Source organism: Vanellus vanellus (assembly GCF_965231255.1).
Source record: "Vanellus vanellus genome assembly, chromosome: 6".
NCBI lineage: Eukaryota > Metazoa > Chordata > Aves > Charadriiformes > Charadriidae > Vanellus > Vanellus vanellus.
The window spans coordinates 54650250-54794428 of NC_138911.1; the positions used below are offsets into that span (position 1 = coordinate 54650250).

The 144179-nt window shown below is 45.6% G+C and overlaps 3 protein-coding genes across 3 annotated transcripts; 1 reads left to right on the forward strand and 2 right to left on the reverse strand.

Annotated features, from left to right (window-relative positions):
- Positions 1-43895: 43895 nt before the first annotated feature.
- Positions 43896-75815, reverse strand: LOC309673133 (protein SIX6OS1; the record flags this gene model as incomplete). The annotated part of the gene is made up of 17 exons (XM_082484848.1): positions 43896-44098; positions 45319-45376; positions 46855-46990; positions 47522-47679; positions 51352-51419; positions 52536-52600; positions 52692-52777; positions 54831-54910; positions 55372-55511; positions 59938-60032; positions 61173-61293; positions 61813-61855; positions 62329-62516; positions 66737-66826; positions 72206-72332; positions 75388-75444; positions 75767-75815. 17 exons carry the CDS (start codon positions 75813-75815, stop codon positions 43896-43898), a joined length of 1764 nt encoding a protein of 587 aa, XP_082340974.1.
- A 12631-nt stretch (positions 75816-88446) lies between these two features.
- SIX6 (SIX homeobox 6) lies at positions 88447-90333 on the forward strand (the record flags this gene model as incomplete). Its single annotated transcript, XM_082484933.1, has 2 exons — positions 88447-89018; positions 90165-90333. The coding sequence occupies 2 exons, from the start codon at positions 88447-88449 to the stop codon at positions 90331-90333; spliced, it is 741 nt and encodes a 246-aa protein (XP_082341059.1).
- Positions 90334-129511: 39178 nt separating this feature from the next.
- On the reverse strand, positions 129512-132587 carry SIX1 (SIX homeobox 1). The gene is given in 3 exon segments (XM_082484992.1): positions 129512-130839; positions 131817-131868; positions 131871-132587. Coding segments are annotated over 3 exon segments (846 nt in total). The 5' UTR covers positions 132376-132587; the 3' UTR covers positions 129512-130550.
- Between the last annotated feature and the right edge of the window lie 11592 nt (positions 132588-144179).

Below are 144179 nucleotides of genomic sequence, written 5' to 3' on the forward strand. Positions count from 1 at the left end.
TGTCTTTTCGCAGTTAGGCAATATTGCATAATTAGGAGCTTTCGGCAAGAAACTGGCTCAGAGATCACTGTCACCCCTGAATCTGAGGCCCAAATTAATTTCCATCCCAAGTCCTTTGCTCTTGGTCACTTAAACAACTCTGGGAGAAGCCGGACTCAAATCAATTGCTATTGATGCTCTTCACCTCTTCAACTTGGCCTTATCCCAGCAGCAAAATCCCTGGCCCAGGACTGTCCTATACCCGGTTCAGTTCCAGGCTGTATTGTGGAATTCCTCTCTCTCACCTTTCGGAGCAGGGCAATGACAGCATGCAATTGGAAAGTATTTCTTGGGCCACTGAGCTAAACTTTCCACCACGGGGAACCAAGTCCTGTAATCCTGTTGATAGACAAAGGCATACACAAGAAGTGAAATGGCTATTAATCTTGCTGGATTATCTCCTAGCGTATAAATGGACAGACATATAAATGGATGACTAATTCAGAGTAGTGAGTAATCACAAGATAGCGATATTTCCATAGTTTGGGAAAGTCCAGACTATGTGTGCTGTTTGGTGTCAGCTGAGATGAAAAATGGTGGGTTTAGTAGGTCAGCTAAGATACACCCTCACAGAAACATGGCTTTTGATAAAGCAAGCAAACACATGCAGTGCTGCCTCACAGAAATATTCCATAAACCCCATGCATTATACTTTTAAAAGAGAGACCTTATGTACAATTATGTGATAAAGTTTAACAGGATCTGTAAGCTCTGCCAGTGTCCTGAACCATGAAAGCTGCAGATATTTATAAATGTCAGCAAGATCTCCAGTGAAACCGTAACGTTGGTATTTACTTCAGGACTTCATTACTATTTATTAATGTATAAGATCATAGATTTGAAAGTATAAATAGATGGAGGAATTTTCTGTGGACATCAAAAGCATGATTTAGAGTATATGCGTCTGGGAGGCAAGTGGCATATCTGATGCGTAGGAAACATTAAACAAAGGCTTTTTCTTGGAAATCTTTTTATACGCTCTAGTTCAGTTTATATTTCCGCCATCACAAGCCGGGCCCAAGCACAGGCAAGGAGGAATTACATAACTTTTGTTTATATTTCCGTTATTTTAGTTGATGTATTTAGAACAGCTTGATAAATTAATCATGACTCGTGGTCCAATTCACAAAAGTTTGTCGGCCAGTTTGCATTCTGGCGTCGGCAGAACTTAAAACATGATGCACTTAAACTTGGGACACTCGGCGAACTGTGTCTCCATTGAACCTAACCTGTGCCGAGCGCTTCCTGCCCTCGAACACCCGCTCACAGAGTGCTACGAATCAGAAAGTCAGTCTCTGCAGCGCGGTTCCTGTGGCAAGAAAGGAATTATGTTAGGTTTATGCAAGATGAAAGATGTGCCTTGTCAGGGGAGCTACTGGTTGACTTCCTTCTCCCTCCTCCCCCATACATGCTAAAAAAAACCCCAGCGTGACCATCATGTCATTGAGAGAATTACACTTCAGGTCTAGTCACGCATGAATACATTTGTTTGTATTCTTGCTGGTTTTTCTTACCGATGAGATAACTTCTGCATATTTCCTTAAATCAAATGAAAAATTCTAGTAGGGTTGATTTTAGATCCCAAATGATCCTTGCCTCTTTTTCCTCTGCTCATTACCCACGTTTCTAAGGAGATGCTGTCTTCGTTTCCCGGAATTTCTAACTTACACACTAGTTTATATCAGTTCTTCGGATCATCTGTCCCCAGAAGTAAATAAGGTTCAGCTTCAAAAAGTGCAAAAGAACTTGTCATTTTCTCTCCAGGTTTCCAGCCGCTTTAGCTCCTTCATATTATCTCCCTGACCTCACTGTCAATTCTCATGTATTCTCCACAGCCCTACGAGCGGTAGCAGCTCGTGACATTGCAGCGCTGTGTCACAGCTCTCCCTGACTTCAAGGCTGCCCCCCACCCCCATGCCAGATGCTGCTGGCCATCCTATTCCACGACGCACATTGCAGAAGGCTCCTTGCACAGCAGAAAAACTATGAGCAGCTGGGGACTGCCACACCAGAGGTTCTTATGTGGTCCTGCCCACCTCTTGGCTGCACGGGGCATGCCAAGCTGTTAGCCTTCCCCTTCAGCTTAGAATCGTAGAATCGTTTAGGTTGGAAAAGACCTTTAAGATCGTACAGTCCAACCATTAACCTAACACTGCCAAGTCCACCGCTAAACCTTGTCCCTAAGCACCACATCTATAGGTCTTTTAAATACTTCCAGGGATGGTGACTCCACCACTTCCCCGGGCAGCCTGTTCCAATGCTTGACACGTGTTGTGGTATCCTGTGATGGATGGCATCACCTTGTGATTATCTTCACCCCTCAAAAGGGGCAGAAAACTTGCACACAGCACTCCTCTTAGTTTGCCATGGTCAGTAGGTTTCAGCACCACGTTCTTCAGTGTAATCTTCTTAAGCCGAGTTCCCAATTTACAGGCATCAGAGACAACCCTCAGCCAGCAAATTCTTCTGGAACAACCAAGTCCACACCTCCATTGCAGTATTTTAGGAAATCTCTGGACCTATAGGGAAGATGCTAAATATGTATGCAGAAACACTCTACCATCAGTGGCACTCTTGAGCTCCTGATGCGTTAAACAGAGAGTACCAGGCAAAACAAAGTCAAATAACAAAGGAGCAGATGCCACCATCATAGGCAGACTAGTGTCTGAAGAGCAAGGAGATGGTACAAGACATGCTTTAAGAACAACACACAGGACACACAGCTCTGAGCCCCAGAGCTCAGCAGGGTCCCTAGGTAAAATGGGGAGAAAGATTTAGCTGCAATATGTCCATCCAAGACAAATATCAAATAAACAAAACCATAATCACTGGTTCAGCTATTTCAGAAAGTTGTGAACTGTATAGATTCAATTAAACTGTTCATAAAAAGACATTTTGCCATTCACAAAATTAAACATTTCCGTTTCTGTGAGAATTCTTCATTTTAAGTCTCCTTAATTTTAAAGAAAATTATGACAAGAAATTTTGAAGAAAACAAAGGTTTGCATTTCGAGTTAAACATAAGATTTAATTAAAGCTACAAATATAATTCGTAGCTTAAAGAAACCTTAACTCCTTTTACAACTGCCATCTGCGATCTCAGTGAACAGAGGGGACGGGAAAAGGATCAAGCCCTTATGTTCTAATTCTTCCCTTGGCCAAGACCAGCGGCTCAGGGGCCTGAGCAGCAGTAGCCCCATCAGCTTCCCACAGGGCAGTTGCTCACAACACCCAGCCCATCCAGGTAGCACCTGGCCCACGAGTGACTCCATACAGATGATGAAGCCAACAATGTCTGAGAAGGTGAAGGTGGCAGAGGAAGATATTCTGGGGGAGGGTGTGCAGCAGCAGAAGGAAGAATGGATGCTCTAATCCGGATGTAGAAGGAGAGGCTGGGTTGCAAAAGGTGGCTGAAAAACAAAGTGCTGCAGAGGTCAAGGGAGTAGTAGACTAGAATCATTTAATGGTATCCATTATCATCGCATCCATCATCCATTTTTATTACAGCGTATGCTTGACTTGGTTAGGAGGAACTCGTGTGCTCAAGCAGGGCCCGGGCTGAGGCACAATGCCACGCATACAACATGGGTTATGGTGCTCTGCAGCTATTAATAGGTAAGTTTATTAATGTTTGGGGTATTTTTTTCTCATTATGAATGGGTAATAAAGCATGTTTATTTCTTTAATGACTACAAAAACAAGTGTTAGCTATTTTCCGAGACCGGTAGTGCTTCTACAAGTGACAGGCGACTTTGTGCTGACCTTGGGCTTGGGACAAACGTTTCATTTCAAAAGATGCATCCAAGAGGTAAACAATGGGAACGCTGCCACAAAGCTTGTTCATAGCTGTCAGGTTTCCACCAAGGGATGAAGTTTCTATGTATCCTTTTTAAAAATTAAATAAATGGAAAAATATTGTAATCTGGGCGTGTTGGCTTGTCTCAAATTGTATTGAGTGCAAATATCTTAAATATAGAGTTGTAAATAGGGCCACAGCACACAGCAAAGAGACTGTGGAGTGTTTAACATGCTACTTTATTCAAATCAGCAAGCCCCATTACAGTACATTACCGTAATGTCTTCTGTCAGAGCCTTCCTTCTTTGCTTCGTTAGACCGCTGCGTCTCTCAGACACACAGCTGCTGTTTGCATGAGGTATTAGGAACTCTCTCTCAGTGAAAGGTACTATCGGCATCAATTATTTCCATTTCAGCTGTGCCGGGGTGATAGTCAGCGACTGCACACTGTTGTTCAATCTCTGATGCGCGCTGCAATCCAGACAGTAAAAGCTGAAATACCTGTAAATTATCTCTTCTAGTGGTTGTTCCCGCAGGCTTGAAACATAAAATATCATTTTGTCTGTAGGTGTTGCATTTAACCACAAGGAGAGGAAACGCATCACTTGCTGAAGACGCCTTTGTGTCAGATTATAATCGTGATCTTTGACATATGGTGAGAGCCAGGAAGCAAACTGAAGAAAGATCAAGCGTAACCTTCACCTGTGCTGAGTATATCTACGTTGCCAACCAAATGTAGACAGATTTTTCTAAGCAATTAATGATTTTGGGCATTTTTATTTGGCCCTTTTTTTTTTTTTTCAAGAGAACAACTGGAAGCATCTTTAAAAGGTCTGAATTTTGACAGGGTGTCTCAGCAGTTCACGAAAAGCCATGTCCCTGTGTTGTCTTACAAGCTGGAAGCCCGGAAAGCTCTAGTCAGTCAGAAAATCTTGGTCCGCAGCTTAGGTTCTGTCTTTCACACAGGAAACACGTGGTCTTGGATTGAACTTAGAGACAGAGGAGATGGCAACGTGCGATGAAAGGCACAACATTTGCTTCTACTTCTTTGCTAGTGAGTACTTTGTCTGGGAAAGTCTTGGGTCTGAGTCTTCCAAGCGCTGCACTGGTGGCAGAGGGGGACTCAACTCACGCTAATAACGTGACCTCCCTTTGCCCCCACCTTCAAAACCCTCTTTAGAAACTGCTTCACTTGTGGGACCTTTTAAGGCTGACTTTCATAGGGAGCGTGTCTCTACAAGGCCACGTACTACGTGATGTTATCCCATAGCTCACGTGTCTCTGAGCTCGAGTGTGAGCGTTACAGGGCAAGGACTGTGTCTGCAAAATATCACTGCAATTTGCACCAAATAATAGTACAAACAACCTCTAATAAAATGGCTTTAAAAGGCATGATATGGAATTAGAATCCCTGTCTAGAGACCGTCTGAAGCCCGTATACAGGACTTAAGAGCACAAGTAACAATTTTTTTAGGATATCTTAAATGAGCCTGCAATAGAAACAATTTTAAATGCCTTTGAATAGATTGTTTTATAGCAACTTTTATCAGAAGGGTACTGCAACAAATAAAAATCTCTCCCCACATACAAACCTAAGGCAAATATAATCCTAAATTTTCCCCAACTTTGAAAGAGTTACATGATTGTAGTTGCATAGATAATAGTTTCACAAAATAATAGTTTCTAAAAATAAAATAATGATACTTGTATTTTAAGTGGTTTCAACATCAGCTTTCACTGCCAAGATGGTATCACTAAAAGAGGCAGAAAATCATAATTTATAAATAAAATCAATGAAAACTAACACCAAATTTACATCCATTTCACATAATCCCAGGAATTCTCAGCAATTAAGATGCTGCGTCTTCCCAAGCGCGTGTGCTCTTCTACTGTAGCCACATACTGGAATATCTCAGGTACAGGAAAACTCACTCAGAGTTTCCCGTCAGTGGAAATCAGTCATTTTGCACAGCTCTGCGTAACAGGTGTGAAGAGAGATTGATTTATTCTAGGCGACTTTGAAATTCAAGTGAAATTGCAAATGCTGTAGTCATCCCTGCTCTTTCTAATATATACTTCCTACATAGCTGGTATATATGGTACTCTATTAATTAAACTCTAGTGACTTAAAAAGCCATCTTTTTCAGTAGCTGAGATTAGAGTAGGCTGGCTTTATAGCATAAGATGTTTTTATTTATCTTTTTATAATTAAGTCTGTGACCTTTGAAGCTGAAACCTATTTTGGAGTATAATTGTATGTAATGTTGCTACTAATGCAAAGACGAGCAGAGCAGACAGGTTCCTATTAACAGCGTCTCGTCCGCAACATCCAGGTGAAGCTGGGGCGGCATAATCTAAAGGGATTTCTAAAGGGACTGTTGCAAGCTTCAAAACTCACCACAAGAGGGCTCCAGTTCCTTTTGTCAGGAAAAAAACATCCACAGCTGATGAAAAGAGCACAGCAAGGCTGAGAGGAGCAGTTCCCTCATGGTAGAGTGTTGGAGCATGGTGACAAAGAGCAGCACGTAGCTGCTGGCAGAAGATGTCTTGTCTGTGCCTGGCTCGTTGTTCCCCAGGGGTTGGAAACAGAAAAGCCTGGAATAATCGCAGCGTGAGCGTATCTGTAAAAATGAATGAAAACGTGTGGTGTATGAAAGCCTGAGGTTTTGTGCTCAAACGCTGACAGATAAGGGAAAGGTCGAGAGAAGTTCACCCTGACCGCTCCAGCTTTTGCAATCACAGAATCACACAGAATCACAGAATTTTCAGAGTTGGAAGGGACCTCTAGAGATCATCTAGTCCAACTCCCCTCCTAAAGCAGGATTGCCCAGAGCACATTACTCAGGACTGCAGCCTGACTCAGTCTTCATCTCTTCCTCAAACACCAGCTCCGAACCAGGCAGGCCAGTGGCGCGGGACGCCATCGGCCCTGCTCCGTGCGCATGTGGGCAGGAGAGCGGGTGGCTTTGAGGCACCCTGGCACCAGGCTCTCAGCTCAGGGAGACACAGCATCCCACCTGATCTGAGGGGAGGTTGCCTCAACAAGTTGTGCTGCCACAGTGTTTTCCTCAAGCCATCCTGCAGCTGCGTGTCCACCACCTCCTGTGTTTCGCAAGCCCTTCCGTCATAGGTTGGGCTCCACAAGGTGAAGATCTGTCAAAGAAGAACTTAAGTCAGAAGCATCCTAAATGTGAATAGCAAGGTTGCTATGATATAGGCTTGACTTTCCACGAGCAAACAGCATAAAATTAGCTTTACCGCCTTCCCTAGTTCTTGGTGGGGAGAAGCAGCAGCGTGGCCTCAGGGCTGGAGCCCTGGCTAGGGAACTCTGGTGCTTTTTCTTCTGTTCTTGGTTGTATGATGACCTCCTAAATGACCAGGGGACTGATCATTTCTGCCTGTGAAAAGGAGATAGAGGTGCTGTCATTGTAAAGTGCTTTGAGATCTGCTGGTGAGAAGACTGCTATATGAGAGCAGTGTTTTACTGTTGTTGGCACACGCGGAAATTGCTGCTGGAGCATCTTCTGGGAAGAGCTGACCATGCTGGAGCATGCTCTGCCCTAGGAGACTCTCTGGGGCTGTGTTCTTTTTCTCAGGCTGCTTTGGGAAGACTGCTCCAGAGAAAAACAGTTGTGCAAACACACTGCCGTCTTCGTATGCACAGAAAGTAGCTCCTCTCCGGGGTCCTTGCACGTGCTATTAGTGATAAAACAGGAAAGAACTGCATATAAGTGGACTTCAGAGGAAGCAAGTAGGAAAGCCGTTGTCAGTCTTCACTGAAAATAGCCCACAACAGAAGGAAGGAAACGGATGTCAGTTATTTCTGCCACTCATCTTTCATTTCCCCTTGGAAAATTTTATTCCAGAATCATTACAAGGCAAATCTGCTTTCTGGGGAAGACGTTTAGAGCATGCCACTCCTTTTCTGTGCTATGAAACATTTGTACTAAATGTTTTGATTAATACTAGTAACTAAATTATTTCCCTTGTGATGGGTTTCTAGCCTGTGTGTCCAGGGCAAGGGGCATCCCTTGGAAGTACTGCATTCCAGAGAGGCAACTCAATGCACCCAGGAGGGATGGAGAGGGTGGGAAAAAGCACTTTACTCTGCTGTCACTGGCAGCTGGCACGTTTCAGTAAAAGGTTTGATTGGGCTGAAAGTTGTAGCGATCTGGAAAGAAACCATGCAGCACTGTACATATGGACCATGAGAGTATGATCAGTCTGGATGTCAGTAATGAGGCTAATAACAATAATGATAGCAATAATAATAATGCCTAATAGAATTAGGTATTAATTATTGACTTGGAGCACTGCATGAAATATGGCCATGATAATACTCAAAAGGACTCATAGCTGGACCTTGCCAAAGCTCCCGGTGCACTCGTAGCAACACTGATTTTAAATACTTTCTGAATGTTCTCAACCCTGGACTGACAGCATGAGGAGGAAATCCCCACTTCCACTTGTACTTGAGTGAGCTCTCTATGTTATCTTAGTTATCACCCAGCTCTGTAAAGCGGTTTGCCTCCTTTGAGGTCTCTGTTCTGCACACCCTCAGCACCGGAACTTGTCCCTGGAAGGTAGATGCTCTGCCACCTTCTGCTGTCTCCACTGCAGGAATCATCTTACTGCATTTAATGGAGCTTTTCAAACTTCTTCCTGCTGCTCTGGCCCTTCAGTACCCCAGCAAACACGGACAAGGGGTGGAGAGGGCCCTTGCTGAAGTAAGGGTATCTCGCCCGAGATGCATCCCCCCCTTATATGTTTCAACGTAGGAATGAGTGTTGGCACAAGGCAGTGTATATTCTCAGGATTTTAACGTCCTTTTTACAAGGCGGTAACTCTCGTGTCTCTGATGGGAGGGATTATGTGCACTTAGCAAGTTGCTGGTATTATGACATGGACATGTGCACACGAAGCTCGCATGGCTGAGTGTGTTATGTCACAGGCCATATCCTCAACTGTGTAAGCAACTGCAGACCCGTTAGCACTTCATTCCTTAAGAGCTTAATCTTGCAATCCTTCCGACTGCTAGTAGCCCTTACTCGTGTGAGTAAGCAGATCTTCCACTTCAGCCCTTGTAGCCCGTAAGCTTCTCCCTGTTCCTAGAAAATCCTTAGTGTCGGGCAGCTTTCCAGCCTTAGTGCTGTCGCTGTCGTGTTCTTTGCAACCATAATATTTATTCACTAAAAGCTACCTCATTCGCTCTGACCTGGCGTTTGAATGAAGATGGTGGCAAAGAGCCTGCTGGCTTCAGTTCTGCAGGCTCAGAGGCCTCATCTAAGGAGCTGCGTCCTGTAAAGCGCTGAGCACTGTCATCGGGTCCAGGCAAAGGCTAAAGCGTGGGCCAAAAGGTTAATCGCACTAACTGACTCCACTGCCACTCTCTGAAAATCGCTCCCATGCCCAATTCCTGCAGAGAGCTCAGCGTTGTCCAGGGTTTAGCTCCGGACAAAAATTTAGCTCTGGTAGCCAAAAATTTGCAGGGTTTCACGGCACAAGTTATTAACCTTTCCAATGTAGTGGTTCTGTGCAGCCCCAGTTCTTTAAGCATCACCTCTGCATAAACCGCGTGCTCTGACCCTCCGAAAAAGCAGATTCTTAATGAAATTCAGCTTTAGAAAATGCAGGTGTTGCAACACCTGTTTTTACTCGGACAACACGTTAATGCAATTAACTTCCAAAAGCCATACTGTATGGGGAGAAATGCACATGAGAGCTCGAGGCATCGCTGTAAGCAACATCTATCTCTTTTCTTTCTGGTGTCAGAATTAGGAGACAAAAAGTCTCATGGGTGGTCCACAGTGAAGGGAGAAATCTTTTCCTTTTCTTTTCCCTCCTTCACAAACAAGCAGTAAAGAATACATTGCTTTCAGCCGGCAGAATGTCCCTATCGCTTTTAATTGCACCTTTCAGCAAATTTACTAACTGCTCCTTTGCCATTTATTAGCCAGGGGCGGGAGTGTGAAAGGTGGTTATCTGAAGTGTGCTCTGGGAGGCTGAACTCGCTGTGAGGTTGGCGATATCCACCCTTGGGCCTTTTTTGATTGCTTTCATGCCCAGTCTAAGAGGTATATTTTTGACTTGCATTAAAAATAAAGCCGGAAAGCTATATGAGATTTCATTTTCTTGGTTCTTAAAGAAAGCAGCTGCCCACATTTGGTCAGATTTGAAGTGAATTGCATGTTTTGTGTATTACATGTTCCCAGCTTGCATGGCTATTTATGTTTAATTAATGCCTTCCCATCCGCATGCCATATCTCCAGGCAGATATCAGCGATGTTCTCCATATCACACCAGTTTAATTTCCAGTGCGTCTCTTTCAGTCTCTCTAGCTGCCCCCTAGAGCTGGATGCAGCTCCCCATTTAAGCACGCTGCCTTATAACCTGGTGACCGTGGGAAAAGACTTTTTTGCGTTCTGATACTTCAGAGTGTTCCTATGAACAGTGAATGTCTGTGTCCAAGCCCAGGCAGACTTTCGTTCTACGTGAGGAGAGGAGCAGCTGGCCCAGTGGTCGACCAGTGAAGCTGTATGGTTGGCACAGATGTGGTTTGTGAACGGAGATGGAGTTTCAGGAAGCTGGCTCACTCCTTGGCTTTGCTACAGGCTCCCTTTGGGGCTTTGCCCATGGCACATAGCTGCCCCCAGTGTCTCTGAGCACCAGGTACTCTGGGCTTTCTCTGGGACATTTTGCCTAATGACTTCTTGTAGAATTAGGTGGGGGCAGATGGGAGAGGTTCCTGCTTCCGCTTCTTGACCTACTTCAATGTTCATCCCAACACAGCAGCCAGAGAGAGGAATCAGCTCCATGGCATGATTCAGTAGCAGAAGCAGATCCAGAGCCCCATGCCTCGTCCTGGGTTGGGGACAGTGTAACAATGGGATAGCCACCATGCTTGCGTTGCTCATCACCTTCGGAGGAAGAAACCTCTGCATACTCAGAGATGGCACAGGTGTAACCTTTGACCCTGTAAATTCATCCCCATGGAAGTAGAACGTGTTCATCTAGGTAGCTCAGGTCTGAAGTCTTTCTACACATGAAGCAAGTTGCCATTAACTTTGTAATAATTTTGAAGGGGAATTTGCTGTTTGCCAGAGTATTGGATTAGCAACATCCTCAGGACTGGCACTCCCAGTTTGAATATGACTCGGCCCACACATAAAAAGAGTTATTTAAGAAAGCAGAAAAAGACTGACAGATTAAACTGACTGCTTTTACAGCCAGATCAGATGGTTGTTATTGTTGAAGATGTTTTCAGATGTGTATCTCTTCCTGGTAAAGTGAAGCATGTACGAGTGTGTCTTCAGCATAGCTGACCAGAGGTCTAAGATAGGTGCAGTGCTGAGCAATGGCTTCAGGGGACTGCACAGCCCCTACCAATATTATAGCACTAGGACTGAGCGTGTGCATCTCTCATAGGCATCAGTCCGTGACGCAGGGCAGACGAAGTCAAGGGGTACTCTGGCAATCTGCCCTCCTTTTGGAGCATCAATACCCTTACCCGAGAGAGAATGGAGACAGCTGCTTAAAAAACACTTCCCTGTCTTCTTTTCGCCTTCCACCAATGTTACAAAATACAATGTCCCCGACCAGATTTTTGTATATGACACAATTCATTTTAAAAAAAAAATGGTAAATTTATACTATTTATAAGCATAAGGTTGTATTTTATACATAGCTACTACTTAGTATTTTGGTGCCATTATTTTCGATTTCATCTGCCCCAAATGTGTGTTCAAATGTTCCGTTTCCTCCTGAGGATTGTAATTTTTGCACTGTGGGTAAAGAAGTCTCAAAAGAATAAGGTTTTTCAGGCAAAATATCCAGGGCACAATATCTGCTTTCATAAAGCTCTGGACACGCTGTTTGCCATTTCCTAATCTTATTCCTGTTTTTTTAATGCTGCTGGAGACTAACTTCTGGTGGCAAAGTCCTTGTACAGAAAAAAGTGAATATTTTGACCAATAGCCTGAAATCACACATTCTTTCATTGAAAACAGTTAATTAGGAATTGAGCTCCGAAGTTAATTTCACCAAGGTCATTCACTGTTCTATTGGGTCCAGTGACCCTGTCTTAAGTAATCACGGCATTAACATACAAGGTTATAGCTTTCTTTTCAGTTGATGACATAATCTCTTTAATTGGTGTCAGGAGGCCTGCTTATGAAAGAACCGTGGAAAACACCTATAGACTATAATTTTACTTTCCCCATTCACTGAGCAAATGAAACAAGCCTTAAGAATGTACTAGAGGCTCATTACATCTCCTAGCCTGTCAACACAAAGCCCCTCCATTTCAGCCAAAGCATTAGGAATGATCAATTCTGTTTACTTCTAACTTCAGCCTGTGAACTATTAACCTTTTCAGCAAAACTGGTGAATAGTAAATGTCAGATAATCCTCTCTGAGAAAGTTAAGAGGGTAGATAATGCATTTTAATTGATTAAAACTTGCACGGACAAAAGTTTAAAATATCAACAGGAGAATCCCTCGCGATTCCTGTTTTCGGTGGGACGTGATCCAACTATTCCGCGTTGACCCCAGTGTCCACTTTAATTTTATCTTTTCTGAGATAAAACTTTTCTAAAAACTACACCTGAAAATTAAATATCCCGCTTAACAGAAATTCTGCGTTTAGGAGACAAGGTCCCTTCTGCAGCTGGTGTGCACTGGCTCAGCAGGAGCAGAGCTACCAGAGTTAAGCTGGGGTAGGATTTACGCAGGTTGTTATTGGAGGTAAATTGAAAACAAGTATCGCTCTGACCATATTTACAAAGCTCCAGAAATGGGTATAAATACTTAAACGTGTTCTCTTCGTTCTATAGTACTAGGAGTTACTGCTTAGCCTAAATATTTGGCTTCTTTCCCCCCCCCCCCAGCAGTCTGGACCCTTGCACACTCTATGATTGATCCAACTCCTGCACAGGGGATTTTCTTTGTAACTCATGAGATCTGCCAGCACTCTGAGTGACAGAGTCTTAAATTCTGCAGTAAACAACACTACACTCTTTCTGGAGATAGCAAGATGTATTTCACTAGCACGACAATTATTCATGTCTTTGCTTTTTTTTTTTTCCCATCGCATTCCTCTAAACCTTCTCCTATTTCAGGTTTTAAGCATCTCTTTGAGGGGCTCACATAACCCACTTTTTCTGCTGTTGTGCATTGCCTTCTGATCATTCCCAGCTTCATGAAGCTATCCCTTAAGTTCTTATTTAGCAGATGATATTATCTTCACAATTTTTGTACAATTTTGATTTTCTGGTTGGAAATAAATGTTGGTTTTGTTTAAAAGTGGGAAGAAAAAATTTGAAAATTATTTTTTCCAAAGGAACAACCCATTTTAAGGTAGAAACTTGTAAAACTCTACTTTTTCTCAGTTGCGGTTGCACAACACATTCATGGTAGCCCTTCCCAATCCTTTATTTTTATCAGGCTGTGTTATATTCACATTGGAGTAAATACTGCTTACATCAACCCTCCTTATCTTCAGAGCCATGGCTATTAAAATAAAGGAAACAAAGAATTCAACTTGTTATTTGATACACAAAACAATGCAAAAGACTGGCAAAAGCATTGATATGGAAGAGAAATTGTTAAACATGTTTCAATAAGCCAGAGAGTAAACTCAGCATTAGCCATCTCATTAGCGAAGCATTATTCCACTATTATCCTTATTCTGTGGGATGATCCCTAAGGAAAGCAACCAATTTCCCCTGGCTCAGCTGTGCCGAGCACAAAAAAAAAAATCAAGACTTGGGTGTGAGTTATCAACTGAGGTGTGTCCATTGGCAATTTTTTCTCCCAAATCGCTACGGCTCAGAGCAGCCCCATATAGCAAGCGGGGCTTTGCAGATGAAGTCAACAGGGGAACGGATAGTCATTTGGGTGGAGCAAAGTCAAGGACCAGGCAAGCTGTGGCCAAATCTCTCCCCTTTTGAAGGCAACAGTGGTGGCAACATGGCCGGCAAGTGCCTGGTGGTGCTCAGCCTCATGAAGGGAAGGAGGCATTTGGGCAGGAATGGGTATCTGGGGGTTATAGGTACAAGTGGGTAATGTGTTCGATCACTGCTGGAAATACCCACTGGGTAAACAACAGCCCTTGCCTTTCATCCCTTCCCTCCCCAGGAGAGCAGCGGGTGGAAACAGCGGGGCTGGAACAAAATTCAAGTGGATGTGTTTGGGATGGGATGAAGTATTGTACCCGTCAGCCTTGCCCTGGCCCTTTACAGCCTCCAAGCGATGCCATTCTGTGAGCATCAGATTATAAATTATACTGTCACTTTTCCCATCTTCTCTTAGTTGCGACACCAAGGTGTTTTTTCAGTCTTTTGTGTAGCTTTTGGGGGAAGAAATCTCACTGCTGCATTTCCTTGTGCACAGGCACATGACATTTTTTATACTGTGGTGCATGAAGAGAAGGTGGTTCTGACATCCAGGGAGGAGAGAGCTGTTGTACCTGCACCACCACTGCTTTACACAGTGAAGTGATGGGTCTTCTGCCAGTGCAGCTGGGAGCCTATTTTGTTATCCGAGGAAGCTGGGTTTTCGTTACGTTCCCTACCTGTGCTGTGCTCTGGAACCCACTGGGATCAGTTCCCTCTCCTCTGCAGTCTCAGTTTGGGATGTAACGATGCGGTCTGCACAGATGTGCTGATCGGTCTTATTCCACAAGGCACTCCAGATAATTTCTGGGGTTACCACTGGTTTAGCTGGAGTTGCACAGTTGCAGAGTCAACTGGTTGATCTCAGTGGAAAACCTTGTCATGCGTTATTGCCGTTATCTGCGCTAAGGGAGCTCCCAGGATGCCGATCCTTCCCTGAATTAGGTGCTCTACAAACAGTACAAACAAACCATTTCCAGCCCAAAGAGCTGAGCATCTCAATTGGGCTCTAACCCCTCTTCAGAGGGCTTGTTTTCTTCTGCTGCGTTCGCTGTCGGTATCCATGCGAGCTGGCTAAGGCTGCGGTTTCTCTCCCATTACCTTCTCTCCTTCTAGTAGCTTCTGGACTCAAGACAAGACCCACCAGTAAGCCTTAGGAAGACACCCAGCTCTCTGGTCCAGCACTCTCAGGTGTCCTGGTGGTGGCAGCAGTGACACTGCTCTGTGAGGAGCACTCACCCAAACTTCTGTCATGGACCTTAGTAGAGTTCACTGCGCCAAGACTTATTCTTTGTATTTAGAAAATCATTATCCCAAAGCACAATCGTGACATTAATGCAGAGGTAGGGAAGTGTGTATCTGTGGGTGCACAGGTCATACGCGGGTTTGCTTGTAACTTATTGCATGGGTTCAGGAAAAAAATTACCCTTCTTCTCAGAGAGTCGTACTTCTTAGTTAGCCAAAACAACTATAAAATATATTCTGCCCTCCACACCCCAGCTTCCCTTCAGAAGGAAGACAGCTTCCCTCCAACACAGAAACACACCGCAATTTTCTTATTTGTCTTGTCTTTTTTCAAACTTGTTTAAGTCTTTAGGAGCTGGTCTTGCCCATTTAGCCACAAAATGCATGTGCGTGCATGCGTGCGTGTGTGTGTGCTTCCAGTGAAAAGAAGGGAAAAAACCCACAGGTTTGAGTTTGTACAATGTTTGCCCCTTTTCCCAGCAGGGATGGGTTTTGAGAGCCAGGAGACAAAAAGCATGGCCTCAACAAGCTCAATTTAAAAAAGAACATCATTTTCATTATGTAGTCAATCTCAATTACAAGCAAATGTTTTCTCTGTTGAGACTTTTCTCTTTTCAGAGCATTATGCAAGCCTCTTTTGTGGGTTGAGAGAAAGGATCAGTGGTCAATAGGGAGCAGAGTGTTGTGTACAGTGGATTTTTGTATCCTTTAGTCTACTACATAATGCGTTTTGTCAGGAGAACAGCCCAACATCCTGAGCAGATTTGCTGAATTAAAGAGCACAGCAGGGATAGGAAACTTGTTGCTAGGTGACTGACAACTGCTGCATGTCAGTATCTCTGCGCCGGAGGTTACTCTTCCCTTTTCTTCCACCACTCGGTCTTGCCTTTTAATCTGCATCTATAATTAACTCTCTTAATACCGTGCAGCCATTTCTTTCCCTTTTGCTTCAGATGGCTGTCGTGCCGTTATTTAATCTCGAACGGAGAGGAAAAACTATTTAATTTTTGTGCTTCGCTTGGCGGGGAGAAGTTGGGAGTTTTGTGCAGCGCAATGGCTCATGTCCGCGCCGGGATGAGATGGCTCTTAAAAGGCATTTCAGAAGATATATGCTCTTTGTTCATCTTAATGCTCAGTGAAACATTTCTGTGTTTACCGTTCTTTCTAAAGCCTGTTTGTTTCAGTTCAACTTAATTGAAACGCGATTGCTTTTAACTGTTTAGGTTTGGTGACCTTCCAAGCTCTTTCCCTTGTGTATTCTGCAAAATAGATTTTCTTTGTATGAGGCTCTTTCTTCAATGACTGGAAATCCAGGGCTGCATCTGGCCTAGATTTGTAGTGGCAGAAGTCAATTAAACAACAGTGTTTACCCTGCTTATTTTTACTCTTATTTTTCATGCGCAGATTAACCATCAGTCACATTTGCGAAGCTCTGTGTTGTTCCAAGGATGGATCTGCATTCAGGAATTACATCGCTACTTTACACCCATCAGTCGCTCTGGAAATGTCATTTTAATTTTAGTTTGTATTCCTACAACTGATCCAAAATACATGGTATTTACTGAATGTCCTAATTGCAGGAATGTGATTATTTGCTTGGATTTTTATTAGAAAATGACCAAAAAAATGACTTGTCAACCTGTATTCTGGGAGCTCTTTAAAACAGAGGGGTTTTTCTGCATTATATGTGCATGTGTTTTGGGGAAGCTGAATACAGAAGTCCAAAGGTAATAAACCAACAATGAAATCTCTTATTTTTTTCTTGCAGGTTTGTAGTAAAGCTGCAATCATGGAAAGCATGTACACTAGACACTCTTTATACTGAAAATTAGGCAGCAATTTAAGAAGAATAGCAAAGTAGATGTGAGAAGCGCTGCTGGTGAAAATAGGTGGCAGTCATTGCTTCTAGGGGACTGTCCCCTGTTTGCCCGGTAGAGTGCTGAACTTGGGTTATTTAAAGGAAAAAAAAAAAAATCCCAAAGAGTGTTGAGTAGCTGTTTCTAAGCAGGAACTCTTTCGCCGCCAGTGCAGAAGGCTTTACTGGCACCAGGAGCCGTACATTATACCACTTTCTATCAGCTTCTGTGAAACAGGTCCACTGAGGGCAGATTCGGTCACTGGGAGCCGGTAGCATAACGAGCGCGATCTTATTAATGTCTGCGATCTCCAACTTCAAGTTTGTAGCCCGGGAATGTGAGTGGAGGGACTTTCACCCATAACCACGGTGGTGTTTCTCCTGCCCGTTAGCCAAGGGCAAAATCCTGCCTGGGGAAACCCAGCCTCAGGCGGGAAGAGAAGGAGGTAAAATTTGCAAACTCAAGTGTTTAGAGGAGCAGCACAGGCAGTAACAGGGAAGGCCAGGAGAGGGCAAGCGATGGGTAGACACGGGCATGGGGACTGTTGGCATCCAAGCCTTGAAATACACGGGGTAAGAGAAAACCAGCAGGAGCAGACCAGGAAGGACAGAGCATAGATGATGAACCTGTTCAACTGCGGCTTTCCAGCCCAAACAAGGTACAAATCTAGTCGTGTTCTTTTTAGCTTCTTGGGAGCCAGAAAAAGGAGCTTTTAAAGACCTTATCACGTAAGGCAGAAGTCTGGAATTGAACTGCAGCAATTTCATCCTTTTTTGTGCACAAGGCAGCCAGCACCGCTGTTGAATAAAGCAGTTTCGCGTCACGCTCGTCTGACTGCTCTGAGACCAGAGTTTGCTCTTCAGCCTTTGTAGAAGGTTCAAGTGTGCTGGGACAGGAGTGCCAATGTGGGGCGGGCGGGGGTGGGCTGCGTGGTCTAAAGGGTCGGCTGTCACATACAGTGCGCTGCGGTAACATGGCTCTGTTAGAGCGATGTTCCGCGTGTCCTAATTTCTTCACAGCGCTATGTCACCTGCATTTGTGCTGACACATTTTGCAGTGAATTTTGGCCAAGTAGAGCAGACATTGATCATTTTGTGCGATGTAGTGGATAAAGTTCTGCTCTCTTTACTCAGGTAAATAGTCTCTTTGAAGCCACCTGGAAAAGGTGAGTTGGGTTCATGCTAATACTTGGGGGATTGGCTATGAATTCAAATAACTGCCTTAGCTAGTCTGAGTTGTAATCTTCATAATCATTGATTGATACTGAAAACTTGATGATTAAATTATATGCTATTAGTGACAAGTTCAAGTTCAAGGCAGTCCCCCAGCCTCAGGCTCAGACTGAACCAAGAAGCAGGTTCTTGTCTTTCTCTCCCTGACTCGCAAGGGTGATGGACACACAAGTGTTATGGCAAACTAGATGAAAGTGGGATCTTCCTGCTAAGTAACTAAAAGGCTGTAATTTTCCTGAGTGCAAGCTCTAACCCCAGAGAAAGCAACTGCGGCATCACACAGACCATTCATTCATGTTTGCTTTCACCAACTCCTGCAGAACTGCATTACTGCAGGAAAACAGGCTCTCCAGCAAGAAAAGATAGTACAGACCACCTCCATTCTCATCTGACACCTTTCTTCCCCTACATCCTTGGCTTTCAAGCTCCCTCTTAGCTTTTTCCATTTTTAATATACTCCTTGTTGCAGATGCAGCTGTTGCCAGAATCTGCCACTCCAAAGGAGCCCCTTGCAGGTGGTGATCCCCAGACGGGAATGGCAGAAGAGAAAGGATGATGAAAGGAGATGGTGGGAGAGAAGGAGGCAGAATGGACAGGAGGAGACGATGACAGACAGAGGTAGCTCTAAGCAAACGCCTTGGTCCCTCCTCCAACACTGACCAGTTTCTGGGCACAAGGTCTACCCCATATGGGGCTGTTTTCCCCACATAAAACTATGATAAAATCTATGACCCTCTTGGCTGTACCTGTGTTGTCCTTGCAGGACAAATGAATTGCACGGGGCAGGAAGATCATGAGAGAAATGGGAGACGTCTCTCAAGGCCAAGTCTAGCACCTGGACAAGATTCCAGGCTTCTTCAGGAGAGAAGTTCTTGCCATGCTGTGCCATGCCTGTGAAGTGCAAGGACATGAAGAAGGGCAGTAAGACAGACTATGCCATTAACAACTCTGAGGTGACACCTGCATGCCTGCTGTCCTCCCCGGGGAAGATGAGATTCAGTCCCTTCCTCCAGTGAAGGGAACCAATTCCCGATTCCCATCCCATCTTTTCCGACCTTGCCATGCGATGGATCTTCTACTTGGCTGTATCCTCATTTGTGCAGCACAGGGGACAGATCACTTATTCTTGCTATGTGCTTTTTTTCTCACATGGAAAAAATTGTGAAATACCAAGACACCTCAACAAAAAGTCTGAGATAAAAGGCTGGGTACCGTGTGAGGAATACAACTGAGCATCAGTCATCACACCTGCTTTGCAGAAAACATGCAGGCACCAGCTAGGGCTTCAAAGAGACTCCCAGGGACTCATTTGCTAGGTAACACACAGGAAATACGACATATAAAAGAGCGTGTTACCCACCCACTGCTGAAAAGACAGAAATCCCAAGGGTAGAGGGAAAAGTGTGGAGTCACTGGGCTTGAATAAGCAGCCCCTCAGCATGGGACAGCCCTGCTCAGGGCTGTCCAGCCAGTTGCTCTTCCTCAGTGCAGGTTTTGTTTCACAGTTAAGAGAATAAACCTACAGTTAGACATGTAAATTGGAGAATACAGTATGTGTATCATATCCCAAACTCTCCTTCACCCACTAAAGGGAGAAGCAGCTCTGCATCTCAGGGATTCTTTCCTAACTTGTCTTGATCTCCCTTATTAATAAATTTATGGGCTCTGAGATGACTCGGCCAGACTGTCTAAATTCTTGTCTAAATTTAGCAGTCAATTTGGTTTATTGCTTCAGGGCTGCACTGAAGAAGAATCAACAAAAAAGCATCTTTTTTTTTTTATCACTGAAGTTGAAAGTGCATTTGTGTGAAAATGGATCTGAGCTTGGAAATAACAGCAATTAATTATTTATTAAGCACACATTGGGGACGGGCTTTAAAAAAAAAAAATCACATTGCTCGTCTTTTCCTCAGAGTCGCTCGTTTCTCCTCTCTCTGCTTGTTGTCTGTGTTTTGCACTGAGTCTGCCAACACTATTCCCTGTACCCAAATGATGCTACAGGAGACCATGGGGAGGAATCGGATGTCTCAGAGCTGACACAAGGGAAAGAGGCACTCTCGGTGATGGACTGATGCTGTAGCTTCTTTGGGGCAGGTTTCTGCCATTTCAGAAGCCTATAAAGCATCTCCCATATTTTAATCTGCTCTGCTGAGAAATAAAATTAAATCCCTTCGGTGAAATCAATAGGACCAAGTAAAACTTATCTGGAGCCATCTGCTGCCTAGTTAGAGCACAAAGAGAGACAGTTTCCTAAATTACTCTTTCAAAGGAAAATGAGTAGCAGGTTTTATAACAGAATTTCATCTTGTGGAAAACCAATCAGAAATGCTTTTGTATCCGGACTTAGGATGCATCTCTCATAATCTCTTACCGAGGCTGCAGTTCTGACAACTGTGAAAGAGTCTGCAGTTTTATTTTGTTGAAGAAAAAAACCCAGTGGGAATTAGGTTAAGATCTCTCTTTGCCGCAGTTATCGGTCATTTGAAGAGTTGTTGGTTCAGTGTCTTATTTTAACTCGTTTTTAAGGCTCGAGTGTGTTGGAGTGATGAAAACCCTCGCTGCGTCTTTACTACAGTCTCCGGTCCCTCTTCTTTTCCACCCACTTACAACCAGACTGTCGTGGTTTGGCCTCAGCCAGTCTCAAAGAATCACGCAGCTGCTCGCTCGACTCCCACAGGGGGAGTCAGCACCCAGTTTTACTCCCTCCTAGACCCCTTCTCCCACACTGCCCTGACTGTGGCACATGGGTGCTGGGGGCAGAGCAGGGTGCTGGGTCACACAGAGCAGGAGCATTGATGGGGGGGAGCCACAGAGTGAGCACCAGACACACACACACACACACACACACACACACACACAAGTTTGTCCAGTGCTTAAGTCGGGGCAGCATCCTCTGACTTCAACTTTGCACCCAAGCGACTGCGCCGAGACACAAGCGCACGCAGAAATAGGTTGACAAAGAGCAGCTCAAGCTGCTTTGACCAGTTATCTAGGGCTTTCTTAGTATTTAATGAAGGAAAGGGGCAAAGATATTTGAATTCTTCTAAATGGTCCCCAAAGCTCTGCTGTTTTGGCTGGTGAGATGTTGGTGAAGGATCTGTCGCGCCCAGGTTTTTCTTACACTTTATTTCAAAACACATAAGAATGACAAAAGTGTAGAAAATCATCAAAACTGGAATTTTCATTCTCCTTTTTCTGTTCAAAAATGAAATTCTTTAGAAATGTAACCAAACTTGTGTTTGTTTATGGAGCAGGGACCTCTGATGCCATTAAATTAATTGTGACATTTTAATGTAATTAGACAACAACATTAGTGTCAGATAAGATTCATTAATGGACCTTGATCTTTGGTGGTTGTTCAAAATTGATTTTTGCACTGGAAATCCATGTTGGATGAAAAAAAAAAAAAACCACATTTCACAAATACACCTTTCTGCTAAAATGCTCAGCTAATTGACATAAGTACATTAATGAGAGCAACACACTAATAGGATTATATCAATATTCCCCCTGCATCAGTTAGAGACCCAGCAGCAATGGTCATTAATTATTGCCTTACAGTAATCCTTGGCAGCTTTTGCCAGAGTTGGATTGTCCTTCTTTGAGAAGATCTTTCTGCTTTGTTATTTTTCCCAGATTTGGGGCTTTGCTTTTGTTTATACCGATGTAATCCCATTGGTCAAAACTTCAAGCCTAGGTGCCTAAAATTAGTCTCCTAAATCTACCCTTTAGTATCTCTCCAAAATAGAGTCGGATTTTCTCTTCTCAGAACAACCACAATTCAAAGGCAACACAAGAAACATATTTAAAATACAGGATGCTTTTGAGGTCAGAGCATAACTATGCATTTGGAGGGGATTTGCAAGAGCGGGAAAGGTAATGGTTCAATTCTCAATAAAAGTCAGATTTTCTCCATTTTTTTTCTTCTATTTTTCCATGTCCAAGCTGAAAATTTTTGCCTAAGATTTCAACAGAATTAGTCCTAATTTATACTAACACCATTATATCCTTTGCTTTGACTGTATTACACTAAAATAAAATGTTAAAACTACAGAGTTCTATATACAGGCCAAATGCGACAAAATAATTCTGGTATTTTGGAACTGACTGGGTTTTGTAATGCTAAAACCAACAGTGATATCTGATCTTAAACAATATGGTTTTAGTAATCCTTGTTTATCTTTTACACCAGTTTTTGTTTATCATCTCATTCTATTTGATTTTTACCCCAAATAGTGTAAAATAAACCAGCTCAGTGTCTGTTAGCACACTGGGCTGCACACAATTCTGCATTTTAGCTACATTTCATCCATTGGGTTTTTCTGAACAGAGATTATCTATAGCTGTATAAAACAGCAGAGATACAAACAATCCCACTGCTGTGTACAAGAAACTGCAGGTTTATTACCAATACCACTCGTCTGCTCAGGGAAAGGCAGTCTATAAACAGAGAAGTTTCCTCTATTTATAAACTAGCACGTTGCAGTCAGATTTAATCCACAGCAGCTGGAAGCCTTAGGGAAAAAACAATTCCATTAATTGCAGGTAGCTTTGGACCAGGCTCTGTTTGGAGTGAAACGGTTCCACTTGCAGATACAGCTCCACCAGCAATTTTCCTTTCAGAGTCTGAATCTGACTCACGACAAAACCATTTACTGCTGAAGTCGAGGAGCGCACGCAGAAGTACGGCTCTCAGCAATGATCTAAGATGAGAGGGTTGTTTCTCAGTAAATATTTTGAAAGCAAATATTTCAAAATACCATCTTATTACGAGCTCAGGAGACTGGTGTCACTGAAAGTAAATCACTGCCACAACTCGGTCGTGATGGCGCCTGGCCAAACGCTCACGTCCGGACACTGGCTAACAGCTAAATCCCGCCTGTGCTTCCCTCAGTGGGGGACTCACCTGCCTCTCTCTTCTGTTCCTTCCTGGCGAAACTGTAAGGAAACCGACTGTCAAACGCCATTGAAAACAGCCGGTGAGCTCAGAGGTTGGGAGAAACACAGTGTGATTCCCTCAAAAACAAATCCAACAAAAAGGTGGAATGTTTTCCTTAACAAAATGACAGTGAGGGGCTGGACATGCCTAACCACCAGCTTCACTGCTGAGTCTATTAGACAGTACCTTTTTTTACATAAACAACCCAGGGTTTTATTGTGCTGAGCCTTGAACATGGCTTTTGTAAAAGATGCTGATAACGGTACAAATTCACACCAGAAGCATGCAAATCCACTAAAAAGAAAAACAGATTGATAGAGAGGAGCGAAAGCAGACTTTGTTACATTCCCAGTTTGCAAAAGACTCGGTATGCAACAGACTGCCTGGGTAGGCAGGTACACAGACAGAACGCCAGTGAAGCCCAAGGGCTTAGGGACAGAAGGATATACTGTTAAGCAGATAGTCATTTAGTTTCCCTCTATTTTGGGTGATACTAGTGAGAGCATCACCTGCAAAACATACATAATGGCCGGTGTGATTTTTCATTGTCTTATAACTTACACAGTATCTTGCACACGTGCAAGTGAGCATAAGAAGCAGCTGTCTGGCTTTATAACCACTTTAAACTCCCCGAGCAGAAGAAATTGCTGCTCTTCACTACCTCCAGAGCGCATCCTCACCACTGAGAGAAGCCCTCAGCTAGCACAAATACCTCTGCTCAGGTAGCTTTACTAGTTTGTCTGATCAGAGGAAGCCAATGAGTGAGTGCTAAACACTTCCCCACTGGTGCTCTGCAGAGTGGGGTACTTCAGAGACCCATGGAGGGCAATTAAAAGTCAGCCTTTAAAAGGCATGATAGAGTGGTGCTTACTCCCACTGGAAAAATATGTTTATCAATCAAAACAAGCCAAAAATCTTTTTTGTTGAGAAAGCATAGTTTAGGAGTGTTTATTGTCTGACCTTATGAGCCGCATCCCCAAACCCTCTTGTGGACAGGACTCACCAGGCACACCCCCTGTCCCATGGAGGTCTGCGGGCAGGTGGGGCACACAAGATGGTGAGGGCTTCGGGGCCCGGGCAGGGGACCAGCAGCTGTCCCAGGCTGATCTGAGACCCCGGCTACCTCTCTCCTTCCCTCAACCCCAGCACCTCTCACACACCGTACCCCTGCTGCAGGAGCCACAGCTAGAGCCAGCAGCCCCCTCCTGAGGATATTGCGAAGGCACTCAAATCTACGCACTAGTCCTCACGGCACAGGTGGGACCCCACAGCAACTCACCCTTCCCATCCCATGGAACTCACAAAACTCTTCACAGCAGCCACCAAGATAGACGGGCTGGGGAAACATGGGCAAATGCACCAGCGCTGAAGCTACATATTCACTGAGGCTAAAGCAGAGGAGGAGCGACAGTGCCTGTTGTCATGTGGTAAGTGGATGAAGCCACCAGGAGTTGTATTTATTTAAGGTCATGGAAGAAGAGGTTCTTCAAAAAGTATTGAAAGTAGGTGATGGGGATGACTTTGTGAAGCACCTCAGGAAGGCTGTAAATAGTGGCAGGAGGGGAAAATGCCAAGAAATTCGCAGAGAAGCAGATGCGCAGGATGCTGAGGTTGGTACGCAGGGCATGGAGGATGCGCGGGGGGTAGCACGTGAAGTGGGGAAGAGCTGGAATTATGCAGGGCAGAAAGGCAAGGACAAGGAGCTTCAACAAGATGCAGTAGAGAAAGGGGGAGTTAGTGAGTGATTGAAAAAGGCTGGGCTGATCTTGGCAAAGACAGAAAGGGATTTCAACAGCTGTGTTCTGCCTGGGTGGCAGGGAGGACGGAGAAAAGGAAGTTTTATTTAATAACTAATAAGCAAATAATTAGCCTGTATTTTTAGCAGTGCGGTTTGAAAGGCAGAATTTAGCCCTCTACTTTGCTTTCTCCCCTCACATAGACTTTGTTTGACTCCTGCCATTGCTGGAAAGAGCACTGGCATTTTATTCAGCGCTGCTTTCATTTGAATTGAATTTTTCTTCCTCAGCCACATGCATGGTAAATGTTTTCATTTCATCCTGGCTCAGAAATGCTCAGGACCCACTCTGATCTCTCTTACTCTGGCTCTGTGTCGCTGCAAATCCATCGGTAATGTTGCAGTTGCTGTAAATTTTCTACAGATGTAAATGCAAGATGCGTCAAGCCTTTTATTTGGATCAGGAGGGCTGACTGCCTCTTAATAGAAGCATAATGAAACCATCAAGAGTTTTCATTCAATTAGACTTTTTTTCCCTCTGGCAAATGATTATAACACATTTATAGCGTAATGGGCAATTACTTTATACTCCTTGTCTGTTGACATCTTATTAAGTCTACATTTTCTGTCCCTAACAAAGAGATCAGATATAATTGTTAGGAACTACGAGGAATACATAAGAACTACCAGAATACATTTAAGCAGAATGAATATGTATCTGTTAGTGAGATGCATGATATGCGGTGGCAGATTGCTCCACTCCTTTCTGCTCTGGGGAAATCTCAATTACATATTCTTTTATTTCTTCATACATTAACTTTTCCTCTGGTGTCAAGAATGATCTTTGTGCTGAGTGGGTGTGGATTATACAATGAATTCCGTGCTTGTGAATACGAGACAGACACGTGATGAAGGCTGCAGAAGAAAGTTTTGCCCCTGGAAGCTTTGAATATATGTGTATCACTGGTTTTTTTTAAACATGTAGCTGGGAGGCAGGGAAGGTAGGGCAGGGGCAAGAACTGATGGAGTCAGCTCTGTTGTGAAGCACAGCGGGTAGTTCTAACGATGCTGACGTTTTCTTTAGCTCAATAACATTTCTGATCACCTTGGGATGTCCTGGTGTCAGGCAACAGGCAGATGCATTCAGCATGAATGGGTACTGATAGGAGCTGTGCGTACATATCCCTGAGAGCAGAGTACAGCCTTTGGATTGGGCTACTTAGCAAAACTCTTACACGAGGATTTTAACAGTAGAAATCTGGTAGATCATTGCTTTTGATCAGCATTCTGCAGAATCCACTCTGATCACGCACAAGCTGCCACTGATCTGGGACTCACCTGCCTCAGCAACAGTCTGGAGATTCCTTTTGAGTAACACTGCTCACCCTGCCACAGTGCTCAAAAGTCTTAGGGACACTGTTAGGTGCGGGGCCATGAAGCATCTCACAGCTGCACTATCCTTGGTTGCTGTCACCATTGCTGAATTGCTCTGCTGGGAGATGTATTATACCAGTGAGACATGAGGCCACTGGTTGTGGCAAACCATGTGAACTTACATGGAACATGTACGAGCCTTTGCAAACTGTGTATCTTCATCTAAATGCTTCTCTTCCAGTCCTCATTCGTGTTCCAGCTCATTGCATTAGAGCTCCTGATAACTGCAGCGTGGTTCTTTCTTTACTGACAGATTAAAGGGCAACAAACAGTACGTACAAAGACCTTTTTCACCTGCTTGGTTTTATGCTCTTTCATTATCCTCTGTGATTACAAACCCGTGACTGACAGGATAAGCAATGCCACATCCTGACACAGTTGCCTGGGATTCCTGAGCACACGCCAGTAATTCCTACCTGGCTGCTGCAGTGGGATCAGTTTACAGCTCAGGAATCATCTTACAAAGAGCAGCTTTAAGAAACAGTGACAGAGTAGTCACCCAGAAAGAGATGTTACTCAGATGCTCTATCCACAGTGTCGGGGGAGCTTGCTCTGTGACAATTTCCATGGCAGCAGAGTCCACGCCAGGACAGTGGGACATCTGTAGGAGGCAATGAGATCAGCAAGTCAGACAAAAACTTCATCTGCTGGTCCGAAAGCCACAAACAGAGAGTTTTAAGCTCAGCACCCAAGTCCTCATTCTTCTTGATCTGCCTCGCACACCTCCCTGGAGCTTGAGGTAGGCAAGAGTGCAACTGCGAGGAGCAGGGGCACATTTCTACGTAAGATCTTCAACATTTTATTTTACTACCCTCATTCAAATACCAAAGCACTTCTCTGGTTTGAATGCTCTTTGAGGCTAATTCTGACCATTTACAAGACTCCAAGAGTGAGTTTTTTCTTTTTTACCCTTAAAGCCAAATTTGGGGGTTTGGGTTGCTTTTCTCCAGCCTCTTCTGAAACACCCACATACGGATGGATTTTCATGTAAGTTAAGTTGATGCTTCTGCTGATCCCGAGAAACCTCTCAAGTAATGGGTCATTTATCAGAAAGTCAGGGTTAAACTGATGACAGACTTGGAGTCCAGAAGGAATTTGTGCCATAAATCAGACGGACATGTGACATTGGTTTAGGGCTACAATTTCTTGCTTTTACCCATAGCGTGGGGTAAAATCTCCCCAGTGTCACCCAAGTTCTGCCTGATACACAATGAAGGTGTTAAGTTAATACACTGGAGGTGTTAAATTTGCTGTCAATGTCAGAGAGGCATGTGGGGACTGGGGCATGTGCTGTGGGCCTGATGTCTATCACCAAACTGCCTGTGATGCCACAGGCGGACTTTGGTGAAATGGAGGTCCCCTTCCAAGCCTTTGTCCCCATGTATCTATGCATTCCTCTGTAGAATAAGAATGCAAACATCTGTGCTTCTGCCTACTGTTTGCTCTTGTCTCTTCCTCGCATAGATTCAAGCATTACTTTTTTCCACGCTCTACCTAAATTATCCATTTTCCACAGATTTCTAAGGCAATTATGTGGGTTTTCTTAAATCAAATACTTATATGCATTTTGTTTTGAGAGTAAATATGAATTTCATTATACTTTGATTATTGTTTAATAACACTGAGGACATGACGTTTGGAGGCAGCCTGAATTTTGATTCAAAATGTCAGGTCTTTTTCTGAATAGCTCCTTCAACTGGAGACCTTCCCCATCAGCTCTTTCATAAAGAGAAAGGAGACAAATGGGAAGATAAGCTAACTAGGAAAGAAAGAGATATTCCTTCCCTTGACCTAGAAGCCTGGCAGGATTCTTTTTCAATGCAGTGTATTATGTAGTGGTTTTCACTATTATGCATATATTTAGCAACTGCCGCTCACCAATCTGCAAAGGGAATAGGGTGGTGAAAGATGGAATTCAAGGGAGGAAAGAAACACAGGAGATGTTTTGTCTCTGCTTTTATATTGCACAGATTGCACTGGAATATACACAAGAATATATCTCCATTGTAACACAGGACTCTGTAGCTTTTAATACCTTTGGTATCTCTCCATTAATATACCTCCTGGTGACATTTCTGAACCAAAACCCCACTTCAAACTGCTGTCAAGACCAATCAAAAAGCAGCTCTAATTACAAACAAAGATAAAAAGATGTACCACAGTGCAATGAGGAAGGCAGGGGCCTATCGGAGAACATACACCAAAATGGTCCTCATCCTCCAGCTAGAGGATACATATTGAGAAAGACTTTACCCAGAAGCTGGATTTTGAGCATCTTTTAGGCAGGTTATTTTTGCTGGGTTCCTACTTTGCATGCAGTACATATACCAGCTTACAAATAACTTTCACCAATAAATTCTGGCATCTTGAGTGCTTGGTACCTGCTACTGTTTAGATTCTCTATTTTAAAGACCTGCTGGGAGGAAGCACCTATAAATGTTGATGTGTTGTTACATACTCTTGAGCGTTTTTTGTTTCCTTGCCATTATCCCCTGGCAGATTAACCAGCTTGCAGATAAATCACTCCTGCATACATGCACTGTGCAAGCAATATAGATGGAGAGGGTCTAGTGCAGAGTCACAAAAATGCCGCTGTACTCTTTCTGAGTTTGCTCAACTATCTTCACGCCATCCAGTTCAGAACTGATGGTGTATTACAATGTGACCCACGTGAAGTAAGCTAACAGCAAGCAGACCTGGCCACACTCCTTAGCACAAGGACTGTGCTTGTACAGCTCCTACTTCATCCTGCTGGAGGTTCCTAGATGTGTCCACAACGTACATTATAATGAGTAACACTTCATACTGGGATTTGCACAACAGCAAAGAAGATCTGGTTACTCATCCATTAGTTTTAAAATATTACAGACAGACCATGAAGACAGAACTTGGTCCTAACAGAGTAAAAGTCCTGCTTCTGTCATCATGTCCCTGGGCCTGCATAAGGACAAGAGATGACAAGGGAGCTTTGATTCCAAAAGGCAAAATAAAACCCTGGATCTCAGCACAATGATAAGCAACAGGAGGAAATGCACATCTGACACGCATAGTAAAGCCACATTAGATAGGGTATGAAGGTAATTGGAGGATCTTAAGCTTGTAACTGATGCAGGCCTATGAAATAGTCCATCTGAATAAAGACACAAGCCAAGACAAAATAAAGCTAAGGGAAGAGATAATTTTCAGTATACGATGTATTTAATTAAAACACTTAAGTGTAGCATCTCACAGCATGTCTTACTTCCTTTATGTGTCAGGTATTTGATGTTATTTTTAAAATTTATTGCAATGTTTTTGTTTCAGCTCCCACCTGGTCACAGGCAATTTGTTGTGAATATTGAGTATTTGGCATTAGAGAATTATTCACTCGATTAAACTAAAGGTACAGTGCATGTTTAAGCATTAGTCATCATCCTTCACCATCAGTCCTGACCTATCAGAGTCCCTCTGCAATTGCACCACGAATTCCTATGCAAGAGAATCTGAAATGCAGTTTCTGGACACAGAGAAACTGGTACAGAGGACATATGCATGGCCTGAGACCAAACACGGGAGTCAGCCCTCAACCAAACAAACTCCGAAAAAGGCCAAAGTAGAGCCATGTGAAATGCCAGCATTTCTGGTGTCTCTTCACCGTATTCAGCACTGCACATATCACAGCAGGTGAACATTTCTGTGAAAGCATCCATGAACAGAGTAAACCAATTGCTTACCAGGTGCCTGCTATGGACTCACTCTCCATTCTTGCAACATTCAACCACAGACTGGAGAATAAAAGCCTCCAGGTGAGCTTACCTCACACACGTCCTGTGTCCAATGGCTCGTACTGACATTGTTTCTTCAGGGACATTTTTTGTTTATATTACAATGAAAGCCCAACTCATTTACAAGGTATTTAGTTTCTTTTAAAGGCTTTCAGAAGCAAGATGTGTGGCTCAAGTTAATTCTGTCCTTGGCTCTGTAGTAATCCCAGTAATGAGAACCATTTCCTTGGTTATCTGCCAGCCACTGCAAGCGCTATTTTTGAGTGGACGCTCAGAAATGACTGAGAAGTCCATAACACCTGGGTGTCACTTGGTAGATACAGCAATCGGAGCCCAAATTACTGACAACCAACCTTCCAACAAAAAAAAAAAAAAATAATCCAAATTTCTTTTTCTTCAAAGTGATTATTGATTGGCTTAAGGCAAAGCTGGTGACTAACCATATGGGGATGTCTGTTATACGATTGGATTAGTGTTTGCATCTAACCACACTCTATCTTTAGGATCAATAGAAGATGATAAAGAATGATTAGCCTTGCAGCTTCATTGTATGTTGTAATTCTTCAGCCATACATTAAAAAAAAAATAAAAAAAAGAAACTAATCAGGAGATTTAGAAAAATGACTATTATCTCTAAAAATGCCACTCCATTGTTTCCTAAACTGAGGGCATATTTAACAGTAATAAGCAACACAGAAATATTAAATGTAGATTCTTATTTAGTTCAACTTGTTATTCCAGGAGATGCCTCTACTGCCTAGAAAACACAAAATCTTAAACACTTTGGCTGTAACTTTGCCTATAAAAATTGCCAGAGGATTAGATCTTAGTAATTTCTTTCTTAGAGGATGGAGATGCATGGATTTCACTCAAAACCACAAAAATCATGAAGACATTATAAAGTTTTCTCTATATCTTTTCAAAAATACACTACCTTCCCTTTATTCTGCTTTTAGAATATAACACAGGGCTTTTCTGCTTTGAGATGAATGTGGAAAAATAGATTTTAGTACAAAAGAACACCCTACCTTCTAATATTAGAGACGGCTTGGGTTACTAATCCCTGTTTCTAGGAGCAGATGCTGATTGTCCTATTAATCAAAGCAAATCATTAGGCATTAATTACACTTACTAACAGAATAATTGCTTGGTTTACCTAAACTGTGGTAGGAATGTTTTTTTCTTTCTGAGTAGGATAAGCTTATTTAAATAATGTCACGCGCACACTCACAAAACACAATGAAAGTAGATCAAAATCTGGTTTGTTTTGTGCATGTGTAAGGTGAGCTGATCTTGGAAACAATGTCAATGGGCTGATGTATGCAGTCTAAGAAAAGATCTCAGAGATGTGCTGGCAGAAGGGAAGATTTTTGTGATATAGGAGAAAATAGCACTAAATAAGGACACAGAGGTACGATCTAACAGCACATCACTATCATCTTTAACGTATTCTATATGTAAGAGTTTCTTCGTTATTTGTTAGGGAGAGAGGGGACCCTTTCTGTCAGTTTGGTGCTAGAAAGAAAGGCTGATCTGACCAGGATCATGCCCACGGTACCCACAGCAGTTCCAAATCGCTTTCACCAGGTTTCCACCCGAAGTTCTTGGAGCTAAAAATCTCAGCACAGCTTTGCTGTATTTATTAGCAACAGTTTGTCCTATAAATGTTTGTCATGTTTCAGGTATGGAAAAATGTATGTTTTCAGAACTGTAACAAGACAGTTGCTAGGCATAGCAACCCAATACTGGCAATAAGAAGCACTGGTTGTCATAAATAAGTTAAAAATGTCCTACACCAACAGGGTGTCCGCAGCCACGAATAGCTGCTCCTCTGCCACCTCTGCAGCAAATACTCAGCCATGGTCAGAGAACATTGTTTCTCTACTGGAGAGCAAATGGGAGCAGCGTCCAGAGCACACAGCTCAGAGCAAGCTTCATGCTGGCCTAAGCATGCATATATTTCTGATAAATCTTGATTCTGGTAAGAAACCTAAATATTTCTCACAATGTTTTGGAAAAAAAGCTGATCGGCAATATATGAAGAGAGTTAACATCAACTGGAATATTTTGTTTTCTGTCAACACTGAAAGGTTTACCAGATCTGGCCAGAGTCACAGAACTTAGTTTTCACATTGTCATGGCACTATAAAGAAAACTAGTTTTTAGGTACTTGAAATACAAATGTTTCAACTGACCCCAGACACACATAAAACATTTTCCTTGTAGAAAACTGCTCTCCTGCAACAAAGAAGAAAGGTGGTATTTCACAATATCAGAACCTGTCATAAAACCTTCTATCTCCTGCACAACTTTAATCACAGACTTTGGTGGCAGCAGTGGAGTCAGTGCCCTGTGTGCTCCCCTCTAGTGATACGCCTCCAGACTTTTTCACCTTAGAGTCATTTTAAACAATCCTTGTAGACAGCACTGCAGCATGGCAGATATTAATCATGGGGAGAGAAGATGTTTTCAGATGTCACCTTGAAAAGAAATATGCAGAGGCATTTACAAAATCTCTCCCTGACACTAGACACGGGGATCAATTTTGCAAATTGCAAGTTCAGCCTCTACGAAGGGGTGGGAGAAGCTGCCAATGTATGAAAAGAGGGAATGGAAAGAAACAAAGTCAAAGAGATAGGCTGGATGCATCAGTGGAGAAGGGGGGTGGTGGCGTACGGTTCTGTTTTCACTGAGAATTCTGGGATGAGTTGTGCTTATGTATTTCTAGGATTACTAAGATCATAATTCAGCTTTATCAGAATCATGACTGCACATTAAGAGACTAAAACCTTTGCGTAAGAGGCACTCAGCTCACTCCCAGTAAGATATTAATCACGCCCTGTTCAATTTGCAGTCTAAACAACCAAAAGATGTACCAGCATAACTGATGCTAAGTCAAATTAACTAAGTTACCTTTTTCCCCACACACACTTGTTCAGTCTAATAAAAGACACCATCTCTTCTTACAGACCTTGTAACACATAAAATTAATGATAGCAACAAAGCCATTAGCAACATGCTAATTTTTCCCATTGAGAAGAGAGATACAGGAAGACTAGTGACTGGCCCAGTGACAGATCCAGCCCTCCAGAGGATAACTCTGTCAACAAACTCATTTCTTGAAATCAGCCACTACCTCTAGCTGTCACACAGAGAAGGAAGTGAGCTCTGAGTTCAGGTGATTGGCTCCCTCCATCATAAATACCCCACCCCAGTGACGCAGGCATCCTCCATCCATGATGCTCCGAGTGTCCTTGCATTCCTGGCTGTATATACAGAAGCTGGCCAGGCATGAATCCTGTTCTAGCAGCGTGCAGGCAGCTCAGATGCAGAAATCAATTTTAGCAGAGCCTGTCAGGCTGGAGCAGCGCCTAGATTAAGCGCAGCCCACTTCACAAATGAAAAGCAACCGCTTTGGCATGTTCAGGTCAACACTCCAGAACAATGAGGCACGTTGTAAGCAAACACCAAATGAAAAGATACTTTATGTTGTGGTCAAACCAGGCCAGTGTGGCAGAATTGGGTGCCAGGGTTGGCACTTTCCACAACCGGAGAGTTACGTAAGTAGAAGCACACAGGCTTAGACATTTCTGCATTGGGATTGCCAAATTTCTTTGCTACTGTCCATCTCAGCAATAGTTTTACTAGCTATGCCTCTACTTCAGTATCTCCTCACATCACTACCCATCTAAGTTGACGTAATCAGCCACTGAGGTCCTAATAATAAGCTATAAAAGTGGTATGAAAGCAGAGGTCCCTGCCTAGCGGTAGCTGGCCACATCTTCAGAGTAGTGCCCAGCACTTGTTGGACCCAACACACAGCAAGGAGACACTGAGGGAGTACAGCATTTGGGTCAAAGAAAAGTGACTCAGCTAGAATTAATACGACCCATTTTAGGATGCATTTTCCCACTCAGTGTTCCTTTTCACGCTTCGTGATCCTGTTCTTTTTCCGATATCCTCCTTCTCGCTTATTTCCATTTTACTGCTCGTCCTGCTCTGCTTCAACCTCTGTTTGAACGCCCTCCCTTTCACTCAGTTTGTGAACGCCTGTCATTCTGCTCCAGATCTTACGACACATGCAGTAACTAGCATCCCATCTGGCCAAATGATACTCTAAGCATCTTGAGAGTTCACCAGCAGCGAGAATGGGGGTGGCATAAATAAGTTTAGTGAATCACATCTACGTCCCAAAAATTTATTTTCTCTCACAAGCAATGGAAAAAATAAAATTGGAGGCCTGCCTGTCTGCAGGTCCACCCTGGCTTCAGTCCCACTGTTGTGGGAGAGCAGGTGATGGCAGCATATGACCCTGTGTTTTTCAGAGTATACGGTGCACATCTGTGACACTCTGTATATAATGTAATACAAACAGAATTGCCAGGGATTAAGGTTTTGTTTCTGCTCCTCCTAATAAACGTCAAAATCCCCATTGACTTTGCTGAAATAAAATCAGGCCTTAAATGACCCACCACTGACATTTGCAAGAATCTTCCCAAACGCAAGACGCCTTTGATACGATACGCAGCGCCATATGGATGGCCTTCTTTTTGCCTCCCACAACAGCTGCCAGAAGCTGTAATGCTGACTGTAGTAATGACAATAAAAATAACCCCAACAGAGACGGTATTTACTATAGGAAAAATAAAGCCAGCTTCCCAGGCCATTTACCTGACATAATGCCGTGGACTGCAGTATCTTTATGCTGACTGACACTGGCCTGCACATGCATTACTGCTGTATTGCTGTGAAATAATAAAATATGATAAGTGCTGGGCTATGTACACCTGTGTCACAGATCTACCTTACTCTGCCTGAATCTGCTCTGAAAGCACTGGAGCATGCAGACATTGATTAATCTTACCTATAGTCTTACATACAATCTGGGGGTAAGAAGGAATAAATGTGTTATATCTCTGGCACTAATTATCAAGTCTGTCCTTTTTTCCATTATTTTTTCCTTCTTGCTATTTGCCTCTCCCTCATCAGATTTGCTCTTTCATCATCTTTCTAGATTGACATGCACTTGAAAGGACATTCAACACTTTGAAAGCTGCTGTTTTTCAGATTTTATAAATTTCTCCCAGCTTAAGTTCTTGATGACAAGTCTGCTCAGAGCATGGCTTGTCAGGAACATTGATCTAGTGGAAATGGCCCACATTGAATTTGCTGCATGATGCTTTCCTGAGACATCCTAACAAAACCTGGCCAATGAGAGGAATTCTGTTTTATTTCCAACTATCACAGTTTCCAAATGCCTAGTATTTATTTAAGGCTTTTCCCCTTCCACAGGAGGGGAGGGGAATTGTTTATTCTTTATTATTTTACTTAATATTTTCTTTTTAATGAGTCCTACTGAGAGTTTAATGAGTCCTGGTACTGAGAGGTGCAAAGCAACCTTAATCCCATTGGCTTCACTGGAAACCAAACACACTAAGCACTTGTGGGAAGCACTCAGCATTTCATGATCCATCCCATCATTGTCTGTCTGGTCTTTTTAAACTGTAAAACGTTTAAGGCTTGGATTCTCTCCCATTGTATATAACGCAATGAGGCCCTAAATGAAGCTGTACCCTGTGGGCACTCCTGTAATATAAATGACAATTGCTACATACTTCTCCCAGCTATAACTACAGTAATTCAGACACATGCTTGCTTCCACTGATGAAGGGAGAACAGGAAGGATTTCTCCTAAATCAATTTTTTGAGTCGTAACAGCAGTGGTGCTTTGCCAACTAGGAATATTTACACAAATTTTATCCAGTTCTCACATACAGTGAATAAGTTGACCTATTTTTTATTTAGGAGTAGCTGATTGCATAGAACTAATTTTTGGTCCAATATTACCCAGTTCCTGGGTAATAAATATTTAGAGATACATGCTCAGCACAATATTTTAATCTTCCCTGCTTTATTAAAGGAAAAAAAAAAAAAAACACACCACACTTTTCTGAAGTTGTTCTGTGCAACTCAACAAGTTCCAAAAATTTTACCAAGTCTGAATATAAGTACATGACAAATAATCCCATGGAATCAACCTTATAAAAGTGGAGAGATGCATTTGCTGCTCCTAACTTCATTTTGTAATTTGCAAAGACAATATATAAGCACTGACCATCAACTGTCAGTCTTGATATGATGATAATAACAGATAACTTAACTATTTCTGAAGCTCTGGAAGAAATCACTAACCCAGCAGCACTCCCTTGTCAAAAACATCACCATAACTGACAATGTAAGCCACAAAAGACAGAAAACAGAAATTCAAATCATTATTTTACTTTATGCCAATACTTGCAAATGATAAAAGTACTCTTCCCAGCCTTTGACAATCTACTTTATTCCAGTAGTGTCAGCTCCGATAAAACTCAACAGAGGGAACTGAAATGCGTACAGTATCCACTGGAGCACCTTCTTTTTTTTTTTTTTGTTTTCCTTTTTGTGATGTAAAATGTTCCCTGTTAAAATATTGACACTGCAATATCTGAGCTAGCTGCAATAAACATGCAAAGCAGTGTATGCTGCCGCCAGCCTTATGCTGCTGTGAACATGTAATTTACATACTGAAAAAGACTTATGTCTTAACCCTTTGATTTTGCTGCGTATCACAGACATGCCCAAGGTAACACTAAAGTAATTTTGGCAACAGAGGAGTTCTTCTGTTTTAGATCATCTGTGCCTTCCTTCTTCCACAAAATCAGCACAGGGACATGAGCAGACGGTACATGTGTATCTTCCATACCCATGCAAATCCTGGTTATTGTAGTGACACAGGCAGTGCATAGACTTTAGGCCAAACTAACAGACGGATTACATACAAAGGGAGTTGATCTGTATCTCGTTCTGAGGCAGTATTTCTGGTTCTTCAGAAAATAAACTCATTGTCCCTTGATGCTAGCACAAAAATCTCTTGCCTACCATTAATATTTTCAACTATTTTATATGGATGTGTAGCTCTTGGGAATATTACTATTGACAGCCATGGAAATAAGTGTCTTTTACGTACCCATGGATGAACCAGTAGTTCAGGCAGTAGCAACAGTTTCAGAAGATCTGAGCTAATATCCTTCCTTGCGATCCTGCTTGCAGGAAGACTGCAACAGCCCAGTGTCCCTCAACAATCCAACCCCAGACTTGGTTCTTCATTATGTTACTGGGGATTAAGAGATGCTCAATGACTGTAATAATGTGACAATATAACCATATAAGACAGCTTCATAGTTTCAATGCAACACAAAACAGGTAATCCAAGTGTCCTATTGATAATCACCAAGAACATCTCAGGACTATTTAAAAGAGTGATCTAGACAATTAACCTCTTATGTCCATCAAATTATTGGCTTTTCTAAGCAATTCTTAAAAAAATTTTCAGTACAATAATTTTGATACAACTGTGTCTACAAGTGATAGTAATGCTACACTCTTACCATATGTGGCACCAGGCACTCAGCAGATTATAATTTTTAGTCGCTACTATACTATATTAATTTGTAATTAGCAAAGAGAATTACAAGCTTATGCAGCAACAACATCAACCCTCTCAAGCCCCACAGCATAGAGCCACTCTCATAGCTCTCAGGTCTACAAAGTTAGCCCAAAGCATAAAGATCTGTCCAACAGTTATCGCACTGTTTTTGCAATCAGAATGCTTCTCCTGTGCTAGAAAAAAAAACTAATTTTTGAAACCTGGTAAGAGCACAATCCAAGGTAAAGTGGAAGTTTACATGAAGTCCTGACCTGCTTCAAAGAACCAGCTTCTTTTAAGTCCTCTGGATGGATGGCCATTGTGAGTCTAAAAGCACCTCTGAAGTTCAGTGTTCGTTTTCCACATAATCTGTGATTTACATCTTTTTTATCAGAACTCTACTGCTCTTTGGCCTCCAATGATGAGTCACAAGTATTAGTTCAAGATGGAAAACAGAAAATCTAAGAAGCCATGCTCTGCATCGCTCTTCTTACGATGAAACAACAGCAGTGGCAAGTAATGGGTCTGCAATGAGCACAGGTGGTCAGGGCCTTAGTTTAACATCTCACTTCTAAGATTGCATTCATAATAACTAGCATATTTCTGAGAGCCTCTTCCAACTGTGAGGGGGAAAAAAAAACAAAAAACGGGCAGCTGCATATGATAACTTCTTCAATATATGTAGCAGTGAGAAACATAACTGGTCAAGTGTTTGGGGCAAGATTCCCAAGGCAAAAAAGTCACCTTGAAGTATGTATTGTATCTGCTGACATTTGTCAACCCATGTGGCGTAATTTGAAATTGTGGTGCATGCCAGTCCTGCTTGGGTAACAGCTAGGGTGCTTCAAAGGCTTGGCACCTCCCTGAAATGTAATGGAAACATTGCTTACAAAGGATTTTGTGGAGAATTGTTAAGAAACCTTTTTAATCACTTCTGATACTCATAGCTTCTGGACATGAGCCCTTTGCACCCGTGGCAGTGAGCAACATCACTGATCACAGCACCATGCATTTTGTGGAAATAGCAAAACTAGCCAAACACGTGCCTCAAGAAAAAGAAAAAGCAGCAAGAGACCACACTTAGCTCAAGGCAGTCCTGCTACAGCAGAAGGGAACAGACAGGAACTGCAAACTCCAAACTCAGTTTCAGTATGGACTGTCAACTACCAAGCTCACGGACTGTCAACTATCAAGCTTCCCACCAGTCATAACAGCTGGTTCCCCACTAGCAAGAACTTTTTTTATTTAACCCTACACTTCTTTCCCTGATTTTCCCCAACCTATGTCTCAAAGGACTATGGAGTAAGCCCTGTGCTGTGTGAAATAGTTTTGTGGCTGCTCTGTGGCTTGTGGAACAATACAGAAAATTAAGTTCATGTTATTAAAACATTTGACATTATTTCTCCTAGGGAATCACAGCAGTCAAAGTATTTGCCTTTTGTATATGTTTAAACATTCTATTAACATGGAAATGTCCATCTTTTGATAGTTTCTTTTATACCCTTTTGGCAGCATCTTTTGATTTGCATGAAACCAAATCCAAGCTACCTATTATTGCTGAACTCAAGTGATTACTGAAAAGAAGAATATCTGGGATGCAGCAAGGTGGGGGGAAATTTTACCTTTCCAAAGGTAGTGTGTTGCAAGTGCTAAAAAGAGCATCATCTTCACATCAAATCAAGCAAGGTACAGGACTCAAGCAATAACACGCCAAAAGGCAATTTCTCAGCAAGATGTTAGCATCAGAACACAAAGTGATGTGTCTGGAAGCAGAACTGCTGAGCTGCAAACAACCTGGGTGTGAGTCAGAGAATATTAGGACAGTGCCTGTCCACCAGGAATATAGACTTGATTGCATGTGACTTGTGTCAACTCTGGAGACATCAAGAGCAGAACATAAAAGCAAGGCAACAGAGATATTTCTAAATGAGCCATTCAGCCTCCAAGGCAACGAATCTGGCAAAAACTCAAGTTCCAAGAGAAAAAGTCAACATTCCAGGTTTGTGTTCCATGGTTATATCCTTCTTTTTTTTTTTTTCTCTCAGGAAAAAGGTCACTGAAACATCATGTTTTAAATGATGAAAAGACACAGTCATCTCCTTTTAAACTAGCCCATAACTTTGAAACTAGAATCCAATTGCCTGTTCAGGCTCATTAGTGTCTTTGGATCCTAATGACCCACTCAGTTGCAGTAAATGAAAAACTAATCCTTGTTTTATGCCATTGGCTGAAAAGGATTAGCCAACTCTTGCTACCCATGCAATCAGCCTTGCACTGGGGAGATTACTACCATCTAATACTGTAAGTCTACACATTCCAATCTGTTACAATAAGTAGCACTTAAAGCTTATTTCCTTGAAATGTTTAAGCGTATTAATGCTATAGTGCAAGATTGTTTTCTTACGATGCAATGATTCTTCTACCCCTGCCCCCAAAGTTTGTATTTACCCCTGCCCCCAAAGTTTGTATTTACCCATACACATATATGCAGTGACGCCCCTTTACTTCCAACATTAAGTTTTAATTATGTTCATAGTCTTGAAATGAAAAATGAAATAGAAATTTTCTCTTTGTATAGGGCCTAAAGTGGGCAGGTAACCATGTACGGTATTTCAATGGGGTTCAGTGCAGTAATTTTCTTGAGTTGAAAGACTGCAATTCAGACTGTAAACAGTTCCAACTGAAACCAAGTGTTTAATTAATTGTTTGATGTTTAAGTTCCAGGTGATATTTTTTGCACCCTAATGTTAATCTTAACAGGTAGCTAGAAATAGAGCCACTACTTACATTTCATGTTCTCTTATCAGCACTGTGGGGTTTTGTGCCACTTGTATCACTGCAATTTTTCCAACCCAGAATTCTGGTTGCTTTTGCTATATTACACATAAAATGAATGACCAGTTATATGAGATGAGTCTACAGTGTGATGCTATATACATATCTTTTTCCCCTCAAAGTATTCACACAATGTTATATTTGAATATTTAATATGGTAAAGAACCAATTTTAACAATACTACATGCTGCCTTCATACTTAAACGCTAAACAGTTTTTGTTATAGAAAATTAAGGAACTCTTGTGGTTTTATCACCTTAAGCATTATATATAACAGAACAATGAAATTTGTCCTAAAGAATGTTATGCTGTGCATATATGCTTTATATTGACAGACAGCCATAAAACAACATTACATTAAAATAGATGCTATATCCCACAACTGCTGGAAGGCATTCCACTAGTCTTTACCTCCTAGTTTCTAAATTAATTTTTTAGCATTAAACCTGTCCAGCTGTTGCTTATTTGTTAGCCAAATACGCCAGACTGTTTATAAGCATGTTTTACATTTATGCATCAGTAAAATTAACAGAAAAATCGTAGATGGGGCTCCAGTCAAAGTGTTATATCACCTCACAAATTATAATGACTTTTATTTACTGGAAGACCACTTTGCACAACAATGCAAATGTGGAGAAATGCTCTTTGTGTTATTTCTAGTCAGAAAAAATGACATCTCCACATAGGTATTATTTCTGCGGGAGAAAGAAAACCAAGTCATCAGTGTCTTCCTCCTGGCAGCAGCAGGTAAGAGTGTAAATTTCATTCTTCACTCTTCAAAAATTTTACTCATCAAATTCAAAATCTGATTTATGCAAATATCATGATATTTCCTACCATTTTGGTGACATAAAGTATTTAACCAGCACTGACCTAATGCTGGGTGGTACACCGGCTTTTACAAGGAATTTTCAAGTTAAATAGTTTTCTGTCAAAAAAGCCATTAAAAATTTAAATGGAACAGTAAAGATATCAGGGCTCTAAATAAACATTTGCCTTCTGGTTAGGATATTCATATAATATTCAAAGTCAAATCCCTGCTTTGCTTATTTAAGAGAAGTTTTTATTGTTATTACCTTACGACTCAGTTGTGAACCTGAACTCTATTTTACTAGGTGCAATATAAGGGCAGAACAAAAAAGGCAACCCCCACCTCCAAGGATTCACAGCAGAAGTACACAGTATAACCATATTACCACTTTGCAGACAGCTGCACTGCTTTTAAGAGATTACAGGTCCCAGCTGCCATTGCTATCCCGCTGCTGGAGGTTACTGGCTCCTAGTTAAGTTGTAGTCATGTGTGTAATAATACCTGTTCCTCATCTGCTGGAGTCCAAAGTCAGCTAAGTTAGCTTTCCACACTTTCAACAGTGATACAAATTAAACTTAGTGATTCTGCACTGAGGAATGAGGAAGTAGTGTGCAGTCCATTTACCGTATCTGCATCACTGGGGCAATAACTGCAAACAAGCAGTAATGAGCAGATAGCACTTTGCTCTCAAACAGCCCCCGCTACATAGACAAGAGGATCTCTGTCTACACTTTCAGACCAGAGATGGATGTAGTCAGGTGGGTATGTGAAGGTTAAAACAAAATTACATTGGTCAGTGAGATACATGCTAGTCTCAGCAATCCAGCAACATGACTCCTATTGATTTCATATGCATAATGACAAGGGATCATTTTTAGGCAGAATTTGACAGATACCACTGAAAAATCTCAGTGCAGGTTTATAAGCAGTTCATGCTCTTAGATCTTAGGAAAAGTATCCCAAATATTGAGTGGTTGCCTTTTCTGAAGTAGCTTTCTCTTTTATGTTATTAATCAGCCTATCCAATTTGTGCAAGTAAACATCCAGCAAGACCTAGAACTATGGTTTCACCCCCTTCAGCCAGCAGCCTTGACTACCAGACTGTAGTGTCAGAGACACGGATGACAGAATTCATCAGAAGACAGGAAAGCAAGCTTCAGTTACGAAATAGATGAGCAAACACAATTCTACTTTCAGCTTTCTAAATGATCTCAAAATATCTGCCAGTAGCATACCCTAAAACACTACCCCAAATAACATAGGCAGGGTCTCAAACTTGCCTCTAGCTTATGTTTTTCAGATGGCGAGGTATGCAGTAGATTAGAAAAGCTGTTTAAAATAGATTAACATGGAAACACACATTTGGAAAGCATAAGCCCACCAAACCCATGTGTCTCACTTCTTATTAGCTAGATCTCAGCAGCACTTCACTAAAACTTCCTGAATCCCTCTCCAGTAAAAAAAAAAATAATAATAATCCAACTTTCACAAATCTGTAAGCACAAGTATTAAAAGAGAATCTGGGCTGCACAAAAGTAGTCCTAAGGCATTTGGGAGTTTGGCAGAAAAGAAGTAGTGGCATAGATAACCAAGCTTTTGGTCATTTAGGGCTTTGCAGGTCAGCAGAGGGGACTCTACTCCCTTTTGGACTTTGTTGACATTTTATTGGCAGACTGTGCAGATGATACTGATGGGATGCTTTTTGTCAACTTGTTCCACTCAGTCCATGTGCCCTTATGATTAGTTTGTGCATTTGCAATGTCTTCCATGAATTCTGCTGAACGATGTGGTCTCCTCTTTATTTGCATTGCTTCCATTTCAGCATTTTGCTTGCCTGTTGTCAGGCAGTGTTTTTACTTCATAGTGAGTGACCAAGAAACACAATTTCCCTTATAAATTCATAAGGAGTTTCAAAAATTAGCAACCTGTGTTTCACATGTACATGTAACAGAAAAAAACATAACTCAAAAGTGATATGGTGTTTCCTTCAAAGGCCATAGACATGAAACTGCTGGTTCTAGAGAAAATGTTTCTGAGGGATTCACAGGGCACAGTGCTGGGGTGGTCAGAAGTTAGCATTCCTTGCTAAGTAACCCTGATATTGGCTTCACAGCCAGCCATTCCATAAGGAAAGACATTTGCGGAGAAGTGGTGGATATACTTGTACTGACCAGTTAGACTTCGGGAACTGTCTGCTTTTGTATCCTTTTTTTTTTGAAAGATGCTATATAAAGAGGAAGGAACTTGCTTTCAGTGTTTCAAGTTAGAAAGACAGAAGTTGAAATGCTATGTAGTACAACTGCAACATTATTTAACTTCAGATATTAAGAAATGCCTACAAAACTTTACATAAAATTAACAAAAATGTTTATTTCAAAAAATTTATAAATTTTTCTGTGTATAACAGCTAATTTAAGAATATTGTGTTCAACTCAAATTCAGCTTTTACTGCTACAATAAACAGTTACTCTCACTAACACTATCTATACAAGTTAGTTTCTATCAGAGGCTGAAAGTACTCATCTAGAAGTTTAGATGCTCTCTCACAGATACTGAATTAACTCAACACACTACTGTAAAATGATATTTCGGCTGCTTGTAAGTGCCTATTTGCAAAGGGTGCATCACAACATTTTATGAAAACAATATATTTAGAAAATAAATAGAAAAATGAAAGCTGCATCTCAAAGCATGTGTGCCTGATGCACATACACACGCTCTTGCAGCAATTGCAATAATGTATTCTTACAGGAAATGAAAGGACAACATTAAATCCTTTGTACTTTAACTTAAGAAACTGAAAACATTTGTCAAGGCTAAGTAGGAAAAGAATTTAAAAGGAAGTCAAAGGTATTCAAAAGAACGTAAATGGCTTTGTATTTTGTAAGGAAGAATGAAAACCTTTCACAGAAGGAGACTGTGATGATCTCTGATCCTGTCCAAACGCAAATGGAAAACTAAAGTCATCTTTTCCATCTCCAAATGCATGAGAAGTCGATTCCGAGGGGAATGGAAAGGCAAATGCATCCTCACTTTCTGATTTCCCAAACAAGCTTCCTATATGGAATGCACATTAAATTTAGTATTAGATTAAATCTTACTGAAAGAATACTGCATTCAGCATAATATGTTTCTTTAATAGTACTGTAGTCCCAGCATCCTGCTGAGTAGCAGTCTACAGTTGTGTGTTTATTTCTGCGCTAGAAATGGTACTTCAAGGAGGGCATTATCAGAATCTACACAGAATGAAGTGTGAAGTACTTGAATGATTTAGAACAACAAAACACTTCTGCATGATATACTTGGTGAAATATTTTGAACACTAAGCAACTGAGATCTTTGTAAAATGATACATTTTTGCAGATTCTTTCTTCTCTAGAGAACAATGCAATCAACCACTGAAATACTTGGAGAAATAAAGCCACAGACAGAAAAACACCTGTTTTATATTTAGTAACAGAAAATTTATACACTTTTCTCTACAACAGACACATTTCTATACAACCTTATATTCATACACTTCAAAAAAGTGGCTTTGCACTTGCAGCACCTCAAAAGAAGAGAGTAGATTACAGCTTCCTTCAGAAAAGTGTTTGAGCAAGAGCAAGTTTTGATCCTAGTGATATCACGAAAAATTGACCTTTCATTTCAGTAAAGCCAGGATTTCACACAGAATGTGTAAATGTGTGTGACGCAGTAAGAGTGGAAGATACTGTTTATTAAGTCTGATTCTCATCTCTCTAACATTGTGTACCTCCGATGGTTTAAACTGACAGAACTCAGTTTACTATCTAGATTTCTTTAACCAAATGGAAACTTTATTTTCGTTTTAGTTGAGGGAGGAACAACCCCAACAGATGTACTCTCCCAGCTCTAAACTGGTAGCCTTACATTAAAAATTAATATTTAACAAGTACTATAGCTTTTTACATTCAAAGAACTGTTCTTTTTTATGAAAAAGCTTTGACGCTTATTCTTCTCCCCTGCAGGTCCTCTCAGTTTGCTTCAAACACACCTAACACTATCCCTATTTCTTTCTTTCTCATACTTCTTTTTTTCATGACATTTCATACATTTGAAACCAAACATGCAGGGAAAGATTTAAGATAGTCAAAACACAAATTAATACAATAAACCACTGAATGACAATATTACAGCTGAACATCCTTTCAGACAACCAAAGGTGCCCTATTAAGCAGGACCATGAGCCTGTCAGTCACATAAGCACAAGTAGAAGGCATCTGGTATACACAAGTACATCTGATTCTCAGACTTACCAATATCTTTGTGTGGGGACAGAGGGTTCAAGTTTCCCACAGAATAACTTTCTTCTGTCTGAAATGTAAACAACCATTTTATTTAACAAATGAGAAGGACAAAAGATAAGCTCTAATGCTGACACATAATAAGTTCATTTGCTTTTGCTAAGAAAGACACTGTCTTAGTGAATGTTAGCAGCCTTCACTAAATCTGCATTTAAATGTACACATCAGTCCCTAAAGTTACAAGGTAAACTCTTTGATGAGCTGGGTTTCATGGTATTCGCTCACATCTGCAAACACACTCCCTCCATTCTTCTGGAAAAAACATCAGATTGAGAACAGACCAAAATCTGACCTGGTTTACTGCCTTTTTTTCAACTGAAAAGACTCAAAATTATTTCATTCTGTGACAATTTAGAAAACCTCTAAACAGCAACATAATTACTGCCTACTGAGTAGGACCTAATATTGCCCAAAAGAGCAGCAGAATAACCACACGTCACTCTTGAGAAGAGTTCTTAGGGTAGATTTAACATAGATACCTCAAAACTCCCATCTAACATGCCTGCTGCAAGCTGGTAAATTCTTGGTTTCTGCCACTAAGCAGTCACAAAATAACAGGGGTTCTGACAGCACTAGGGGACTTAATACCTAACTCATTCCTAAACAATTCACAAACTACTCACCAGTGTATTCTTTTCTACACACAGCTGGTGCTAGGAGTTATCAACAACACGTATCTTGCCAAACACAAAATAAAACAGTATTTTCCCTCTTCCCTCCTTCAGCTTTTATCTATTAACCTTAAAACTGAGCACATGCCTGAAATAGCAGACACCTGGGTTCAAATCCCTTATTTGCATAATGGAGTTTGCCAGGAAGTGATACCTAACCATTGTACTATGCACTGACACGCATCTATCCTAAACATCCAATTATCTATCTATTAGCCCAGGAGAGGGAAAATTACTCTAGAGCATTGTAGTTAGGGAAACTGCCAAGGAAAAGGAAGACCTGGACTCCACTTCCTGCTCCAATTAGTTGCCTGCCTATCTCCTCCATTTAAGTATAGCTAATCCATGTTTGCTCTTCAGTATTCCTAATAGATAGTCCTTTCCTCCTTTTTTCAATGTTCTGCATTTTGTGAAAAATGGAGGGGAAAAAAATTTAAGTACTTGATTCCTCATTTCAGCAAGATGAAACCACACAGAATAGGCATGTGACTTGTGAATTCTGCTAGGGTACCTAAAATTTTGCATTGAAACGCTGAACCAGAAGCCTTTTTGTGAATCTAGTCATCGGTATATTTGCATGAGATCCAATCTTGTCCATATGGGAAAGATTCATACTTGATCAGATGTCATCACAGGGCAATCACCAGGGAGGAGAGAAGCATTTTCAAAGGATATCAAATGTAAAATTAAGTAAGCTAGCAAAAAAATAATTTGCTACGAAGATAACCAGTCTGAAAAACCTCATTCACTGTCAATTCTGTTTTCTTAGCTTATTTTGTTTTGTAGAAATTTAATATCCTCAAGTACTCATTTTTACCTCATCAGATGAATTTTCTGCCCCAAACACAGAAGAATCAAATAAATTAAAACCAGGTGACTTCTGGGAGAAGTTCATGAGAGAAAAGAAAGCAGGAGATTTTGATGTTCCTTCCTCACAACCTAAATTGTTAATGCTGTAAAGACAGAAAGGAAGAAGTTACATTAATAGTTTTTAAAAGTAGCGTAGATGACTTTTTTTTGTTCTATTTTTTCTTTTTGTGTTTTGTCATGTTTTTAGATTCCTGTGCAGTCCATCAATAATTGCTTCTTGCAACACACAACAGGTAACACAACTCTTCAAAGCAACATGAGATGGTGTTTTTACCAATTCCCTACCCTTTTACCAAAAAAACTGTTTGAAGATAGCAATTTGTGTAACAAATATTACTGCAGGAAAAGACGACAATTTTAGCAAAGGAGCTACAAAGACCCTGTGTCTCATCTATTTCTAAGCAGAGATCCCCCTCTTTCAAAACACTTTCAAGTGGAAATGATACTGTAAGAAGAAAATCTAATAAATAACCTAGCAGAAAAACAAATTACTATTTTCAGAAAATATTTCTAGAGAAGTCTTTCTATAGTATCTTTCAAACACAGTGGAAATGCCTATACAATAAACATCAATACAACTTTGCTCAAAATCTAAATAAAAGCTGAAATCATACAAGTCAAATGGAGGCGTTTTAGAGAACTGGTTTTTCTTCCCCTTTGCGTCAGACGTTCCTACAAACTCCGGTGTTTCAGGTGCTCTTAAAAAATGTTCTGCACTTTCTTCTGCTGTGTCAGGATTACCTTCATTTGACTTAAAACATGTGTGTATGTCCTATTAAAAAGAAATATACAATGATGTTTATGGCATATAAAATTTCCCCAAATACCATTAGTCCATTTACCTATAAATATATTCATTATATGTTTTAGGGTTAGTTAGTTATTTTTATTCTCACAAAAAATAAAAGGATTTTAATAAAATGCTCACAGTGACATATTCACCATACTTAGAACTGTAACCTTAATTTATCTAATGTAAAATGTACTTCTGGTGAATGAAACTATATATGAAAGTTTTTGTCCAAAAAGTAAAGAAACTCATGAACTGACTGCAAACACTGATTTTGAATACTAGAACTATTTCGCTTTAAAGTATGTCTTAGCATAATGCTAAAGTCACACTGGAACTCTCTTGATACTTTCTCGTGAAATAAAGGAACATCACTGTCAGAATATATTTCAGTTGACTGAGGTATTTCCTCTTCCTCAGAAAATGCTAAATGAGAATGTACACTACAATTTTCACCAGATTTTATATTGTTTTAAAGACATTCTTCTCCACCAGCTGCAAGCAGGCATGAGCCTGTAGTGCACCAACTAGAAGATGTGGAGTATCTCAAACTTGATCTTGTGCACTGGTTTTGGCTGAGTTCACAGCTTGTGTGGTGCTATATTTTGGATTTGTGAGGAAAAAAGCATTGATAATACAGGGATGTTTTAGTTATTGTAAACAGTGCTCACACAATATCAAGGCCTTTTCTGCTTCTCATGCTGCCCTGCCAGTAAGTAGGTTGGGGGTGCACAAGAATTTGGGAGGGGAGACAGGTGGGACAGCTGACCCCAACTGACCAAAGGGGCATTCCACACCACATGATGTCATGCTCAGCAATAAAAGCTGTGGGGAAGAAGGAGGAAGGGGGGACATTTGGTGTTATAGCATCTGTATTCCCAAGTAACCGCTACAAGAGATGAAGCCCTGTGTTCCTGGAAATGGCTAAACAATTGCCTGTAGATGGGACATAGTGAATGAATTCCTTATTTTGTTTTGCTAGAGTGCACAGCTTTTGCTATGCTTATGAAACTGTCTTTATCTCAACCCCCAAGTTTTTGCGCTTTTACCCTTTTACTCCCCATCCCACCATGGGGGGAGCTGCTAGCCAGTGTTAGACCACATCTTGATATCACATATATATTCAAGCTGTACACACAATATTGAATATTATGACATGGTGAGCCTGATCTCACATTCAGACACAGCTAGTAAAAGCAGTGCCAATGGAGCCATACAGACTATGCAGCCAGCGTAGAGCCTATTCACTATGGTTTTGTGGGAGAAATGAATTTCAAGTGCAAACATTTTTTAAAAATGTTTCATTAGCTCACACTGATAAAAATTATATGCACCAAATTATACAAAAAACACTATGTGCATACGACAGTCATCCTAAATACCCTATGACATGATCAAGAGCAATGATCTTAGGGCAACTAAGATGATTAAGGGAGTGGAGCATCTCCCTTATGAGGAAAGACTGAGGGAGCTGGGTCTCTTTAGTTTGGAGAAGAGGAGACTGAGGGGTGATCTTATTAGCGTTTATAAATATATAAAGGGGGAATGTCATGAGGATGGAGCCAGGCTCTTCTCAGTAGCAACCAATGATAGGACAAGGGGTAATGGATTCAAGCTGGAACACAAGAGGTTCCACTTAAATTTGAGAAGAAACTTCTTCTCAGTGAGGGTGACAGAGCACTGGAACAGGCTGCCCAGGGAAGTTGTGGAGTCTCCTTCTCTGGAAACATTCAAAACTCGCCTGGACGCCTTCCTGTGCAACCTCATCTAGGTGTTCCTGCTCCGACAGGGGGATTGGACTAGATGATCTTTTGAGGTCCCTTCCAATCCCTAGCATACTGTGATACTGTGATCACTATATTAGTAATTAGAAGGCACTGATTGGCTTCTCACCTGTTAGGTGCCTTATAATGAGTTATTTTGCCGATTTCATAGAATCGTAGAATCATAGAATGGTTCAGGTTGGAAGGGACCTTCAAGATCATCTAGTTACAACCCCCTGCCATGGGCAGGGACACCGCCCCCTAGACCAGGTTGCTCAAAGCCCCATCTAACCTGGCCTTGAACACTTCCAGGGATGGAGCATCCACAACTTCTCTGGGCAACCTTCTCCAGTGCCTCATCACCCTCATAGTGAAGAATTTCTTCCGGATATCTAATCTAAATCTACTCTCTTCCAGTTTGAAGCCATTCCCCCTCGTCCTGTCGCTACATGCCCTTGTAAAAGTCCCTCTCCAGCTTTCTTGTAGGCCCCCTTCAGATACTGGAAGGCTGCTATAAGGTCTTCCCAGAGCCTTCTCTTCTACAGACTAAACAACCCCAACTCTCTCAGCCCATCTTCATAGAAGTGCTCCAGCCCTCTGATCATCTTTGTGGCCCTCCTCTGGAACCGCTCCAACAGTTCCATGTCCTTCTTGTGCTGAGGACTCCAAAGCTGGATGCAGTACTCCAGGTGGAGTCTCAAGAGAGCAGAGTAGAGGAGCAGAATCATAGAATCATAGAATTGCTGAGGTTGGAAAGGACCTTTAGGATCATCAAGTCCAACCATTAACCTACCCTGACAAAAACCACTTCTAAACGATGTCCCTAAGTACCACATCTATCCTTTTTTTAAACACCTCCAGGGGTGGCAAATCCACTACCTCCCTGGGCAGCCTTTTCCAATGTTTAATAACCCTTTCAGTGAAAAAATGTTTCCTAACATCCAATCTAAACCTCCCCTGACATAACTTGAACCCATTTCCTCTCGTCCTATCACTTGTCACCAGGAAGAAGAGGTCAGCTCCCACCTCTCTACAACCTCCTTTCAGGTAGTTGTAGAGGGTGATAAGATCTCCCCTCAGCCTCCCCTTCCCCAGGCTAAACAACCCCAGTTCCCTCAGTCGTTCCACATAAGATTTGTCCTCCAGACCCCTCACCAGCTTTGTAGCCCTTCTCTGGACACGCTCCAACACCTCAATGTCCTTCTTGTAGTAAGGGGCCCAAAATTGAACGCAGTACTTGAGGTGGAGCTTCACCAGTGCCGAGTACAGGAATCATCTCCCTCAGCCTTCTGGCCACACTTCTTTTGATGCAGGCCAGGATAAGGTTGGTTTTCTGGGCTGCAAGCGCTCATTACCAGGTCACATTGAGCTTCTTATCAACCAACACCCTCAGGTCCTTCTCCTTAGGGATGCTCTCAATCCATTCTCTGCCCAGCCTATATTTGTGCTTGGGATTGCCCTGGCCCATGTGTAGGACCTTGCATTTGGCCTTGTTGAACTTCATGAGGTTGACATGGGCCCACCTCTCAAGCCTGTCCACGGTCCTGGACTTTTCTGGATGGCATCCCTTCCCTCCAGCATGTCAACCACGCCACACAGCTTGGTGTCATCAGCAAAATTGCTGAGGGTGCACTCAATTCCGCTGTCCATGTCACCAACAAACATGCTGAACAACACCGGTCCCAGTACCAACCCCTGAAGAATGCCACTTGTCACTGCTCGCCACTTGGACATCAAACTGTTGACCTTTCAGTGCGACCAGCCAGCCAGTTCCTTATCCACCAAGTGGATTTCCGAGACTTACCTCTTGCCAATAGATTCAAATACATCAAGATAGTTTGACAATTCTAAATAAAATAATTACTTATGACATAAGAAATGCTTTGCTTACTTGAGGTATATATGAGGAATCCTTTGGCTCATCTTCTGCTTCTTTATCACATTTGGCCTCTTGGTTTGCTATATAAAAAAAGAGAGCACTGCTTGTATTATAAGAGCATTTTAAATGGATAAATAAAAATTACGTTGTGGGAAAGAATCCTTGAGAAAGGTTTACTAACTCAGCATTGCTATCGCTAAGGAAGTGTCCTGACTGTAGTTTTCATAATAACCCACTTTGTGGCTATGTCCACAATAGTTACCTCTTGTTCTGCCACTTACTCACTGTCATTAAAGCAATGCTTAGTCTGCTTGATATGGTTTGGTAAGTTCTTCAAACCCAGCTATTGTTCCCTAAGAGTCCTACATTTGTCTAATGCAGCTATTGCCCTCTGAGAGTGCTAATACCAGTCAACAGAAACCAGGTGGAAACAATATAAAAAGCACATCCATATGACACTGATGAAGTGTATCTTAAGGAACTGGGCAAATGCCGGGATGAGAAATAAGAATGTTATCAGACTTTCTGCTCTAAACTTCAGACTGTGCAATGTTTCAGGCACAGTGGGTTAAGATCCTGTGTTTCAGTACACATAATTAGCATTCTATTTATTAAAAAAAATAGACTATGTTTTTTGACATGCATCTAAACTGGCAGTATAATTAGAAAAAAATATATTTAAACTGAAGCTCAGTGCATTGTGATTTCAAAAACTACAGGTGCATTTGTAACTGCCCTGTTTTGTTTCTGTAAGCATTCTATATGTATTTCTCAAGTTAATTTTCATCTTTAATAATCTTAATCTGATGCTTCAAGATTCCAAAATTACTGGGTTTATTATATCCCTTTCCTTTGCATTTTCTCATGCCTTCTGGGCAGATTTTCAGACTGGATGTCATTTTACCCAAGTAATTTGAGGCTAGAGCATGGATTTACAAGACATGCTGGAAGGTTCCTTTCATTAGCAATGGTGAATGCAGAATGAATCCCACATTACTGCACAGTTCAGTCTCTATTTAAATTAGGACACTGCCTCTCTGCTATACTCAAAGTTTGAACTAGATAATGAAGGGGGGAAAGAAAAACAAATGGTGGACAGAATGAAAATTTGGCCCCTAGAATTTTCTCTTTTATAGTTATGTGATCGAGCATACAGTAACTGCACATCCTATCAAAAAATGACAGTGGTACTTTACCTGTTACTGCATTTTCACTCTCGAACTGTTGATTAGAACTCATCTGCTTTGGAGGAATTACCAGTCTGAAACACAAAAATTACTTGGTCTGTATATGGATTATTTCCATAAAAATTAATCTCAAGAACAAAACCGACTTTATTAAAGAAAAGTTACCTGAATTGCATTTGGTTTTGTAAGCTTGTTATTGATGGAACTTGGGCAATTTGTGGGTTATTAGTCCCTGCAGTGTCAATAACCACCTAGAACATAGCAAAAAATTCAAATAAGCCAGCATATGAAATTGTCACTTCAATGATATCACTCTGATTTCTCCTTAGACTGTGGAAGTCCCTTCTTTAGGGGTCAGGCAACATAAAAATTATTTTGCCTATATTTGCTTTAGGTACATTTTAACAGCATGATACGCAAAACAACTTCTATAATTTTTTATCAAGTCTCATTCATAGCATTGATGACTAGAGGTGAATAATTAATTTTTCTGTTGTACAAATAACATTACATAATTTTCAAACTTTATCCAGGTTTTCTACTACTGCAGCCAGGTTGCTCCTGATTGACAGCACAGAAAGGGCTGGAGCCAGGCCCGTCTCCACATCCAAGGACTACAGTGAGTATGCACATCTGTGAATATGTATCCTGTTTGGACTGAAAATCTGCGGAATACATGGAAATACTCCTGCCTCAGAGATTTTCATGAGATCAGAAGCCCCAACTCTTATATGTTGGATGTATTTGTGCCTAAAGAACCTAGTGGCACTAGGAATCTATGCCTCAGCATCAGATAACTCGTTATTTCACAGGGAGCTGCTAGTTCTGGTTTGTTTTTAATTTGCAATATATATCAAATTGAACTCAGTTCAGAGTGGGGGACAAAAGGTCTGGTTATGCAGAATCTGTCTGCCACTCAACTCCTGTAGTTTACAGCACTCCTCTCCTGAAGCATAGCAACCTCCTTTCTTTCAATCTTTTTATTTTTCCTTGGACTCCATCTTCTTTTCCTTGTTGCAATCACCCTTTCTTAAAGTTCCCTTCACCTTGACTTACTGCTTCCCACTATTCTCTAAGTGCAATTTTAGGTCACAGATTCCCATCCTCTCTGCATTACCCTGGCAACAGCCCTTCCATCATCCTCATCGTGTCCAACTCCCTCTGCCAGTCACAAATCAGAATTGCTTGACATTTTTCCTGGTCTTGTTCCGCTCAGTCTAGCCACTGCCCTTCATGTTGTCTTATGAAGGTTTCTTCTTCTACCACAGGCTTGACTCTAAAACATTTAGTGATTCACTCACTTTATCCTTCAGTTCCCTTGAAATTCTTAAGAAAATCACAAGTGGTTCTGTTAATTTTTTACTTGATCATTTTTGTTGTTCTTTAAAATTTGCTTTTAAGCAGATCCAGTGAGATGTCCTTTATAAGGAACGGGTTTGGTATAGAAACTTCCCCAAGCTTCTGCATAGAGAACACCATTGCAAACTATTTATTTGACCTCTTATGGCCTTACCTTATCTGAGTACTCCTTTTATATTTTAACAATCTATTGGTCCTATGAATGTTCTTGCACTTAATGAGATTTCATTAGCGGTTTTCATAACTGTGCAAGTTGTTCTTCCAACTTGTTTCTGGATTGGTTTATTGTGTTTGTGTATTTAAGATATTAAGCGGAAATACACTCCACTTTTTCAAAAAAGTGCCATAGGAACATTTGTTTATGGGTGAGAGGTGGAAAATGTAGTTGTGGATTCCACAAATGTACAAAGCAATGTTGCACACGGTTTTATCCCTTCAGCCCAGGGTTTTGTTTCTGGTTAAACCTCAGAACTGGGCTGTTAACTGTAAGCAGTCCTGTATAGCATCCTGCACATTTAGTCCTTTACGAAATCCTTCATTATGGAATAGACGGCTGACAATTAACCAGTAATAGAAGATTAGGTTCTTCCTTTAGAATTCCAAAAATTTGCTGCCTACAACCAAGTGAATCTACAAAGGTTATTCTAAAATTTAAAAACTGTTATACAAAATTATTTGGATAGATGGTCCACCTCAAGTTTGGCATTAGAATGCTTGCTATGACTACCAGTCATTTCAGTTGAATTAGAAATAGCGCCAAAGAAAATTCTTTATTATGATTACCAAGTAATAGCAGATTACCAAGATTAGCGTCCTGGTTACAGGGCTAACAAGTTTCGTGTATGATATAACAGCACTAGGTATACTTGAAGTGTTTTAAATGTAAACCACCACATAAAACAGATTATATAATCTCATGTATCTAACAGTGGGAGAGCTGCATACCTGTGACGAATTTTCTGCAAGCCTGGAGGAACTGCTAGCAGCCACTGAAAGTTCCATAGGTCTTTCTTTTTCTTCTCTCCCTAAATTAACAAATATTATTTAATATTGTCAATAGGATTAAGTATCCAAAGCATGACATTGTTAAACTGTACTTGGGAACAAAGCTTATACATTTTCCGGTTAATAGAGAGCTAAAAGAAAATTATCACAAAATCTGAAATTATCAATCAATTTGCTGCAAATAATACTCAGTTAATATTTACTGTATTTGTGCAAACAGTGCTAAAGATATGTTTCAGTTTTTTCTGATATTATGCATCAGGTATACCTGTCATGTTACTTTAGTCATTGCACAGATAAGAGAGGAATCGGACATAGAAGATTTTCAGAACATAAAGACAGGCAAGTACCCAACTTCTACTGAAAGCCTGGCTTCAACTATCACAGCAGGAGCAGTTTAATACATTTTTATCATGGTTTCCCTTCATTTACACAAAAATAATCCAAAATTCTCACAGAAAGATCATTAAACACACTGCACCTGTTTCTGTCCTTTGCATTGAGAATCTAATACTCTGTACAGACTGGACCAATTTCCGAGGAATGCATGGGACATGTAATGGTTTATACAGTTGATGTTTCTCATTTAGCAAAGATGGATGTTTGCTCTCTTCAAATATCCTAAAAAAATTAAATTAAAAAAAAATAGTTAACAACTTCAAAATAAAGGAAATCATAAAATATAACTGTTTCAAATAAGTAGAGTTTTCAAAGAAGATGCACACTTCCAGGGAGGTTCTACCTCTTCCAGTTCCAGCGGCTGATAAAAACTGAAGTTTTCTTTAAATAATATCAGACAGAGAATATCACTGAAAGAAGACAATATAAAGTAGCAATAAGCCAATCATAAGAACATTGCTGACTTACATTTTGTCGGTATCGAAGAAAAGTATTAGTAGTTTAGGGTTTTACACTTTAGTCAAAGTACTTCATTATTGTAGTTCTGAAATCACATTTTCACATTTAAAAACACCTTTTCTCTCTCTCTGAGATTGTCTGGAATACTCACACCATGCAGACACAAAAGAGAAAACTGCAGCAAGTATTTTCACTTGTGGGGTAATTATCTGTGTAGGGTAAATAGCCCTTTACAGTGTAGAAAGACAAAGGTTAGCAGAACAATGCAGGGTAAAGTGGCTATTTGGCACAGGAACATTTACCATTTTTTAAAATAATGAGTTCTATTTTATTTTCTCTCTGGCATTCCTGCTTAGCACCTCTGTGCTTCTAGCTACATCTGGTTTATAGCTGACTAAACAATGCTATTCAGAACCAATGAAGAATTAAGACAGTCATTTTGTTCTTTTTTAAATTTTCCATACATACAAATAAGATAAAACGTAGGATACCCTGATAAGACAGTGCGGAGTAAAATTAGCAACACTACTAAAAAAAAAATACCAAACTAGAAGCACTGGTTAAGATATATGGACCTAACAACACATTAAATATACATGCACAACTGATCACATAAAACCATGAATGCACCTCAGTCAAGTAACTCTGATGAAAAGGACTATCTTCACATGTAAAGTTACATATACATCTAGTGCTCTGCTGGGCTGAGACCTAACAAACTATATAAACCATATACCACCTAATACATCAATCAAAAAAAACCCCAGGAATAATAAAAAATTAAAAAGAATCTGTATTTCTTTCAGTGACAGTAATTATAGATATTACCCATGTCAAGAACGACTACTACAGCAAATAAGATATGTATATGGCTGGTGTACCTTTAAATTCATATGCAGAGAGTACAAACACACAGAGGAATAAAACCAGAGAGCTAAGCACAGAACCCTGGGTAAAAAAAAAAAAAAAAAAAAGGCAGAAAACTGCTTCATTTTGTTCAAAATGGCTTATTTGGCCACTTTACCACAATCATCGTTCAAAAATTAATTGAACAAGGCTGCTGCTGCTGAGGTCATGAGTTAGATTGCCATAAACCATTTTTTTACAGAACTTAGGGTGCCAAATTGTGTTTTTAAAAGTTTCTGGAATCAGCTTCCATGTGATTCTGTAATGTCTAGCAGTAACTCTGTATTTCTAAAAATTCACTCTCCACGAACTAAAGCATTCTTTTACAATGCATACCTATTCAGAATAATGTATCAATGGCAGAAATACAAACAGGACTCAGAAGCTCTTAAGATACGTATTTTTAAGTAACAAAACCTTCCAAACGAGCCTGCAGTTAAACTTTATGCGTATGCAGTAAACCTGGTCTCTTCCCTCCCCAAAAACACTACTGAAAAAAAAAAATCACGTGCAACTTCTCTGACATAATTAATAACCACTGAAAGAAAAATCAAACTGCATACTGAAGCTCAAAATACTCCAAATTGCAGTAACAAGAAAGACCATTTATCTTCTTTCTCTACTTCATTGTTAGTAGACATCTGAGCAGATAAAAAATCTTTATCTTGATTCATACTGCCAAATAGAAAACATTTTTTTACTAAAGCGCAAAGAAAAAAATAGATATTCTTAAGTCAAAATAAAATCCCATTTCCTTAGCAGTAGTTTCTTCTTTGTAGCATAATGAAGCCCAAAGATTAATATGATTTTATCCTCACTATAGGAATCAAGTGTATTTGATTCCATATGAAGAATCACACTTGCTATTTTGATGTTTATCAGGACTCTCTACTGAAGCTATGTTCAGTATTCTAATCAGGTGCACTCCAGCAAGTCCTTTTGGAAGCAGGACTTCTAATAACTAGCTGCCATAATAACTAGTAACTACTAACTGCCTATGAGGTTGCGGTCAGCACAGTGTTGAGCCTTCATATATGTTTACATTTAGAAGTCCAGAAACAGCTCTATAAGTATTTTTCCAATAATTATATTACAAAGTTTTTTCTTTGATGAGTAAAAGCTAATCACTTGTAATACAAAGATACTGAAAGATCTGCAATAATCTGCCATAGATTATCCTTTACAAGAAGTTTTAGCAAAAATGTCTCACTTGGAACGCAAGATATTTTAGGTATTTAGACGTGGAATTAATATATAATCATATTGAAAAAAAAAATATGGAATAATGGAATTAAAGCTCTCGCAAACATTTTACAAAAGCAGAGAGAATGAACATGGTATATGCCAGAGCACAGTTCAAGATGTCAGCCTTTCTATGTAATAAATACAATCTCTAATTGAGAAATCAAGACCAGGGCTTCAAAAGAGTTGAGTCCTATTTGGTGATTGATGAGAACTCTTGATTTGGAAATTTTAACTATGATACTTGTCTGTATAACTGTTGCACTATGAAAGCCCACTGATCAGAGAAAACAGCTGGTATGAGATGAGGAATGTGTTTTGCTGTCAGCCTAATCAACGACTAGCTGACTAGCAATAACTGATTCAAACTAAACTGTTCCAAGCCTTTTAAAAGAACAGTTACACTGCCATCCTTCTGCCCAAAGGAGGACATATATATCAGCACCTATTCATTAACTTGCAAGTTGGTTTCCTGTCTTGTAGCCCTCTAAAGCATTTCATGGGTATTAATTTGTATATCGTTCTGCTCAGTGCTTTCATTGCTCTGTTTAGTTTTTTCCCTTCATGCTGCTGGTTTCTCTTCATGCTGGTCTGCATTAGTTCATTAGTAAAACTCCTATTTTCTTCATCTTCCTCTTCTTTTGTGGCAGAAGATTAAAATATCTCCTTTTTTTCACAAAGTTCTCTTTGCTCGGTAGCAGCCTCTTGTGACTGCAGAACAGCTCGCAAGAGACTACAGCCTTTGGTACCCATATTCTACTGTTACATTTTTGTACAATGCCTTGAATATGCAAAGGTTTTAATTCATATGATTCATTATGTAAGCACATTTTCTGTTTGTATTTTCTTCACAGCCTTTACAATCACAGCTTCATAATACACCTGTTTTTAACATCAGTAATTACTTAATCAGACACTTCTATGCTTTTTAGTGAAGACTTTTTTTTTTAATACATTAACGCCATAAAGAAATTTTTAAAACAATTTTTATGCCATTTTCTACAAGCTTTTGTTATGGATATCTTTGACATAAATAAACTTTAAAATTTACTCTAGGAAAAACATAGTAATTAATAATCAGGTTATGGTCTGATACCATATGCTATATCATGTAAATGCACACATGGAGATTAAAAGGCAATGTGAGTTAGGATACTGGAAAATGTTTACAGCATCTTCTAACCATAGTGCAAGCCATAGAATTATTGCTTCAGAGAACCAGAAAGATCTACTTATCTGCAATCAAGGCACAATTTCAGGTGAAGGTACAAGCACCTGAAGACTACACGACACAGAGGTAAACATACAAATGGCAGGTCTAGCAATGCACCCTATGAATTCTTTTCCCTGAGAAGCCTGACTGAGTGCTTTTTTCTTTTGGACATATTTTCAGTTTAAAATGGATTTTGGTCTAAAAGTGTCAGCTCTAAGGGTGATGTTTCGGCATTCACAAGGACCCCAGGTAAATGCAAGCTAGTCCTGATGGTGATTATCGGTCATTGTAATTGAGCTTATATTAAAGTGAGTCCCAGTTGTAAATGACCGCTGACTCATTTACTAAGCCATTAATCCTGTCTATGAAACTTTCACTCATGCTTGTTTTTAAGAACTAAATTAAGAGTTAAATTTCTTAAGTAGTTCAGAGCTGAAGAAAAATGACATGTGGAACCCTGACTCTTTTTCTCCAAATATGTGTTTAGTAGAGTTAATGTATTTTATCTCTGACTGCACAGTGACTGTAGTTTTATTTAAAACTCGTAAAACTGTTTACATAGATCTATAAGCAGTAGCTGTGAGCAGCAAAGGTTTCTACAAAATACTTTTGAATAGTATGTTTCCAGATACGTTTATCTTCCAAAAATCAAAATTTGCCACCATCTTAACCCCAAGAAATACAAAACTTTTAAAATTATGTAATTAAATCCCATGACCAGGGTTAGAAAAGCTTGCCAGTTATTATTCAGCAACAATTTGTGTTTTGTGGCAGTCTTTGTGTAAACGCTGGATGAAAGCAAGGGAAACAAATCATTTTTAAGTGTACCTTTCTTTAAACTCCTTTGGCTTCTCTAGACTTTTCTGATTTTTCCCTTCAATCATTTTGGAATTATTTTGATCTTCTGTAGTCTCTTCAAATGTCTTAAAAGATAAAGAACAAATAAAAATAAAAAAAAATTGAAAAATTATAGCTACATGCTGCAAATGTTTTCTAAACCCAATGAATCAGTGCACAGTAGTAGAGTTTTTGTAGCCAAGATGGTCTAAAGAAATAAGCAGAACAAGGTTAAAGAGAAGCAATATTTTTTGTTGGACCAACAGTAACAACTGGAATAAACATAGAAGTTTTTGAGCACAGACTCTAGATATCTATTCAGAACAAGGAGCTCCTTATGTGGTCTCCTTGATAGTTATAAATAAATTCACCACATCCCTTCTTACAGCACATACCACATTAGGAACCTTAGTCTGTAAGTATGAGTGTCAAACAGTATCACAAAATATAAATAGAAAACATCACCTGTGCACAATATGCTTCTATCAGCGTAAGGCTGGCTGAAGTGGACACAGTTGACACAGCAGTAAATGGAGTACTTGATCATCTGGTCCAGAGAGGTAAAAGCATCCAGATGCAATACAATAAAAACTTACCAAACTCTTTACAAGACTGGCCCACTGGGCTACTCAGGCTTAGGAGAGACCTTTTAACTCCTAGCAAAGGAGTGGGACAAAAGGTCCTCACAAAGTCATTTTTTTGGAAGACTATCCCTTTGGAATCAGTGCTGGTTCTGGTCAGTGGAACCGTACTGATATCCTGTCTAAAATCAGCCAGTTTTACCTCTGAGTATTATTTACCCATGCATTTATTTGGGGGTAAATATTCATATTAACAGAGCCTTAAAAAACAGTAGGACCTGTGAAAGCTGTATACTCAAGCCCTTGGGCTCACTAAGGAATGGCCCTGCTATATTTTGAAGTGTATTCTCTGCCCCTCTTGAGCTAGCACGAAAGTCACCATGCCACAGTGCCTTGACAGAAATTATGATGTAAACTGAGGTCAATAGAAAGCAAGCTTTAAGAGCCTTTACATTAATGAACCCCTCTTCCCTAAGAAAACATATGCGATGCTATAGAAACATAATTACTAACACTGCAATCATCTTGTTGGTCCACATGCTTGAAAATACACTACTTTTTTTTACGTTTCAAAAATATAATGGTGGTATATATAACTACATATATAAAATGTATTTATATAAAATAAAATTAAAATACAGTTACCTTTTTTAAATAATTAATTTTCCTTTCTAATTCCTCTGCTTCTTTTTGTAGTTCAATGGAATCTTGCATAGCAACTGCAGCAAGCTTTAACATTTCCTGTGTTTTTTGCTTTGAACAAGCACTTTTATGTTATGGAATATAGATTGCAACATTACTTTTTTCAAGCAAGGGATACTGTCAGATCCGTGACCCCTCTATACCATAAGCACAAATGATAGATGTGCAGAAAGCTCTGTCAAATCTACATTTCCATGACAAATCTTCAAATTTAACATCAATTAGGCTTTTCCTCCTTAACAAAGCATTTTGACAAATATGTCATTAAGTGAAATTTTATTTTCTTTCCTCAAAATGCTCCCATAAATTTAAACTGAAGAGTATTATTTGACCTTCAGTTTTCTCACAGAGAAATCCTAATGCTGCCACCCTAAACAGCTGGTCTAGTGGAAGATGTCCATGCCCATGGTAGGGAGGTTGGAACTAGATGATCTTTAAGGTCCCTTCCAACCCAAACCATTCCATGGTTCTATGGTTCTATGAAATACATAAATAATTACTATACTTTCTAACAGAAAGTTGTGAAAGGTAAATATAAACTTTCTTCCATGTCAACTGCATAAACACTACAAATTAAGGATACATCTGTAATGCCCAATCGTTTAGGGATTTAAAAGGAACAGGCTCTGCAGAAATAAAATTTAATTTCAGATCATTAATTCCCAACTTTAATTTTCTTTACAAATACAAGATAAATTAATAGATCAGGAGTGCTTATCTTTACTTAGTATACATAACAGAAATAGCAGTTTAACAGAGAGTAATGCCATTAAAAACAGCACTAAAAAAAATATGAAAAATAAATTTAAAATTTTGAAAGGGTAATTCTAAAGCCATTATAGGACTTTTTTACCCCAAGAATCCCAATGGAAAACCTCTCCCCATTACATTCATGGGTTGGAGGAGGGAATATTAGCATGTATACTCCAAATTCTTGTTCAAAGTCTCGATTTTTTTCCTAAAAATGGTGTAACAAGAAGATAACCTTTATATTAGCTTAAGAGAAATTGTGGAAAATTAGAGGATTTCTGTACAGCACTTCTAATGTGCAGTGCACTACCAATAGGCTCTACTGTAAAAGCATTGATAATAGTAGTACCCAGAATATCCAAGCAAGCATCTTCTTTCAATTTGTATTTTTCAGACTGTTTCAAAACTCTCCTTTGGATTTCTTCAAGTTCTTTCTGTTTTTTGTAATACTCCCGTGCAAGAGCAGTTTCTGCATATTTTTCACGGTGTTGCTTCAAAATCTCTTTATACTGGGTTATGTAATCCTGATACATTTTCCTATAAAAATACATGTAATTTAAGCCATTGTGTATAAGGAAAAAAAACTATTAATTTCTGGCATTAGCTCAATTGGACTTGCTGATGTCCTGGAAAAAAGTCAGATTATATTCAATGAACCACTATTTGGCTCTATTTTTTACCTCCCAGCTATTTTCAAGGAAGACTATGCGGTATGTAATAAATACTCTCATGATGTAAAAAACAGTCAAACCTCATTGTTCTGAAAGGAATGTAGACCATACCATATTCAAAAGCAGCCTGGCAGGTGACAATTGTTTTTTCCCTGTGTAATTATCATGAAACTCACTGCAGTCCCAATTCTCTGTGTATATTGGCACAACTCCACCGGGTTCGGTGGAGCTGTATCAAACTTACGGTAAAAAAGAATCTGGCCTAGCATCCCACATTTAGAGCAGCCTGATGCATCACTCAACTAAGAGCTGCCTCCAAGGAGATGCTAAGTAATCTGTGTCTGACTCAAGGAAGCCTTAAACACACAAGTTAGTCACACTAAAACAATAGGACTATGCATGCTTAAGGTTAAGCAAACACTTAAATGTTTAATTGGCAAAGAGCCAAACTGCTCAGCTTCTTGTAGGACTGCCCACTAAATTAATGTTACGCTAATATACTCTCACTGCCATCATGTGAGTACATAGCTACAAATTATTAAAATAGGCAGCATCCATTAATGTTCATGACATTTTTAAAACTTTAAATCGGCTTTTGAAAAAATTGTACTATAAAAACAAACAGATACCATAACAAGTAATAGGATGTAACTCATCACATAAACCTGAAAATCGATCAACACTATGTTTGGAAAGAAGAGAAAGAAAAGTGCTGTTGCACAGAACAGCCATCCTCTTGCGTTAAATCAATGATAGTAATACATTGGAAAAGATTTTTTTTTCAGGTGTTCTCACTCAGGCAAGGAATTTACAGGATAAATTGCTAAAAACAGATCAAATATTCAACTATCTCATTGATGTCTTTTTTTTTTTTTTGAATGCTGACATTCTATGCCCCTTATTCTTGAAAAAAAAAAAGATAAATTTAGGCATATGCAAAATACGTAAGAGTTTGATAGTGAGCATTTATGCAGATGGCACATGTTTGTAAAGAAATACCACAGCTACAGACATCCAGCATGTACCATTAACGCAGACTAGTCATTTAACTGAGAAAGAACTATTACACGAAGTTGCTTGATATCAGAATATGCCAATATAAAATCACAGAAGGTGAAGGAAATGTCATCCTCTAGGAAAAGGTTATGTGAACAAGAGAGGCAAATTTTTAAAAAATTAAGTTATTAGTACACCTGTGATTAGCCACAAATTCCTTTATGAAACAAATTATGCTGCATAATAGCAGCTGAAGTCAGAGACCCACCTGTTTACCTGCACCATAAATAAAGCCTACATTAAGGAACAGCTCTCACTGCTTGCAAAACATACAGTACTCCTCTTTAAAGAACACGGTTTATCTCAAACTGCTATTAATCACCTAAATGCAGCATGACTGAAAGGCAGACACTCCTGGATGCCTGCTGGCTAGTCCAGGAAATGGAAGAGAGAAGAAATTGTGTCCAAATTCAATAGTAGAAGCTTCTGCTCTTACAAAAGGAAAACAAAAGTCACAGGGGAAAAAACAAACAAACAAAAAAGGTAAGATCTTAATTTTCAAATAAAGCTACACTCCAGGCACTAGCTCCTATTATATTGATTGAAGTTCAATACACCTGTTTAGGGAACAGAAGTTATAGAACAACACTGTGAAACCAAGGAATTAACACTTCCCAAATTTAATGTAGAAAATTACATCGGTGTATTTGTTTTTCTACACAGGTGGTCTCAGGAATCTAAGTTTCTTGATTTATTGAATATTTGTGTATACTGTACAAAATTTTCCAGGTATGAAAGACAGAAAATATTCAGTTATATTTAATTTAATAGATGCTACAAACAATAACTGACCAACAAAGAAATTTGCTGATGTACAATTAAGAATATATTACAAATAAATTTAAAAAATATAAATAAGTAAAATAGTTTGTTGTAGCAAGTACATTTCAAGATTCTGAAAATAATCCTCAAACTTTATATTCTCCACAAATTAATAATTATTGCTATAGTATAGTATAGTATAGTAGTCCTGAGAAATTGTTGCTATTTTTAATTTTTTTTCCTAAGTAAACCACATCCTCCAGTTCATGCAGTTAAACCGGCTATTTAGAAAGTCACATTATAGTCATGAGAAAAAGTTTTAATCTAATGCCAATGGGAAAAGGACAGCACCCACAAAATCCCTGAACATTATGTGGATAGCTATTTATTCCTCTTTCCTTCTTCATATCACTTATTTTCAGTATGAACTTCCAGTTCATATAAGCGTTCTTATGTGTTCTTGAAACCAATAACAATGAAAAAACTTGGAATGTCTTTAAAACCTCACTAATAAGTGCCTAATTAAATGCAAACTGATCTGCCCTTCTTTTTAAAACATCTTACCGTCTAAATCAGTATGTCCTCAGTGTTCCCAAATGCCAGGCTAAAAAGCACATTCAGCGCATAAAGTTATAAAGGTACTTATTTTTCTTCCTAATTTAAATATTTAGAACTTGCTCAATGCACATCTTGCTGATTTGAATATCTCATCACATGCTTCGGTACAGAGGGACTATATTTGAGAGACCACTTTTGTAAAATACATGAATTAAATTTCTTTTATGATTTATAGTCATGATGTCGTATAATTAAGCTCAGGAAAACAGATCAAACACTTTCATGTTGGAATTGAAACTAGTTATCTAAAGAAGCAATTTAAAAGTAATGCTCATTTGGCTTGTCAGCTCAGATTAGTGAAAGCCAAAATGGCTTAATCATATACTCATAGAAAGCCAATTTAGCCTTATTTTTCACCAAATATAGAGCTCTGAACAGGAAGAAGACAGATAAGCTACTAACTGAGTTAATTAAAGGCTATCAGGCATGCTATTTCTGCTGCTTTGGACAACTGGCAAAAAGAACACTAACAAAAGAATCAAAGCCAACATTTTAAATTACCAAAAGTTACACCTCTAAATTGGTACTTAGATATCTAGATGGGTCTGCCATGATTTTTTCACCATAGGGCTAACCAACCTCTTCCTCTTCACAGGGAGATCAGTAAAGGTGAGCAACCTCTCTAAAATGAAGATCAGTTTTATCTGAGTGTTAAAAAGAACTTCAGAGGGTTAACTTGGCACACCACATTTTGAACATTTCAGTGAAAATCTTCAGGGACTGTTCTTTATTCCATTGAATGTAGGCAGCTACATTGCACAACTAATCATTTCTTTAACATGCAGAATCTAATTAATTAAGATTAATCAACTGAAATGCCACTTACTGAACAGAACTGAATTTGCAATTAATAATGACCAGAATCTTAGCCACAACTGGTCTTAAAAAATGGTTTTAGACCAGGCTTTCCTGAGCCACTCACCCTATTTTTCAGGATCTAACATTGAATTTGCATGCTTTGTGGTTATTGTGAAGAATATAGCGCAGTATACAAAAACTTGATTTGTATATTCTAATAATCATATGCAATGCATATTCACAAATAAAGAAAAGCATAAAATTATCTGAATGCTTCTAACTGTTATCTTACTTAGTCTATATATGAATTTAGAGGCTTAGGTTCAGTTAAATGATGCTTCTGAAAAAAAAAACCAACACATAAAACCTGTGTATTTTCAAAAAAGTCTTCCCAAACCTGAATATCTGAAACTACTGACATCACAGTATGCGTGAAGACATGTCATAATAAAGTCAAAAAAATCATTCATAGATAAGACTTATGTATGGTCTTGTAAATATGCTCTGATAGTTCATATTTCTGCCAAAACTGAAACATTCATTGCCTTTATTTCTTGGGCTTTTCTTGAAATTGTACACAATTGAACGATGTTCTGAAAAATTATAATAAGGATTTGGAAAGCAATTGAATTTGAAGAAGCCATATTTTATCCTATTCTATTGGTAACTACAAAATAACATATGACCTCATAATAATGTAAAGCGAAAATTCTTTTAATTACTCAGTCATTTATATTACCCTGAAAAGTTCACATCAGCTTTTTGACACAGACTGCACTATCTTTGCTGATCAGTTTAGACAGGTTAATAAGTACTACTGCTAGGAACCTCATCTCACATGATCATAGATACCTCTCATTTTCTGTAGCTTCTTGTAAAGCTTCAAGCTCATTTTTCAAATATTCTTCATGCTTGCTAAGAATTACATAGGTGGGCTTCCAGCTGTGGAGAAAGTAAAAAAAACAGTAAAGCATGTAAGTAGTCGTTCCTAATAAAAAGCTGTTCAGAAACAAAGACATCAAGTTACCTCAGTTAGCTTACTACAGCAAATAACCTACTTAATGTTATGAAAATCAAACAAACAGATCTAGTACAGAAAGCTTTTACATGCATACATTTATTTTCTTAAGATTTTAAAGCTGCAAATTCAAGAATATAAATACTTAGGATAAGCAAAGATCATAAAGCACTTTTTAAGGAATAAATAGAGCTTCACAAATTTTTGGAATCTAATGTTAAGCAGTTAGGCATCTACATCCATGTACCAGGTACTCAGAACAGCGCCATCAGTAAACTCTTTAGGTAGGTACAATCTTCTTGTTGACGATGCACACAGCTTCATTCTCACCAATATCACCAGCAGTTATCTCATACCTAAATGCAAGAAGCAGTCACAACCTCAGAATTTCCTCCACGTGCTGAGCAAGTCCGCTCAGAAACAGCCATAAACAGATGCTATCCTTCAGCACAATAGCCCAGACACTGGGAGCATTGACCTGGCAGTTTGGAGTCACAGGTCCACATACCACCTCTTACTGACTAGATTTGAAGTCAAATTCTTCCCCTACAGGAAAACACGCCAGCTAATAGTTAATAATAAATTAATGGTGAATGAGAACTGAACTTCAGTTGCTTTCAAGTAACATTCTTTTCCACCCCTAAGTCATCATCCACACATATTTTCATATTTCATGGAGTTGATATCTGGCTATATAGTATGTCTACGTTGTTAAATGCACCCATTCCAGAAACCTGTCGCCAAACAAGAGGTGTCGAGCAGCTCATATTCAGCTCCTAATTAGATTCCTCTAGAGCAAACTGGTGGGTCCCCATTCTGTAATGCTTAGCCTGGATCTCCTCTCATGTGACTCCTCTACATCCCCGAAACACAATTAATCCATTTTTTGTGCATTTCAGGAGCCTCCTATAATGTAAGAACTATGACACAGCCCACAGAAGTGATTTTCTTACAGCAGGATGCTGTAGATTGTCCTGAAAGCACAGCAACTTCAGGGAAGACACGAAGGTCTTAGGACTAGTAAACTAATAGTACTTTCTCAACTTCTAGGTATCAGAGATGCCTCTTCCTTGGATGTGGGAACTCTAGAAAAACAGGCAGATAAACTTTCTGGTTCAAGTGAAATTTCAGTGCGATCTTTAGGAGAGACATATAATGGGTCTTTAAAAAGACAGCATCCTTCCCAAAAAAAGAAGGTGTAAGGAGCTTGAGCATCCAGGCCTGGATGTCTCCTACCCTCCCAGCTGAGGCAACAGCTATCAGAAAGGACATTTTCACAGAAAGTTACAACTGAACAAATGACCAGGATGTTGCTCAGTTAAAAACGGTTAAGAAGCAAATTCAGAAACCTCTGGTGCATGGAACCTCCGAACAGTGAGTAATACTTTAATAAGACTTAACAGATGCCAAAGTGTTGTGAGGTGAGGGAAAGAACAGAAAAATGACTTAAGTCTACTGAGCTAAATAGGCATATGTGCTACTGACAAATACTGCTCATTCAGATAGGATAGCCTCTGTAATGACAAATTGTCAGCAGGCAACTTCTGAGATGCTGGGAGCTGAGATTCAGATGAACAGACTGGGCTACAGTAGGACAGAGATCCCATTCCCGATGAAAAAAATCACATGCTCCCTCCAAGAGAACTTTCTATAGAAAAAATAAGCACACCCTCCCTCGAGTCGGAGCTTAAAGTGATCTATAAATTCAGCTTTTGTCCAGAATACAACCTACCCTAAGGCAACACAAATACCTACAATGAAGTTTGTCTCAGTGGAACTATCTGTCCTAGGAGATGTACCCAATTTTAGGAACACGTACATAAATACGATCAAAGCTAAGCGTTGAAGAAATAGAAGAAGGAAAAATCCATAAGGATTGAAGACACTAAGTGAATCCAGAACAGCAGAAATACAGTTACATGTAAAGACTCACATCAACAAGGAGGAGGTGAGAAACGGCAATACAAAACAAGGTTTCAATTTTACAAAGCAAAGAATTAATTACTGGACAAGTCCGTGCAGCTGAGGGCATATGGTTCACTTTGCACTGCACATTCATGATTAGAGTAAGCAAATGGCATTTTTGGATGTGAGTAGCCCTATGGTTCAAAACTGGAGGATTTGTAGCATGCAATCACACAAAGTATGAATATGCATTTGGACAATCACTCCAAAGGTGGAATAAAATAGAGGCCTCAGTAACAGCTAACTTAATGCAAGTTCCATCAAGGAAATAAATAAAGAACAAAGACCTGACAATTAATTTGCTGAACTGAAGTCCAATAACCTTGAACAAAAAACAATGTACTCAGGTGGTGAGACAACACAACATATAATCAACATTTATAACAGCAGTAAAGTTTGTCAACAAAAAAGCTGAATAAGAAATTGCAGCACCCATTCCGGAAATTTAGCACTACTGGCACAAATTGACAGCACTGGTGATTAAAAATGTAATTACAAAATGCTGCTTCATCATATCTACTGCATATTCAGCAGAAAGATTAATTTTTAAAGGGTCAGATTTTTAAAAAAGTAGAAACCAACATACTTATATACGTATATAAAATGTACTGGCACACAAACACTGTGATCTTCTACTCAGAAAATTCAATGCCTTTCTTTGGAGGAAAAAAAAAAAAACAACACGCAATGAAAAACTCATAGAGCTTTTATTAATCAATGTACAAACCATGTTGTGCATCACATTTTCAGTCCACATCTATTCTGTGGACATGCAAAAAACACTTAGTACAACAAGTAAACACAACAAGGTATCCGGGATTCATGTAGCTCATCTACTAGTTTGCTAAATATATCACTGTTTCGGAGAGGTTCTTGGTAGCTAACACATTTATTTGCCCTTCATTTCATCAGCTAAGGTATGAAAAAATCTTTATCCACGCTAATCTGAAAACAATAAAAATATCCTGTAGTTAACTGGTGGAACAAAACAACAATTTATTTTACATATTAGCAACATTCTGAGTTCATCTGGATTTTTTTTCTTTCTTATTTCCATGAAATCTCATCATCCTTGAACACGAGTTTTAAAAAATAGAAGAGAAACAATAAAATAGGAATAGGTTCCAACAGCAGTATTTCAACACTTCTTATTGTTCTGGGATCAGCATTTCTAGTCTGAATCATTCAAGAAACTAAATATTAGAAAAATGTCGTAATTTGTCTAAAAATATATATATCATTTTGGTCATTTTGTGTCTCCAGTTCTTTGTTACACAGACCAATATGGATTTATTTAGAAAACACAGTAGTCTCCCAATACACCTGTCTCATATATCATATTTTCTGTAGACTTGTTAAATATCCCATATTTTTCTCAGTCTTCCAACATGCTTCAATATACTTAAGATGTCTAGTAATCCAGACAAAAAGGTGTTTCTTTGAGACCTCTATTGAGCATTAATGACAATTAGTCAACTATAAGGGTGACTGTGACTCCAAAACAATATTTGATTTTACAAAATCAACATTAGAATTGTGTCCAGTATATACAGAGTATCAACAAGAATAATTTTAAAAGTTTGAGATTACTCTACTACGTAAGTGCTCTAATTGTCTGATCTTATAGCTAGGGCTTGTTTATCGCAGTTTTCAGTATGTCGTTAAATGACATTTTCAATAATTTAAGACACAAAGTCTCTACTCTTCTGCAAGCATTGTCCTTCTATGAATACATGTATTCATTAATGAGTCACTTCTCATTTTCAGTCTCTCTACACTAATGCCATTAATTATTCTTTGTAGGACCTGAGCCAAACCCCATTGAATTCAATGATTAAAATTTAGATCAGATCCTTAGTTCTATGCTTAATTTTTTATTTCTTTAATTGCATCACTTAACGGTTTGTGATTTGCAAACAGATTTGCAACTTCAAAAGACATCTAAGGAAGCAGAGTGAGTGGTTTCAGAACCTTAGTAAACTGTTCATTTTATACTGCACTGGAGGCAAGAATTTGATGTAAAGGAAAATTGGAATTTTCTTGTCAAGGTCAAATCTTTTCCTAACTCTTTTTAGGATAAAGCTACAAATCAGTATGGGATGGCAATTGATTCAAACACCTAGTCACTATACCCACTTCATTCACCAATGATTCCTTTCTTTCTTCTCTTTTCAGATAGTTCAAAATAAACCTAGAAAGGACCCTGATGCTATCTTTACTTCTCTTTTTATTCTTAGAAACACCCACATCCTCCATTCATATCCTAAAATAAAATTTCAAATACAAGTTACAGACATTTTTATTCAAGTACTTATCTTTAGGTACAGAATTGCAAGAAAACAAAATTGATAGAATTTGCTAACAAATCATCATTTCAGCTGCCAAGGAACTAGACAGATTGTGGAGAGATGAATGTTGCAATGAAAAGACAGGATTATATCATCTGGGCCAAACTCTCTATGTTGTCACATACAGATTTGCCTTTTTAACTACCCTTGCAAACACCTGAGATTTTCATTTTTAAAATTAGACATTCCATGTCAGTAAGAAAAAGCCAAATTCTCGCTTGAGAAACTTCTAATTACTGACTCAAAAGTGATCTGCATTTGAAACTTCCACTAATAATGTGATAGAAAAATTTCTGTGAAGAAAACTGAACTGCAGCCTACTGCATTCATCAAAACAGTGTGCCCAGAAAAACAATTTTGCAGTCTGCAGTAAAAATTATACCTAAATCTGATAGTAGAAGTACACTCATATATGTACGCAGAGGCAGCTAAGACACATCTTAGGAGAGAATATGTATAGAATAAAAAGTAATGCGAAACACGTTGTGAACAAAGAGTAGAAAGATGCTTCAATTTCAGGAAGCCAAATTCAGAATTAAACAAGAACATAATGGAGCCTTATTATCACTGATAGTTGTTAACTTTTTTTAGTTAAAAAAAAGTTAACTTTTTTTGAACAGTATTCTTCATACTTTTCAAATCTGAGAGAACTCAAAGGCATCCAAATACAGAAAAAATGTTTCTATTACCTTACTATTTGAACACTTCAGCATGCTTCAGACAGTACCTGTGACCTCTGAAAACCATTGAGTCTAATAAAAAAATTAAAACAAACTTAAATATAGTCTGTTTTTCCATAATCTAATTTTTCAGGGGGTGAACAACACTGCAGCTTTTGTACCTGATGATTTGCAGCTTGAAAAAAATAGGAGAATACTAAAATTTTCTTTAATATCACTCCTGTCTGAACACACACATACTATTTTTACACTACTTCCTCACTTTCTTAATGCCATCTGTAACTCAAAATTTAGGCTATATTATACTTACACATTACAGCTCTCCTTACTACTCTCATTTTGCTTGTGCAAATCAGCAATTGCATCATTACTGTTATTTATATTTTCCTGCAACCTAGCGATTTCATTCTTTTTTTCTGTGATTTGTACAGTATACACTGAAATTAAAAACAAAAATAAAAAAGTAAGCATATGTATTTTCAACATATCCATGAAATAAAAAGTCTACATTCAGAATGATTCAAAATTTCTTCCAAAATACTTCATCTTAGTAGTGCCAGATGAATGGACAGCCTGCAACTAAGCAAAGCAACAACAAAGTGAGTCAAAAATGTAGAGAGTTTCAACTGTGTGGCAAGTACCTCAATTATCATCTAGTATTGTGAGACTGACTTTGGAAGAAAAAAAATTATTTGTGCTGTTTCTGCATCCCAGTCTATATAAAACTGAAGTAACTAATAGTAGTAAAAATCAAAGCACTCTTAACAGTTAGAGCCGACCCTTCTTTTTTTTTGCAGTCCACAGTGCCTGCAGATACCAGAAGGAGTATACAGGGAAATCAGAGTGTAAGCCACTTTGCCCTCAGTTATGCTTGCAACTGGGGAGACTGATTGTAGTACAGAAGTTGCTTGAGATAAAGGTCTTTTTCAAATATTTGTTTTCTTTTACAGAAGTCCACAACAATATGAAACACAAATATTTTGAAATATTTTGACTACAAGAAAGGAAAAATAAAAACATCACTAAAGGCATACAAGCAAATTGTTACTAGAAACAGAAACTGAGAAATTAAAATGAAAAGGGAATTTACTCAAGGTGGGAATGTGTAATGTATGATAAATGAATACAGGAGACAGGCTAATTAATGAAAAACACACATTATAACAACAAATCCTCAAGCACTATGATACTTGCAGAGATTCTTAAGGCAGATTCTTAATTCTGCCTTTTCTAACAGCAGACAGGTTAGCAGAGAATCCATTTTATTGAACATGACCTGTGTTCTATTTCACAAGTAAAAGCTGTGAGAGCTATCATGCATTCTTATGTTGCAATGCAATGAGCACAACTAGGTGCACTTTTTTTTCTCTGTGCTGTTTATTTCTTATTTTTTCATACAAGGTCTCATGTTTATTAGTGCTAAATCATCCCTTGCTATCACAGCTGTCCTGATGCGCTGTATGCCAAAGTTGGTGGCCCTAAACAAAAGTCAGCCACAGACATCCTGCCCTTCTCATCTACTTAACCAGGAAGGATGTCTTAGTTATGCAAGATGTGTCTTGAGTTGTTTGAATTACTGGTCTAGAACTTCAGGTCATCCTGAAGTTTGGGTCTGGTTTTGCAGTACTTGCTATATATTCACTTTCAACATCAGCTGTATTTATACCAGAAAAGAATATTTCTCAAGAGAAACATCAATCAGTGAAAAGCAAAAGATTCTCAATGTATTTTAATATCTTGAGTTATCCTGAATATCTTCAGTATCTTGATATTTTCAATATCTTAAGTCAGTAATTTGCCTTTACCTAGCATGAAGCATAACTATTTCTGTAAAAAAAACAGGTGTTTTTGGAATATCCTGCAGATGGCATTTTGAGATTTAACAGGATATAACTGTATTAACAAAATATCTGTCACATATGCAAAGCGATACACTTAACATTTCATTTAGTATTTTCCACAGATGAGCATTTCTGAGACAAGTGTGAGTTGTTCTACTCACCCTTTGCTTTTGCAAGGACCTTGAGGATGAGATCCATCTCACCCAACTTTACAATGCAGGCATCTACTTCAGAACTGGACACCCATGGCTCCAGCCACACTCAGCGGACATAAGCGGACATTTTTTAAAGCTTACTTTATCTAACCTACTTTAAAGTCTTTCTTCAGGATAAGACAAATCACACCCTAAAAGTGCCCATTTCCCTCCACTGGTTAGAAAGGGACTCTAGCCAAAAAGCCTGATGAATCTCTCACTAAAAGTCCGAGGCTGAATGCCACAACTGTTCCTCTGCCAAGTAATACACAGAGACAAAATTAAATCAGTGGAACTATTTCTGGGTAAGTTTTTGAAGGATTTAACCCAAACTTTTAAAAGTCTGAGTGTTGATTTTGAGTTCACACATATTTAGATATCTCTGAACTAAACACGCAAATAGCTATGCCATGTTACTACACAGCCTTTGAATTTTTCCTAAAAGCATGCTCATTTACCATAAGCCTGCATAAACATTAGGAAAAACATCAACTCTAAGGTTCAATTATGTGACTGAAGAGTTAAAACAGAATTCTAGGTGTACCAGATTTAGTATTACAGATGTTTTAATGTTTAAGATGCTTCAATTTAATATTGATAATCTTCTTAATGCATAAATACTTGCTTGGACATATCAGTCAAGATTATTAGAAAAGTTGCCAATCAAGAGGAACGCCAATTAGAGCAGAACTCTCTGTTCTAAGAACTTGTTCTTTTTCCTGAAGGTTACAAACTTCAATATCTACCTATGAATTACCAGTGATGAGCACAGATATCCTCAGATTGTCTGAATACTATCCCTACCACAGCCATTCTCATGACTGATACCACATTGTAGCATGGGAAAAAAAAAAGATCAGTCCAGACCCAAGTCCATAATCTCATGCTGTCCATTAGTCCTGGGGAAAAAGCATTTGATGTAGAGCAAGACTTTCTCATTGGGTTTACTGTTTTAATAAAATTATCAGCTGCTTGATTGCAGAAAAGAAGTACCAGGCTTGAGTAGGTAGTAGCAACTGAGAGAACTTTCATTATTGTAAGAAAACAGAAAGAGAGAAAAAGCAGTGAGGCAGAGGTCCAAATCTGGAAAGAACAAAATACATGAAGAAAGAAAGGGAGGCAAGTGGCAGATGCATTGAGCAAGCACAGCTGAATCAAAGAACTGCCAGTGACTGTGAGGAGCTACAGAGTAAGAGCAGGAAATGGCGCAGCATGAAACTAGCTGTCCATGAGACAGCTGAACAACATTAGCTGAAAGTCACAAGCAAAAGCAAAGTCTGTGAGGGAGAATGAGCAAGTATTGATGGCAAAAAATGAGGTAGGGTGAGAGCAGGACACGGGACAGCTTTCATTATTAGGCTTGCTTCCGTCCCCGAAACACAGAACATGTACCAGGACTAATGAAACAAAAGTAGTGCAAGCAATGTCTAATAAAATGATAATTTATTACTACTCACAATTTATCTGTTGATTCACATGTTCTTTAGCATAAGAAGTTTGTTCTAGCTGGAAAACTAAGAAGAAATAAACACTTTTTCATATATATACATATATACGTATGAGTTGAGCTGTGAAACAAACGTTATGTTGTGCAGCATTAATTGCATAAACACTGATTAACAAAGATTTTAACAAAATATCTAAATAGCAATCCTACTATTAGCTGTTACTACCCCTCTCCATAACCTCACAGCTAACAAAACATCATGCAGGCAAACATCAAAACCTTAGTATTATAAATCTATTTGAAGTTAATATAACTCTTTAAAGCAGGAAACATCACTATACATACTGCCTTAGTAATTATTAATTTAAAAATATATGATAATGACCTACCAAACTCGAGCAGAAGTTTGTCTAAGTTGTTCAAAAGCCTGTCACTCATTGTGTAAACTACAAAAGAAAAATGTATTTCAAGGATTTACACAGTCAAATGTTTTATTGATACAATAAACAAATGAAGATTGCAAGAAAATACCATGCATTTTAAGATAAAAGGGAGAAAAAAGTTCTAACTGTATTTGAATTAGTATCTAAACCACCCTAGTGGAACCAAATTTCTCACTAATGGTGCTAATGGACTCACTGAAAGTCTAAATCACAGTTAGGAAAAAAGAAGATGTATCATTTAGGTAAAGCTTTGTTCCTGGAGCTGTTCTATCTTTGAGAAGCTTAATGTTCTCAGAAGGCACGAAGAATGCAAGAAAAGATGCTTCTGTACAAAATGTGCAGCCTCTACCCCAGCTGGTTTACTAAGCCTATCCACTGCAATGCTGGTAATGGAAAAGCTACTTATCCATTCTGTACACTCCTCTCGTAGTAATTGCAGAGTACATTTAAATCAGAAAGTATATGCATAAGTGTAATTAAAGACAGACCTCACATACAATGGAAAGTAGATTCCTACACATCCATTATTCTGTTTGTAAAGTGCTGCTATGTGCAGAAATTCAGTTATGAGTTTTTAAACAGTTTGGGATTCGTGTAGTCTTCTAAAAACGATGGAATCACCATTTTACCACAACATACTGAATACAGGTAGTTAGCCCAGATATACTTAATGTTAAGCACAGTTATCTGATACTTAACTGTCCCACAATGGCTTCCCCATACTCTTCGTACTGTGTAAAAATTAAAGCCACAACAAATTGGTGATGAGGATGAGATCCTAATCCAGGATAAAGCGGAATAGAAAACAACTGCAGAATTTAACTAAAGTGGCATTAAGGCTGCATACTGCAGCACTGAGACTGTGGAAACGGGAGGGGGTGGGGGAGCATTTAAAATGCTGGATGTTTGACAGAAATGAATTTGCCTAATAGTTAAGTGAGGATCAGAACACCTAATCCAAGTGACTGGATTATCATAGGCTGTGACAAAAAACACTGAGAAAGAGATAATAGTTTTACCAAATGTATTTAAATCTTGGAACCCTAGTTCCTGGTGCCTGGAAACACTTAAGATAGCAATCAAAACATTTTTTGAAAATACTAAGAAAAATACTAAGAAATACTACCTTAAGCCACAGGTCAATGCAGAATGTTTTTGTTTTTACATGATGTGAAAAAAATCCTAAGTAATTCCTTTGGATGTAAAAATTAGTCTGGAGTATGTATTAAAAATCTGTTCTCTAGAAAGTTTAACAATGTCCATTAGTTTTTTTCCTGGCAGTTCCCATATAAACTGCAAGACACTGGGGCATACACAGATGAATGCAAAAAAAAAAAAAATGCACAAACATTAAACAGCAAAGAATTCCTGTTCATTGGTTTATAAATCACAACACGAAGTTCACCAATAGAGCAGATTGTACAGCAGTGTATTATTAAGATACATGCTATTCTATCATCTAGCTAGTCACTAGACAGTTACAATTATTTTTATCTTTTGAATGCTTTTGTGAGAGAAACAGAACTGAGTGTTTAAAATTTTTTCCTGTAATTTTATAATACAATTTATGTAAAGAGTAAAGTTGCACAAAATGGCACTGCTTCTGAAAGCATGTGTATGTAAAATACCTGCTATTCTGGACATTGTTAAAATTAAGTAACATAACTGCAAATGACAAATGCTATTCTGTGTTGTGAATTAAGAGGAAACCTGTGTCACAGATAGAAAGGGCTAAGAGATTCAATTGCACTGGTAATCTATAGGATATTTGAAGATTTTAAAAACAGTGGTTAACACCAGTCTGAAACAAAAGACATCTAAATTTTGGTGAACTGATGACTTCCAGGATATGACTGTAGTAAAGACCGATTCTTGGTCCTACTGGAGAAAAGTAGCATCGAACCACTAGCTATTCTGGATGACAAATTCAGAGGATGTTCTCATATGGGGCTGTAATACCTGTTAAGCACTTAAGTAAGGAGGAGGATGGCTCCATCAGCTTGTGCTACTGCAAAAATTAAGCACTTATTAGGATATGTCGTGGTGTTTGTTTTCCAAACAAATCGTAAATCAAAACCTGTCGCTGATGTACTATATTTTACAGGTTGTTGTAATTAAATTGATAGCTTTGGTAGGAATAAATTTGTCTTTTTTTCTGTATTTCACTGTTAAAGACAAACATGTAATATACAGCAATGGGTAAAACAGCTTCAAACAGCATATTATTTCTAATGGTGCTATTCGGAACGCTGCCAGAAGAAAAATATTATTGTGCGTCTAAGCATTTTTGTACCGCATTAATAGATGTAATCAGACGGAATTCAATTGTGGCAATAAAGTTTCATGTATTACAAGATTGCACTGAGTGCAGAAACCACAAACAAACTGCCTGATGGAGTCTCTCGCCATTATCATAACACGAACATTAACGCCACTTCCCACAGCGGAGTTACAGCAGGAGCTTCACATCCCATCTGACAACGGCCGTTTCTAGGTTCTTCATTAAAAGCTGAAAAATACCCATTATCTATGAGGTAAACTTCACCCTTAAAATCAAACGCTCAATTCCACCCGTTATCAGCTGTGCAACAGTGTTGATTTCCGTTGGCTTTATATAAATAATTTGCATTCCAGCAGGGCTCTTCTGAGAGCAGGCTCTGTTTCTCTTGGACTGTTCATTACTGTTTAAGACTCCATTAAGTGACTGGTTATTTGATTCTCCTTGAAATTTAGTAAGAGTTTACACTTCTAATTCTTTATCTCTGTTAAAAAAACAAACAAACAAACAAACCAACGCGCACACACAAAAACCCCTGTGCCTCTTATCGTGCTGTTTATTCTCTTCTGCCCCTCTTCTACAGGGTTTTAGGAACCCTGTGAGGAGACGTGATCCCTGCGTTCAAGGCGAGGACGTGCCACCTTTTTCAAAACGCGCTGCTGTTTTCACCGTTTCTAACGACACCACAGCCCTTTCCTGACTGGTGACAATTCTAGTTACTACGTCTCAGCTAACGTAATTGTAGGGCTCTTCACTTATGAAGTCCCTGTTTCTAACACTTATGTTTTAAAGCGCGTTGCCACCGTGCATCACGTACGGTGCCTTCATTGCGGGCTACCGCCGTGCCTGTCGCGTCCCCACAAAGTCAAACACCTCACGGATTGCCGCGTTTTACTTCGTCGGGCACATACCAAACGAAAGGATATTGCTGCAGATGATTCCCTAAACTCCTCGAATTTAAAAAAAAAATAAATAAGTGATTTTTGTCAAAACAGTAGGAGAAAAGAAAAAAACATCCTGTGGGACACCAACGGGGCTTCGGATGAGCGACACAAAATGGCGGCGTAAGAGAAGAGGAGCGGGTCCCCTCCCTGCGGAGAAGAGTGACGGGGCCCGGGCGGGCTCCCCTGCATTTTAGGGGTCCGTCATCACTGGGAAACTGACCAGGACGTGGTAGCCCTACACCGTCTGAGACGCTGCCAGAAGGGGAAGGGCGAGGAGAGCCACGACAGCTCTCCAGACCCTCACCAAGGGCCCTCAGGCGCGGGGTCCCTTAGCTTCGCTCCCGCCGTCCCGGAGAGGAACAGGGGGCGGCCCAGAGCCGCTGCCAACCTACCCCGGGATGAGCCCCCGCACCCCGACAAAGGGCCCGCTCCAGCCCCCGCCGGGGCCGAGCACCGCCTCGTCGCTCTCTCACCGCCGGCCGCGGCCGCAGCCAGGCGGGAAAATGGCCGGGCAGCCCCTGGCGCCCCTGGGCGGGCGGAGTGCAGAGGCGGCGGGGAGCCGGCAGGAAGGTGCGGGAGCCGGGCCGGAGCAACGGCCTCCTATGTTGGGGAACGGGGCACCCCGGCCCCATGGAACGGTGCGGAGGGGGCGGCAGGTTGTCACCTCCCCGCCGCCGCCTGGCCGCCCTCTTTCCGGGGGGGTGGCAGGGGCCGGCCCCGCCAGGCTTTCCGCTGGGAAACCCAGAGGAGATTCACCTGCCGGGAGAAGGGGACTGAGGCTCTTTTGCGAGCGGGGTCAACAAGCAGCGCCCGGCGGCGCCCCTTCGCCGGGGCCCGCAGCCCTCCGCTCCCTCGGGGGCACATCAGCGGGGTGCGCGTCCCGTGTGTTGTCGTCCCGTCCCCAGTTCCCCCCCCCCCCCAAAAAAAAAAAAAAAAGAAAAAAACCACCCGTAACAGTGAGAGTTATGAGGGAAAGATCAACATTTCCCAGGGCTTCGGGGCAGAGGGCCGAGCCAGCGGCGCTGAAAAGCGATGAGGATGCTCCATCTACCGGGGAGATCGGGCAGGCGGGCGGGAGGCGGGCGGGCGCCGCGGGGAGAGGGAGGCAGAGCGGATGGAACGGGGCATCTCCTGGGGTGGGTGTGTGTGAGGGGCGGGGCGGGGGGGTAAACACGCACACACACACCCCGGCGTGTAACACGAAAAGAAGAGGCTGCAGCCCGTAACTTGCTTTATCCACCTGCCGGCTCCCACGCGTGTCGCTGACCCGACCGGGGGTGGCGCAAAGTGGTGTAGCCATTGCAGACGGCCGCCGTCCCTCCACCCCACCCCTCACGCCTTAAAGGAGTGGCCCGGCCCTCCCCACGGTTTATAAAACCCCTTATAAAGCGTCACCCTTCGCACCCCGGCACGTTGCCGGGCAATGCCCCCCCCCAGCCCCGGCAGCTTCGAGGGCGCCTGGCAGCATCGCCGCCCGCCTCGGCAGCACGGGCGGCCCTCACAAAATCCCTTATTTTATTTATTGCTGTGCAGCATTACAAGGCAAAAACGCGTAGCCCGGACACGGGAGGAACTAGAACGTGATAGTTCTCTCCAAACTGCGGTGGCAAGGGGGTTGGTTTGGGTTTTTTTTTTTCTCCCTGTTGAGATTACTGGGGCAGAGGATGGATTTAAGACTATCGATGAGTAAAGGAAAATAAAATAGGTTGGGGCAGGAGCACAGGGTGGGGGGGGGGGGGGGGGGGAAGACATCAGCATGGCTGATGGAAGAAGAAAGGACAAGGAAAATAGAAACAGGACAGAAGAAACGAGCAGAAAATTATTTCTGCCACCCGCGGCACGGGTGTCGGTCAGATGCGACGCTGCTTTCAGAAGAGTCAATTCAACCAACAAGAAACGCAGCTTCAAAGGGAAATAGCTGACCTACCTGCCTTCAGGTCAGAGATGAAGGAGGGGAAAGAAAAGAGAGAGAGACAAGTGGAAAACGGCACGTTCTTTTGGAAGCCATATGTCTGCGGCCTCTGCTCCTTTCCTACGGCACCTCCGTCCTTTCCTACGGCACCTCCGTGCTGCTCCCGCCACCCACTTTATCTCCCTGCCTGTTCCTGAGGGCGATAGCCGCCTCCCTGCCCGGCTCCGCAGGGACACTTTAATGCCTAAATGCCCCTGGGGGCTCCGCCATTGCTGCTTTGCCACCCGTCTTCCCAAATCGTTAAATAAAACCCAAGGAGAAACCGCTTCAAAGCTTTGTCCTGCCTTAAGCAATGCTCTTAAAGGCCCCGCAAACTCGTAGAAATAGGAATTTAACAGCACAGTAGCAGATAACGTCAGTGATGCTCATTAACATCTCCCTGTGTCCCAGCAATTTAAACAGCGATGTCAAGGGAGGCTGAGGTTCCCACAGGTCCAGGGACCCGACCTCACCCGGAAGGTTGTCAGTCATTTCAACAGGCTTTGGATAAAGCCAGCAGGGACTTCCCGGTTAATGCCCTCTCGGGACTGTCAAAAGCTGGTCCCCACTGGGGCTTTTCAGGGGCCGAGAGCTCCTTTAGCCCTTTTATTTTATTGCTAGGACTCCCGTCCCGTGGTTGTCGCTCTGGACCCACCAAAAAAATGGTTTCTGAAGCTGCAGAAAGGAGAGGTTTGTGTCCCCCTGGTTCCGCCTTCTTTATTTTGCCTTGCTTCCCAATAGCGTCCCTAAAAAAAAAAAAAAAAAAAAAAAAAAAAAAAGCCCAACCCAAGTCAAAAACTACTTGCATTACCGGCCGGCAAGCAGGCAGGAGTCTCTCATAGTATCATCTCTAATGAGTGATGAATGCGGTTGCATTCCTCGGAAGAGGTATGGTCATTTCAGGGCTCAGAAAGTGCTCCCAGACTCCCTCCCCGCCCCGGCCCATCACCCTGTTAGCGGGGAGCCCCCACGCTGTCTCGGTGGGCTCCGCTTTCTCTGTGCCCCTCTCCTCCGGTTTTGGCGGGCTCTTCCAGCTGATGGAGAGGGCAAAGAAACACGGGATCTACCCCGCAAAGAGGAGGGGGCACCCTGTGCCCCTCGACGCACCAGTTTGGGAAGATGTCTATGGACACCCCCGCCAAATCCCCCCGGAGAAAGCAGGGAAGCGTCCTTGAGCCTCCCCTGGCTGTCCTTCCGTAGAGGGGAAGAGGCCGTTACCTAAACTCGCTCAGGGGTGTAATGACCGGCGGGAAACGGGGTTCCCGCAGTGTTTGGGAGACACGGAGGGGTGGCGGTCACAGCTGGAGAGGCGGCAGGGACAGGATAAACGTGTCCTAAACAGATGCTTTTCTTCTCAACCTCAATAACTAGTTCAGAAAGGCATGAGTAGGTAACGCGGAGAGGCTGAAGTACTGGCCCTTAAAGCTCGGCAAGGTTTAGGGACCTCCTGCCTGTTATCTTGGAAAAAAAAAAGGCATCGCAATTTCTCGGGGTAAGGGGGTAAGGGACAGACGAGCTCTGGAATAAACTTGCTCCTTGAAGCAGCACCGCGAACTCCAGAGCCCAGGCAGATGACCACCTTCAGCGGTGGCCCTAATCCCGTTTCCAAGCCTGGGGTGCTGCCAAGGAGCTGGACCAAGAGCTGGACTGGCCTGGACGTGATGCTGCCGCCTCCCACAGGGCACCCAAAGCTGCGGAGGAGCTCCCTCGCCAGAAACCAGGGACCCCAATTCCCGAGCAGCCCTCATCCGCAAAGAGCAATCTCCTGTAAGGGCTGAAGTCCAGCTCAGTGCCAGTGCCCAGACCAGCCGTGACAGGGTGTTTCTCCCGGACTCAGCCCTATACATTCATCCCCAGAAGCATTTAGGCACTACACTATTTCAGGGTGTCTAATCTAGGTTCTTCAACCTCCCCAAACACGCGAATTGTCCCCATTCCTACTTTCTGTTAAATAAGTGTTCTCGTGGCAGCCCTCGTCCCCATCCTGGGAGAAGACGTAATATTTGAAGGAGGTTTTTTTTTTTTAACATTTCCATAGGCACGAAATAGTTTTCCACACGAATAGTTTTCCTGCTCTCAGTTACCAGCCTCCCACGGGAAGGGAGCCGCAAGAATGCCTTCTTGTCCCAAAGGACCACTTCCCGTGGGGAAAAAAAAAAAAAAAAAAAAAAAAAAGGAAGGTAAAAAAATGGGGGGGGGGGGGGGGGTGTTGTTTTTTTTTTTTTTTTTAAAGAAGCGCTTATGGGGGCCGGGGGGGGCGGGACACACCACCTGAACGGTCAAAAACTTCTAGATTTATTTGAATACTTCGGGGGGTTGTTTGCTTGCTTTTTTTTTGGAATTTTCAGTGAAACCCCTGGTGGAATTCGGGGATTTTAAGCAGAGTGAAGATTTTATGTGAATACACCTCAGTTTAAAAGGAGATTTGGTGATGTGTGTATTTACCTGCAGGTACAGGCAGCAGCCAAACAAATCCCGGTGAACTGGAGACTTTAAAACGAAGCTTATAGCTACACCCTAAAGAAAATTAAAGATAAATCTTGGGTGGTAGATCTTTTTTGCCTGCAGCCCTGGCCTCGACCAGGGCCCTATACAAAGAAGATCTTTCCTTACCAGTCTCAAAATAATTCAGGTTTTTGAGTTTTCAGTGCTTCTTTATTCTAACATCAAATATACCACCTATGGTCTGATACTTCTTATTACAGATAACTTAAATAATATGCCGAAGGACAAGGATTTATTGAATACATGGTCTGAGAGTGGAAAGTGGGTGAACATCTCCGTCGGTCCGACAGCATTTTAGGGACTCTTAGGTGCTTTCTTCGGTTATGAGTAATTTTAGTGAGGATCCAACCTGCACACTCTCCCTAATATTAAGCAGATTACAGTTTTAAACACAACTCTTTTTAGTAAGAAATGCCGCAACTGATAGCTGCCATTTCAACAGTTATATCACTCTTAAAAATAAAAAGGCAAGCACACAAAACACATCGAAACACTGGTCGTTTCCATACCAAGCACCCCCCACCCACATCATCCTGAGCTTGAGGACCTCCCTCCCCCAAAGCTCCCGGGTTACTCGGTGGGAAACGCTCCCGAAAGCCCCGGACCCGGTCGCCCGGAGGGGCTGACATTTTCAGTAACCTTTTCTATAAGCGACAGCGGGCACTCTCCTCCGCCTGAGCATCCCTCCTCCTCCGGCGGCGCGGGATGAACCGGGGAAGCCGCGCTGAGGGCAGGCAGCCGCGCCGCTCCCCGATGCCCGCTCCAGCCCTGACCCGATCCGGAGTCTTCCCCGGCACCAGGGCGGGTCGTGCCGCTACCGATCTCAGGCCAAAAAATCCCGGCTGATTTCCCAGGTACCCGCCCGAGGCACTGCCTGCACTGCGGTTCTCTCAGCCAGCGCTGCAGCCTGGGTTAGCATCACTTCATGAACTCCCACACCTCCGGTAATCCTACCGAGACCTATGAAGTAGGGGTTCTCGTTTCCGGGGGTATTTTTTTTTTTTTTTTAGTGCGATACTTAACGCCGATCAAAGGTTAAAAAAATGTATTCGCACCTTTGCTGCATTTGAAAACTCCGCCTAGATAAATAATCCCCAAGAGCAGCGATTCTGGGACCCAGGGTAGCTGATAACTGCTGATATTAGGATGTATAGATACGTTGCTCAGCATATTTTTGCTTTAAGGCCCTGGAGGGGGATGCCAGAGAGCACACCGCGTCGATGCAGGCCGTAGGGATGATATGGGTTGCTGGCAGTATTTCTGATAAATATTTTGTAGTGTGCTGTTTTATTCCTTGTTCTCCAGTGGGTTCATCTCTGCAGAGATAATTCCTCACGCTACCTGTAGCAAGGGTCAGAGCCGTGACCTAAATTAAAGTAGTTATCATTACCGGCTATTAATGTCACGAGTATCGTCCCTATTGTACGGTGGAAAAAAGAATTTAAAAAAGAGGGGGAAAAGGAGAAACGAAGCGGACACGCCAGAGCGCACACCCGGGCTGGCAGGCAGCTCTAATGAGACACGGGGGCTGAGTCAGGAGCCGGAGCACCCCAGGACCATGAGCTTTCCCGGGTCCCTCTCCTGGAGGCGGCACCGGGTCCCACGGGGGTGGGGGTCGCTCCTGGGGTCCTCGGCCGCGCTTCGGAGGCAAAGCCCGGCCCGGCCCGGCGGTAAAGATCATCTGAAGCGACTGGGCGCGGGGGGCAAACCTGCCGAGGTCCTGGCCACGGATAAAACGCCCAAGGGAGCGGGAGAAGGACGGCGGGGCCCTCTCGGAGCTGGTATCTCTCTCTCAGCGCTGGTGGCACAGAGCACGGAGCCGCCGGGTCCTTCCCCAGCCGGTTCCCCCCTGACTGTGCCACTTCCCAAATACAGACCTCAGGATTCACAGCTGGAGAGGGCGCAGAACCGCTGGGGCTGGGCTGATTTTCCCCCTCAGGTGACCCTTTAAATGGTTAACACAGGGTTCCTGGGTCCATTTCGGTGTTGGCTTTTCTTTTTCCCCCTCTTCCCTCCCAGCAGGGCTGCCAGCATCTCCCCATCCGGGCCGGTTTCTGGGGAACAAAGGCTGGGGACCTCGGGGACAGCCCCCTCGCCCCTGCGAGCTGCTCTCGCTGTTCTTAATGAGGATACATTTCTTTAGCCTACAGTCCTGGCTTTCATTATGGAGCCTGTCTCGCTCTGTTCATGGTCATTAGGCTGCAGCCCAGTAACTCCCTCGCCAGATCATGTGCATGCTTTAAAAAAAAAAAAAAAAAAAAAAAAAAAAGGAAAAAGAAAGACCTACAGTAATATTAGTAATCATTATCATCATCATCATTTGGCCGGTCTAAATTAGCTACCCATTCACACAGGCTTTCCACCCTTCCACATCTCTCACAGCAGAGGTTTTTTCCATCAGCCCCTGTCCCGGGATGATTTCGGGGGCAGCTGGCCGCCCCTCGAGGTTGCCCGGCGCCGCGGAGGTCGCCGCCTTCTCACCCGTTTGCTGGTGAAGCCCGATACTTATACCGAGGAGGTTTGGGGGCTTTTTTTTTTATTCCTGTCCAAAAATGTTATTTGGGATCTTTCATTGAGCTGTTCAAATGACTGTTTTTCCCTGGCGGAGAGGACAGGGATGGGGTGGAAGGGGACTCTCCCTCAGCAATATTTATAGATTATATTTTCCTCTTCTCTGATTTTTTTCTTCTTTTTTTTTTTTTCCTAATATGATGGACAAATCAAACCTGGGTCTCTAAAGTGGAGCCAAAGAGTCTCCCCTTTTATTTTTTAAGTTTCTGTGGAGTGTTTCTGAACTCGTGAGTTTTGTGTGTGCTTTTATGTCTCCCCAGCTCTGTCGGGTTTTATGAAAATGAGCAGTATTGAAAGCTTTTCCATCCCGCTAGCTGTGAGCCTCACATAAATGATGTAAATGGCTCGAAGGGTTTTTTTCAAGTGAACTGTGTAGATCTGTGAAAATAATATCAGGGTTTTCCGTCAGAATGAGCTTAGCACTGTACTGAGGCGTACCATAATCTGACCCGACACCTCCGACCATCTGCGCTATCTATCTGCCTTCTGATTTACCAAATCTTCACAAGCAAAAGACAAATTGTACTTGATACTAAAGAAAAGACGGCGAGCCCCAGTCCAGCTCCATTTCTGCGGAGAAATGATTGGAGAAAATGTAAATCTGTTTAATTTCGGTCGGGCAACTAGCAAAGGAGCTTTCTTAAAGAAGGAAAGAAAGGAAATAAAAACAAAAAAAAAAAAAGACAAACAATAAGACAAAAAAAAAAGAAGAAAAGAGGAAAGGGAAAGAGACAACAACAAGATATCAAATTAAGAAGGCATTTCTTTGACAAGCGTTCTAGAAAAAAAAAATGCGTTGCAAACAGCAGAGGAGAGAACATATTGAGCTTAATTCAAAATATATGCTGCCTTTCCGAGAATGGTCCCTTACGTTCCCGGAAAGAAATTGCCACTGAGCAGCTATGTGTAGAATAAAGAGTGGCTTCTTGATATCTCCCCCCTCCCCCCCACTTTTCTCCAGAAAACAGATCGTATCCTCAGAGCTCAGAAAGTGATTCCATTCCTGCCCCGAGACGGCTGGAGGTTACCCCGCTCCTCCGAAGGGGCGGCTGGGCGCCCACCTCGCCCCCCCTCTCGGGGTACGGGGGGTGGCGGGGTGGAGTGCGGGGGTGAGTAGGGGTGGGAGGAAACTCGCGGGGAATGATTACTACTAGGTGATCAATATTTCAAAAGATTCCTGAAATCTGCTTTAAGTCGCTGTCCTGACCTACGAATGACTTCTCACTCCCCGCGACTATTCTCGGCGTTTATTCAGGGCCATTCAGCCGAAAACAATAAGGTTTTAAATGTTAAAAAAAAAAAAAAAAAAAGCTTTAGTTGAACGGAGAAGGGCGCTGGGCTCTTTGCAGATAATTCCTCGTTTTAACAGAGATGGGAAGTAACCTACAAGGGGAAGGGGGAGAGTTTTTCCTAAATCTCGGCTCCCTTTGCGGTCCTGCCGCTGCATCCATTGTCACTGACACTCCAGGCATCACTGTCACCGTTATGCAGCCGGTTTTTACCTGATTTCTGAGCCTGACTTATCCCCCGACCCGACCCGGGGAGCGCCGAGCTCTGTGTGTGCAGCACCGGCCCAGACCCCACAGATTTACCGGGAAGGGTGTGTGTGTGGGGGGGTCCCGGCTATCCCATCGCGGGGGCCGCTCCCTCCAACTTTCCAGCAGCAAACGGCAGCGGGTCCACCCCCACCCCCATTCTCCACCTTGCAGCCCGCCGCTCCCAGGGCGGCTGATACGCTCTGCCCCTGCCCGGAGCGGTGGGGTCGCGGCTCCCGGGGAGCAGGACGGGACGGGACGGGACCGGACGGTGGCCCCGGAGAGCAGGGCGGGGAGCAGGGAGATGGCGCGGGGGAAGGGGGGGGGGGGGGAGCCGGGGCGGGGAGGTGCTGCCGGCCGGCGGCGCGGGGCTTTCCGCCGTGATTGGCAGCGGCTGACAGTGAGTGGCAGCCCCGCCATGGAAACCCGGGAGCCAATCTGCCGAGCCCGGCAGCAAATCAGCCGCTCCCGCAGCAGCGCGGCGGCGGCGCGGAGCTAGGCTTGTGCCTTTTCTTTTTTTCTTTTTTTTCTCTCTTTTTTTTCCCTTTTTTTTTTTCCCTTCCCTCCCTCCCCCCACTCCCGCCCTCCCCCCCCTACTCCATCCTCCTCCGCCTCGCCCCTGCCCACCGCCCCCAGTCGCCGGAGCCGCCGAGCGCTCCCCATCGCCTCTCCGCCCTCCACCGTCCCTCCCGCGGCAGCTCCGCCGGCGCCGGAGGAGGCAGAAGCGGAGCGAGGGGCGGCCGCCGGGGCCGCTGCCCGCTTCCCCGCCGCGGGGGTGTGCGCGGCGGCGGCGGGCATCGCCGGGTTGCGCGGAGAGCTGAGCGGAGCCCGGCGCCGCCTCCATGTTCCAGCTGCCCATCCTCAATTTCAGCCCGCAGCAGGTGGCCGGGGTATGCGAGACCCTGGAGGAGAGCGGGGACATCGAGCGCCTGGGGCGCTTCCTCTGGTCCCTGCCCGTGGCCCCGGCGGCCTGCGAGGCCCTCAACAAGAACGAGTCGGTGCTGAGAGCCCGGGCCATCGTGGCCTTCCACACGGGGAACTACCGGGAGCTCTACCACATCCTGGAGAACCACAAGTTCACCAAGGAGTCCCACGCCAAACTGCAAGCCCTCTGGCTGGAAGCGCACTACCAGGAGGCGGAGAAGCTGCGGGGCCGACCCCTGGGGCCGGTGGACAAGTACCGGGTGAGGAAGAAGTTCCCGCTGCCCCGCACCATCTGGGACGGCGAGCAGAAGACACATTGCTTCAAGGAGCGGACGAGGCATTTGCTGCGGGAGTGGTACCTGCAGGACCCTTACCCCAACCCCAGCAAAAAGCGGGAACTGGCTCAGGCCACGGGACTTACCCCCACGCAAGTGGGCAACTGGTTCAAAAATCGCAGGCAAAGGGACAGGGCTGCAGCCGCTAAGAACAGGTAAGGTGCTGTCCGTCCCGTCGGGGCACAGGCCGGACGAGGCCGGGGGACGGGGGACGGGCCGGTGCGAGGGTGCCTGCGGAGGCAGCGCGGCCCCGGTGCTGCGGGGAAACCAGCCCGGGAAGTTTCTCCCCGGGAAATGTAGAGAGCTAAAGAAGGAGCAGCGGGAAAACCCGGCGGCTTATTTATTTATTTATTTATTTAGAATAGGGGAGGGTCCCCGCCCGGGCTCCCCGTTGGCCTCTCTTCGGAGGGCGACAGGGATAGAGACCGCCCGGGCAGGGCGGCTGGCGAAGCTGCCGCGGCGCCGGCAGGACCTGGCGGCAGAAGGGCCGTATTCGGCGGCCAGGCGGAGAGAACCACCACTCCCCCCCCCGCTTCAAAGTTTTGGCTGGCCATATAGATACCTATTGCCTACTGGTACATCTGGAGCGGAGCCGGCAATGCCCTTCTGCAGGCCCTGCTCGTTTGCAGAGAGCCGCCTTGCCCGCAACCTCCGCCGGCGCCAGCCAGGAGCGTTTCTTGGGATAATTTCCTTATTCCTCTCCTCCTCTCCTTTTCTTTTTTAATCTTAAAGAACAAAATCGCAGCTCTCAACGCGACACTAGCGGCACAAGCAGACACCCCGGGAAGCGGGGAAGGGAGCAGAGTCCCCCGTTGTCTCCTCTCCAGGAGCTCGGGGGGCGGGGAGGGTGTGGGATCGTGGGGTGTCCACTTGCCACCCCTCAGCCCCGACGGCCACTGCGACAGCCGGGCGGCCGCACGTCGGGGGAATGAGTGCTGTCACCCGCAGCCCCTTTTCCATGGGCTGAGAGGGGAGAAGTAAGGCCTGTTGGAGGGGGGGAACCGCCGCCCGGGGGATGCAGCAGGGAATGACCGACCCGTCGGATGAGGGGAGAGGCTGCGGAGAACGGGGACAGCCGGCTCCCGCGTGTGCCGACCGAGGAGTGGGGCTGGCTCTGGGGTGGTCACCCAGTTCCTCAGGCAGAGCCGGCAGACTGGGATAACTGGAAGTGGGGAGAAGCGGCATGGGGGTGCCGATCGGGGCAGTGCCTTGGGATGGGGTCGGGGGCAATGGCGGGGGGGGATTTGTCGGCGGGTCGCGGAGGGCCGGGCGGTGATGCTGTGTATGCCGGTTCCTTGCAGGCTACAGCAGCAGGTCCTAACGCAGGGCTCGGTGCGCTCGCTGCAAGCGGAGGAGGAGAGCGGCGGGGAGGCGGTGGGGGCCGCCTCCAGCCCCGCAGCCAGCCTCTCCAGCAAAGCGGCCACCTCCGCCATCTCCATCACATCCAGCGACAGTGAATGTGACATCTGACACCACCGCCATGACAAACCGGGGGGGAGCGGGTGGTCCAGCTAACCTCTGCCTGCCTGCCTGCCTGCCCGCCTGCCTGCCGACACGGCCGGAGCGGCGGGGCTTGCAATCGCTTGGCCGCCGTCGCCAAACCCGGGGTACGGGGCGCTCCCCAGCCACACGCCGCCCGCCCGCGCCTCCCTGCCAGCCCCGCAGCGGACTGCATTAAAAAACGTGATAAAAATCGTTGTCGCCTTTATTTCGAAGGATTTGCAGAATTGATGCCTAAAAGAAAAGAAAAGAAAAGAAAGCCCACAAAACGTTAAAAAAGAAAAAGAAAAAAAAAAAAAAAAACAACACAAAACAACCGAATGCCAAGTTTCAAAATGTCTGAGCGCCTGCCCTTATCCCGCGGGGGTGTTTCATGTTGAAAAGACGCTGTTCTTTTGGTTGGGTTTTGCTTTACTTTAAAGGGTTTTTTTATATATATATATAATATGTTTATTTACTTATTTAAGGGATTGCTATGGTAGATTTTTTTCTATTATTATTATTATTAATTATTATTTTTGGCTTGTTCTCTATGTGCACAGGTGACTTGTAGAGCATGTGCAGGACGAAACTGTATGAAGCAGCCTAAAACCATAATAAAATATTTGGTGAACGACCCTCGCATCTGCTTTGAAATGACGGTGTCGGTCTCAAGCCCGCCAGTTTACGCAGAGCAGATCTCCGAGGCCATGGGTATTTCAGCATCAGCTCGGCAAGAACCGAAATAGCCGAGTCCCCGGGACCGGGGGTAACGTCTTTGTAAGGCAGGGAGTCGGGAGGAACCGGGAGGAGGCGAGGGTAACGGGGCCGGGGCTGGCGGAGGATGCGGCTGCACGGGGAAGGGAAGGAGAAGGCATCGCGGCAGCTTCTCCTCTCCGAAGGGCTGAGGCTTTTGGGATTATCGGCGGCGAATTTTCGGACAGGGACGAGGAAAAAGGAAAGAAAAATAAAAAAGGGGGGGGGAGGGGAGGTAGAGGGGGAAGAGAAATGGTTCGGGACAGCCCAGCCGGGGAAATCAAGCTTCCTCCCTCACTGGGCAAACGCAAGGAGATGATGGGGCATTAACAGTCCTCCATGCGTGGAAAAGGGCCGGATCGGTGGTGAAATAACCCCAAATCCCAGCCCCTGCGATGTGACAGGGGCTGTCCCCACCATCCGCCTCCCTCGCTTTGTTTTGCGGCGGTTTTGCCGGAGGAGACCAAACGCCAGGTCTGAGGAGCGTGCTAAGCTTTTTCCCCCAGCAGAAGGATTTTATATTATACAATTTGACATTGATCTTTAAATCGCCTGAGCTGTGCTTTTTTTGTCTGCTCGGTCTCATCGCGTTTACTTCCCTGTCCTCAGAGAGATGCCTCCCCGGTAAGCTGATTGCTCGGCTCGTTTTATTTAGCAGGCGAAGCCTGGCATGGGGGGCAGCCGGGCAGAGCCCAACCCGCCCCGGCTGCGAGAAGTGCCCTAGCTCCAGCTCGGCTCCAGCTCCCCTGCAAAGGCACGGAGGCGACAAGGCGGGGGGGCACAGGGACCATTTCAGCTCATTGATAGATTAATCCCGTCCTACTGCCTTTTATCGGGAGGTATATTCCCGTCTCGGCAGTGGCTTTTCCCCCTCCAATGCCTAAGTTTGCATTTAAAGCCTGAAAAGAGGTTGGCACCGCCGGTGTCCAAATCTGCGTTTCATCCCCAATGCGGGGGCGGTGGTTTTCCCTACAGACCATCACAGGGACGGGGCAGGGAGCAGGTATTTATTAGATGCTTTTTAAGTCCACTTACAAGCAACTGTTTCCCTGGCGGGGTGTATATAATTCAGGGCGTCGGGAGAGGCGAATAAGCTGTGTTTTGCCAGTGCGGGAGCAGCGGATGGCCGGGGCGGGGAGCGGGGGCACCGCGGGGGGTTTCCGGCTCCCTTTGGGGGGACCCATCTGCAGGAGGGGCCAGAGCCCACCTTGCACCCCAACCCTGCCCCAGGCTTGTTCCCTCTTAAACCCCATCGGGTTTGTCCCTGACAGAGTCGTGCGAGGGGAGCCCGTCTTTGCTGCTCAAAGCTCCAACGAGATGGGGGTTGTGCTTTGGTTTTGGGGTCGGTGGGTTCGCTGGCGGGCAGCTCTTCCCATCCGGGAGTTTTTTTTGGGAGGGGAGCAAAAGCGGATTTCACCCCCAAAACGGAATCGGCTAAAACGCACCGTATTCTTTCTTTCCTTCCCCGGGAATCGGGGGAGCGGATTGCAATTTCTCCGTTGGCTTCTGTGGGCAGAGTAGGTAGCGCTTATTATTGCGGGGAATTAAAGCTTTCGAAAAGACGTATAGAGGGGTAGAGAATTATATGAACATACCCGCTCAGCCTCTGATAACGTGGAATTTCTTTCTAACTAAAAAAGCTGGAATTTGGACGACAGGCAGCGAATATTATATATTTCGACAAAGGGTTGAAGCGGTATGAAGGATGCTGGATCTCCCGAGTGGGCTGCGGAGGCCCCCCCCCCCCCCCCCCCCCGCGTCGGTACTCCCTGCACCCAGCCGCAAATCAACCCCTTCCGAAACAGCGGCCGGGGAGGGGAGCGGAGCACGGAGCCACCCTGAGAAGAGCAATCCCGGTCCCCGGTGGGGGAGGATCAGGGGAGCTGAGCATCTCCCAGCCCCGCTTCTTCACCGCCGGAGCTCCGCAGGGGCCGCGGGGCTGCGCCGGACGCGTTTGGCTCTACCGATAAGACCCACGGAAGAAAAACGCTTTTTCCCCCTCTTTTTTTTTTTTGTTTTTCCCCATTTTGCCCTTTCCCTTCCTGCATAGAAAGGGAATGCCCTTCCCCTGGCATCTTCAGCTTTTTTTTTTTTTTTCTAACGATCAGCACAAGCCGTCGCCCTCCCGAGCCTTCGGGTGTTTAAATAATAATAATAATAATAATAATAATAATAATAATAATAATAATAATAATAATAATAATAATAATCGGGGAAGAGGGGGGGAGCTTGTATTTACATTAAACAAAACGCTCAAAAAAGGGTCGCTAAAAAGTCTGCCTTGACCCCTCTCTCTCCCGTTTAACAAAGAAGGAAAATATTGTATCAAAAGTGAAGTGAATGGGGAGGGCGGAGAAGAGAAACAGCTTTTTCTCTATTCAGCTGGGGGGGTGGGGGGGGAGAGATGTTTGAATATTTCCGTTTCTTTTGAGAAGCGGGGCAGCCCCGGGCAGGACTGAATGGGAAAGTCTTGTAAGCGGGCTGGGAGGCTGTCAAACTGCTCAGAGTAATCACTGCTAATGAAGGGGTCTCCAGCCCTCCCTGGGACAAAGGATGCTTACGAGTGCTCGCCGGGGCTGAATAGCTAATAAGTTTGCAAGGGGGGAAAATGAGTGAGCTGTCCGTAAATTGATTTTGCAAGAGAAAAAAAAAAAAAAAAAAAAAAAAGGAAAGCAAAAGACTTGCAGGTTGGGGAGAGCCTGGCCCCGGTGCAGCTGGGGACAGAAGGCCCACTTATCTGGGGCGCATTGTCCCGGCCCCGGCACTGCAGAGGAGGGCTGCTGCTGTTTGCGGTGAAACCAGTGTAGAGGGAGGGCTGGGGGATGCAGGAGCTTTGGAAAAGCCACACTGGCCTTTCCAGCCGGGAGTGCTGCCCCAGCTGCTGCCTGGCACACACACACACACGGGTGCCGTACGCTGATCTCTGTGCTCCAGTTTGCATGAGCCTTGCAGAGCACTCATCCTGGTCCCGTCCCGAAGCTCAATCCCACAGAAGGGAGCGACTGTTCCCTAATTGTTCTGCCACTGCTTTTTGCCCCTTGTCTAACTACGGCATTTTCTTTGCAGGACACAAAAAGTGTGGGTGTCTGGAAAGCTGTTGAATATTTCACTGCCACTGGCACCCCGCTTGGCTGGGAAGGCTCTTTTACTTTCGGTCTCCTTTGGCTTGCTGGCCTGGGAGCTGGCTGGCATCAGAGGTTAGAAAGGTGGCTCAGTAAGCGCCCTTGTGTGACAAGAAGACCGTGCATCTCATAGCTGGGGAAGCATGAGAGTGAACTGCATTTTGGACCTTTCACGCATCCAATTAACGGCTTGGGAGGATCAGAGTCTATCGCAGATCCAGTTACCCCTGGCCGATGCAGGGGTAATACTGTGAGAGAGAGCGTAATACTCCCCAGCAGTGCCTGTAACCTGCCTCTCAGCAACCCCGGGCACCGGCTTTTTTATATTCGTGTTATTTCCTTTTTTTTCAGCAGAAGATCCAAATGTATTTTCTGGAGGAGAGGATGGAGGTGCGGGAGGCCAAAGGGAAAGGACACTGTAGGGTGCAGAAGCTGTCACACTTTGACCTGTCCTCTCTCCTGTCCCCTCCCCAAGGCCACCGCACAGCCCCAGCACCCACAATGGAGCCTGAACCCGGGGCTGACCTTGGTGTGCTCGCCCCCGAGGGGGGCTTGGAGGGCAAGACCTAGCTGGGAATCAAGGGAAGGAACATGTCATCTTAGATCCCCTGAGGGATAGAGCACTTTGCACTCTGTTAGCGTTTATTCACGGCACAGGGGTGATGGATAAAACCCTCGGATTTCTGTTCCCTTCTCTTTCAGGACAGGCTGCAAGATTCCCAGCAAAAGGCCAGGAAACGGCTTCCCTCCCTTCACCACTTGCTACATTCAGTCTAAGCTCCTCCAAAATGCAGAAATTGCCTGGAGAGCCCATTTTAATCCTGCTCCTGTCTAATCTGTGACACGGACCTCTCTGGCACACACCTTCGCTGGAAGAAATATGGTTTGGAAGGTAATTTTCAGCTTCAAACCTTATAAAAGCGAAGTGGCTGCACTTATTTGCCCTCTCTGCCTCTTCGCAGAGATGGGAGAGGCACTGTGGCCCCACAACCCTCTGCACTTTGTTAGTTGTCTCCTTACACTTAGCAGAGCAGTTCCTGGTGCCACTCCATCCCACTAGAGTCAGCCCTGGGGCATCAGCCCTCACCACCGCTTCCACGTTTCTGTCCCAGAAAGCCTAAAAATGGTGCCAACCACCCAGTGCTCTGCCCTCGCAGCCTCTTCTTGCACCATATAAAGTAAAACCCAAGGGGCTTTTCTTGCATCTTGGGATTGCCCCATAGCACTGAGCTAAGCCCACCTCTGTGGGCTTCCCCACTGTGACCCATGCACGTGGCATGGGTGGGAGGGGATCTGTGCCCTCCCAACTTATTGCTGGGGTCTCCTCTCTTGCTACGCCCCAGGAGGGGCCTTGGTGGGACCCCCAGGAGCCCCTCCCCACCGTGCCAATCCCAAGCTGAATAAAGATGGAAACGGTGTCAGACAAGACTGAGAGCTTGCCCTCCCCAAAATCTGGATTTATAGGGACCCCGCCTCCAGCTCACTCTCAGACAACCAGAACAGCCTTGTCAGGAGGGTATCTACATTGAGACCCTCTCCCCAAACATGCCTTCAACCCAGCACAGACTCCTGCCTGGAAAATATCTGGCAGGGTTTTAGCTCTTTATTGTCACAACAGAGACCTGTCATGGACAAGGCAGACACTTTGCCATGTTTGTGCTATTAAATGACAAGTCCTGGCACTGCTGCCCACTGGTGGGGGGGCCTGCTCTATGCTTTGCAGCCCTCTTGCCCTCCAAATAGGGTGGCTGTGTCCATACTGCTGATGAGGAAAGGCTCTGCAGCCTGTGCTAGCTATTGAGCTGTTCCCCAGGGACCATGTGGGACAGCTCCGCCTGGTCTGAGTCCCCATGTCAGGAACCCTTCTAACATTTTAATTGGATAAGTGATGAACCTCAGTGCCCTCATAAGTTTTAATGTGCAGATACAGCCAGACTAAATCACTTGAGACATCCCAAACAGCCTAAAGGATTTAGACACATCTCCTTATTTCCATTTAAAGCTGTTCCTTCTGGTAGGTTTTTTGTCATTGTTATTTGTTAGTGGTCTGATATAAAGCAAAGATGTGAAAAGAGAGGTTATCATAACCTAGCGGTAGGAGCGGAAAGGGAGTGTCCATTTGTCCTGAGCACCCATGCCTTATTTGCACTACTCTCAGAAGTCCAATCCCTTAGAAAACTTCACACCAGCTGAATGCAGGTTTCGGAGAGGAGCCTGCAGGAGATACACAGCCACTGCTGAGATCTGCATCTGTATCCACACACACAGGTATTGATCAGCAGAACAAGCTTCTCAGCCTTTATTCAATAACTCCATAGTAACCTGCAATGACACACTATTTGGGGCTTCACTATGACAAGTGGGGAATTTTATTCTAGCACTACCCTCTCTTTTTCAAGCCCCTTTGATTTCAATGGAGAGTTCTGCAACGGGAGAGCAGGACATGATTTTTTTTCAGCTGGAAGACTTTTGTTGTGTTGAATCTTCTTTCAATAACCTTTAGTGGCTCCATCCAGAACAAAGACACACCATTCCTCCCAATTTCACCTACAGAAATACAGGTGTGTCTTGAAATTCTTGAAATGCTTTCATCCCACGTAGTTGTAATACCAAGGTAGCTGAGGACAGTATCACAGCTCTTCTGCTGGAACACCATGTTGTAGGATCATTCCCCATTAAATGTACAGTGCAGACAGCCACGCATAGGGACACCCAGGTCCAGTGTTCTTTAGGCACTTCAGAGAAACACAAGGACATGCACCTCTTCTTCACAGAGCAAATTGCTATGTTGATAAGCTGGGGAAAAAAGTCTTCTCGTAACCACCTCTATCAGGACATTTACACTGGAAACTTTTCAAGCCAGGTTGTTTCTTAAGTCAATTTGAAGGCTTTGTGGGTTGTTCTTCAAAATTACCTTAGTTTGCAATCACTTTCTCATGCATCTGCTGCTGTGCAGGTCAGCAGTGGGGACAGATGTCCCCAAAGCTGACGTGAAGAAGGTTGATCTCCACAGGCTGCCAGCACGGTCAGTGGGAGAGAGAAGTTCTCAGGTAGGTGACTCGGAGCACCTAATCCCACTGTAGTTACGCTGTCGCAGTAATCCAGCACCGTCAATCTGGCTCTGTTGCCTGGAGAGACGGTTCCACCCTCCTCCCCCTCCATCCTTAGCAGCAAGAAGATCTAGGCAGTTTTAACCAAGATCAGCCCTCTAATCAAGTTCACTGTCTGCAAAAGCTTGCCTCTGCCTATTGACCGCAGAGGTAGATGAGACTCCTGAGGCCAAAGCTGAGTTTCTGTGAGTATTGTTCCCACCCAACCTGTGATCCTTTTTATCCCTTGACATCTTCAAGCGCTGAAGGAATGATGCTAACCAATTTGGTCGTTAAGCTTAAACTGGTGGACTATTTCTCAGCAGACTTGTTTGGTGGGTTTGAAGTACCTCGGGGATTCAGTGGTGTGATGTGTCCCGTAGGGAATGGCTCTTGAAACAATACTAGAGTCACATTGGTACTTACGAGCACATAGTTCATGGTCCCTTAGTGGACCTGCTCATCCATTTCCAACTTTTTAAAGCTGTTTTTCCTTGTTATATTTAAATTTATTACTATGCAATGCTAATAGGCATTCCTATTGCAGTATTTTAGCTGATCTCTGCCATTTTCTTTTGGCTGTGCTTCTGCTGCAAACTCACTGTCTCCAGGAGCTGAGAGGTCAATGGACTCATTCTTCCGTTCCAAAAGCTCTTTGCTAAAGAGCTGAGACACAGGAACTCAGCTAAAAATCTTCCTTATGGTGGGATTCTTAGTGTGCGTGGGACTTGATGGATATAGTTCTTCACCCTGGGCCCCTGCAGCATCAGGTCTTGCCTTTCACCCATCCTTCATCACCCGTTGACTTTCAAGTGGCTCATCTCTAAACTAAGTGTTTGTAGGACTGGGGCTTTAAACAGATGAAATATAAAAAATTAAAGTTTGTAATGCAGCCTTAGAGTAAAGTGAACGAGCTGCTCTGTCTGTGGCTTGTTTTTTAAGAGGCAAGTATTTGTTCTATTACTTATTGATATTGCTAATTGCTATCTGAGGGTTTGGACAGGAGGGGGAGCAGGCTGAGTGCTGGGTCTGGGGCCCTTCTGAGATAAATGAGCTCTGAGAAGTAAAGAATTTGCTATAGCAGTCCTGGAATATGTGCCACATTTTGCAATGGCATCCAGTGCTCTGCATCTCCTTGCAGAGAGTGAGCTGCCAGTGATGAGCACTTTTATTCAGGAAGCCACAAAAGATAGTCGCTTCATTTTAAAGTTCTGAATTTGAAAATGCTGATCCAAGAAGTCAGGTTTAGGGCATGCTTGAAGGGAGAAAAAAAAATCCATTTTAGAACATTTTTTTAATGTTTTTGATTTTGAAAATTCAAATTTAAATACTTTGTCTCAATGTGGTATCAGAACACCCTGGCCAGGAAACCTTTGCTTTCCTGCATCAAAGACAAAAGTCTTCTCCCTCCCTTTCACCCCCACGCATCACACACTTATGCACACATGGAGGGAGGAGAGGGAGGAAGATACGAGGGAGAGAGCTCTTAGTGTTCTGTCTAAACTAAATGACCATTACGGAAATAAATGTGCTCAAAGGAAAAAAAAAACATTGCATCCACATTAGACGTTTAATAGGTTATTTCTTTACATGTACAGTATACATCTTTTTATATAGCTGATATCTCTTGTATTGGAGCATGAACATTAACCTCCTACAATTCACCTTGGTTTGCAAACTGTAAGAATCAATTCACCAAAGATGGATGTTCACATTTAGTTAGCTTTCTGCATTATCTCAGCTGGAGAGGTCACTAAAAATAGTTGTATAGCACTTTAAATTTTCAACAGGGAGACTTTATTATCGTTTAGATCCATCATCGTTACTTTACCTACCATGGTTCTTCCAGCTGAAATAATGCACAGAGCTGGTAGTGGCTAAGTGTTTTCAGAGTTCATGCACTGATGAGCAGGACAGCTTGGACAATATCTGAATTGCTAGCAACAGCAAACTGAGCAAGCTGCATGGACAGTGTAACACTGGTTCAGTAAATCCCCACTGCTTCAACAATTTCATCAAAAACGCTTTTTTTTTTTTTTTTTTCTGCTCTCCTGCACTGCGGAAGCAGGACTGAGCTGTCACCGTATGCTACCCCGATCCTGCAAAGCTTTACCTTCATAAGTAGCAGTCCTCAGCCTCTCCGCTGGTCCCACCGAAGTCAATGGGGCTATTTGTGGCAAGAAGCATCGAGGGGCTGGGGGCCACATCTGCATTGCGCGAGACAGGGTGACAGAAGAAAGGCTGCTCTTAACAGTGCTGCAGCATGATTTTTATTTGTTATCTTTATTACTTTTAACAATTTCCCGTGCTTGGTTAGGAATAAGTCACCTTGCCGAGGCTCTCACGGCCTTCCAGGCATTGGAAGTGGCTGTTCACATGTCACCTCTATATGTCACTGTTCATACATGTGGATGTAGATACACGTTTTGGCTGTTCGGTTTTGTTTGTGTTACTAGACTGACTCAGCCATTAGGAGGTCTCTAAGTTTCACCTTCCACGTATACACACGTGAGGGCACAGTGAGCCCCCAGTGCCTTGTCCTAGCTGCTCATGGGGGCATTGCCGATCCTGTTTGCAGCTATTGCATATATTTATTTAAGGAATGATGACCAGGCTCGGAGGCGACACAAAATGCCTGGGAGCATCAGCAAAGTTTCAGAAGACACAAAAAGCAATGGAGCAGACTGACTTGGTTACATTGCAAAGTAAATGCAGTTAATTAAATGCTTCATTCATTTCATTAATAGAATGGTATTCATTATTTGTTTTATAAATAAGCGCTCTTTCCTTCAGCATTAGCTGCCTGAGCTCGACATTGCATCTCACTGTCAATTTATGTCAGATCCAAACACATCTTAAGATTAGCAGACAGGTTCCTGTTGACTTCAGTGGCCATTAGATCGGGTCCTGCTACAACAACATGAAATTGCAGTTTTCAAGGGTTTAATTAACTGGACATTAAAAACTTTGTAACAAACTGCAGGACAGAGCCTAAGAGAAATCTCTTTCCACCCTTGCAATTCTGCATCATCATTCCAGAAGCAGCTGTGTTGCCAGGCATCAAGAAAATCCAGAAAGTACCTCACTGTCTTGGAGCTTGGTGAAATGGGCTACAGCCTCTACAGGAGGTAGAAGGAAACTGTCTCGTGATGGGTATCAAAATGGATAGGACTTTAGCTGTGTTAAAAAGAAAAGATGTTGACCTAGATTTCTCAGTCTGAGTGGTATATAAGTTGAACAAAAGTTAGCTGTCAAGCAGAAGTTTGGGAACATTTTTAACAGCCAACTTCTTGAATGATGGAAGAAGTACACACCCATGTACTTGTGTGGACATATTCCTGTCTCTCAGTTCTGCATCAGAGAAATTTCAGGAACTGGTCTTAGAAAAATGAGCTACCTGCTTTTTTTATCCTGCAAATGTCTGTTCCCAAGGAGAGTCCTTCAACGGGTGCTGTTCATAAAAGTTGGCACTGATCATATCCAGCTGGCATCTCCTAATACCCCAGGATGAAAGCTCCAGGTTCCAAGGAAGTTGATGGACCTTTAAGTCAGGGATACACCGGATTAACAAAGCTCTTAGTAAAAGTCAGCAAATGCACAAGTCTGTAAACTGGGGGCTATATTGACATGACATAGCTTTTATGTCCAACAAGGATGAAGCACGCAGCCGGCCTAGCATTGCACACAGTCGTGGAATGGCTGTGTCCCTGCCCTAGCCCCAGCTCACAGCCTCCCAGGCTCTGACTGCATACCAGTGGCCTCTGTCACCCACCCCAGGGCACTGGGATCCCTGTGGCACTGAGAATTTAGAGATGCCAGACCCCAAAGCCAACAGGAATTGGGTCATTTCTGAGGCACTTGAGGAAAGTACTTGGGTATTTTCATGGTGGGTCTTCTGCCCTGCAGTCACTGCCTGTTTGCTCACGACAAACTGTCCCTCATTCATGTGCTCTTTGCTTTAGCATCCTTTCAGTCCCCCTGCTCCCTTCCTTTCTGCTCTTCTTCTTCCCCAGCCCTCTCCCATCACCCACTGAGAGCCCCTCTCCTTATATCTTGTATCTCATACCTCGACAGAGCTTATCTAATTTTTCCCCAGGCTCACAAAATGCCTGGCACCAACATGCTGCTGCCACACTGCCCCCTCTGCTAGTAATGCTACGCACCTTCTTCACACTCCTCGCCTGCCCTCACCCTACCGAGCCCAGAGGTCAGCCTGATCTGACAGCAGTGAAAGGAGATACCAGGAAAGCGCAGAAAATCATTGCGATGCCTCAAGGCTCCCCCTCAGCCGGGAAACTTCCTGAGCCAGAAGAGGATTTCTCGCCCACAAACCTCCCTTTGAACAGTGGAAACTTCTACCAACCGCAGCATCTCCTGGCTCAGCATACCTGAACGGGGTGCTCATCAGGTTCAGCACAATGAGTTCTTGTCTAGCTCGTAGACACTCCAGTCAAACAATTATATCCTAACAGGTCGAGCTGCGTTAACTGTTGCAGCATTACCTGTCTGCAAGCTCTGCTGTGATCATCTTTTTTTGCATCACGCATAAGAAAACCAAACAAAGTGTTGTTTATCTCCTGCTGTAATAATCACCCTTCTCAGAATCATATAAACCCATGAATGCCTGAACGCTAATTCAAGATTTTCCCTCCTCAATTATTAACAATTAAAGCACTGATTATTTTCGATATGGATGTCTTCTTGATGCAAAATATGCCAGCAAATACAAAGGCCACCACACATGGGAGGGATGTAGTGTTGATTAAAATGCATCATCCACAGAGTTTGTAACTCACACTGGGCACACTCCATGGATAATGCATTTTAATTTTATGGGGTTTAGGGCTGCAGGTGAAAGATTTAGCTACCTGGAGAAGAGCCTAATAGCACTGTAAGAAATAGGGGTGCAGAGCTGAAAGAAAAAGGGGTGGTTTCAAAGGAAAAGAGAGATTCTCCTAATGAATTTTCAATCTCTACCCTCACTCTAAAGAAATAATCTGATTTCTGTGGTGCATCTGAGAGGAGCATTTCCACATTGAATTGTCAGCAAAGTGGTGGGCAACTGAGCATAGGACTACAGACACCTTGGTTCACATCAAGTGCAGAGCATACCGAACCTCTGCAGGTGGTCTTGGTGGGACAGAGGGCTAGACATGATGGTGAGCAAGAAGTAGAGGAGCCTGCCACTGCCTGGTGTACAGACCCTGACAGGCGCTATGTCACATTCAGGTTTATTTGCACCCCCTTTTTCTTCCATAGTCCTCTGGGAACCCCTCTGAGTGTGCATGGGGGCAGAGGTGGGCACCAGCCCCCGTGTCTGTGCGGCTGATTTCAGATGCCAGGGCCAAACATGCCCTTTCTCCAGTAGCATGATTAAGTTCCCTGGCACTACCTTTGGGGAAAAAATGTGTAAATTCAGGCTGAGGAGAGGAGATGGTGCTGGAACACACAAAAAACAGTCAGTGGGGACTGTCCCTTTGCCTTTTGGGAAGGGGCAGCAGCCTGGATTAGGGTTAAACGGATTTGTACTTGCAGGACCCTGGGCCTCTAATTGGGTTTTTTTTTAATTCCTGTAATCCTGGATGATTTGAAGCAGATGCTTCGAGATTACTGCCAGGCCCAAAGGTGACTGCAGGAAGAAAACAGTCCATGCTCGGTGGGCAGCAGTGCAGCGGGCTGGGGGTGTCCCCGCACCCAGGGTCTTCTCCTCTTCCTGCGGCTCAGAGGGGCCGCAGCACCTGTGGGGATTGGCCTGAGCCAGGTTTTGGCCTTGCACCAGGATTTGGGGGGACTCAAACTCGCCTTTGCCTTCCCAGCAGCCCACGGGCACGAGGAGTCGGACCCCATTCCCCAGGAGGCAGCTGATGGGAAAGACAAAACCATACGGAGTTGCCAGAGAGAATTTATTTTTCTTGCCTGCTCCCGAGCAGGTGTGAAAATCCCCTGGGTGTTGGCAGAAACCCTCGCACCTGAAATCCTGACGCCAGGCTGTGAATGTGCCCCACCAGCCAGCCACGGCCCCAGTGGGTCCTGCGGGTGAGATCTGTCTGTATAACCCATCAAAGGATGAGGCTTCGATCGCTGTCATCGAATATAACACATTGAATATTGATGGAGACAGACTTTTTAGTAAGACTTGTAGTAATAGGACAAGGGGTAATGGTTTTAAGCTAAAGGAGGGCAGATTCAGACTAGATATAAGGAAGAAATTGTTTACAATGAGGGTGGTGAAACACTGGCCCAGGTTGCCCAGAGAGGTGGTAGATGCCCCATCCCTGAAAACATTCAAGGTCAGGTTGGATGGGGCTCTGAGCAACCTGATCTAGTTGAAGATATCCCTGCTCACTGCATGGGTGTTGGACTAGGTGACCATTTAAGGTCCCTTCCGACCCAAACCATTCTGTGATTCTATGATTCTAAGATAACCTATTATACACAGGTTTGGTCTTGGCTTAGCATCATCCTGCAGCTTTCTTCATGACGTTGTTGGGGTTGTGCAGCTCCTGCCCAGCTTTCGCAAGAAAGACTGAGGGACCATATTGGCCAGAGGGACAGCAGGAGGCATGGGAGAGAAAGGCAATGAGTTTGGTTCATGGGATAAGTGAAAATTAAGTGAAAATTAAGTTGTTCTATACCAGGTCAAGGAATTCTGAGGATATTTAAAAAACAACAACAACAACAACAAAAAAAAACACAAAAAAAAACAAACACAAAAAACCAAAAACTGACAAAAAAAAAAAACTGACTAAAAAACAAAAACTTGACTTGGCGTACAAGTATCTAAAGGGTGGGTTGAAGGAGGATGGAGCCAGGCTCTTTTCAGTGGTTCCAAGTGACAGGACGAGGGGTAATAGGCACAAGTTAGAACACAGGAAGTTCCGTTCAAATACACGGAAACACTTCTTTACAGTGAGGGTGACAGAGCACTGGCACAGGCTGCCCAGGGAGGTTGTGGAATCCCCTTCTCTGGAGATTTTCAAGACCCGCCTGGATGCAGTCCTGAGTAATGTGCTCTGGGCAATCCTGCTTTAGCAGGGGAGTTGGACTAGATGATCTCTAGAGGTCCCTTCCAACTCTGAAAATTCTGTGATTCTGTGATTCTGTGACCCAGGCTTAAATCACCTTCTGCACAATGTAAAAATTCATTTAAGATGATGCCTAAGAATACTTGGTGAAGTCCATGGATTTTGTTGGCTCAACAGGACTCCTTGCTGTCCACTCCAGCTCTTTCCTCTGTCTCTTTACAGCTGCAGGTAGGATGAGCTGTAACCTATATTTAACCTTTGGGAAACGGTTGCCTAACCTGATACAAAATTTCAGGACCCTGGATCCAAAAGCAAACCTGTGTTTGTCTGTGGGTTCCAGCAATAATTTTGCAAGTCTCTAATGCTGTAACTTGAAGCAGCCATATAGGCTAAAATCTCTTCTCTGATCTTAAATATTTAACAAATACCATACAAAGATATGTAATATCTGCAATATTCATAGCCTGGGTGGCAGGCTGAAAACACATGGATTTGACATGGGGTTATTTGAGGTTTTCCTTTGAAGACCAGTATATTTCTCTTGCTTCTTTCTCATTGAACATTGACATAAAACACATAAAACAGGTAACTGGTAATTCATAGGCCATTTGTGATAATATGATGGCCCAGAGATCGTTGCAGTAAAAAAAAGCCTATTTTAAATAGCTTAAACAAGATGTGGTGTACAGGCTGACTTGTATGAGGCAGAAATTAACTATGATTATTAATAATTACAAGCCCCAAGCTGGGAAAGCACTTAAGCACAATCCTATGCCCTGTTGGCTTCCCAGGGCAGCCTCTCCACTAACGCTGGGGAGACTTCAGCACATACCCACGCTCGGTGCCAGCCCAGGGTACGCAGGAGCCAGCACCGTGGGGCCAGGGCTGCAGTGACCCTCTTGCATGAAAGCTGCCGTGCAGGTGGACGGCAGCGATGCCTTCCTCATGGGATGAGTATTGCCTTCCTCCTTCACTTTGAAAGGAAGAGAAGAGTTTATCTGGTAACATTGACATTAAAGGTTTGGATAGAAAAGCTTACAGCCAGGCAGTTTTATCGCTCCTTGACAAAGCCAACCGCTTAGAGAGGCTTTGGGTCGGGCTATTTAAAGGCGCCGTTGATCCCCAGCCTGCTTGCTGCATCTGCGAGTCTCCTCCACTCAAAAGGAGTGAGACCTCAGACCTGCTGAGGGGTTTCTCCTGCAGGGAGAAACGGGGTCCAGGAAAGCGTGAACATGTGAGCAAGGTCCAAAGATGTACACAGTGGTGTTGGCCACAAGAAGGAGACATGGATGAGCAGAGCTCTATCTGGCTGTCCCCATGCACAGTGTCACACTTCGGAGCTGTCTCAGTGTCAAGGCAGGGCTCACCAAGCTGACACCAAGCATCATATCCTAAGACACAGTGGTGATGGCATGGATCAGCCACACAAATACCCTCCTTACCTGTCCTGAGTCACACCAGGGCTGGGCCAGATGAGGTGGTACAGGGACAGGCAGCAGTAGCAGTGGTCCCTGTGCTCAGGCAGGGATCTCAGCAGGGGAGTCCATGGCCAGGGGGAGGGCAGAAGGAGGCGCTGGAACTGTCAAGGCTTTTTAAATTTTATTTTCTCCTAGGTAGATATACCTGAAGCAAAGTTCTGGGTAAGGATCTGGGCTTCAATTCCCACTTCAACCTGCTTCTACCTGATTAAAGCTGCTCCCCTTGACTCAGCCACTGACTCCTGGCCCCACTCGGGAGCAAAAAAGCTTAAATTTTTTGGGGGGGTGTAGGGTCACCCATGCTTTATGCAGATGCTCTGCGCACAGCTGCCGTGACCCCTCCAGCCGCCTCTCAGCCAAAATCCACGTCTTTGAGAGAAAAGTAAACTGTCTCTCCAGGTCCGGTCCAGGTCCGGGTCGGGTCCGGGTCGGGTCCGGGCCGGGTCCGGGCGGAGCGGGCGGTGGTGCCGGTGAAGCCCCGGCCCCGACCCTGGCACGGAGCAACAGCTCCACCGTGTGCGGAGACGGGAGCGCACCGGCTCTTCGGACCGGGAGAGACTGAGGACATCGGCCAGGTTCAGCTCCCGTTAATCACATTTATGCCTTAATTTACTATTTAGTTTGTTTGGGGTTTGTTAGGTTTTTTTGTTTGTTTGTTAAGTTAAAAAAATAATTAAAAAGCAAACCAAGAAAACACTGCTGCTTCAAATGGCATCTTCTTACCCAACTCTTAAGGAAGGATGCACTCATTATTGCAGGACTGGACAACCCGATGCTTAATATTGGCAGAATTACAGCCTCCTGCATTGCATCTTGTTAGAGCCTGCAGTAATTCTGCGTGGGCTTGGTTATTTGCTTTTACCCCACGTTTGAACACTTGCTGAGGGACACAGACTCTCACAGATCACCCTTTTCTGCTTCTTCCAAAAGAACAAGGTCACAGATTTGTCATTTTTTTGGTTTCACTTGCAATTTCTCCAAGGGCTGCAATCGTTCAACAGTCCCGCTGGGGTTTGCCTCTTGCCAAAACCGTCCAAGCACAACAAACCACAAAGCCATTTTATGCTCACTCAAATACGTTTACTCCATGTCTGACCCCATCCTTTTCACAGACTTCTTAGCTCGGGGACAAGCCTGGCCAGGTTAGTGCTCACCCAGAGCAGCCTCAGGGCACTGTAGGACCAGTGTTCACATCCACAAATCTTAGCAGGAGCTTGGGCAAACGCTGCTGTCAGGGGGCAAACACTGCTGTCAGGGGGCAAACACTCCAGCCGCAGCACACGCAGCTGTGCCTGTTCGACACTGGGGTATCCCTCTCGCTTACGGCTGTGATGGGGCAGCGTTTCAGACCACTGCTCCTGCTGGGGTGGGACCAGCTGCAGCCACACCTCAGGGACGATGTTTGTGGGGTAAGGGCTGGCACACCTCACCTCCCAGCCAGGTGAATAAAATCATGGGGCAATGATAGAGCTATATAAGAAGGAGGACTTCTGGGGCCAAATAGGTTGTGTTTGTTGTTCTCTCCTCCCTGGGGTTTCTCTCTGGCTTTGCTGCCCTGTGAAAGGCAAACCTGTCTCACTTGGTTACATCAGCCCTGGGTCAAGCTGTGGGGTTATTTCTTCCTGGTGTTTTTGGCAATTGCTACCATTCCACCCCCATCCCCTTGCTGCAGTGTTTGCAGGGAGGGGAGTAGATTTATTTCTTTAGGGACCCCTGCAGGTGTTTGCTGTCCGTGGCTGCCCTTCCCTGATGAGGTCTCATGGTCAAATGCTCCTGTAGCCTCTGGGAAGGCAGTGGTGGGTGGCAGGGTTGAGGGCTGACCCTTCCAGGCCAAATCCCTGATAAAAATCACATCACATAGGCTCCCCTCTTTCCTCAGAGATGTCTCCATCTACAGCTGATGCTGAAACAATCTCAGGGAAGCCCTAAATTCTGTGGGGTTTGAGCTCTCGGAGGGGAAGCCCAGGTCTTTTGATGCCACCTTGTGGAAACCTCGCTATCTTACTGTCACCAGTGCAAGTGTCAGCTCGGGGACAGGGTTGTGGGCAGCAGGTTGGAGTGCTGACGCTGGGAAACATTTTGGGAAGAGGTTGGGTGCAGCTGATCTCATTTAGGCTGAGCCACACAGAACAGCTGCTTTGGTGGGATGAGGACCATCCCAGCCAAGCAGCCGGGCGAGGGGAGTGCAGGATGGTCTTCTCACAGTTGGCATTAGTTGTGTTATCACAGCGGTGGCGAGAGGCAACATGAGAATTGTAAGCCTTGTTTTAGATCAATTTATATACTTAGGAAAAAAACAGATTGGCTGTCAGGCATGTAAGTGCTCTGTTTTGTGCTCCTTGTACTTACTCCTTGATCCTCATGTGGCAAGTGGTGCGGCAAGAAAAGCAGCTGTTCTCAAAAGAATAGACCTGGAGTGAGCCTTGAACACACTTTAGGTGTGTAAATCCAAAACTGCACTGCAAACCCTGGTAAGCTCAGCAGCCAGCCAGTGAGGTTCAAGTTCCTCCCCACGCTCCTTGGAACAGAAAATCCTCTGCATTTACACTGCTGCACTTGCCTGCGCTGGCCTGGGGTGAGTAACAACCTGCTGGCCAAGTCCTCTCCCATGGAGAAGCGTTACCAAGTAATGCACCTTTGGATTCATGTATGGAATTCCCTCAGCATTTTAATATATGGACAGGATCGAGGTCCTCATTAAATGCAATTACAGGTGCTTTCTGTTCATAAAAGCCAGCCCAAAGAAGAGGAGGAGCTGCATGTACCCACATCCACTGCAGCCCTAAGAGCTTCAACTGCTTTCCTGCCAGGGTAGCATCCTTGCCACCAGGCTACAAGCACGAGGATACTGGATGTATTGGAGAACAGGAGGGGAACATCTTCTCTCCTGTTGAACCTGGACAATAGCAAAGTCAAGAATTTTCCTCTGCTGTTGGTTTGCCAGGCTCATAGTTTACTGTCTCCAGTACACAAAGATTTTGGCTAACTTGCCAGATAAGTTAGTGCTTGAGTGGCACTTCTCTGAAAGACCGGCAGAGCTTTTCCCAGCCATCATACAGCATCAGACATCCCCCAGATTACAAAATTTGCACTATGTATGCCTTAAATCTTTCTGAATATCTTGCTTTAAGCACGTATACTCTGATGACATGCAGCTCAGTATTTCAGCATATAACAGTATCTTCTGATACCCAACACAAGCATCTTTATGTCATTTTTAATTTGGAAAGTATGGGCAATGAACAAGTATCTTTGAAAATAAACAGGAAGATGATGTATTGTGTTTTCCTCTATTTAACTTCAACTTCCCCTTATGTTGACATGGTCGAGCTTACAGTTTAGAAACTACAATAACTTCAAGAACAGCAAAAGCTGCAAATTAAATTACTATAAATCAGGTGACAACATTAAATACAGTCAGTGCGATGTGGCTGATTTACATTCAAGTTGTATTTCAGGATATCGGCTCTTTCAAGATATTCTTGCAAACTCATATTACCACCTGAGGTACTTTGGAAGAGTACAACCCACATAGGAGGTCAGGAGCAAAATAGAACTTGTTTTCCAGATGCAGAACTGGAAACCCAGTAGCATGATTGCTGCTTTGGGAGGGGAGTCCCAGGGATGCTTCTCTGCCATTTGCACAGTTGAAAAAGGGATTTACTGAGAGAATGAGGAAATATCTCCTAAATTCTGTCCTGTGCCATGAACCTGCGACATGCTGGGTACCAACAAGTGTGAAATCCCATAGAAGAAGACATAACCAATGCCAAGCCGAAAGCTGTGAAAATGTGACCCTCTAAAAAGTCAGGCTAGGATTTCTTTTTTAGCAGCAGTCAGTTTGTAGCCTGATATAAATGTTACCACTTGGATGTCCCTTGTTTTGTACCGTCGGGATCACATTTGAAAAGGCAAGGTGTGCTTTCATGTTTTCCTTTCCTTTAAAAACTTTTGGATTGAACCACAAATGGTATTTTCACATGAAATCCAGCTCTTCTGCCCAAAAGACTGCGTAGATGGGTGGTAATACAAGGCTTCTTCCCAGATCTGGTGGAAACGTGTCTGCATTCATAAATTTAAACATCTGGCTCCACTGCAAAGTAGGTCAGAGCTCATCTGTCAAAGAAGGATTTGCCAGAGATACAGGGAACTATATTTTCTCCCCCCTGTCTTATTTGTGCGGTGGCAAAATAAGAGCAACTGTTCCCTCCATAGGTGCCGGGAGGTGGTGGCTGTACCCCAAGGGTGTAAATGTTCCCCTGCAGCAGAATTAAAATACAACTGGCCCCTGGCTGGTGTGTTCTGCACAATCCCCTTTCCGGAGATGCTCCTCCAATTGGTCTGTGATGCCACACCAGTCCAATCCACCACTCAGACCTGCCACCCTAAGCCTTGGCAGGCCACTGGGAATAGAGAATATGGGAGCAAGTCTATATATCGTTCGGTGCTGTGGCTGCTGCTGAGTGTTAGCAAATGCCCTACAGGCAAAGCTATCACCCTGTGGTTTAGGTGCCATCAGGTATGACCATGGCCAACTCTTTGTTGACCAGCTCTGGGACTCCTCTCTCTTTAACCTGAGCATCATTCCAGCTGGGAAAAAAGCCTTTCCAAAAAAGCCTATAACTACAGAAAAATTACAAGAGAACAGTTTATTGAAACAACATCTACTGGAAAGTCTCTCTGACAGCCTGCTCTGGAGGGCAAACCCCCCAGGTCCAGGTGTAACCTCTGCAGCTCATCGGCGCAGTCCCTGACATCTGGTCAGCATCGCAGCATCAGTCTGGCCACATCCAGCCCCACCAGCATATACCTACCCTTCCTCATGCTGTCAGCAAAACCCCTCTCCCTCCGAGGTGCAGCCCTTGGCACCGGCGTGGGGTCTCCTGCCCAAAAAGCTGCAGCGGGATTGTTTCAGGCTGTGTCATGGGATGTCTCAGCCCAGCTGCATTGCCCACACCAGGCAGCTTCCAGCTGCTGGTGCTGCCCTGCATGTTTGTACCCATGCCCTGTGCTGGGAACAGGTCCCAGAAACCCTTCAGGCAGCTCCCAGCCTAAGAAAATACCCAAAGCACACGCTCCAGCCCGGAGGTAGCACAGCAGGGCCACTGTTGTCTCCCAGGCATGCCAAAACCCCCAGTAATTAAAATAATTTCCCTGCAGTCAGCAAAGGACGTTGCGGTTCCCAGTGCCGGAGGCGGGGAGCTGACTCAGGGGTAGGTGAGCACATCGGGCTGAGCCCCCCTGGGTGGACACAGCAGTGAACCAGCCTGGACACCCGCAGAAATGACCGCGCCGGCTGGCAGCTGCTTCCCCTCCAAAACCAGCTAGCTGGGGCAGGGCTAACGTCCACCTACTTCTGGGAAAGCCGACATTGTCCCCGCAAGGGCGTTTCCAAGATAAGGGTGGTCCAGCTTCGCACCCCTGGGCTGGAGCTGGCACTGAGCTCAGGCAGCGTGGTGGCAGGGGGGTAATTCTGATTTGGACCCAGAGGGGAGACTGAGCCAGTGGTTTGGCCCCAATTTACTGCAGAATTGTGGCAAATTGGCAGCAGTGAAGCAATCTGTTCCGGTCACGGCTTACCAGGGAGGGTTATCCTGGTAAAACCAGGGTGATGGGGTGTGAATGACCTCAGGATCTCAGCAAACAGCTACTGACAGAAGAAGAAAGTGGGGAATGTCGAAAGGAGCAGGGAAAGCATCAGCGATGCGATGGAATGGGCCGATAAGGAGTAATAAATCCCCCACCTATCTCTTTACAATTAAGAGGGGTCAAAAGGAAAGTAGAGGAGTTGAGACTCGATGTAACTCCATCCATCTCCCCCATACCACAAACGGGATGGGCAACCAGGCCCCCTTGCAGCACTATCACTCCTCTTAGAGGTGCCATTTGCTCTTATTTGGAGGAGGCGGGCATTGCCTCAATTCTCCCCACCAGAGCAGACCCCTTCTATGCCTGCGGGAAAAGAGAGTCCCTGCCCCGCCGCTGTCCCAGCGCCCGCAAACACAGCTGGCACGGGAATCCTGGAATTGCTGTGTTTGTCTTATTTCCATTTAGCAAAACAAACTGGGAGGGGAACGGCTGACTGCTGAGCAGTGGCAATCTCGCCCTCAGCCCTGCCCTGGTTTGCTCTCTCCTGGGTGCAGGAAGGAGCAGACAGGACACGAAATGGCCATGAAGCCTCTCCAGGCATGTGTGGGTCTTGCTCATGGATGGGACACAGCTACAGAGGGGTCTGCGGTGGAGGACGGATCGGTGAGGAGAGAAGGAGGGCTGCTGCCTTCCCCTGCCAGTGCCAGCCTCTCCTGGAAATTTTTCTTTAAAATAATTTAACATGAGCAACAAAAAGCATCAGAGGGGACCCAGCCTCCTCCCTGTGGCCAGGAGCAGAGATATTGCTGCTTTAGTGGGTGCACGGAGGCACTGGCACACAGGTGGGCAACAGCCCCAGGAGCATGGCGGTCCCTGGGGATGGACCTCATCTCAAATTGCACATGGCCTCAGGGGCCACTCAGGACACCGTCAGCTTTCAACAGAAAAGCCACATTCATTTGAGCCTTGGAGAGATTCAGCCTGTTTGGAGCGTGATGAGCTGTGTCCGTGGAGCTGGTGTGTTACCGTAAGTCGGCAAAAAGATAACTCTCTAAGCCTCAGTTTGGAGTTTTAGAAAGCAGGCGTTCTTTATTGCAGTGCTGGGCGCACAGGGGATCGCTCCACCTAGTGTGCGCGCCCACTTGCTCAACTACAAAGATTATATGCAATCAAAATATACATATTCATTAGGTTTCTGAGAAATGGTTAACATATTCATACTATTTCCATAACTCATTAATATATGTAAATGTCCTTGGCACATGCGCATTTACGTCTATTGGTGGTCTTCCAGGGCTCTCTGGTGGTTGTCGATAGTCAACCTCACCGTGTCTGTTGATTGAACTCGGTCTTCACGCATGCTCAGTTTGCCCTTCGGCCTAATTAGATGACACTTAATTACACAAAACTAGCTAATTCTAGCATATACTCCTTATCTACTCTATTCAAGGCTACTGTGTCTCAAAACTTCCTTTTGTCTACCCAAGCATAGCACCTGTTTGACCCATCTGCTCATAAAACATCCCGAAATTTGGCTGTGTTGCTCTAGGGAGGGAGCCATATGTCCTTCAGCTTCATATGAGGTGTGCAGGGATGCCCTTTCAGGGGCTGTACCCCACAGTGATGGGTCAGAAATCAGAGGAGGAAGCGGTAAGGCCCAAAAACATAAGACGGCGTCTGAGACATGCCCCTGTGCAAATATGGCCATGTATTTGCACCCTTCAGCTGCTACGAACAATGGCAATTGATGCTTTCCTACCCAGGGATAAGGGGAAAGTCACCCCCCTGGTATGTATACATGCATATGCATGTGCACCCATATGCGAGGGAGTTAAAAGGGACGACAGAGAAACTGGGGAATCAGACAAATGGGCCTTTTTTTGCCAGGAGGAAGGACAGGGAAAGATGCCTGCGAGCACATCGCAGGAGATGTCCTGCATTGTATGCGATTTCCTGGAGCAGGCTGAGTTCTATTTCTGCATACAAATGACCCAAATTTCTCCACATTAAAACATGAATGAAATTTTTCCCATGATTTTCCAATGCTCACTTTCATCCCAAGCATTGAGCATGCAACAAAGTATCAGCCCTGCCCATGGAATGAATACAAAAAACCCAGAAAAAACACGCACACAGAGAACTCCGATTTGTTGCCAAGTTTTCAAGCAGGAGGGACTTGACTTGGTGTCTGTGAAGTCAAACGTTTACATTTCTTCTGCTGAATAAATTCAGACTGGAGTGACTCTCGGCAGCCCCAGCCCTTGGGGACAGACCCAGCGGGGAGCACCCTGCCCTTGTCAGCCCCCGGATGGGGCTCCCCATCCCTGGGCATGGTCCTAGAGCAGCTGCAGCCCTGTGCCCAGAGGAGTGACCTGGTGTCAGGTCCAGCTCACAGAAGGAATTGATGTCCACGGCACCCAGACCCCAGCTCTCCTGAAGCCCTGCAGGCAGTTGGACTTTGACCTCAAACTGACCAAAAATTGCTATGTTTTGGTTCATTTCAGCAAACTGAAGTGCTTTTCATTTTGATTCCCCACCACCACCACCCTGAAGGATCCTGACAGCTTGGGCTGTTGTGTCAGCTGACTTTTCTGTCCAAAAATAATAATATTTTTGATGCAAAATCCTCAGCCTGCTCTGTTTTAACTCTCCCCTGAGCCCCGTAACTCTGTGTGCCCGGGGATGCCTTTGTGTCCTCTGGCACGCTTTTGCACATGGAAAGAAGAAAGAGCTTTTCCCTACCTGAATGCTTGCTCCCATTATTGAACCTCTTTGAAGTCAAGCAATAAAAAAGCCCCTATTTCCAGGTGCAGAGCTCCCTGCCAGCCCTTTAAAGTCTCAAATGTAAATTTCACTGCAACCATACTGAAAACACGGAAGGCCGCTCCAGACTATTGCATCTCTCCCACAAGTGAGTGGTTCTTCAAATGGACCTTCCTATGGACCTATGGTTCTTCCTATGGACAAGAGAATGGCTTTGTCCCATCCACTGGGTATCAGCATCTCCTTGCCAGGGGCTCCCTCGCCCTCGACGCAGCCACAGGGCTACAGTACACCCGTGGCCACACAGCTCTGGGCATCTCGCCAGAGAAAAGGCTGTAGGATGGGAAGAGGAACACGGATGAATGCCAAAAGAATAAAATAAATAAAACTCTGTGCCCTTGCACTGGAACAGATACTTTAACAAGGGAAGCTGGGACAACTCTTGCAGCAAATGCATGTGTGTGCTTGTTTTTATCTGAAAGTCAGCAGCCATAGTGGGGGATGTGAGATATGTACGGGTACAATAAAATACCCAGAGCCACCACGGCGCTCTGACATGAAATATCGCAGTGCCTTTTTCACGCTGCCTCATTTTTCTTCCCAATTAGACAGAAAATGGAGCAAAAGCCAGGGGCGGGTGGGGAGAGTTACCGTAACCCTGATGGCAATAGGTGAGAGCAAAGCCTCATTCCCACGAGCGAGTGCACAGTTCGCACCCGCCACTCTGCCCAAATGCGCCCTCCAGTCCCTGCCTCCAAAACCAGGGGCAATGACAGACCGCAGTCACATGTGTGCTTTTAGCCTATAGGTCAATGAAGCAATGTAATGGCTTTCCGTCTGCTCCATGGGGACGTGTCTTAGCTGGAGCCCCAAAACATTTGAGAATGGGGCTTGAGAACACTTGAGAAACATTTGTGGATGAGCAGGGAGAGGACGATGCCCAGAGGCATCCAGGCACAATGTGTATGAGAGAGTGATGAGTGTGGAAGGAACAGACCCAGACTTGGGTGTATTTATCCAAAAACGAGACAAAAAGAAAACTTCTTAAGTTTTAGTAGGTGGAGGCGCTGAACGGCCATGCCTGATACCCCAAGGCACAACCATGCTGGCAACCAGGTCAAAGGGAGACATGGGAAAAGCAGCTCCCAGGACTGCTAGAGATCCTGTGTACGACCTTGGGTACATCACTGTGTTTATCCCTGTGAGTTCCTTGGAGATTAGCTAACTCCTTTCCCCCCTCCCTTCTTTACCCTGCTGCTAGATCTTCTGTTAAAGGAGCTGCCACATCCATACGCCAGCCACACTCCTAAATGGGGCAAGCGCTCTGCTCGTCCTTGGCAAGCAAGTGAGATGCCCGTGTGAGAAGGAGAGCAGGCAGAAAAGAGCGGGCTACAGCACCTAGGTCTTCTCCTCTCTTGGATCAGCTCGGTTTCTCAAGGTGATGGTCTAGCAGTTGGTCCCAGTCCAGCTAACACGAGAGCGCCTGCCCAGTCCAAACACAGACCTCTGCCCAGCTACAACCAGGAGGCACCTTGGGAAAGTATAAAAACAAGCAGTGAGAATAAACATCCGGATGAGGGCTGAGGAGGGAAACCAAAACACTGAGAGAAGCCAGGAATAATAAGAACCAAAAACAAATAGAAAAGACCTAACGGGAGCAGCAGGTCTAAAAATAAAATGAAAGAACGACAGCAGGGTGGAGGGACAGATATTTTGGGGGACTGGCAAAGCATGTAGGGCTTTCAGGGCTCAGTCTTGTAATTGTGGGGCTCGGCCCTGGGGCAGAGCTGACCTCTTCCCTCACTGCCTTCTCTCCCAGATGTTGGGGAGGATGGAGAGAGTAGGCTGGGACTCCCACTAGCTGTTTGGGTGGCAGCAATGACAGCAGCCTGCTGCCCATCCCTGCCACATCTCCCTGGGAGCAAACATGTTTGCTACTGAGGAGCAGGATGCAGATGCTGTCCCGGGAGCAGATGCCCCATCCAAACTCCTTCTCAGCTACCACCAGAGGTTGCTCGTGCCTCCGATCCATGGGGTTCAGCGAGGCAGGGACTGTGTCTGCTCAACCCAGGTCTGGGGGGAGAAGATGTGTCTCCTGTACACCCCAAATGAGTGATGTTCTGGCTGGAGCCAAACCCTGGTTAGCCTGGGAGCTGTCCCAGGATGGGTCTGCAAATCCTGTCAATCCAGAGCCATTCGCTTGCTCCAAAATTTATATCCAGAGATGAAAACACTGAAAATCAAACCCCTGAAACATCCTTTGTTGGTCCAGATTCCCTGGAGCTCTTCAGCCCCGTAGGCCTGGATCATATGGAATCAATAGGAGAAAAGAAATAATTTTTTTTTTTCTCTGTTTTTTTCCCCAAAGAATTAACTAGTGCTTCAAATAACTCTGCTTATGATGGGAAGGCTGTACAAGACAGACTGCACCTGGCTGGCCTGTAGGGGCAGGGAGGGTGGGGGACACAAACCCTCTGTGGGGAGATCATTTCGGAGAGGGGCATGGGGCATGGGTCCATGCAGAGATGGGTTTAAACCTCCCCCTGGGAAGCCGCAGCAGGGCTGGAACCTGCCTCCACTTTCTCCAAGCTGACCACAGGCCTTTTCTGCATGAGTACCTTCTCTCCAAGGAGAATCCAAGCCCCTCCAGGGCAGAGGCCCTACATGGGACATTCAGACACTTGCTTTTTCTTTGGGGTTTTTCCCCATTTTTTACCCATTGCTCAGGGCTGGGAACCTGCCCCCATTGCCTTTCTCTACCACCAACACTCCCCTCACCCTGGCACCAGCACTGGCTCCTCGAGGTGGCCATGGACTTGTATGGTAGGACTCCAGGAGCTGCAGGGAGTCCAGGAGCACGCTGGAATAAGAGAAAACAACTTAGCCACCCCTTGGCCCATGACTCAGAGCAGTTCCCCTCTCTCAAAAGCAAGATGAGTTGGGTCACCCCAAACTCGGTCCAGGCACTGCTGCCACTGGACCCACCACACCAGACCTCCTGTTTCCTGCTCCTGGAAGCCCTCCGGTCTCACCAGGGCTGCAAGTCCATGGCCACCTAATTAAAACCAATGGTAAATTTTAACGTCAGGGGAAAATAAAACAATAAAAATAAAAGGAATCAGTCTGGACAAGAAGCCAGAAGGCCACGTGCCAGGAAGGCGAGCTGCCTGCCAGTTTGGCATGCAGTGAATACTTGGCCTGTTGAGATGAGACGCTGGAGCGGGGTGCACTGAAGAGGCACTTACTGTCTTTGGGGGAGAAGGAGAGGCAGGGAAGGGGCCAGGGACAAGGACCAGACAGGGCCCTAATGACGGCCGAATCCCAAACATGCGCTGGAGCACGAAGATGGGCAGCAGGGGAGGACTGAGGCACGTCCCTGCCAGGGTCTTGGCTGGCGTTTGTCAGCACAGCCTCATAAATGACAATACTGCGGCTGCTGCAGACAGGCTCCCACCAGAATCAGAGCTGGAGATACACAGAGCAAGGGACAGTCCCCGCCACGTGCATTGAGGGCACTGGGCTGCGGAGCAGCGGGAAAGGGCTCCCAGCAAACTGGGGAGGACATGGCGAAGGGGCAAAGAAGAAAGGGATGCAGCCAGCAGTGACACAAGATGCACCAGCCCTGAGCACCGGAGGTTCAAATGAGAGCGAAGGCCCCAAATCCCTTTGCCCTGTGTGGGAACAACACCCAAATCAGCGCTGCGTGCTGAAATGGGGGTGCAGGGCAGGCAGATGCCCAGGTGCTCCCCATATACACTGCACCCCGGCAGGGCAGCAGCCCGCAGGCTCCTCCTGGGCCACCCCACGCCAGCGGCGGCAGAGATGGGGAGGCTGTGCATGACTTTCCCCGCTTCCCACCTCTGGCAGCGCATGCTGGCAGGCAGCACAGGCTGCTTTCCAGGATCCGGTCTCTCCTTGGCCCCTTTCCCCGGCTCCCCAGGACACGGTAATGTGCCCGCCTCTCCGTGGGCTGGTTTCTTAAGCCCCAACGCAAGGAGCCTGTGAAAGGAGCAGCCGTGGCCAAGTTTCCCCTTGTTTTTACTTTCCCTGTCTCATTTTGTCTGGGTCCAAGCGGTGGGTTTTGAATCCAGCCATTCCCTTTTGCGGCTCTCCCCCGACGGTCCCAGCGGCACTGTAAGAAAACGTTAAGCCAGAGGCAGCCGGCACCTCCCTGGCTCTGAAAGCTGCACCCGGTAAGATCCCAGCCGGATCCTGGGATGGGCTTGCAGAGGGCTGATGGAAACGCATCACTACTTTGGGTCTCCACTGGGGAAAAAGGAAATCAGGCTGTTCAACATTCAAGTCTGAGCTTTCAAAGATGGGGGTTTTCCTCCGAAAAGCCCCCATTCCTGTCCATGCTCTTCTGAATATGTGGCCCCATCAAAGCTGGACCTGCTGAGTTTTCCAATAGGTTTCTCCTAAAAACCCCATCAGGCTTCTCCACTGTCCCCCGTACACCCTGATGTCCCGGTCATACACTGCCGTAGCTGCACCCTTCACCCTGCAACCTTCTCAGGATCGGGCCCTTTGCAGTCCTCCTTCCCAAAAGTGGGTTGTCCATGAGAAATTAATGCATTTCATACACCAACCCGCACAAGCAGAAGATTAAAAGGCAAACATGGGCTCGCCACTCTCTCCTGAAGCCTCCCGGCTGCATCCAGATTTGCCGCGGCTGCGTCCACTCCCCTCCTCTGGGCATTGCCTGCCCAGCTGCACAGCGTCCCGGCGAGCCGACAGGACGAGTGACGGGTAAACAGAGCTTTTCCATGGAAACATTTGTTCAACAAAGAATTGCAAATTTTCATGGCGAGTATCTGGTTTCCTCCAAACTTTTTTGTTGTTGTTTCTGAAAGCTGCCCGGCTGGTCTGGGTCTGGCTTTCATGAGCATTTTTTTCCCCTAACGCTTAATTTTCAGCAGCTAGGATCTCCCTGCTCTCCTGCTCACTCTTTTTTTTTTTTTTTTTTTTTTAACTTCTTCTTTAGTTTTCTGTCCTCTTTTCAACATAAATGGAGGTGACAGCATCTCCTTTGGACTCTTCTGCAGGGCATAAAGTCTCCTCCTCACTGAGAGGTTAATGATAATGATGGGTGACCCAGGAAGGGCCACTTGGCTTTTTAGTCTGAGAGGAGCTTGAATCAGAGAGGTCGGACTGGGCAATCTGCTCTGCGCCACATCAGCATGCAAATACGGGGGGAAATCTGGGTCTTTCACAAAGTCAGCAAAAAGCAGCAATAACTCAGAGTAACACTGGCTAAAACCCCTAAAGGACCTGCTTAAGCACGGAAGCAAGAGCCCATGTCCAACTATTCAGAAGGAGATAAGAGACAACGCCTGCAGGGTGCTTGGGTCTACCTGGAGTGCTGTGACAGCGTGGGGACACCCCCATGCCCAAGGAGCCCAGCCCAGCCCCGTGGGCGCATCTCACTCCATCCCTTTGACCCAACGCTGCCTTTCTCCCTCTGGCCTTTTCTCGCTTAACTTTTTTTTTTTTTTCAAGCAATTCTGCACTGATCCTTAGGTCGGGGGGAAGGCAGGGACACGGGTTTCTGCCTGACGTGTCCCCTGGCGTGTGCCCGAGGAGCCAGCGGGGTCCCCAGCACAAGGCGGCGGTGACAGCAGGTGGCACTGCAGCCCCAGAAACGCGCCGCAGCCGCCCCGGGAGCTGTTGTCCTGCACACGCAGAGACACACACACACACAGACACACACACACTCTCCCAGAGCAGGGGTCAGGCAGCCCCCGCACTCCGGGCCGCATCCCCCGCGTGGGGACCCCACCAGCCCTCATGGTTTCATGCCCCACTAGGCGAAACAGCTTGGGATATTATTCCTAACCCACGCCAGAGCAGGACTTTCGGGGCAAACCCTGTTCTTGGTGAGCACAGGGATAAAACCTGGAGCAGAGAAGCCCCCTCCTCACTCCAGGGGGGTAATGGGACCTGCTTCTCGCTTTTTGGGGTGCAAGGGGCTGAACTTGCCTGTTGCTTGCAAACAGGGAAAGCAGAAGGACGCAAGCGGTCCAAGGAAACAAGGTAGCTCAGACAAAGTGCAACCACCGGCCGCCGCAAACCAGGGAAGGAACCCAAGTCACCGCAAAACCATGAATGTGAACACAGAACTTTAAAAAAAAAGCAACATCCTTCCATGAACTATACTGATTTATGCCAGTAAATTTGTACCAATGTCTCCAGTTGTGCCTGCTAAGAATATAAGCAGGGATGCACCATAACCCCTGTTCCCATCCCATAACCGCTCTGCGAGTTCAGGCTTTATTTTTAGTCTGTCTTTCTCGGGGCTCTGTCTGATTTGATTTCTCTGGAGAGAAGATTTTTTTCTGCTAAATGCCACCCTCCTGCTAGAAACTCCCCATTTCCCTGGCACGGCTGGAGGGGTTGACCTTTTCAAGCAAGTTTGAAAAATAATTGGGTCAAATTTGGAAAAAACTGTCAGCCAAATAGAGAAGAGAGACACCTAAAGAAGCGTCCCGGGGTGAGACAGACAAGCGGGACTCAGACATCGGAGTAGCTGCTCAGTGGCCTAGGGCAAGTCAGAATTGCTGCAGGAGGAAGGAAAGAAGGATAATTTCCTTCTTTCTTTCTTTCTTTGATTTGGCTGGTGTATTATTGCCAAGCTCTTTGTGACTTGCTTTCAAGCAGTTTGCTGTGAGCGTTCAGTGTTGGTTAGTGGTGTTTGGTCCCGTGATGTTGTTTCTGGCCAGCAGTTGGTTGAGCTCATGTCTTGTAATTAGTGGGTGGGCTTGAGGAGACCACTGTGGCTTCCGATCTCTCGGGGAAAGGGAGAAAATAAGCAGGATTAAGGAATTTTAGAAAATTATAGGCATTTTCATTTCACATAAGCTTTGCCAGGAAGACCAAGCCCTGGAGAAGGAAGACCACTGTGGGATGCATTGCCGATGGGCAGGACTAAAGGACTTTGTTACTCATCACAGCCACCCAAATAACTCTGTGTGTGTGTGTCTGTGTACAAATGCAGTGTTGCCTGCCCAGCGGTCCATGGACTGACCATGGCTGTGGGAACACGGTACCTCTGCAAGATTAAAGGGATATATTCCATCTGCAAACACAATTTGACACAAATTTCTTTTTTACAGCGGGATTGCTATAACTGGAGGGACCTGAGACATACGGAGGGATGTTAGAGCAGGGGAAGCAGTTGCTCTCGTTCGGTTTTAACCAAGCTGATCTGTTGAGGTGACACCACTGCGTGTCCAGACCAGACCACCTGGGCTGATGGACGCCACTTGAGCTAACCCCCTTCTTACTCACATGGGTTTTCCTGCAGCACAGAAAGACAGAAAACCAAGCACAAATTCCCCAGGAAAATACCAATTGGGAAGCCACAACTGAGCAAGAACCATAGGAGCAGACCTAGTGCTCAAAACTGCTTTTCACTAGGGTCTCTGTTTATCCCTGGTTTAGGGACCTGGCAGGGGGTTGGGACCCCAACTCCCCAGCCTGTCTCATCCCATACCCCAGTGGCCATTTCTGCTATACATATTCACTCAGCAGCATTTAAAACTCATGAACTGTCAGTACTTGGTGCTAAATCCAAAAAATAAATGCAAATGCTGTTTCAGGTGGGCATTTGCACTCCTGCTGCAGGGTGCAGGATCCAACCATCATGTTCCAACCTTAGTGGAAGGTGGTTCCACCTCCAGCATCACCAAAGAGTCTCTTGCTGCTATTTTCTTCCCAAATAACAGCTTTTTCTGGCCAGAATTTGATAACAAGTTTTGTCTTGAGAGAAGGACTGAACTGATACTCAGAGCAGAAGGCACCTGATCAGCCAGGCGCTGAGGCACGTGCCCAAAACCACAGCTTTTTGAACTACAATAGACATAAAAAATTATGTCTACTTTATAACTGCAAACATGGATGTAATGCTGCACATCTTGCTCATGGGAATGGTTTATCAGGCAAGTCTTTCTACAGAGTGGCTCTATCAAGTGCATTTATCTCTAAATATACATGTATACATATATGACGTGTTTATGTATTCTGTCTCCCATTCAGTGTAGATGTTAATCGTATGCTGTTCCACCCAAACAATGTTGAAAGTGGCCTATGTCTCGCTGGCGATGACTGCTTCCACCATCACTCACCTGACTTGTTTGAGGGCTTATTGCACCAGAGCTGCCAATTGCACGTCCCTGGGCCCTAAAAGAAGTTTCCACTAAAGAACACTCAGCTTTGGGCAAGAGCCCATTGCTTTTCTACAGCAGGGCTTCAGGCAGCAACCATCACCCCATGGGGACATCTTGCCCTTGGGATGGTGCCCTTCGCTGGCATCCCTGCCGTGCTGCACGCATCCAGCACTGGGGCAAGCTCCCTCCTCCAAACCAGCCAAGGGCCACCACTCCCTCCCCCCCCATTTCAGCAAAATAACCATGCGATTATTTTTCCACATGAAAGTGCCCCGGTGTTCAGGTGGACAATCTGACTCCGGCTGAGCCGCCTGGAATCCCTGCGGTTTTGATTTTCAGCGGAGAACAATCTTATCAGCCCAGATTGTACACAGAGATAGGGAGCCTTCGGGTAAGGTTGCATAAGCACAGATTGCCTCAGCTGGGATGGGGAAGGCTCCGCTCTCGCTGTATTTATTTGTTTTCCCCACTGCGGGTTTCAGGTTCTCCCGGTGACCATCATTTCAGCCTTCTTTCCCTGCTCATTGTTTGAGCAGCCGAGCCTTCCTCATGGATCACTGGGCAGGAGGTTCAATTTAAACCCGGCCTCAGCCTGTGGCCGCTTGCATGTTGCCTTGAGAGATTTCTTGCAAACAGTGCTTTTTTTTCCCCCCATCCCACTATGGTTCTTCTCCGGGCGAGGGTGGGATGGGCTGATTCAGGATGGGTGCGATTCCCCGCTCCCTCAGCATGCCTGTTTTGGCCTCTTCCCCTCCTGAAAGGTCCTCTTTCAAATCTGGCAACTGCGTGGGCACCTTGTCTCCGATTGCAAAGGCAGGATATATGGTTTCCGCGGAGGCTATCAGCAAATAGCTGTGGCTACGTAACCCTGGCAGAAGAAGGGGGGTGAGGACAAAGAGGCATCCTGAACAAAGCAAAGCCCCCAAAATGTCACCCAGAGGAGCACTGCAGGGTGCAGATTCAGAGACTTGGGCATTCAAGGACAGTGTGTGCTGCAGCTGGTGCTGACAAGGAGGTCCCATCCCACACCATACGATGCTCCTTTCCCAGGGCAGTGCCCTCATGTGTCACCCAAGGGGACTGGGTGGCAGAGACTGAATGCACCCATGTGACATCCATGCTGGGGCTCTGGGACGTCACAGGGGCCTGGCACAAAAAGTCACTGTGCAAGTCGGAGTGTGTCTTTTGGAAAACATTTTAGGTTTGAAGTTAACCGTGCGGTGGTGTGGGAGCCATCGTGTACACGTTGAACTGCCTAGATGCCAAATTACCTTCGCTGCGGGAAAACCTTATGTCTCAGTCACACTGGCAGCTTTCAGATGCCAGCTCTCCTTTTGTCTCTTCTCCTCACGACTTGGAGAATTTTAAAAAAATCTCCCTTGTACTGATGCCTTCAGATCTTATAACATCACTTCTTTCCATCTCTTAGGATAGATTACCAGATTTGACACATCCATAACCAAGAAGGGACCGCTGTGATGGGCTGGTTGGATGTCCGGTGTGCCATGGGCACAGACCAAGCCTGCTAAACATCTCCCAGAAAGTCATCACAGGCTTTGTAGAGGGTTGATTCTCCTCCCTGCTAAAAAGTACACCTCCCATTTAGGCTTGAATTAGGTCATGAGTGGGTGCAGGCCAGAGTGGGGTAGTGGGTGTGACCAGCTGCTGACCATCCTCACCAGGAGCATCGTGTCTGCTGTCACGGGCTTTGGCCACACTGCTGTCCCCCATCGCCCCGGTACTGAGTTCCCACAGGCTGGTGACAACCAAGCGGGCCAGCGGCAGAGCCCCTTTGCTGAAGATCTCCAGCCCAGGCCCTGGGTGGGGACCTCAGAGCAGAGCAGAGCCAGGGCATCCCACCTCAGCTCTGCTGCATAGTGCCAACCGCCAACAGTCCTGTGTGCTGACAGAGTTGGAAGCCACCATGCTGGGGGACAGAATTGTCCCCTGTAGCCGAGCGCTACTGAGCCTGCACACCATTCCCGACCCCTGCTCGCTTCAGTTCTGCTCCTACAGAGGAGTGATGCAGGCAAAGTCCTGCCAAAGTGGGCAGAAGAAGCCTCTGGCTATTGGGAACCAAGCAGCCCGTGGCCAAGCACTTGGGCAAGTTCTGCGGTTTCTTCATGCCAGTGCCTCTGCCCAGCCCTGGAGGGTTCCCAGGAAGGGAACAGCAGTTTTTAAGCTGGTGCTCCCTCCCTCTTGTGCTCTTTCTCTCCCTACTTCCCCGCCAGCTCTGGGAGATTAGGCATATGAAGATCTTAATTCCCTAAATACATCTCTGGTTTGTTTTAGCGTGATGCAGCCCTTCTGTTGATTGAAGCACACGCCGAGGTCATGCCCGTTCGCAGCCTTGCTGCTGCCACAAAATCCCTCCTGTGCCCACATGGACAGCACTGCGGGTCCCCGTGACACCCACCTCCCCGTATCGGGCAGCGGGAGCAGTGGGAGGGGGACAGACACCCTTCAGGGCTCAGGAGAAGCACCCTGATGGTTTACAGATGTGATTTCATTTTTCAATTGTTTCTAATTTGCTTGGGGTTTTCTTTTTTCAATTCTAGAAAAGAGACAATTTCTTCAGGGAGTGTTAGCCACAAGCCTCACTTGGCATTGTTTTTTAGTCAATTGGTTTTGTCTTGTATTATTAGAAATATTATATTACATAATGATAAGCTGTGGTGACTTATTATGGAGACTATAAAGGGAGGCAGCATGGGCATGTGGAGCACCAGCCACCGGCACAGGACAGCCGCCCTCACGGCTTCGTCATCTGCCCTTGCTCTGACCTTCAGCAGGTCTGTCGTCTCCCTGGGTCTCAGTTTCCCCTCCTGACAAACAGGGCTGATATACGTGCCAGCTATTAGCTTAAAAGCTTTTCCATCCTTAAGTCAGAAAAAGATGAGGTTTTTTCCCTTTCCTCCATCCTGAGAAGCAGCCATGAGGATCTTCTGCACCTTTTCTATCACAGCTGAAAGCCATCGGAGTCCGAGCAGGTACAGCACCCTACCAACACATCCCTGATCCCTGCGGAACGAGGCTGTGGAGGAGCAGCAAGGGCAGAGATGGGAAGGAGCTACTCTGCCCACAGAGGCATTTTCCAAAAGCACTGGACAAGTGACAACAGGAAATCATAACTGAACTAAATCTGCCTCTTCAACCTCATTATTAGGGTTGGGATTATATGCTCCGGAGAAAGTTCAACCTCTGTTTAAAATTTAGGGAGGTGGGAGCAAATGCTAGAAACCATGGCGAGAGAGGAAATGTTCCTGTGCTTGGTGACAAGTCCAGCTGGAAGGAAAGGCGGGGTGGCAGGGGATGGGGGTACAGCCTCATGCCCTCTTTCCAGACATCCAGCTGCTGTTGGGGCGAGTGCTGCTAATCTCTGGGAAGCCTGGTAATTTGCTCCCTCTGACTGAAGATTAAAGCAAATATTCCTCCGTTTCCATATTTAAAATCATGTCCACGTCCAGTTGGGAAAGATGGCAGTGTCTCAGCTTACTTTGTACACTTGAGCTGAACCAAAGCTCCCGCAGATCCGGCCTCTGCCACCTCTGCCCTCCCCACACAGCACCTGATGCCCTCAGAAAACCTGTCGGCTACATCCCCAGCAGGAACAGCAAAATACCCCCCCTTGAAGATGGATTGCTGCAGCCAGGTCGGCCAAGCACTGCGTTGGCTGTACCTTTACTGCTTCTGCTGCTGTTAATGACATCCGCGTGCATCGGGCAGGTTGAAGCACCTGCCTCTGAGGGCAGCGCGTACAGAGACCCAGCCCCCAGCAGCATCACCCCAGAGCGAGCTCGTCCTTGGATGTAAAATTACCGACAGTGAAGTGTATTGGTAGACAGACAGAGAGGTTTCCACCTGTGCCCGGACAGTGTCCGTGGGCTGCTGTGCAGAGAAAAGCAGGAGTAAGGGAGAAGCACAGAGGTAAAGAGTTATCTCGGGGCATGTACTGTTTCCTTTACAGGCCTGCAGAGTCCGAAGCACTTCAATAGTAGTTAAACAATTGTTAAATAGTACTTCATCTTCAGGCCAGATAACAGTGCAAGCAGCCGCTGGCTGCCGAGTGACTGGCGGCTCGATAAAACCATCCACCCAGGAGAGGGGCAGTCCGGATCTCTTGGCCTGACACCGCCTGTACCACACACCCCAGCTCATTCCAGCTGCTGAAATTTCCCAACCTGTGTGCCCCAAATGAAGCCCTGATGTCTGGCTGAGCAGACCGGCTTCGAAAGACACAAGAGCGCAAAGGTCTCCTAACCACATCACAGCTCTGGGCTCCCGGGGTGGCAGCTGGGGATGCACGAGCTTTAGGGAGCCAGGCCTGGAGATGTCGCATCTAAATCCGTCGGCTGAGCGAGCACCCGCTTGTCACCGTGGGCCTCTGCGGAGGATTTGCCAGCACGTGGCCCAGGGCTGTGGGGGCCAAGAGTGGGGTCATACCTGCCCTTCTGTGGGGTTGGGGGATGGCGGGGAAGGGGAGGCGGGCAGGGACTGGCAGCAGAGCAGGCGTGAGGCTCATTTGTGGGACAACGCTGGCTCAACGTGACCTGGGAAATGAAATTAGGAGAGAGGAGGGGGGCTGGATTTCTTGTTGGGCGTTTGTTTTTATACGCTGAATTTCCCGCTTGGGGATCTACGCGTAACCCACCCGTCCATCCCCCCCGCCACCATCTCCGGGCTGCCCCCAACATGGAGGTAGGCTGGGGAGAAGCGGGCTGCCCTGCTGACTTTGCCGGAGGAAGAGGCGCTTACGGTAGAGGTGACCTTTCTAAATCCCTGCTTTGGACAGACATTTCCAATAAGTGCTGAAGAAAAGCCTGCCAGTTCCAGCTTTCTCAGCCTGCTCTCCATTTTCCTTCCATCCTCTCCAGGCTGAATTTAATCCGAGAAGGTTCCTTTGAGCTTTTGTGTGTTGCTGGGGGAGATGTGGGCGCACAAGGGATCGCGTTACAACTTTCATTTCCTGAAATGTTTGAGGGAACATCCAGGGTTTTATCCACACATCAGGCAAAGTTGAGGGCTCGGATTTCAGGTCTTGTCACTCAGCTGTCACCAAACAAATGAGCCTCTCAGAGCTGGAGACGAAGAGAGCTACCTGCTATTCATGACCCCGAAAGCAGGTGATCACTCATGGGAAAAGCAGGTAGAATTAATCATTCCGCTGTTCTCCATTTCCTCCCCTTTTTTTTTAGCTGACCTGGACCCAGTGTGAAATCTGTCCGGGGGGGGGGGGAGGTGGTGAGCGGGAGCTGTCGCGGGGGGGGGGAGCGAATTAACTCCTTCCTGCCAGTGGAAATACAAAGCGGAGGGAGGTGAGAAACAGCCCCGGGGCTGCCTCCCCAAGGCTGCCTTTGCTGTGAAAAGCTTGCTGCGAGGTCAAGCCTAATGGAGGAGAGCTCAGCAACCTGCGCCTGGCTCAGCTCCAGGGCCTCCCTGCTCCAACCTGCCCGCCCGCCCGCCCCTTCCCCAGCCCGGGGAGGGGTGTGGGGGTGGTGGGTATTTCTGGGGGTGGGTCCCTTAGCATCCTCCATCCCTCCTTGCCATCAGCCGCCTGTTGGCAACTTCGTCCGTCTCCCTGATAGGGAAATGGAGGGTCGGGGCGTGGGCAGGGCTCTGCGGCCGAGGGAAAGGGGAGGGCGCAATGTGCGCGGCTCTGCGCGGTGCCGCGCGGTCCCGCTGCACAGGCGTCGGGCCCGACGGCAGCCCCGTCCCGCGGGTCTGCTCTGGGGAGGGAGGGTTTGAGCGAGGGGGAAACCCCCTGGCAGCTTCCCTCCTTTCCCCCCACCCACCCCGAAAGTCAGCCCTGCTGCTGCCTGCGCACAGGAAGCGCCTCTGCGCTGTTTGCTTTGAAAATAACCCCTGATTTGCGAGTGCCTGCGTGGCTCTCCTGCTGCGCCGGGCTGGAGCCCCGGGCAATATTTATCCTTCCTCTTCACCGAGCCCGTGGCTTGGAAAAAAAAAGAAAAAAAAAAAAAAGAGAAAAAAAAAACCAAAACAAAACAAAACAAAAAACAAACAAGAAACGGAGCTGGAGTTTATCCATCCTCGGGGCGCAGAGCCCGCGGCTGCTCACCCTAATTTCCCCCGAGGGGCTGGAGGGGGCTGCGCTGCTTCGTGGTGGATCATGGCGGGGCCGGCTGAGCCCCCAGGAAGGGCGATGAGGGTCCCCGGGTGGGGCAGAGGGCGAAGCTGGACTGGGGGACACGCACCGTCCCGTCCCCCAGGGTCCCCCAGGGGTGCGCAGTGGGGCCCGGCTCCAGGCTCCCTCCCGGGCCGGGCTGCGGGGGCCGGGGTCGCTGCGCACGGGGGGGGGTAGGGGGTGTTCTGTGCTCTCACCCCACGTCGGGTTTTGCCGCGGCTCCACCCGCGGTCGTGGATGCGCGGAGACACGCAGATGCGCGCCCACGCGCGGGATTTGCGCCCTCTGCCCTGCTCCCACGGAGCTGCGTTGGGTCCTGCCAGGGGGACAGGGGGCTCCCCCACTGCCCCGTCCATGCCGCCCCAAAGGGTCGTGGGCGCAGGAAGCCCGGCGGGATCTGGGCTGGGCGCCCCGAGGGGGCGGCCGGTGCCAGGCCGGAGGGAAACGGTATCAGGAGCCCGGGCACCGCCCCCCCCCTCCTGCTCCCTCGCAGCCGGAGCCGAGGAGGGCGAAGGGGGGGCGGATTCGCCGCCCCGAACCGGCGAGAGTGGTGGGTCCGCAGGAAGCTCTGGAGCGTGTCCGGGTGCCGGTGGCGGCGCGCCCGTTTGGGGAGCGAACGGGAGGGACACGGAGCGCTCCGGCCGGGCGAGACCCTCCTGCAGAGGGTGACATTTCTCCATGGCCCAAGACCCCGAGAACAAACACGGCAGCGACTTAAATAAACACTCACTTAATGATGCAAAACGCTAACAGGGGGCACCGCCACCGGCGGCCCGGCCGCAGCGAGGCCCCGACGGGGCGGGCGAGAAGCTCCCTCCCGGCCGGGCGCCCCGATCCCACGCAAGCCGCTCCGGTGGGTCCCCTCTCCTCCCTCGGTTAGGAAGCAAACGGCCTGCCCTAGCGTCGGAAAGGGACCGGCTGTCCCCGTCTCCCCCGCAGCCCCGAAGCGACTCTGATGCAGCCCGTCGAGGGGAGAGGGGGGGTAAAGGTGGGCAGAAGGGAAGGGGCTCGCCCCTGCAAAAAACAGCTCAGCCTGAGTGTTCTGCCATCAGCGTTGTTTAATTTAGACTGTTTAGGTACAATAGAAAATAAACCTGAAAGCACATGCGATTTTCGGTAACAAATACTCGAGACAGACAGCGTCGTCCACGGGCTCTCCGCAAGCCGAAGGAGGAAGGCGGCGATCAGGGACAGGCGGGAGAAGGCAACGTGGAGCCGGTCGGGCAGCCCGAGAAATACTCGTTCAGGAGGAAACGGCCGTCAACTTTTTATTATTATCCTAATTTTTAGCCACATCGATGCATTTCACCACGGAGGAGAAGGAAGCCGGGGGGGGTGAATGGGGGGGTGGGAGCATGGGCCCACGAGAGCTTGCTCACTAACCGCCTCGCACAGCCGCAATAAGACATAGGCACTTGTTAAAAACTCTAATACTGCAGCTTTTGCCTCTTTTTTTTTTTTTTTTTTTTTTTTTTAAATTTAAACTACATCGAAGTCTTTCTGGTAAGGCTAAATATGAAAAATGTAAACGTAACTTCCCCTCCCTCCTCCCGCTACAACACAGGGCTCGGTACAGCGGTTCGCTCCCTCTGCCTCCGTCCCAGCTCCCCTCCGGCCCCGCAGGGACCTGGCCGGGCAGCAGCAGGGATGCACCGGCCACCCGTGCCCCACCGCGCCTGCAGGACCGGGATTTATTTGGGTGGAATCGGATCCAGCTGGGTTTGGGTTTGTTTTGGTTTTTGTTTGTTTGCTTGTTTTTTTGTTTGTTTTTGTTTTCTTCTTTTTTGTAATTCCCGCTTGGACCAGCTTGTTTGAACTCGAAGGGCTGAGGGTTTCTGCCGCTCGCTGCTTTTGGCTACGTGGAAAAAAAAAACAAAATAAAAATCGTGGTGATAGTGGGAGACGCTGGGAGGGAACTGGACCAGGAGCTGATGTGGGGTTGTGTGAAAGAGCTGAGAGTCCCGTCAAAAATCAGCGGGTGAGCTGTAAAACCGGGTGCTGTCCTCTATGTAAAACCCAGAGCCTCTGTCCCCGAGTAGAACCTCCTCTCCCGTTCCTCCGGCCGCCCGCCGCGGGCCTTTAGGATCCCAGATCCACCAGGCTGGACGTGAGGGGTCCCAGCAGCGAGTCCTGGAGCTGGTGGCCTTGGAGGCTGTGAGGGGTCTGGGATGCGGCTAAGCCGCTCAGGGAGTAGCCGGAGCTCCTGGCGTGGCTGAGGTTCCCCTGCAAGAGCAGGACCGAGTTCTGATCCGGGCTTTGGGGAGGAGAAAATTCTTCCTCGGAGCTGGACATGAGGGGTTTGCTCCCATCCAGAGGCGAGAGTTGGTTCGGTTTGTTGGTGGCCGCGTTGTTGTTTTCCGTGTTCTCCCTGAGGAAAGGCAAGAAAACGCAACGGGGATGTTAGGGTGGGCGGGAGGCGCCGGGGATGGACGCCGCGCTGATACCCCCGGCAAATCCTTCGCGTTTTATTTCATCGTGGGAGCAGATGCCTCCCCCCGGGGGGGGGGGGGGGGGGGGAAGAAGAAAAAAAAAAAAAAGCCCCTAATATTTTCATAACGGATCGTCCCCATTTCATTTTACCCTCCTATAGATAGGTGCACACCGCACAGCCTGATAATTTAGGCGAGGAGGAAAAGTTGCAGGAGGGGAGTATTTTAGGGGGGCGATTTTTCTCTTTTTAATTAAAAATGAAAGCACGGCCCGGGGACGAGCAGGGTGCGGGATTTTCGCTAGGAGGCTCGGTGAGGAGGTTGCTGGAGGAGACAAAAAAGCGGGGCGATGCCTTTCGTGGTTGTCTGCTTCGCCGGGCCGAGCCGCCGCCCCGCACCGGGGTGGCCTCGGTGCGGGGCGGCGGCTCGGCCCGGCCAGCGCGTCCCCATCTCGCTCTCCCTCCGGTTTCATCCCTCTCCATCCCGGGGCTGCACCTCTCTCCTCCTCCGGGTTTCGTAGCTACCCTGTCCGATCCCCGGCAATACCCGAGCCGGCATCCCGGAGGCTCCGGGACCGCGTCGCTCCCGGTTTACCCGGGGCGGCAGGCAGCAAACAAAGGCGGCGGAGCGGCCTGGAGAGGCCGGTGAGGGGCTCGCTATTCCCCCCAGGCAGGTGGGCTCGGGCAGCGGGGTCCAGTGGATCTCGGGTAGAAAACCCACTTGGGTTTCCACGGAGGGGGAAAATTCAACGCGGTCCAGAGAAAAAATGGGAGCGAGGTATTTTCGCTGCTCCCCTCCTCAGCCGCCGCCGGGTGCTCGCCGCGCTCCCGGGGCTCCCGGTTGGGCCGAAAAGGGGGGGGGGGGGGGGGGGGGGGGGGGGAACACGGAGGGGATGGGGGGTTGGGGTGGCAAGTACCTTTCCTTCGCCTCCGCCGCTCGGTCCCGCTGCCTCCGGTTCTTGAACCAGTGCTGACCTGGGTGGTGGTGAGACCGGTGGCTTCCGCCAACTCCCGCTTCTCCCGGGGGGACGGGTAGGGGTTGTGGGCGTACCATTCCCGCAGCACGCCCCGGGATTTCTCCTTGAAGCAGTAACTGGTTTCCTCGCCGTCCCAGATGGTGCGGGGCAAAGGGAATTTTCGGCGGACGCGGTATTTGCCGACGGCACCCAAGGGTCTGCCCCGCAGCTTCTCGGCTTCCACGTAGTGAGCCTTCAGCCAGAGCTGCTGCAGCTTGGGGTGGTTGTGGGGGGAGAACTGGTGGCTCTCCAGGATCTTGTAGAGCTCGCGGAAGTTGCCGCGGTGGAAGGCCACCACCGCCTTGGCCTTCAGGACGCTCTCGTTCTTGTGCAGGTGGTCGCAGGCCGGCAGCGACCAGAGGAACCGTCCCAACCTCTCCAGGTTCCCCCCTTGCTGCAGCACTTCGCAGACGCAGGCGACCTGCTCCTGCGTGAAGCCAAACGACGGCAGCATCGACATGGCCGGGCGCGGCGGCGGCAGGAGAAGAAGGAGGAGGAGGAGGAGGAGACGACGGCGGCGGGCACCCCGCGGGTGCGCGGCGGCGGAGGGGCGGGGGGGAGCCGCCCGCCGGGCCCGGTCCCGGTCGTGGTGCCGGTCCCGGCCCCAGAGCGGGGAGGCGCGGCGGCAGGCGGGGGCGGGCAGGCGGACGAGTGGGGATGCTCGTCGCGGCGCCGGGGGGGACTTTGTCCCCGCTCCGCCGCCGCCGCGCTTAAAGCGCCCGAGCCCCCGCGCCGCGCTGATTGGGCGCCCGCGGCTCGGCCCCCGCCGCGGCGGGCCCGGCCCGGCCCGGCCCAGCCCGGCCCGGCGGGCAGAGCCTCGGCACGGGCGGGCGGGGCCTGGCGGCGGGGACCCGGCCCCGGCCCCGGCCCCGACCGCCGCGGCTGCGCTTCCCGCCGCCGCCTCTGCGCGGGAGCGGCTGGGGCGACGGGGGGTGTGTGTGTGTGTGTGATCCCCGCCGCCCCGCACCCCCCGGGCGCATCCCTGGGGAAGCCGCTCCCGGCGGACTTTGTCTTTCTTTCTGCCACACTTTTTCCACCAAAAAAACCTCCTGCCACCCTCTTTCCCGCCTGCTGGCCGTCGCCTGCCAAGCAAACCCGTATTTAATTACCTTAATGCTGAGGATGAATAAATAATGCTTTAGCGAATAGCTAAATAATACGCAGGGCCCGATGCCCCCCTCCTGCCCCCCCCTCCCCGTGCGGCCCTCCTGCCCCCCGCTCTGCCCCGCTTGGCCTCGGGGGGGGGGGTGGTGTCCCCCGTTGGGTCGGGGCAGCCCCACCGAACCCCCGTGGAAGCTGTGCGGGCGGCGAAACTGCACCGACCGGCGGCGCGTTAATTAGCGTAATCCTCATTTGCACACCTCGCTCCAAAGCAATTATTAAAAAAAATTAGAAAACAATTAGGCTCGCTAAGCAAAGATAATCTATTGTCGGGAGCCGGGACGAGCTGGGAGATGAGGACAATGCGGTGAGATAAGGGCAGGGGAGCGGTGGGAAGAGGGTGTCTTTATGACTCTATTTATCTTTGATTAGATAAGTCGAACCCGGTATTTTAAGCGCACTCCAGAACGCTTTTGATTCAAGAACGAGTTCGCTCCGCGGGTGCTAATAACCATCGCGGGGCTCTTTAAAACCTGTTTGTCTTCGCTAAAGACACTCGGATTTATTTGACTTTAAATGCTCCCGGTTAAGAGCAGCCCGTTTGTGGCCGAGGCGGAGAAGGGCTCCGAGCCGGCGCCGGCGGCGCTCCCGCTGCCCGCTCCCCTCCTCGCGATACGACATGGGAAAGGCCGGTCCCGATATTTTCCTAAATCCAGATTGTTGTTTTTCCCATGTACTTCGCGTCTCGGGGCTGTTTAAAATAAGCCCCTGCCACCCAGTCTGTACAGTGACTTTACTATGTGCGCTGGAGTCAGGGCGCTTCTATATCCCATGACCATGTGTCTGGTAATTTTCCCTTGCCATTTTATTTTAGTACTTATGATGTTGCAGATGAGGTCTTAAAGAGCTGCAATGTCCTCCCAGAAGGAATGTCTGCTTGGAACAGATCCTTATTGACAAGGCAGCTGTGTGGGGACCGGAACGGAGCCTTAAACCCGGCTCTAAAATCAACTAATACCCTAAAGTCTGGAGCAAGTGCGCAGAATTATAACGCATGGGCTCGCAGCCGCCCGCGGCCACGTCCCGGCGGAGCAGTGCCCTGCCCAGCCTGGGAGATGAGCTCCCCCATCCCTCCTTTTTATTGGTATTAATTTTTTTTTTTTCTTTCCAATAAGGTGCTCGGTTCGGGAAAAGCACGGACCTCAGGGCTTATACCTTCAGGATGAAGAGGAGAGAAATACGAAGCGGGGATGAGGAAGGTCCTTGCCATTTTAACGAGGGCGGTTTACTTTTGCCCTTACATTTCTCCACTTTTTATTTATTTTTTTTTTTCCTTTAGAAGGCCGACCAAAACAAACACCGGTCTCGATGGGAATAGGCAAATTGTCCCGCTGCGGCCGGCGGCGGAGCTGACAGGGACGGGCGAGGGCTGAGCCGAGGCTTCCCCGCGATTTCCGAGCGGGACTTTATTCTTCCGTGTCACCTAAAATCAAACAAGGAGGAGACAGACTCGCTGGGGTCTACCTGGGAGTTACACAGTGCAGACGAGAACCGGTCAGCATCAATGTTAATTATTGCCCGGGGTTGGTTTTCCTTAAAAATTGGAAACTTTTCACTTTATACTACGGAAAGAGGTAAATGAATTCCCAAACCACCCCATCCCATTTAGCGCTTGAAAATCACCCAGAAAAAAATGGTTTCGAGCCGCCCCCCCCCCCCCCCCAAAAAAAAAAAAAAGAAAAAAGAAAAAACAAAGCACATTCAAATAACTAAATAACAACATAACGGCGCGGAGCTGCCGCCGGCTGCTTCTCTGTCGTTTCTTTTTCGGCAGAAAAGGAGGCGTCCGGCGGGCTCACCCCGCTTCCACCCGGGGCAGAGCGCTTCGCTTCGCCCCCCCCCCCCCCCCGCGGGGTTCCCTCCGCCGCCGGGGCCTGGCATCTCCGCGCCCGCGGAGAGGAGGCGACGGTCGGCCGAGGGGGTCCGGTGCGCGGCCGCGGGGGCCTCCGCGCCTCTCCCCGCTTGCCGGGGCACTCATCGGCTCCGTTTGTGCGGGAAATTAATTTATTCGCTTATTCATTCGATGCGGCGATATACAGCGCAGAGCGGGGATGAAGAGGGATCCCACGCAACGCTCTGCGGCTTTTCCTCGATTTCGTCAGAAAACCAAAACAAAGCAAAGAAAAAATAAGCCGAACAAGACTCCCATCTCCCCCCTCCTCTCCCCGACCTCAGAAAGCAAGCTCTTCCCCAACCAAAAATAAATTTAAATTTTTTTTTTCTTTAAGTGTGAGGGTCTGGAGGAAACAAATAGCGCGACAAAATAAAATCAGCGGTATTTTTTTTTTTTTCGGAGCCCCGTCTCGGCGTGATGATAACCGGGGCTGGAGGCTGGGAGCCGGCGGGGCAGTAACACAACGCTGCCGCTTTCCGAACCTTTCGAAGGCGAAATCCAAAACCGACCCATTAAGTCAATGAGGTTTGTGTTGTAGAGGGCTCCTTTCCCATCCACTTGCTGTTCTGAAAAATAGATCGCATTTCGTTATCTCGAGTGAGGATCTGCAACGTGATACCGGATCCGCGCTGCCTTCCCTGCCGAATGCGAGGCGCAGGGGAGACAGCCAGCTTCCCCGGCTTATTCCTACACAATAAAGGATTTGTATTTTCTTTCTCTCCCTCTCTTCCCCCCTCCTTTATTATTCTGTTTTTTTTTTAATGAGGAAGGGACAAGCGCCCCCCCTCCATATGCATCCCTCTTGTCTTGCAGGAGCCTTTGGCCCGACGCGCCTGCAAACCGGTGCAACCTTTAATTACTTGTTAGTAAATTGCCCTCCAGACACCTGTAAAAACAAGAGCGGTGTTCCGCAGGGCGGGGGCCGTGTCCCTGCCCGGCTCCCCCGCCACCCGCGCCCGGGGGGTGCACCGGCGGCTGAGGGACCCTCGCCCCGAGCGGGGTCAGGCCGGGCCGGGGCTGCCGCAGGAGGGACGGGACGGGACGGGGGGCAGGATAAGGATAAGGATAAGGCCTTCCCGGTGTGGCCCCGGCGAAGGCGATCCCCACGGCACAAAGGGCTCTTTCTTCGTACACTTACCGGGACATTTTTCAAAGGATTAGAGGTGATCACGCGTTGGCTTTTTCTCTCCGAGGGCCGATACGTCTTACTGTCCCTGTCCCCCCACATCCTTATTTTCGCCTGCTTTTGCCGTGGGACACCACCACCCCCCCCCCCCCCCCGCTTTTCCTGCTCGCTAATGTACCTCCTGGATGCTGATTCTTTTAAGCTACGAAGAATTTCCTTTTGGGAGGTGAAACCCTCCAGCTCCTCCTGTTCAGAGGAAAGTGCTAGTGATGGTAATACGGGGTGACACTAAATAAACAGTTAAAGCAGGGCTGGAAAGATGGAGTTAATTATCCAGTGAGCTACATTTAAACCGAGACCAGGAGGGGCTGATTTGTTTTGGCGCAGGGAACTGAGAAGGAGACGAGCCACCGAGGTCTCCTTGCTCCTCTTTGGAGGCTCCTTAACTCGTCCTTGCTGTCGCCGGCCCGGGGACCAGCTTCCCTCGGCGCGGGTGGGTGAGCCGGGCAGCGGGCCGGGGCCCCCCCGAGCCGCCGCCTGCGCAGCCCTGGGAGTGTTCGGTGCGAGCCGTACATGGGAGCGGGCGATTTGAGGGGGTCCAGAAGTGATTTTGATTTTTTTTTTTTTCTCCTTTTCCACCATGTTTGTTTGCTTTTACTTCCCCAGAAGTTAGATAAATTCTCATCTGGGCGGCTGGCCGGTGTCTGTGGTCCTCAGGTAAGTCTGCATACGAGCAGCAGCCCTGCGATGCGCTTTTGTTTTTTAAATTTTCCCTCCTCCTTCCTTCTTTTTTTCTCTCTCTTCTTTTTTTTTTTTTTTTTTTTTTTTTTTTTTTTAAGAAGTCTGATATTAATAATCCCCGTATGCCCCTCTTTCCGGGTCATTACGGTACTGCTGGTCTCTAATCAATCCTAATGCGATGGCAATTGGAGTCTCTGATGAATGCATCTCAGGTTTCTTGTAATGGCTCTACCACATTTTCCTGGACCTCCTTCTTTAACCTGAGATGCCAGGGGGACGTCTCCGTTCTCAGCTGCTGATTACTTCAAGATGTTTGGGCTGGTGTGGGGAGAGAGGGAGCGAGCGAGGCAGTCTGCCCCTGAATAATCTGGAACTGAATTGGATGAGTCGTTTCCTAAATCAAAGGACAACGGCGGGGTTTAACTCCTTTTCTGCACGGAAGCCTGCCGGCTTGCAGTCCAGCTGCCACCGGCTACGCCGCATCTCCCCTGCGTGTTCGTGTTCGTGACGCGACCCTCGGGTACTCACTTATCTCCGGAGTGCGCATCAGTTGCGGTCCCCCCAGGCAAAAGGGGACACCCCCCACCCCCAATCCCCAGCGCCTCACACCTCCCCAAACCCCGCAGTGACGACGGGAGGATCGGCTTTGCCCCACGCCGGGGGGTGGGAGCCACCCGCGGGCGCGCAGGGACCGCGCAGCAGCAGCGCGTTATTAGCAAGGCGATTCGCATTTTCGCGGCATTGTTTTCCTTCCCATTTCTCAGCATAATGGCATTTGCCGTAACCCGAGACAATGATAATTGCAATTTCTGCTTCTCCCCCCCGTCCCCGTCCCCCCCCCCCCCCCCCTTTTTTTTTTTCTTTTAAATAAGATAATGCAGCTCGAATTAGGCTGCGGCCAAATTGGGCGGTGGGCTGCCGCGGGGATCGATCGCTGCTTGCCCGCAGCACAAGCTTCCCCGCACCGGCGGGAGGTTTTCCCCGAGGTGCGGCTCCTCCGTGGGAGAAAAAACACGCCCCGTCTGCCCCCCTCCTGCCCCTCTGCGACCGAATATGCCCCAGCGCAACCCAACACGCGTGGGCAGCTTCGTCTGCGCTCCTATGAAATGAGGGTGTTGTGGGGGATGGAATAAGTATTTGAAACGAATAATTTAACTTCCCTGCGCCGGGGTGCGATGTAAAAATTATTCCCCAGCAGACGAGCAGCGAGGCTTTAAGTCGGCCCCTTCTCCTGTGGGCTTTGGCCCTGCGTGGGGAGGCAGGAGCACGGCCGCGGGTGGGATAAATGTGCGTGGGGGGGTTCTCGCTGTACCTCAGCAGCACCACAGCTGCCATAAATGAGTCATTCGCAAAACCGAAACAAACCAAGGACGCCCTCTTTCCCCTCCGCCTCCGGTGCGCGCCCCCTCCGCGCCCGCGGTGGCGGCTCCAGCGCGTCCGGCGGAGCCGGCCCGTTCCGGGCGCCCCGCGGCGGGCGTGGGGGGAGGCCTCCAGCACGGCGAGAGCCGGCCACGGTCACGGCGCTGTCCCGCGTGGGACAAAGCGCAGGCGCGGAGGGGGCTGCCCGCGGAAGCCTGCGCGATGCTCGCTGCTGGGAACCGTGGGGGGGCGGCGGCAGCCCCGGGGCAGCGGCGCCGCAGACCCCTGCCTGCGTCCGCAGCGTGTAACACCCACCCGTGTGTACACACTCGGGTGTACACCCAACCGCCCCCTTGCACACCCACCCGTTTGCACCCACCACCGACCTGTGGTCAAACACCTGTGTGCCCCCTCTCCCCCGTGTGCTGGCACTCCAACATCCACCCATGTGCGCCCGTGCGCCCACCCGCCCACCCACGTGTGTGCGCTCTCACCCACGTACGTACGCACCCACTCCCATGTGCGTACAGACACTCGGGTGCACAGTGCCTCACCTACGCATACACATCCCTGTCTGCACACCCGTGTGCACATGCCCACTCACGTGCACGCACACCCACTCACGTGTAAACATTAACCCGCGTGCACACACCCACTCACGTGTAGACATACACCCGTGTGCCACTCCGAGCCGCGTGAACACTCCCACAGCGCTGTGTGCACACACCCACCCACTTGTCCACGCACCACCTACCCGTGCACCACCCACACATATCAGTGACACCCACCCGCGTGCACATGGGCCTCCCCCACGTGTGTCCGGGGCAGGAAGCCGGGTGCTCAGAGTGGCGTGCGAGCAGGTCCCGTCCACCATCCATTCCTTCCTTAGGTGACGGCTGGGGCAGGGGGGCGCTGGACACCGGGAAAACTGCGAAAAAAAACCTCAACCCCCCGTTTTTGGGAAAAAAAAAAAAAAAAGAAAACCAAGAAAAACAGTGCGTTGGTTGATTATTTTTTCTGCAAGATATTGCAATGATTTTCCTGAAAAAAAAAAAAAATTATTATTTTTTATTAATTAAAATTTCAGAAAAAAGAAATGGATTTGGAAGGGGGCTGCCAGGCTCCCCAGCACCGCTCCTGTCGGCCCTCCCTGGGTCGAGGGGGGTAGCCCAGGGGCAGCACTGCCTCCGGGGTGTACTGAGGTGACCCCATCGATGCCCCTCGCCCTCCCGCAGGGCCCTCACTGAGGCCTGGCCACCTCGTCCCCGTGGCTGTGGTGTGATGGGGGGGTGCAAACCTGTCCCTTTTCGGTATTCCTTGCCCCCCCCCCCCGTGCCATCTTCAAATCTTCAAATCCATCTCGCCCACCTGGCTGGTGCAAACAGCAGGGACCGGGGACAGGATTTACATAGAGGGCTCCGTTTGCCTACGTGCTTTGCATTCAGGCACTGAACAAATATTTTTCATTGCCGGCGGACTGTGCTGATTGCGGCAGGGCCAACGGAAGACGAACCACCAACCCCTTGGATGGGGGCGCGTGTGATTTTGGGAGGGCGGCCGGGCCCTGCGGCGGGGCGGCGGGTGCCTGCCTGCGGGGATAAAGGGGTCGGGGGGCCCGTCCCGCGCCTGCCGCCTCGGTGGGTTTCTGAGCGAGGGACCTTTCACCTCTCATTAGTGATGCCATCAGTGGCTTGGCAGAGCGGAGCTGAGGTCATGTTACATATGGCACGCAGTCTGTTCAGCGCCGGCAACGCCAGCTTTGAAATTTTAGAGAGGGGAAAGGTCACCTTGCGTAAGCCGAGGTCTGGGGGTCCTCCGCTCTGTCTGCGCCCTGGGTGGGTCTCCATATGCCTCCATCGTCGCCAGCCTTGCTCTGTCTGGCCTTGCGAGATGTTCAGCTCGTCTTCTGCCTCCCGAATTCGCAGAGAATCACTTAAATGAAGGGAATAGGTTCAGGCTGCCTTTTCATTTTCCCTCACAGAAGATCTCTCCCACCACTGGGTTGTTTTTTTTTTCTTCTTTCTCTTCCCAGCATAAATCTGTCTCTAATGACTGATTATTTTTTCAAACAACATATAATGCAGCTTTCCAGCAGAAAATGAGTTATCTCTGTTTATCAGCAGATCTGCCCAGATGGGTAAGTTTACCTTTCTCAGACCTGGGTATATAATTTCATAGACCTTCAGAAGTGTTGTGCTTCCATGGCGATTAGAACTTCTCGCTCCTGAATCTTGCTGGGGTATTTCAGGTTTCATGCCACTGGATCTTAGAAAAGCACATCTGTACAATCGTTTTTCTTTCATCTGAAGAGCCAAAAAAAAGCAAACCCAGTATATTTTGTGTTTGGAAATATAGGACACGTTACGTTAAATTAATTCCTGGTGTAATTCACTATGTTGAACTACATTATATGTAGGACCCTATTGGGGCTTCATCCGGACTGATTTGGAGGTGGTGACTGCGGGCAAGAAGCTACCGTTGTCCCTCATATGGCAGCTGACAGTGTCAGTTCATGCCCCTTCTCAGCCCCACTGCAGAATCTTATTTTGCAAACTCTGTTTTTCTAAATATACGGGGCCTGATTCTTAAGCTCTGAAAGTAACTCGGATGGGAGTTTCTGGCATGCAGCTGTTGCAGAGAGATCTTCAAAAGGACAGTTTGCTTCTACGCAGGTCATTGCTACAAAGGCTCTAAATGAAATAGATGCTTATCTTGAGAATCCCTGAGAAGCTGGAGCTGAACCAACATGCAGTGCGGATTCAGGATACACCTTTCTGCCTGCTCCGGTGAGGCATCCAAACAGCCACATTAAAGGCAGCTCGTTCTGATCTCCTACTAACAGGGCTACTTGCGTGGATTTTAATTTTTAAATAGGAATAGCCTGTCGAAGAGAGGGGTTTGCGAGCAGAGGGATGAGATGGCTTATTTTCAGAAATGGAGATGCTGAGATCCGTCTATGGTTTTTGTCACAAACATCGTTTTCATAGCGTGGGGCTAAACTGCGCTCTTAGTTATTGAGTGCAAATCTGTCCATTTAAACGGAGCTCTTTGCAAGTGGGAACGGGATTTAGCCATAATTTTCCACTGCTGTCTAATCACTGGAGTCTGAAGAAAGCAACATATGTATAATGGTAGCTGAGATGCAGGAGGGGTAGAAGCTTTCTACCAATGAGAACCACATTAAATAATTAATTCCCAATTGCCTTTCTACATTAGTGCTTTCAGCTAAAAAAGCCGGGTCGGCTTTGTAAGGCCTCAGGCTATGAAACATTTGGTGCATTGTCAGTCCAAAAGTGGATGTAACAGATATCCAGGGCAGGCTGGGAAAGTGCTGCTCTCCATCCTGCCATTTGCATATTCCAGCTGCGCAGCCTCATTCCTCATCCCCTCCTTTGCCTTACTTAAGTTAGGCAGGGCACCATCACTTCCGAGGTGGCTGCTGAGGAAGCCAACAGTGTATTTATTTTACTGAACCCAGAGGAACTTAATGTTTGAGTCTAAAAATGCAGTATACAAAAATTGGTTTCACTCTTATCAGCAGAACAAATCTGACGGGTTAATAAAGAAAGGAATGAATTTTCCCCTCCTTTCTCACTTGCTCCCCTTACCCCATCTGCCGGTCCCCAAGCTCAACCTGTCATCTCAGGTCAGGTTGGGATCTTTCGGGCTTATACATCATTCACAATAAAGATCTCGCCATGAGAAACGAGCAAACAACCTTTTGATGTGCAAGTCATCAGAGACTGCTCCGCTCGCCTTCTGAGGTAAATATATGTGCGTGTGTGTGTATAAAGCTGAAGAAGAAATGGAAGCGTCGGAATAAATTGCCTGGGGAGGTGGGAGATGCTGTTAAAAACAGGTCGAGACAAACATCTGTCAGAAGATGTCTCTTTGAACCGGTCTCGGAGCTGGGGAAAAGACTGAGCAGTGTTGTGGGGTCCTTTCCAGCCCTGAGAGACCATAGGTATACGCATATATACGTGCGTGTGTGTGTAGGTGTAGATATTTATGTCTGTGTATATATATATATATATATTTCCAAACTTTCTGTGACCAGCTCTTGGCCTCCATGATACCTTGTGGCCGTGAATCCTGTAGGCTAATCACACATAGGTTTGTTGCCTCTCGGTTTCATTAAATTTGAGTTTTAGTTCCATTTAATGTCCTTTGTGACTCAAGTGGATCTGGGTGGGATCACAGCATCTAATCTACTGGCTGTATTTTTCTCCCCTCCCTTTTTCTTCAGCTCTTTTTATACCAAGGGAAGTCCCTTCAATTCTGGGAGCTTTTTGGTGATTCCACTTAACTCCCAGAGCACATCTGTGAGTCCACTTGGGGTTACACTTCTTGAGGTCATGATAGTAGAAAATTATCTTTATTACTGGATGCAATAGACGGGTTCCTGGAGAAGCTGTTTGGCTGAAGGAAGAGGATGCCATTTCATGACTTGGGGCTTTATTTATTATTATTTTTATACAAAACCACTTTCCAAAGCATCCCTGTGCTTTAAAGACAACGTGGTCGTGGCTGCTGCTGGCACCCCTATAACTTCTTTCCAAGTATGCAAACCTCAGCAGGACCGCTGGAGCTGCGCTTGAGGAGTGCTTTGGCAGCTTACTTGTGTTTATGCATGGGGGACAGGGAGTTACCAAGGGTGCGGTCCTTTACACGGGTCCATTTTAAATTCTTCAATTAGAATTCATTTGGAAGTGAGTTTTATCACTGTGACACATGGAGGTTCCCCTAAAGAAGGCGTCCTGTGCAACTCAGCATTGGAGATAGAGAGGCTGTTGCATGACAGAAAGCTTACGCTCCAGGTAGGTGAAAAAGGGTTTTGCAGGGCTGGTCTGAAGGAAACTCTCTGGCTAGTGACGTCACTAGCCCCAGAGCACACCTACACCAGGAGATGTTGGTATTTCCTGAGACACCACCGCCTCCCAAAAGCTGTGCCCCTGATCCGTGAAGCACCGTTGCACCTCCCTGGCGAGTGCTGGGTAGAAGCCAAAGGTGCTGCACTGAGTTGCAAGAACCAACACCAAACTTTGCAGTGGAAATTGAACCTTGAGTTTCTGAAGCCAAATGCTGGGATGAGCCAGGCTGGGAAACTCATTGTGATCTGGGCTTTTAACCCCATTACTACCCTTCATGAGGCTTATGAGGTGACTTCTCTTGCCTGTCCATCTTACCTTTCCAAAAGATCTTTGTCCCTCACAGCAAAGGCATGAGAACGAAGTCTAGCAACTGAATTTGTAACCCGATGGACTAGCTGAAATCACCAGTCACTGCAGAGTAAATTAGTGCACTAGAGTGTACTCTGTGATGACCACGGAGAGAACACATCACTACCTCTGCTGAGACTGTGACAAGGCAGCAACTTCTAGCCTGGGGACAGGCAGTAAGCCTCAACACCACCCCAACACCAGCAGCTGGAGCTTCGGAGTCCAACCTCAGGCAGAGTTTGAAGAGTAGCTGAGAGTTAAGTTCACCTTTCAGAAGCACCCTTCTGGTAGACAGTGAATGGAGTTCTCCTATGTGTTTGTCCAAAGACAGCGAGCAACAGGGAGAAGAAGGTGGCTTATGAGCTCCTTGGGTAGCAGGGTATACAAAACGAGTGAGGCTCTTCCAGGTTATGCTATATCTCAGCTAACGGTGGGGTGTGATATAAGTTTCGACATCAGGACAAGGAACCCTTTGGAAACCAGCCTCTGGCAGAGCTTGGTTAGGCAGCCCAGTAAAGGCAGAGGTGAGAGAGGGGCATGCAACTGTTCCCTATCAACATGTCCGAGAGGACAGAGCTGTTTAAGGGGAAAGACAAAATGGGTGTAGGACAGATGAGCATGAGCTGACTGTGAGCAAACACAAATTGGATGTTGGAACAAGGTCTCCAGCCAGTGGTACGTGGTGCCCTGCAACAAGGGGAACAAAATCTCGCTCATTTTACAAAGGAGATCAGTGCGTGTATGAAAGGGTTGAGATGAGGTGT